Below are 115,397 nucleotides of genomic sequence, written 5' to 3' on the forward strand. Positions count from 1 at the left end.
CAGACCAGCAGCGTCTCATCTTCGTGGTGATCTGTGAATTTCTTGCAAGTGTTCCCTTAAAAGTCTTCTAAATGCAATATTATGATTAGTAGTTTTCTTTTCAGGCAACTATTCCGAGTAAAGGCATTTCAGTTCTGTTTACAAAATGTGGATCAAATAAAGGACATTTTCTTATACTTTGGAGTCGTGTGGTTTTTCTTTACGGTTTATGCTTGGTGAGTTTGCTTTTCTTTTGGCTGTCTTATTCTCTCTTTGTTAATAGTTTTCCTATTGTGTGTAGATACTCATAAGTTCAACAGTGATTTGATTGCCCCCTCCCCCAAAGGATATATAAATAAAAGTATATATAAGATTTAAAAGGATAGGTATGAAGGCATAAAGGAGAGTTGTACGTGTACAAAAAAAAAAAAACATAACGGCATAGAAACTTCAGCTTTTAATCCCATTTTGACTATATATATGCAGTCGTAGGAAAAGAGTGCTAGATGTTTTGAGCGTTTTCCCTTGCATGATTCCATTGATTTTCATCTCTTTGTAAAGAGAACATCATCAGAATTTAAAAAAACCCTGTAAACAAGAGATTTTAGAATAGAAATAGTTCTAACTTCGTCGGGGTCGACATAATCCAAGAATTACAGTTTTTATCACCATCAAATCTAGGATACCTTTGTGTTGCTGTACGTTCTCGTGTGAACCGCTTCACTTGAGGTTCTATAGCCTCTTTTTGTGGGGGCTACTCCCCTTGTTCAATATCATCATGCTCTATAGAATATGATGTACAATGCAAAAGAAAGAGTTAATTGGATAATTTTTTACTTTTGTGGTGCGAAAGATCTTCTTGATGAATCCTGATAATGTGTAACCATCTGACCTCTCTACATGTTGAACATGTGAACGATGAGAAGTCTAGGAGGTCCCCCCATTCCCCCCCCCCTTGTGGGTTGATCCTGTAGCTTGTCACTGATTTTCTTTCTTGATGTGTTAATGATTAATGATTGGACTATTCTTAAGAGGCAGAACCCTATTGATGATCCTTGATTTGTTGCACTCGTGCTTCCATTCTTGTAACTCTTCATTCAACTTCTTAGTACTCATGTTGTTTGCTGATAGAATTCATCTAATTCTATGCAAAATGAAGACCAGACACTTTGGAAGATTGGTTCATTGCCATCTGTAGTGATTACATTCTACAATTTGACACATCCTCTGGATTGGAGCTGGCATGTGTGGGGACTTGGATATGATCCAACACTTGACAAAGATAGAGAATGATGTTGTCGTTCATTACAATGGAAAACTACAAGCCATGGCTCCCCATGGCAGTCACTAAATACAAGTCCTACTGGTCCAGATATGTCCAATTTAACAACACTTACCTCCAATTGTGCAGCATTAGTGAATAACCATTTTTTCTTTCTTCAGGTGAATAGTGAATAGCCATTCTTTCTTTCTTATATTGTGTATATCTGCTATTTTGCTCTCCGTGACCTTGTATGGTTAGATGTGCTTGGTAAAGTTCTGAAATATCATATTCTTTTCTGTTGCTGTCTTTGGATTTTCTCATCAACTCGTTATCATGATCACATTCTTGTTGTGCTCTTTGAGGGAACAATAAATATGAGGAACCTGCAAAACCAAGCAATTCACCGTGTTGTTGGAATGATATTGATATATAACACACCATGCATGGAACTACTAACAGTCACATATGGATACTTTGGGTGAACTCGATTTCTTTAGTACAGAGTGAGAACAAGAAGAGTCCTTCAAAATTCCAAAAAGGGGTAATTTAAGTACAAAGAGGATTCTTATTTTTATTCTTTATTTTTTGGGTGGAATTGTGTTTTGGTTTCTTTCTGAATTTAAGATTTATGTAGCTTTTTTTTCTTTCTTTTTTTCGGGGGCAAAATGTCAAATCTTTCTAATATAATATATTAGTATGGTTAGAAATTAGAAAGCGAATTAGGAAACTTATTGTAAAAATGGAACTGGCCTAACCAAGAAGTACCTATCTAACCCTAACCAAAGCCAACAATTCTTCTCTGTTCTCTTCTGAGATGTCAACCAAAGTTTGGCATTTTCACAGCAAAATTTGGTTTCTCACAAGATAATTCCAACTCCTTTAAAACTTCTAAGCATACCTCATCGTCTGATTCATCTGTGTTAAAAAAGCAAATTCTAATTATCTGACTCATGTAGAGGTCTTGTATTTGACACTTTGAGTTGCTGTCTGGATATGGTTCATGGTTGAAGTATTGTGCCAATCCGGTGGTCCATGTTGCCGCAATCCGATTAATAATAAATTATTAGTTGTTGCTTAATTACTATTTAAGGATAAAATTAGGGTTTCTCGGATAAAAAAATTAGACATATCTTTACGTGTTTTGACCTTATTTACCATAATTTTCAGCAATAAAAATGATTCCTATCTCACCCTATTAGGATTAGTTATTCTGTAGTCTAAATCTACCCTTCGAATAATTTTGATTTCTTGATGTTTGGCCTTATTTAGGAGTGTGGTTTCTTGATGCTTATAGCAAATGGACCAGTGGCGCCATCCATCATGATTGTTCTCTATTTTGATTTACTGGTGTAGTTCTGTAGGAGTTGGATGATTGCAGTAATGAAACACTTTAGGGATGGGTGGGGTAGAGTGTTCTTCTTTTCTTTTTAAGCATTTACGTATGCTGTAAATCAGCTGAAATCAAGTCCCAAATAGACCTAGCTCTGAAAAGCACCCAGCAACTCTAACCACTCCTTCAATGCCAACTGGTTAAGTGTATTGGCTGGAGTATACACAAGTTTTGGATACATGAACAAAAAGGATTTATTTGCATCATAATATTTTTATGTTTGTTATTAGGGTGGCATTTGCACGTGATATAATTTTCTCATATAGACTAATAATTTTAATTATTTAGAGATAGAGAAAAAACATATCACAATATTGTTCCTACATTTTTTGCCACGATATTGAACTTAAAAATGGTATTCCCAATATTCGATTAGAATAAGGTGTTAGAGATTATAGAATGCACGATTCTATCTTTCCTTTAATTAGGATGCATGTCATTTTACTTAGAAAATTATCATTTCTCCACTTGTGATTGTTTTTATTTTATTGCATATGGATATCTCACAAACAATTTTCAAGATCTCACTCTCTTAATCATTCATACGTGGTCACGTGCAGGGGCGGAACCAAGATTCAATATGGGGGGCCGAAGAATAGAAGTTCATATTGGGGAAGCACCAATGATTTTTCGCCACGTACACATATTGTGTGGGCCCTTATAAGACCCATTGGACATTGGGGGTCTCACCTATGAATTATATTACTATATTAAGGAATAGGTCCACATATATTTTGTAGGGCCTATAGATATTTGACAAAAATAGGTAAATTATTGATAATAATATTTTTTTCAACAAAATATAGGTAAATTAAAGCATAAAAAAATATATAAAAAAATAAAAGACTTCAACCCTAAAGCAACCATTTTTTTTTTAAGGTAAGAGATGCAAATTAACTGTAGTTAGTTACTTTACTAACTATAGACATTTTATTCACAATATAAAATCAAATAATAAAATTACAGAAAAAATAAATAAACAAAGAATATTTAAAAAATAAGAAAGAGAGAAACAATAATTAAATTGAGAAAGAGAAAGAGTAACCAATTGTAGAGAAGATTTTTTTCCAAATTTTCCTTAACCCACACTTGTAAAAAGGGAAAAATAAATATGAAAAAATAAATGGAAGAGAATAAATAAAAAGAAAAGAGGAGAGATGAGAGAATAAATTGGGATTGAGGAGTTTCTAATTAGAAATGACATTTTAAATATCTAATAAGAGTTTTTTTTTCCAAAAATTTCCTTTAATTCATGTTTATAGAAAGATGAGAGAATAAATAGGAAGAAAACATGTGAGAGAGAAAAGAGGGGAGAATAAATAAGGATTGAGGAGTTAGTTTTTAGATAGGGATGACATTTATACCCATTATTTTACCTTTCAAATTTGTTCTCAATATTGGGGGGGGGGGAAATAGTGAAATTTCACATGTAAGAAGAGAAAAAACTGGGAAAATAAAAGAAATTAATATAAAAAATGATAAAATTAAGAAAATTATGAAAAAATTCTAAAAATCGATGGGGGGCATGGCCCCGCCTGTAGTGGATCCACCCCTGGTCACGTGCATTTGCACGTGTGCTACTTAACTAGTATATATATATATATAACTCAAATATAAGATAAAAAATGAATCAATTGTTAAGATTCTGGTTACATATAAGTGGAACACTGTATTTGTTTACTTATAGAATTTTCATCTTTGCCATAATAGGTAGAGAAGATATATTTATATTCTCGCTGGTGCGGGGACCGGGAAATTTATAAGATAAAAAATGAATCAATTGTTAAGATTCTGGTTACATATACCCGTGGTTGTAAAAATCCTAGATTCATGAAATCTAGAGATTCACATGTTTACTTATAGAATTTTCATCATTTAGGTGGAGATTTCAAAAACTATACATTTGCACATCACAAAAATCACGTCGATCAAATAGTTTTTAGGATGAATCGCAGATTTCATTCCACACCAAACATCTAACTTTATAAATTATAACTCCATAGATTTGAAATCAATAGATTTGAAATCTCTAGATATTTGAAATCTCCAGACTCATGTAACGAAACAGGCCCTAATATAGTCTTGAATTTGAAACAAGTGAGAAATAGAAAGAAAATAAGTGCTCACTTGCTGGTTGGTTTCCTTCCATGTCTAAGTTTTTCTTTAGAGATGGTAAAAGTTGTTTTATGTTGTAGATTTTAAATTGTTTGGCTGTAGGTCTCATCATTTCCAATGGGAATGTTATGGTATTTATAGATAGTTTTCATGTGATTCATTAGTTTTACATGTGTAGTCATGTAATAGTTGATGAAACTATGATAATGTGAATGTATGTATCATATTAATCAGCTGAATGATAATTATTACTTTGCCTGATGCTCTACTTTATTTATTTGTTTATTTTGTTATTAATTCATTTTTATTGAAAAATTGGTAAATTTATATAAAGGGTTAGGGATAATTATTATTTATATACAGACCTTTGCCTCTAGTCTCAAGAAGATTCAAACTCTCAATCCCATATTATGAGGTGTTGATCTTTTCCTTTGAGAGAAATGTATATATGATGCATCTAGGGATATAAGAATAACACAAATTTCCTATAGATTAGATCTAATGGCTGAATATTTCCTCTCGTTGGATACTCTTTATATTTTTTTTGAATCTGAGGTTCATCCGAGTTAGCTCACATACATTTCGACTACATCCTTAAGGGCCTATTTGGTTACATGAATTCAGAGATTTCAAATCTCTGGATTCGTGAATCTGAGAATTATACCTGTTTGGTTGTAAAAACCTTTAGATTCATGAAATTTAGAAATTTAGCCTTTTACACTAAAAACTTGAATTTGTAGATTTATGGGTAAGGGGTGAAATCCAGAGATTTCAAAAAAGCTATACATTTGCACATTCACAAAAATCACGTCGATCAAATAATTTTTTAGGATGAATCCACAAATTTCATTCCACAACCAAACATTTAATTTTATAAATTATGACTCCATATATTTGAAATCTCTAGATATTTGAAATCTCCAGACTCATGTAACCAAACAGGCCCCTAGGCTCGCCCCTAGTCTCGAGGGGATTCAAACTCTAACCTCCTATAAAAAAGCATTGGTCTTTCCCCAACTGAGTCACCCCTCAAGATTCATTGGATACTTTTCCTCCTATATCAAATGGGGCCGGCTTCGATTTTGTGTTTTTTATCTTAAGATTGTGACATTGAGCACAAGAAATAGCGGTAGTTCGACACAATTTCTTTTTCCAACCAAAAAAGAAAAGAAAAGTTTATGTGGAAATGGTTTTCTCACTCATGAGTTTCTTGGCTAAAGCTAAAGCTAGCATGAGGATACATTTTCCCTCAAGGTTTAAAGTATTCGTATCATTGCATTAGCGAGGTCATTTTAAGAAATGTATTGTCTTGTCAATAAATTTTGATGCAATTCGGCACATACCCTCTGGAAAATAAAGAGAGACATATTGATATATATCGCATCGATTGCATCTGATACCTATCAATTACAATATAAGTTTATGTTGATGACTCAAATCTTAAATCTGGGGTTTTTCAACTGTAAGGATTGAATAGGGTTGGAAATTACAGCACTATCAACTACTATAGTACTATCATATCGCATCTTAGGATACTTATTATAAATCATGGTTTCCCTTTGCTTGATGCTCAGGAGTAGAAAAATGACAAAAGTCCCATAGAGATGAGATCCAATGACTAAACTTTTCCTCCCATTGGGTGCTTTTTTTCCTCTATCTGATTTGATAAGCATTTGTTCTTTATCTTTGGTTTGACGCTCAGGAATACAAGAATGACACAAGAATTTTGCTTGTTCTACCAAAAAAATAAAGAAAAGGTTTTTGCTTGTGTTCACATTCAATGAGATTTCAGACCGTCGGATTGCACATCTTATTCAAAATTTTGATTTTGAGAATTTGTCTTTTCCTCCCATTGGGTCCTTTTGTACTCTGTCAGATTTGATAAGCATTTTCCAGTGCTTCATGCTTTTTTTTTTTTTTTTTTTTTTTTTGGTTTTTACGCACATAATTACATAAATAGTCAGTCTAAGAATACCAGAATGAAATCCCCTCCAACCAAAAAAAAAATGATGGTTGAAATTTTCTTATCATTGGGTTTTTCTCTTGTGCATACAAGTTTTGATGAGCATTTTTCTCTGCTCATCCATTTAACTTCGAATAAAAGATCTTCTCATCTACTTGTCTTCTTAAATTTCTTTTTCTTTTCCCTTTCTTTTAAGAAATTTTGATTATATGATCCACTAGTGATGTGTTTTTTCTTCTTTCATTCTGTATGAGATCTTTCACACTATTCGTATTTTTTATTAAAATCATCAACTTGTTTAACGGCCTATTTGGTTACATGAATCCAGAGATTTCAAATCTATGGATTCATGAATGCGAGATTTATGCCCATTTGATTGTGAAAATCCTTGGATTTATGAAATTTAGAGATCATCTTTTTACACTAAAAACGTGAATCTGTAGATTTATGGGTATGGGGTGAAATCTCCTATTATAAAAGCACTAAACATTTGTGCATTCACAAAAATCACATCAACGAAATAGATGGATCCGGATTTTTAGGCTACAAGGTGACTTACGCGAGTACCGACCTTTTATATCTTGAGTGAATTCAACACCATTGTAAATCATAGTAAGGTTGGACCCTAGGTCAATCTAGTTTTCAGCATACTAGTAGACTTGGTGTACGTTATTTTCATTTCTTGATCTTGACAATGCCAATACCTATGTAGGTTGAGTACTTAGGCTGAGCATGGTTTTATGTGTATATATAATCATACATTTATCATGAAAGACTAGTCAATTAGGGCTAAACGGAGCTCAAGTAATGACAAATACAAAGTCCGACTTCACTTGAATATATTTGTTGCAATGTGACATTGAGTACAAGGAGTACTAGTCCGATACGAACTACAAAGATCAACATCAACTGTTAAAATGTTCTTCTCCACTCATGGATTTCCAAAATCTTGTCCCTAGTAGCTTTTATCTTAATCTCATGTCTTTCAGACTCCATCGATGTTCAAATGATAGAATGGGGCACATCAAAGAGAATTGTGGCATGGGAATCAGAGAAATTAGTGTCAAGTTGAATCATTGCATGTCGAAGCAATTGTTATGGTAGTATTGATTATTACACAAGAATACATGATGAATGCAATCGAGAGTAATAAATAAATTGAACATTAAAATTAAATCTTTTTGACAAGATTGAGCACCTTAGGTGTAATCAAAATATTTGTTTGCGACTACCCTTTCATGGTACAAACTTGGTGTTTATATAGATAATCCAAAAAAATTACATAAATCTATATGATGTTTTACCACCCAAAAAAAAACTATATGACAAAAATTATTATCCATATGCATTTATGTCTTCCCATACTTTATTGCGAACAAAACAAAAATAAACAAAGCATTGGATTGGATAAGTAAGATGGAAGATTTTATATGATCTTTGTAAATGGAGAGCAGAGAAACCCTCATTGGATGGTGGCATCATGGAGTCATGATGCTGAGGTTGATGAGATCATTGCTTAGTCAATAAATAGACTTGTATCTCCGACGATGTCTGTTATAGTTGTTTCCTTTTTCTCTTCGCTTGTGGGTTCTTCGACTTCTTCAATTCTTCCTAGACTAAAACCTTCTCCGATCTTTTCCCTTTCTCTTGCTCCCCGTCTCAGTTCTGGACGGCGATTGCGCATGGCACCTATTGTTGGAGCCACTCTTGGTCTTACTAAGCCTGCTCATGTCGAGTTCCCCAAGGTCTCTCATTCTGTGGCTCTGAATATGTTAAAACTGATTGGGTTTTCCATTTTAACTGTATTCATTCTTGAATATGTGTGAAAGATGTCATTTTTATGATTACTCTGAAGTGGGCTTTATGTGTTTGCGAAAATTTCTTGCAGATTGAATTTGCTGTGAAAGAGATCGACTTGGTGCAGTGGAAAGGAGACATTCTCGCAGTCGGGGTCACTGAGAAGGATGTGTCTAAGGATGAGAATAGCAAGTTTCAGAACTCGATCTTGGGAAAGCTGGATACCCATTTGGGTGGTCTGTTAGCCGAAGCCTCGGCAGAAGAGGATTTTACTGGCAAAGCTGGGCAGTCAACTGTTCATAGGCTTCCGGGTTTAGGTTCTAAGAGGATCTGTTTGATTGGGCTTGGCCAGTGCACACCATCCTCGATTGCTAGTGCTTACAGGGGCCTTGGTGAAGCTGTTGCATCTGCTGCTAAGACTGCCCAAGCAAGTAACGTGGCTATTACTCTTGCTTCCTCTGAAGGGCTCTCCGATGATTCAAAGCTTAAGATTGCTTCAGCGATCGCTTCGGGTATTTTGTTGATGGTTCCTTCAATCGAGATTGATGTTGTTATTGTTATATTTTATAATTATTGTTATTTTTTTTGGAAATTTCAACCTATCATGATCTGTTGTAACAGGAACTGTTCTGGGCATTTTCGAAGATATTAGATTTAAGTCAGAATCGAAGAAAGCTTCTTTGAAGTCAGTTGATATTATTGGTCTGGGATCTGGACCCGAACTACAGAAGCATCTCAAGTACGCTACTGATGTTTGTTCGGGTGTAATTCTTGGAAGAGAGCTCGTTAATGCACCTGCAAATGTACTTACCCCTGGTTAGTACGATTTATGAACTTCCATTGTGAATTCTTCACCCGTTCAACATATGTGGAACCGTACACCGGTGTTTATCTTGTTTAATTAATCACAAAAAATTGGATATACTTTCTGTGAATTTATTTGTTGCTTTCTGGAGCTGAAGTGAATTAGGTATCAAATTGTGGTTTTAATTATCTGTTCCTCCTACCTCAGGTGCACTGGCTGAAGAGGCTTGCAAGATTGCTTCCATGCATAGTGATGTTTTTACTGCAAATATATTGGATGTGGAGAAGTGCAAAGAGTTGAAAATGGGTTCTTATTTGGGTGTTGCTGCTGCTTCTGCCAATCCTCCTCATTTTATCCATTTATGTTACAAACCCCCAACTGGACCTGTCAAATCCAAGGTGGCACTGGTTGGAAAGGGTTTAACTTTTGACAGGTAATTGTTTCTTTTCTAGATGTGGTTTTCCATATTGTAATATTGGTTTCTTTAAATTCTTTAGATGGTGACACTGAAATAGTGTGTGCATGTTTCACGGAAAATCAAGAATTCTTCTAGGTCCAAAACATCTAATATTATAGATATGTCCAAATTTCTGAAGAACCTAATCAATTTAATGGCATCTGTTTGGTCGGTTTGTTCTTGAATTTGAAGTTTTTTTGGGATATACCTTACCTTGATAGCACGGGTGACTATGTCTGTGGATTGATAGAGGACTTCTCATTCTGATTTACTGAAATTTTTTCAGCACCTACTTTTTATTTATTTATTGTGATGTTGAAACGGTCAGAGAGAGCAGGAGATAAATTGGCACTAGCGTTCGTGTTTCTGTTGACTTTTGAGACTATACATGTACAGACTATGGTTTTATGCTGAATGTTTTGAGTTAGAGTTTCATTTGAGAGAGAACTCCATTGAGAGAGAATTCTTCCACACTCAAATTCATGTGTGGGAGATGTATATTAATATTACTTGAATTACAATTGGAATTACAAGTTGTTTACAATCAAACTCTACAACTTGTTTGCACTTTAACCATAACTCAAACTCTTCTTGATCGGTTGGATATAAGATCAATTAAGGATAGAGTTTGTTACGGTGGATTTGAATTTGAATTTGAATTTGAATTTAGAAGCTTATCCTTTAGTTTGCTTTAATTCAATGTTATCAGTGGTGGCTACAACATCAAGACAGGACCAGGCTGTATGATTGAACTCATGAAATTTGACATGGGAGGTTCAGCAGCAGTTCTAGGTGCAGCAAAAGCTATTGGCGAAATCAAACCTCCAGCAGTTGAGGCAAGTTTTTGTTTCTTGTTCACTTGGCCTGTCTGATCTTATATAGTGCCCGAAACTCAAGTGTAAGTACGTAGTTGAACTTTGAACATGTGTTGTATTTCCAGGTACACTTCATTGTTGCTGCTTGTGAGAACATGATTAGTGGTACAGGAATGAGACCTGGGGACGTCGTTACAGCTTCAAATGGGAAAACAATTGAGGTAAAAATTTTGGTGTCTCACTGAAACATATGGGGTGTTCAGTTTTCAGGGATGATTTGTGATACCTGGTTATGTATACATTTTCTACCTCTTCAAATGAGCTCTGATAAAATCATATGCTCTATCTGTGTATAGTGGTGTCTTTTTTTAGTTGTTTCTTTTTCATTAAATCCTTAAAAACTCTTTTAGCGGTTTCCCTTACTGTCAATGCATGTTAAGTCCGGACTTGGCCAATATTTTCACAATTCATCCCATCAAATCCATCAAAATGCTCTGTCTTAAGCAGTAGCCTGCTTCCCATTTGGTATCCCCAAGCAAAACATTAAGAGGACATCCCATCCTTAAATCTTTACCCACCTAAATTATGATTTCTTATCCTTTTCCTTTTTGCTGATAGTTCTACTAAAATATGGAGCAACTTTTGTTTTAGAATTTCCCATGCTGTTCCTGCTGTTTATCAGTGTCCCATTCTGTTTAACAGTTTATGCTAATCTTGCTTAGGTTTTTGGTTCCGACAGGACAGATACTTCCTAAATCCTAAGTTGGGTTCATTATTTGGGTATTGATAGATAGATTGGACACAATATCCGAGTTCTTTTTATTTTTTTCCCCTTCCTTTGTGTGTCTCATTGTGTGTGAGTTTTTTTTTGTGGGGTTGGGGTTGGGGGGGGGTGGTTGGCTGTGGGCTTTGTTGGTTGGTGTGGTGGTGGTGGATTTCACTGTACATTAACAAAATTAGCAGAGTTTCAACTTATCCATTGTATTGACTGCACCCAGTGTTGGATGTGTGCTTGGTACTTGAGGTCGTCAAAGTTAACATGTTAACCTTGAGAGAAACCTACTTGTTCTTTAGGAATTTCCTCTGGCATTCTTAACAATCTGTATTACTTTGCAACTTCTACATACGTGTATGTGTGTGTGTGTCGCGCGTGATTAAACATGATTTCTTGGCTGTATTTCTGAATTGCAGGTCAATAATACTGATGCTGAAGGTAGACTCACACTTGCAGATGCTTTGGTTTATGCTTGCAATCAAGGCGTAGAGAAGGTATGATCCTCATGATTTTTTGCATTTTTATTCAGAATGAGCATGCTATATCCTTGGGTCTTGGTCCTAAATTGATTCACCCCACCAAGAAAGTGAATATTTGCAAAAAAGAGTAAAAAAAGGTTTACCGTCATTCAAAATCTTTATGGCCATATACATGTATCATGTATGGCATATGTGTTTATGTGGTGTTGTGATTCAGTACATGTGCTTGTATAATTCCCTAAACAATAGTCATAAAATCTTAGATACCCTCTCTGAGTTGTGGTTGGAAATTCATTTCCAGAACTGAATTGTAAATGTACCACAAGATAACTCACTTTCCTTGTTCTTGTGAGCTTCTTGGAAGATGTGAGCAATGTTTTTTGTTCTTTAGAATTCTTTCTCAATTAATGGGTTCTAGCATCATAATGTATAGCATAGAGTTTTCGTCCCCCTCACTGAGTGCCTTTAATGGAATCCTTTTATTAAAAAGAAAAGAAAAAGATACTTCCCCAGAAGGTTTGCTGCTTTGGGAAATTTCACAGGTCATGTGGCTTTGGTTTAGAAATGAAAGAATCTGTTCTTTCGCGTGATGATTAGATTTTTCCTTTTTAATTCATTGAGATGTATTATGATGTTGTTTATATCTTTTCGTATTGCTATAAAAGCATATGGTAATTTTGCTCGTGTAATCTTATATGTTCAGCCTTATAGAATTTTACTTTCTGATTTTCTTTTCAACATATTTTTTTTGGATGCTTTGTAGGCTTAGATTTCTTACTAACACCTAAACTATGATTTTCAGATAGTCGATCTTGCAACTTTGACTGGGGCTTGTATAATTGCACTTGGGCCTAATATTGCAGGTGCATTCATTTAATCCTTCTCCGACTCCAATTCTTTGGAGCATATTTTTGTCCAGAATTTATGTGACCAGATGTATGAAAATGTGGATTGCAGATCCATAATATAGGGATGACAAAGCCATATAAGTGACCCATGGGTTTATTTGCAGTTTTCTATGAAAATGATAAATTCTCTGAAAACTTGAATCTAAGGGCTTACATTTGGAACTTAAATTGAACAGGAGTCTATTCACCAAGTGATGACCTGGCAAAGGAGGTTATAGCTGCTTCAGAGGCCGCTGGGGAGAAGCTCTGGCGTATGCCATTGGAGGAGAGCTATTGGGAGTCTATGAAATCAGGTGTTGCTGATATGGTGAACACTGGAGGGCGTGCAGGTGGTTCTATCACTGCTGCTCTCTTCCTGAAACAGGTAAAGATGTTTTTAATTCTCTACTTTCTACTGATGGTCTTTGAAAAAAAAAAGAAGAATAAGAAAGGAAAAATCAGCCGACACTTCTACATAAATGTTATTTATACCAAAATTCACTGAATATGCTGTTCTGAATTTATCTGGTTCCTGAGACCATACCATGGGTTAAATGATATCTTCCCTCCCCTGTGAAGAGTATTTGATTGTTTCGAAGTAACCAGCAGAATTTGAAACTCATAAGGTTCCTGAACTTTGCAGTTTGTGGATGAGAAAGTCCAATGGATGCATATTGACATGGCTGGCCCTGTTTGGAATGAAAAGAAAAAGTGTGGAACAGGTTTTGGTGTTTCAACTCTGGTGGAATGGGTTCTGAAGAACTCTGCTTAGCCAGGATGAAGGGGATCGCCTAATCTGGATACCTGAATGGGTACTGGAAGAACTGGAGGAGATATCTTGGGTTAATGGATGTCTTTTTTAGCTTGGAGTGATGAATAATTGCTCTCCATGTTCTTCATGTTCTCTATTATAAAACATTTTAGCGCCTTTCCTTTTATTTGATAAATAAAATTTTGGGGTGAATGTTTTATATCCTTGTGTTATTTTTGTATATTAGTTGGCTCATCACTTTGTTTGGACATTATTAGATCTTTTAGGCATAAGTGGTGAAAGTTATGATGGCTCCCTTGCTTATAGAGAAAACATGCTGCTCGCGTCTAATAACATCTATAAAACTTGGTGGGTGGAGCAGGGTCGTCCAAGTCTTAGGAAAAAAATGTATCTGAAAGGGCGAGATGAGCCCACTTAAAATTAGTTGGCAATTAGCCTAAAAACAGATTGATAATTATGGTTAATGTTCATTATTATTGCAAAGAATGCCTAGCATTTCTTATGCGAGATTTTCAGCAACTAGTGTAAGTGGATGAGGAAGAATCCTTCTCATACTTATCTATTGTTTCAATCCCTTGAGTCCTTTTGCCGCTTGAGCACCAGCAACTAACGCTGGTGGCACGAGGAAGAATCCACTTTACCTGTTAGTGTCAATCTCTAACACTGAGGCCAATTCCTTTTATATGCTACTACATAGTCACTTTAACGTTCAAAGGTTAGCACAAACTCTATAATGATTAACTTTGAGTACAACAGAAACAAGAACAGAGGATGAAGCTGGAGAGCATTGGGAGAGTGGGTCCTCAACGAAGGCTGACATCGATATCTTATCAAGATACTGGGATAGTAAACCTTGCTACAAGGTCTCATGAGAAGAGATGGCTTACTTGTTGGAGGCTGATATCGATCTCTCAGCAAACTGGGTTTCACAAGAAGTGGTGTGTGTGAGTTTCCGTGGTTGAAAGTGACTTCTTTGTTTACTCCCAAGTATTCGTCTCTACTCGATTCACCTTATATCCTCATTACACGATCAATAGGTGTGATAATTTTATCAACTGCTACAAACAATGCATGAATAGCATATTATAACAGAAAGCAGAACCAGGAATAGGAGTTCATGGAAGAAGAAACGAGATTGCTTAAAGGTCACATTTCCATAATGACTGAGCATCAACGATAAACAGTTAATTTGTTTTTGAAACAATCGGATCCACAAACTAAACAAAATTGAAGTTTTTGTGCATTTGTGCGTAATAAGGGTTGCTGAAACCAAACATTCAACTGGAGACTACAACAAACCTGGCAACAGTAGAAGGGAGGTGGGTGGATGTAAACAGTAATAAACAGGCAGGACCTTATCCCAGAAAAGAATGGCAACACCTCAGCTAGTTGACAACTGTTGCCACTTACAAAATGGGGCACAATTGCAACCTCAGAGTTTAGATGGCATACTATATATTTGCCTTAAACAGATGGTTCTCGTAATGTGGTAGGTAGCTGCAGTTCAGGCTCGAATTCACTGAGTGGCAAAAAATAGCAGTCCACCATATCTTTTGAGACTTGTTCCAGAGTTGGAGGATCCCACTGCATTTTTGGATCATTAAATTATTTATTGGCACAGCAAAACAGTACATTAGACACTACGAAAAGGAAAATGAGATACCTTTGGAGCATAGTCCTTGTCGACTAATAGCGCCCGGACCCCCTATACAAGGAACACTGTAGTGTAAGAAGTGAAGGATCATAAAAAGTATTCTCATATAGGAGACCAGAGTATCACATACCTCACAAAAGTCATTGGAAATCTGTTTAGAAATCCCATTAAGCGACATGCGATATTCACGAACAAGGCACTGATCAAGAGACTGATATCTCCCTTCCCGTATCTAAAGATAAAAAAAAAAAAGAGATAAGAGTCAGCATATCAGGTATGCAAGCTCTTATGGAACAAGTGAAAAGCAAAAGCTAGCATCTCACTGATCGTAAAGCAACTTTCAAACTCAGAGGGGAAGCTTCTTTTAGTTTCTTGAGTGCTGATTTAGACCAATCATCATAAGAATGAAAAGCCTCATCTTCCTAAGAAAGGGGGAAAACAACACCAGAAAGCAGGAGTCAAGTTAGCCAGCGAACCAGTTTCAAATCAAGCATTTGTAGTATCTCTCTTATTCTTGAACCTGGAATGATCTATTGATGGCATTAGACAAACAAGCAGAGAAAGGAGTTGAGGTTGACATAGCACTTTTGTGTGTCTCTACTTTGATTAAGGTAGAAAACTTACCCAATACATTGAAACTTAAAATTCTTCGATAGGTAGTAATCATCTTCTCCTTTCCAGTAGGGAGAAAATTAAAACCAATGCAATGGTTTATGTAAATTGGTAAAGCCACCAACCCACCAGGCATTTCCCCCAGCTCCCCACCCCCCTTCTTGCAACCATGGTTCAAGTTTTGACAGAGATGGGCCAAAATAAGAAAAAGGAATCAAAGACTTTGGCTTTTCTCAATTAAGAGAAGAGATCTCTCAAGTCTTTAGTAATTGATAAAAGGAAAAACTGCTTTGGTGTAAGACATCCTTTTATGTCTACAAAGATTCTCAAAACTTCATTAATAAAAAAATCTTGCAGGGTTGAGGAGGTGGGGTGGAGTACAGCTTTTACTTACCAAAGCAGAAATGATTTCCTCAACTGTGTCATGGCGAAAACATTTATCAATTGTTTCAATCCTGAAGTAATGAACAAACAAGGAGTTGAAAGGTCAGAAAAATATCACAGTAAAAACAAATATATAACAAACTACAAACGAACAAAAGGTCCTTTTATATTTGGCCACCAGGGGGATGGGGAGTGAGAGGATGAGAATGTTTCATACGTAGTCAGCCTCAGATTTCTAAATGTAGATAATTCTCACACAAATCCAAGAATCATACATAAAATTCAGCCAACAATTTCTAAAACTGAGTCACTGACACATTGGTGACGATAAAAATAAATTTACAGTGGTCAGTGCTTTCCAAAGGAGTATTTTGCCTTTGACAAGGTAACCTCAAAAAGAACAGAATATTCGGCATAACCTCTGTCTGACAAGGTATTCTCAAAGCAGTACTAGCATCTATTGTCATTCCTGTGATGTGTGCCTGGAATACTTGTACCCACTTTCAAAGATTAACCCCCTCCAACATACTTTGGTGAGCAACCCAAATGACCTGTTTTCTGAGATTTGTGATGAAAGCAAAGGGCTTGGAGGATCGACAATTTACCCAATTGGAACACTATATATATGTGCCGCACATTCTCTTGTGAACTCATTGTGAGAGTTGGGGAGTTTTGACTTAGGGTTTTGGGTAAGAGTTTGTACTGCCATTTTAGCTGTTCTAAGATTTCCATCATAACCTTCTTGCATACATATAATGAAAGTTGTTCTTAGCCCATGGATGTAACACATCGTGTTGGTGTGTTAACCATATCAAATCTCTGTGTTGCCTTGATTTTAGTTCTTTGTTTGTCATCTCTTAGTGTTCGTTTTAACACTTGCTATGAAGAGAAATAGCATGTAAAATATATATATAACATGAGCCCATGAAGAAGGTGAGGGTGGAAAGCAAAACAGACACTACCTATGAATTACGCTACTTCTATCTGGGTAGACTAGATCACCATACTGCTCAAGAGAAGACTGAATGACAGTAGGATTGTCTGTCATCAATTTACTGAGTCGTTCTTCAATCAGGGGAAGTCTCTGTTAAGGAAAGTCAATTATCATATAATGGGATATTAAAACATATGAATACTAAGGGGGAAAATATCTGTGGAATAAAAGAATGAAATGAAGCAAACATACAGCGTTTAGGAAATAGTGAGAGGCAAGGCCACAAGCAATCATTTCAACTCCATTCAACCTTTCCCCTGTTAAGGCCAAATATTCCCCTGTAATACAGTAAACAAGAAACAAATTTCAAAATTACTACCAGGTCACAAAATCTTGAATAATGGCACATGTTATTTACATAAAGTAACATGTACTTTCTGCTCAAATAGATAATACTAGCATGATTTGTTGCACCAGCAGGCAGGAACAAACACATCTAGCATATATTAATTAGAAAATGGTAAGAAAGGAACTGAAAGGACGCTTTTATATATTGGCAATTTATGGAGGGAATTTCTCAAATTTGTACCCTCAAGGTCAAACGTCCAAGAAAAATGTAATGCACCAGAGAATTTCTTTGATTTTGGTAAAATGTAGTTAACCATGATTCCATCTTTAGTCCAGACTGAAGGATAATTTGAAATTGAAGGGATTTTATTTTTTTTTTTTTTGGGGGGGGGGGGGGGGGACACAAGTCATATCCAAATTAATCAAGTGGCAAGATTACAAATACTTAAACTAACCAAGTAACAAGCCAATAAAAACATCTATTCACCATACAACTCTAGACTAATTAGAGAAGTTCACCATCAAGAGGAAGTGGCAGCAAATATCAGAGCATACTTAGACCAACCTAAATAGCCAGGAAGACGAGAAAGGTAAAAAGAAGCCCCAGCATCAGGATGGAAACCAATTTGAGTTTCTGGAGTAGCAAATACCTGTCATTTGTCTCCATATTGTGAGCAAAATTCAAACTTGCTTGCATGTATCAAATAACAAGGAGATTGAAGAGCATGCTATTTTTTCTTTTTTGGAGGAAGAAGAGCATGCTATTAAATATAATGCAAAAGGAACATCTGAAAGTTGTGATCTCTATTCTCTGATGAAGTAATAGTATGTATAGATGGGTGAAAACTAAATCTCTATCAAAATAGCAAAACTACCAAAAAAAAAAAATTCCCTAGCTGATGAATAACATGCTTTAATTAACAATAAAAAAAAATAACATGCTTTGATTGTGCACTACAGTTCTATACTGACATTTAACAGAAGAAAGTCAGTAGGATTAGTTAACAAAACAAATGAAACCCTTCCCAACCACCCCAAGGCACATGCCCACGCACACAGATGTGTTTTCTTTTTCATTTTCTTTTCCTTAGGTTTTTTCTTTTTTGGGGGGGGGGGGGGGGTCAGGTTGTAAGAGCTTGAACAAGATTCTTTGACTAAAAGATACAAGTGACTGGCCAAAGCATTACCAGTTATTCGGAAAATCTCAGTGTGAACTCTCTCCTTAACTCAGATTGCACTAAGTCGCTGTAGGGTGGCCCATTAAATGGCATTTTGAAATTCAAAGTCAATAGTGAAATACATTTTCCCTCTGTGACTCCTTCATCAGAGAGACTTGCAGTACTGCAACTGTGATTGGTTGCTCCCTGGGGAACCTAAGTCATTCAGAAGGGTTGCTCTTTGGTCCCACTGGAAAGCTGATTTTTGCAAAGTTGAACTTTTGCACTTGAAAAATAGTAATGATTTTTCATTTGGTTTGTTTTCAAATTGAATTTGATAGTCTGATGATTTCCTATATAGTCTCATCACTCTGTAGTTTTTATTTTTCCTTTCTTTCCAAGAAATTATCTCATCCAATGGAGGCCAGATCCATTAATGATGTTGTTGATTTGGGCTCATATGGTTCTTAAGTCACCTAGGCATTAGGGCTCAGAACACCAATAAGAAATGAGCTGCAATGATAGCTGATTGGTTAAGGAACTGGCAAAAAGAGAAAATTAACTTAAACAGGAACAAGACAGCCCAATGAGGCCAGAAATTTGGTATTAGACTGTAAGGATTAGGCAACAGACCCTATAAGTTTGATTCTGGTCTGACAATCAAATGTAACATACCAGGTATTCACAAAAATTGCAAGCAACCAAATGGAAACTCAGTTTTAGCAAATGACAAGGGAAACCAGAAAATAGAAACTAGATCCAAAAGCAGATTTAAGAATTGGTGAGGAACCTGAAGCAATAACATGGATGGATACTGAAATAATAACCAAGTCAATAAATGAAGGAAATTGTAACTCGAGCTGGTGTCCACAGGTCAAGGGGAAGGTCCAGAAATTGGTTTATGGGAAGTTATAGAATTGATTGCCTCAATCTGGTTCGAAGCAAACCAGAAGAGTAACAAATTTGACGAGAGAGAATCAGTTGCAGGAAAACATTGTAACAGAAGAGAACAGAACTGGTATACGCACGCAGAAAAGGTATGTCAAACTGATCTGAGAACTGAAGAGACCTCACATCAGCTCAGTCCCCAGGGTGCCTCTAAATGGCTTTGAAAGTGGGGGGGGAGGAACTGATATCATCTGTGAAGAGATAAAGGATTTCAAACTGGGAGAACAGAAAAATTCTCCACTGCATGGACTGACGAATACAGTTCCTATGTGTAAGACAAACCATGTGCTTGTTGATAATAAAGGGAATGCAACTATCACAAGCTGTAGTAAGACAAGAGGGTTTCTACTGTCATATATATTGGCATGTTGCAAAGGTCTCTCCATTTTGCCAGCAAGTCAATGCAGTTAGTAATGTGGAGGAATATGCTGATGATGACTTTCTTATTCACTTAGTGAAAAAGATGTTGGTGACATGACGCAGATCCAGCACAACAAAGAAGCCTTGTTTTGTTTGGAAGATCCTAGGGCTGATATACATACGGATTTGGCCTTCATTAGATGGGTTTCTGTTGTAATTGGCCAGCTTAATGGACCTAAAACATGGGGTACATCACTAGAGCGCAAAATTCCCCATGGTATATTTTTGTGTCTTTTCACCAAGTCAATTGAACCAATAGTTCAAGTCTGGTTCAATTTAAGTTAGCATTTGGTCCAATTTAAGTTATAGGGCACAATAGACTTCAGCTTATTTGGTTAGCTTTAAAGGCTCCATGGTTTAGAGGTCCTATTTAAGTCAAGTGTTCAAGTTCTATCCCTAACAGGAGTCTTATGTCCAGCAGGTTTCTGGTTCCTACTCTAAAGAGGAATCACATTGTAAGGTTGGTTAGTCATTTATAAATAACCCCACCAATGGGATGAATCCCCTTGATTAAATTTGTGGATTGCTTATCAGCCTTGCTGCTTCTTTATGAGATTTGTCTAATCTAAGATTAGACTGGTATCTTAGCGCCTAATATCCAAGAGGCCTGGGATCCTTGTGAGTAACATCAAAAGTGGTTTGTCTAGCTTCTCAGTGGTTCAAGTCCAAGATCCAGATGTCGCACTGGATTCAGCCAACACTGTTCATCAAATCCACATCCACACTAGAAGACAAGGCTCTCTAGCAGGTAAGCTAGAGGCCATCCCTTCCTCATCCCACCTTCCCCCTTTTTTTGCTGTTTCTTGAACCCTGACCCCCCCCCCCCCAAAAAAAAAAAAAAAAAAAAAAAAGCAAGCCACCTTTCCTTCCATGAAACAAACCCTAGATCTACAACTTCCCCCATTCAAACATGACCTAACTTCATATACAGCCTCTGCATCATACCCTTGACCTTCAATCCAAACCAACCCTAGAAACCATCAACTCCTTGATATTCAAGATTTTGAAACCTTGAAAATAAAGAAACCTAATAACTTCCAATCTACCCATCCAAGCCCAACAAAACTTGAAGGGCACCGTCTTTCAACCACAAAAGCTACACCTGATCCAAGTTTTACCCACTTCTCACTCCTCGAAATCCAATTCCCCATCTCAAGGATTTCAACCCATATCTCAATCCCTCAACCCAAATTAGTCACAACAGACAATCCCAATGCCATTTGTTCAAAATAAAACTTGACCACCTGAACCCTTAAACCCACCCCATCACAACCCCAGAAGTATTGACAAGAACCAAAACCCCAGGAGATCACCACATAGAACCACCCCATACACCGTATTGAACTATCCTAAACCTCACCCTTTTAGGCCATCGAGCTGGTTCTATTACAAGATCTTATTTATTTGGCCCTTACTCAATGAGGGTACATCTGAATCACCATATCTAACTTACCAAATGGAACACAAAAAGTCTGGAATGGTAATCTTTTATCTCTGTAACCTCCAATTGCACCAGAAAGCCAGGTTTTCTAACGTAACCCAGAGTCTGGGTTAACCTCCGGGTGCTATTAGAACCAGTACTAAATGGGCTAACAAAAAGGTTATGGTTGTGTTGATGGGTTTATTTTGGGTAAAGAAAGGGTAAACTCTTGGTTATGGGATATCTAAATAACTATGGATTTTCTAATGGAATAGTTTTGGTGAAGAGAATGGGTAATATATTGTGCATCTTGATTTTGAGAGGTTAAGGAAAGGTTTAGGGTTTTAACAAAATTAAGACGGTCCGGTATTTCTCAGATTACTAGGGTTTAGGATAGGAAGGAATTATCTTTCTTGATCTTTCTCCTCTCTTTCTTACTCTCCTGTCTTATCTTCCTTCTCTGTTTTCTTTTCTTTCTTCTTTCTTTTCTCACTCTCCTTCTTTCTTTCTTGGAATTCTGTGCAGACTCAAAGAGTGCAATCCAAGAAAAGGGGCCGTGATGGGTTTCTTGGGTTCCTATGCTGCTGCAGGCCAAGAAAGGAAAAGAAAGGGGAAAGGGAAGGGAAATGGGGGCTTGGTGCTGCCACAAGGGGAAAAGAGAGGGATGGGGTTGTCGGCTTCTTGTTGCAGGGATTAGAAGAAGGGACCGAGGCTTGCAAAGGTTAGGGTAGGGGATTAGGGGTAGGAACCTGGAAGGGGCTGGGAATGTATACTTACTTGATGGAGGTCGATTGGAGTTGTGGCTGAAGTTGGACCTGCACTTGTGGAGGAACTATGGCTGGTGCAGGGATGAAGATGAAGAAGACAATGACGGAGCTCAAAATTCCAGAACTTAAAACACTCTTCAACCCAGGCTGCAGGGTTTTCTTCCCCATGACCCAAGCCTCTGATTTTTTTAAACTCTGAACTGTTTTTATTCATTCTGAGAGGGGTTATTTTATGGCCTTGCAACTTGAAACAAAACCTATTTGTACTCAACTTACTAATTCCTAATAAGAATCAACTAGGGGACCCTATTTAGGATGGGATTCCCTTTCATGTCATTCCACCTGTTAAGGTACTATGGGGAAACCACTCGGGTCATGAGGCATCTTGAGAGTTGGAGACAAATATGCAGACCCGATATCCTTATTTGTTCGACTGATAAAGTAAACAAATTTCAAGGACAAAATTTATTTCAAGGAGAGAAGGATGTAATGCTATGCATCTGGATCACCTTTTTTTAATATAATTGTATCTATGATATGGTTAGGTCCTGGAGTGGGAGGTGGCTAGTCAAGTCACAGTGTTGGAGACTACAAAAGGTAAAGAATTAAAAAATTAAAAAAATAAAACCTTGATGAATGCATAATTTCTAATATTGTTTTATTAAAATTAGGGGTTAATTAAGTGAATCAATCTAGGTTTGGTTTGGTTCAAACTTGAACCAGATCATTTAAATCAAGGTTGGCTTTTAAATAAAAAATAAACATAAAAAAAGAAAAGAAACAAACACTTAACCCAAAACCCTCTTCTGTTTGTAAAACGAGAAGAGAGACGGTTGAGATAGGGAAAAAGGAAAGAAAGGAGCAAGAGATGGAAACAATTGCTGCCCTAGGGGTTTAGAAGGTGATTGAGTGTTCTCTTTATGCTAGATACCTAAAAGCTGAACCTGAACTGAGTAAGAATGGATGTGGTTATTTGGAGATCTAATTTTTTAGAGCCCTTGGATCATTTTCTGATTTCTGAAACTAAAGTCATGAAAATATTCTTTGGGGTTACTTATAAGGGTGGATGCATGTTTTGTTGAATTAGAAAAAATAGTTGTATTAGAAGGCTATGCAACGTTGCGGCCCAGGTGTTTGTGAAAATGCTTGGTTGCCAACCCATAATGTGGGCTGCAACTCATCTTGATTCTTGATGATTCTAGGCAATTCTTGAACTTGAAGCAAAGGCATTCCCTCTCAAGATTGCACCCATACTAGTATGCTAATGTAAAACCTAAGGTTTGGTCCAGATTTATGCGCATCATAGGGAAGGTTCATTTTGTTGATAGAGGTTTCATTTATTATCTTAGTTCAGCTCTATGAAATAGAGAAAAAGCTTCAATTTAAAGCCTTTTCCCTGATTTCTTTTAGCCAATGTACTATAGTAAGGATGATTTATATTGATGTAAAAGAAAGAAGGAAACAAAAATACAACAAGTGGTATTGATGGATTTAGTTTACTCTTACTAGAGATGTTCTAAATAATTGTTGCCTATTGGAAGCCTGGTGCGAAGAGGGCATGGAGAATTGCTTGACAACCATTTGTCTAGCTTTCTCAAGAATTTTTGCATCATACGTTTAGTAATTTAAACAATCTTAAAGAACCTAGTCTTGAAGAGTTGCATTCAAGGGAAAGTCCAAGATGTTGCCGGGCATTTAATGGTAAGTGTCGAGCCCCTCTCTCCTTTCATATGATTAGGACTTATTTCTCATAAGTTAGTCATGGGTTTGGATAATTATTAGTTTTTTTAAGGAAGATCACGTTGAAATAGTAAAACTAGGTTTATAAACCAGGCTGAACCTAGTTGGTTTAAAGTTTTCAAAGAAGGTTAAAAACTGGGTTTTGGGGCTGAATCTCAAGTAGTAAGTAAACTGTAAAAATAAAAAAAAATAAAAAATAAAATAAAAACAAAAAACCAATCTTAGCTTGGCATTAGGGTTGTTAGGAACCCAATGTAATTTAATAACTAGCACCTTGGGTTTTCTAGATGGAATAAATGTTTTGTAGGATGGGAGCTCGAATAAGAAAAAGTGTGGGCTTCAATTAATTTGGATCAAAAGAAATGTGCCTGGAACAGGAACAGTTAAGTAATATAGTAGAACTCAAGTTTAATGCATGTGAGTGGTACAACTCAATAAATGGGTACAATATGAGATCTTATTTTCTTTTGCTTGTGCAATCCATTAAAGTGTATTATGTGTAGTCCCTTAAGCTGAAAAGAAAATAGCATGGAATTGAGTAATGTTTTGTGTGATGACTGAAATACTTGAATAGAAAACAATGCCCAAGGCCTATACTTGCTTAATTCAGAATTTACTTTTTCTTTTTTTTTTTTTAAATAAATGTGGATCTTGTAATGGTGATTGTGAGAACTATGCTAAGCTTGTACAAGTAAGGCTGAGTGATAACTGACTAGAAAGGGTCATAATAATGTAGGAATGGAAATGAATGTAAAAATACTGTGGTGCTGAAAAGCACACTTCTGTAAGGCCTGGTACTTGTCGTACTCAAATAGGAAGGCTTGAAGCAAGACTAAGAAATGAAAAGACAAAGACCAGGCTAATGATAATTGCTTGTGGAGGATACTTGGCCTTGTGCCAAAAGACTGAAAAGGGGATCTCCAAGTAGGAACCCCCAAGATTGAGACTGATGCCACTCATATGGTTGGATTGAAGGTGTCTTCTCTGTACATAAAGCTTAGGTCTAAAGTAATAAAATAAAATAAAAAAGGCTTTGCATTTGAAGATGCCAAGTTGTTGAGGCAAAACTCCGAGCTATTCGTGAAGGATTAAGTGGCATTTGATAAAGATCTCCTACCCTTACAAGTGGAGTCCGACTCCTTGATGGCCATTAATCTCATAGACCAGGGCAACAACAGTGAAGGGAGGTATGCAATCTTGGTAAAGGATATCAAGACAATGGCAACAGGACACAGCATGTTACATTTTACACGTGTTTGCAAGGATGCAAACAAGGCTGCTGATTGGATGTCAAAGGTCTCGCTGCATAGCATGGATGTGTTGACATTCTATTAGGATCCTCCACCAAACCTAATGGGGATCCTTCAGGCGGATATACCTTCCCCTTAAGTTTCTCTTTCTTCTTCTGTTTGGGCCGTTTTGACCCCGTTTATGTACCCCCCAAAAAAAAAAAATAATTGACATGGGTGGTGATGCGTCCAAAATTGGTTCAGTCCTCAGATTCCTACAAAATAGACGTTAGGTGTGGGCCGACCATGCGGTCGGGTAGCCACCTCCGAAGGTTGAGTCAGTAATTGGAACACCACAAAGCCCTGGCTAGTTGCAGAGCTTGAATTGAACGAATTAATGGAGGGAAACGATTCAGTTATCTTTACTCGATGTGATCCTTTAGTTTATATAGGATTTACTTGTGGTTCTCAACCATTGGATCGATCCTTGCCTTCTTTTTGTGGCCACCCGATCATAGGATTTTACCCTTCTTTTGGAGTTAATTCTATTACATTCTTTGGCACAATTTCTCATTCCATATTGGTATAGTTACCTTCTAAGTCACGATCGTGTATCCCGAATTCCACAGGATCACGTCTCTTGTAACCGTTAAGGTTTCTTCACCCTTACGTTACTCACTGGTTCGAACTCTGGACCAATCCCAACCGGGGTTTCTTGACTTGATCGTGGTTGAAGGTCTTGAACCTGGTTTGGTGTTATTTTATCCTCATCATAAGCCCCCCAGGCCATGTGATCGGGATTGAACGACCCATGGCTTGGTGACTTGGTTTAATTCTAACCGATCTCAATCATTGAAAATTGTAGATGAAAAGTCAAACATCTTCCCGACCTCCAAACGTCGCATTTATTGCTTTTGTCTGCACAACGGTACCTTCCTCGAGCCACAGACTCCTCTTGTAATTTGTGTCGTACGCGCCACGTGGATATCAGTAGCCGTATTCATCATTGCTCTCATGCTCGAACCGTCAATCATTCGCAGCCGTTGGATAGGATTAATCTCACCCATTGGATCAGATTATGAAACGTCACTCGGACTCGACCGTTGATCTAAACACATCTCGTCCTTACATGATCTAGTGTCTAGCCCATTTAAACCATCTCGTTCACAATTATGAACTTTACTTGCTCATTTCGTGAATTTGTGCCCAAGCTCTTCGTGTTTTCCCTGTGATTCTCAGTTTATTCAACTTCAAATTTACTTCATCACCAAGCCTGAACAAGTAAGTTTCCTTAATCTTTCTACATTACTCTTCACAGTCTTCTTTTTTCTTTTCTTTTTCTAGGTTTGGGTTCTCCACTCCTAGAGTTTTAGTTTCTTCTTTCAGTAGAAATCCATAAACCCCCCCCCCTTTGTCTTCTCCATGGGTAGTGGAAGAACATCTGATGATGAGTCTACTGACCATGCCGCCAGGAGAGAAGATTCCGGTGATCAACCTACCCCTTTTGCTTCATTAGAGTTGTCAGGTGACAGAGGTCAAAAGATCACCGACTGCTGGTTAGCCTCTATAGGCCCAAACTGAAACCCTAGGGAACAATCTGGAAATGCTCTCCCTTCAACTTCCCAAAAGTTAAAAACTTCCAAAATTGTTGCCAGGACTTCCCGACCATCTAGGAGACCAGCCCAAGGCCCCAGTTTCTTCGTCTTTCATCTTAATAATGACGAGTTAGATTCTGCCTCTAATTATTATTCTATGCCTCTGTCATATCTCCTTCAGGTGCCTAATCCGAACGAGAGGGTTAATTCTAACCCTCCCGAGGAGTTCTCTATTTACTTGGACACCCTAAAAAGTAGTGTTAGGTTCCCGTTTTTCTCTCCCTTATTTTCTGAAATTCTGAATCACTGGGAGATTTGCCCAGGGATGCTTCTCCCGAACAGCTGGCGTCATATCGTCGATTTCCTTGAGCTCTGTTTCGAACTCGAAATTCAACCTTCTCTTCCTCTATTTTCTCCATAGAACAAAATTCCGTCGAAACTTGCCAAATTTCCACCAAAATTTTCCATTTTGGGAACCTCGAAAAGAAAAACTAGGGGACCGAAAAAAAAATCCCAAGTTTCGATCAAAATTTCATCGAAACCTGGTTCAACCCAACTAGAACAGCTGGTTCATGAGAAAAAAATTTCCCAAATTTCGTTGGAAACCTAGGAAATTTGGTGGAAACCTGAGACTTTTTCTTGCAAGTTTCGTAGCTTTCCCATATTTTCAATTTTTTTGTTTCTTTCATGTTTCCCCAAATACCCCCTCCATTAGGACTTCCCTATCCAAATTGCGTATTCCCTCAGACTGGTTATCTTAGGCATGTTGATAACTAGAGTTATAAAGTTACAGTTGTCGACTACCTTGACAACCATAGGCATAAAATGTCATGGGATATCTATGTTTGTTGGTTGGAGGAAAGGATGTTACAGGCATAATACTACTTAGCTCACAGGATGGATCCACCAAGGCACTCCTCTTGGCACTGAGTTGTACTTTCCTTTATTGTCAGTTACTTTGTATTTGATTTATGAAGTTAGAAATTATAAATTGAATGTTATGTATTTAAAGTAGTTAAGTTTATAGTGTAATTCTCGGACAACTCCACATTGATGTTATGTACATTAAATGACATATCTACATTGACTTTTGTAGCAAAATACATTCAATGTGTTCTTAATACTCTAATTAGCTTAAATGCAAAGTCCCACCCTAAAATACTCCCTAAAACCTGTCAAAACTTGCACAAAGAAGTCCTAAGTTTCCTCGAAATTTCCAAATTTCCCACCTAGGTTTCCCATTTTCACCTAGTCGAAACTTAAGTTTCCCTCGAATTTTTTTCTATGGTTTTCTCACTTCCACTCCATCAACAAATCCAACCCTCCAGGTTGGGTTTTCCTTTCCAAACGCCACAAAACCGAATTGCCTGAGGGTACTTGTCCTTCCAACCATAAGGGGTGGCGTCATCGGTACTTCTTCTGCCGAGCACCACCATCCAAACTCAACTTCTCGATCACTTGGAATCGGCTCGATTCCTATACCCAGGCAAATCGTGCTCTGTCATTATCTCCCGACAACGAAAGCGCCATCAAGAAGATAAAATATATCAAGGCGTGTCAGGAGATCCATGGCTCAGTGATGGGAGTATGATGTTGTCCTTCAAATGTGGGGTCTAACCCCCGGTGAGTTCCCGAACCCATTTGTAATTTTGTATGATTCAATTTTACTTCATGCATATACTGTACTAACTCCTTATTCTTCATCTTTCAGCGCCTCCTAGATACAACCCAAAGGCGGTAAAGGCGATGGCTGCCAAAGGAATGGAGGCAGCAGAGGACCAAACTCCGCGGGCGAAGAGGAAAGAGCATAAGGGTGTTGTCGCCCCCTCCCCAAAGCCCGCCACACAAGCCCCCAAGGGGATTTTAAAAAATTCTTACGGAGGCCTTGGGAAAGGGTAAAAAGCCGGTTGAGGTGGAAGAATCCACCCATGATGATGTCATCCTCACTAAGAGGAGACATGATTTGGAGGATGACGCCGCATCAAAGAAACGGCGAACGAGAACCGATGGAGGGGATATCTATGTTCCCCAGTGGAAGTTGAAGGTGACCAATCGTGTCACTAGGGATTATGAAAAGGCTCGCAATGGGGGACTTATGGCCCAGATGCCGGCCAAAAGCAAGACCCTTGAGTCTACCAACAATGAGGAGTTTGTAAATTCCTTGGTCAAGTGAAGTTCCCTTTTCTGAACTTTTATAAAATTCACAAGTGTTCCTTGGCTCCCAAACTCGATCATTAAACTTGGTTTCTTCTTGCAAGGTAATTGCAGATAGTTTTCATCGGCAAATCGGAAGCTATCCTTTGGGTTGGACGTCTCAGCGTTCGGTCGAAGCGGCAAGAAGAGGAGGTGAGAACAAGGGGGGCAGAGATTACTCAATTGAAAGAGGAAAGTCTGAAGCTTAAGGAAGAAAATCAAAGGCTAGGGAGAGTTGGTAAAGATTTAAAGATGGTAGTCGGGAGAATTGGTGACCTTGATCGGGAGGTGAAGAGACTCCAAGGAATACAAAAGGAGTCTGAGGCAAAGATAGAAAATCTGGTGAAGGAGAGGGAAGATCTTCAGGCTCGGGCCGCACCTTCTAAACCTGAGGAAATCTCTGTGGTAGCCATAAAGGCTTGTGTTCGGAAGTATCTGGACAGTAAGCCTTTCAATGAATTGTTGGTCCCTTTCAACACTCAAGCTTACCGAGACGGGCAGGTTTCGAAATCAATCTTGAAGGTGGACCCGACCTTCGATACTAGTCTTCAACAAGAGGTTTGCCATCCTGAAGTGTTCGAGTCTCTGAAACTGCCACTTCCCGAATGGGCCTAGACGAAGGAAGACCCGAACATTGAATTCTACCTCAGTGACTCTCCTCCTTTGTCCTTGGAAGCTGAAGCTGTTCAAGATAATCAACCCCCTCTTCCAAAGCAAGCCGTTGTCCGCTTCTCCCCCACCTTTTTAGCGTTTTGGGGCCTTAAAATATAGATATATAGATAAATATAGTACCCTTTCAAGAACAAGCCCGACTGCAGCACCCCAAGAAAATCCTGAACATGTCCAAGAATGATTACTCTCTCTTTTTTTCTTTTTATATATATGTATTGACTGCGTTCGGTATCTTTCTTCTCTTTTTCTTTGCAAGGGTTGGCCCCCCCTCGGCCTTCTGGAACATAATGAAAATTCTATCTTTCTATGTCTATTGTCTCTATTCTTAATACAATACTTAGTATACTCTCTGTTGATTCTACTTAGAATACTTCAATGATCTTCTAGGTATTCATAAGCAATATTCAAGCGTATTCCTAAGAAATTTTTCTAAGTGTTAAGAGGTCTCATTCGGGTTAAACCGATGCCTCTACTTGGAAAATTCCTGAGAATTTTTCTAGGTGTTAGAAGGTCTCATTCGGGTTAAACCGATGCCTCTAAGAATTAGGTTTTGAGCGGACCCACTCGATTAACACATAAGCCTTTTCAATTTATTGTACTTCTATATCCCTATAATGCCCCCATTCAAAAGAGGTTTGGTGCTTAAATATGAATTGCATTGAAAATTTGGAATTTTGATTCTGGTTACATTGGAAAAATGCAACTATGATAACAACTAAGGATAAAACTTTTTTAGGTGTCTCGCATTCCACGATCGGTCAAGTTCACGATCAGTTGCTGGATTCTTTAACTTATAAGCTCTTGATTCACGATCATGTATGGTCCTTCCCACGAAGGGTCTAATTTCCTTTGAGGACGCGGATCGGAAGCTAGGGTGTTCCTGAGAACTAAATCTCCCGAACGATACTGTCAGTACTTCAATCGGGCATTATAGTGTAATGCAATTTTCCTTTGGTAATGCTGAGTTTGGGCAATGACTTTTGTTCAAACTTCATCTAGCAAGTCTAGAAAATCTATCAAGCCTTGCTCGTTAGCTTTTTCTTCAAACTCTCGTTCTCTGAGGGTCCTTGCCATTACTTCTACTGGAGCCAAAGCTTTTGATCCGTAAGCCAATTTAAGTGGAGTTCTCTTGTTGGTCTTCAAACCGTTTTTCGGTAAGCCCAAAGTACGTTCAGTAGTTCCTCAGTCCACATAGCTTTATTGGATTCTAATCTCTTCTTAATTCCATCCAGTAGGATTCGGTTTGCCACTTCTACTTGGTTGTTGCTTTGAGGGAATGCCAAGAAGACATCCGGTGCTTGATCATATAAGTCCCACAGAACTGTGTGAATTGAGAGTTGTCAAATTGTGACCCATGATCGGTGACCAGAATCTTCAGGATGCCGAATCTGTGGATGATAGACTCCAACACGAACTTCTCCACCTTCTTTTCGGTTATCGTTGCCAGTGGGATTGCTTCAACCCATTTGGTAAAGTAATTTATTGCTACGATCAGATATTCCCGACCGCCAATTGCCTTGGTGAACTTCCCCATGATGTCAATCCCCCACATTACGAACGGGATTGGGTCAAGGATTGACGTCAGGGTTGTTGCTGGTTTCTTTGACACCGTTGAATGAATTTGGCAATTCTTACAATGACATACATACTCTAAAGCATCTTCTTGCATCTTCAGCCAGTACAACTCGAGCATTAGTATTTTATATGCCCGCGCCCAACCCCCATGTGAGCTCCACAAATCCCTTCGTGGACTTCTGCTAAGGCGTTCTTCAATCCTTCGGGTCCCAAACATCTGAGCAATGGTCCAGCATAGGATCTTCTATATAATCTACCATTTTGGATTGTGAACCTTGTTGCTCGAACACGAATGACTCTAGCTTCCCTTGGGTCTTCGGGCAACTTGTCATCTCGAATGCATTCTACAATCGGGTCCATCTCATCATCATTCATCCTCTATATATGACACTCCCTTTCCTTTGGTGCTTGGGAAACTCAATTCCTCAATGTATACCCAAGGCTCAAGGGTCTTCTCCTTCGTATTTGCCAACCTTGAAAGCTCGTCTGCCATAGTGTTCTCCTTCCTCGAGATCTGAAAATTTTGGACTTCTTTGAATTCTTTTCTCAAATTTTGTACCATTTCCTAATACTTTTGTAGTCTAGGCTCTTTCATCCCGAACTCTCCATGTACTAAATTAACGATGCGCTAGAATCACTATAAACAACTATCTCAAATATTGCTAAGGCTTTCACTAACCGGAGGCCAGCTAGGAAAGCTTCATATTCAGCTTCATTGTTGCTTGCCTCGAATCCGAATGTCAATGCATAACGGATGATAAAGCCTCCGGGACTCTTTAGTAGGACTCCTGCTCCTGCCCCTTGTTTGTTGCTCAAACCGTCTACATAAACATCCCATGTGGTCGGAAATGTTGGTTCGATAATTTCTTCTGTGGGAGTTGTAGCTAAGGCCTGAGCCTTTATTGCCGTTCGGGGCTTGAAATCCATATGGAATTCTCCAAGTTCTACCAACCATGCCACCATTCTTCCTGACAGATCTGGCTTATGAAGTACTTTCTTCAAGGGGAAAGTAGTTAACACCTCAATTGGATGCACCTGAAAATAAGGTCTCAATTTCCTCGCTGCCATCATAAGGGCCAAAACTTGCTTCTCAATCTCCGAGTACCTAGTTTCAACATCTAGGAGTACATGACTAATGTAAAAGATTGGCCATTGTTTATTGTCCTTTTCCCGAACAAGAACTGCACTAACAACCGAGGATGAAGTTGCTAGGTAAACCTAAAAAGTTTCGCCTTTCTTTGGTCTGGGTAATAGAGGTGGCTTGCCCAGCATTATTTTTAAGTTCTTGAACACCTTCTGGCACTCCTCAGTTCATCGTGCCTCTTTGCTTCCTCTCAATCTTTTAGAGCCTTAAAGAAAGGCAAACATTTTTCTCCCGACTGTGTAATGAATCAATTCAAAGCTGCTACTCTGCTATTAAGCACTGCACATCCCGAATAGTCTTTGGTGGTTCCATGTCAATTAAAGCTTGTATTTTGATTGGATTTGCTTCAATCCCACGTTGGAAAACCATAAACCCCAAGAACTTACCAGAAGATACCCCGAAGGTGCACTTCTAGGGATTGAGCCTCATCTGGTATTTCCTCAAAACAAAAAAAAAACTTGTCAAATCTAAGATGTGTCCCGAATGCCAAAGGCTTTTCACGAGCATGTTGTCGATGTACGCCTCCATGTTTTTCCCTATCAGGTCTTTGAAGATCTTTTTCACTGCCCTTTGATAAGTTGCTCCCGCGTTTTTTAACCAGAACGGCATGACCTTATAATAAAAGCTTTCACGATCGGTCATGAACGCAGTAAACTTCTCATCATCGACGTTCATCAAGATCTGATTGTATCTCAAGTATGTGTCCATGAAAATTAAAGTTTCATAACCAGCTGTTGCATCAATCAATAAATCTATTCGAGGTAAAGGATAGCAGTCCTTTGGGCATGCTTTGTTGAGGTCTGTGTAATCAGTACACATCCGCCATTTCCCGTTCGACTTCTTGACCATCTGGCTAACCAAGTTGGACATTCAATCGGTTGGATGAACCCCAAACCCTTCAATTTCTCCACTTCATTTCTAACTTCGTGCTTTTCAATTGAGAAATTGCTTCTTTACAAGTTTAACCTTCGGGTCTATCCACAATCTATGCTCTGCTAGAGTTTGGTCTATGCCAGGCATATCAGTTGCTGACCATGCGAACACATCAAGATTTTCCTGAAGGAACTTCTTCAGCTCTTCTTTGAAGCTTACCGATTGTTCCGATCCGATGAATGTGGTCTTCGCTTTGTCAACCGAATCCAATTGGATTTGCTCTAGCTTTTCAATGGGTTCAGGTCTTTGCATTACATCTTCGTCCCAATCATCACGAACTTCAATTGATAAAGCATTAGCTTTTCTTGGTACAACTTTATCTTTTAAAGTATAAAACATAACATTGTCTGGAGGTTTTCTGATAAGAAGTTACCTCTCCTATTCCTTTTTCAGTTGGGAACTTGATCTTCGTATGCTTGGTCGATACAACTGCTCCTAACTTTGTGAGGGATGGCCTCCCAAATATGACGTTATATGCAGGGAGTTCCTAAACAATTAAGAAATTCACCCGAATTGTCGTCTCCTTCAGGAAGTTTCCCACTATTAGATCCAGTTGTACTAATCCTTCCACTATTTTTGACGATCCAACAAAGCCATACAAATGAGTGGAGGAGGTTGGCTTCAACAAATCCTCCTCCATCTTTAACTTCTGATACGCTTCGTAAGATAGAAGATCTGCTGATGATCCTATGTCTACTAGCACCCGGTGTACCTCCCGACGGCTCATCTTGACCTTGATCATAATCGCATCATCGTGAGGTGTGCATACACCTCTCTCGTCCTCTTTGTTGAAAACAATACTTTCTTCTATATTCGGTCTCTTTCTGTTTTTCGCCTCTCCCAGTCCCACGAACTTCGACTTTGCTTTCAATTTTCAGAGGGATTTGAGCTCTGGGCCCTTGAATATTGTGAGGATCGGAGATCGACTGGCACCTACTATCTCCTTCCCCTTTTTGGATTGAGGGGCTTCAACCTGACGGTCTCTGCTTCCCGAACAATCCCTTCTCTTTTCTCCAATAGTTCTTCTATCCCGATCATAACCTCGACCCATTACAAAGCTGGAAAGGTGTCCTTAGGATATCAATCTTTTCTATGTCTGCCTTTAAATGCCTACACTCAATAGTGTAGTGCCCATAATCTTTATAGAAACGGCACTATTTTCCATGTTTCTTTCTCCCGGTTTGGCAATCATTTTGGATGGCCATCTCAGGATGTCTTGATCTTTAATCTGCATTAGGATTTTCGATCGTTGGGCATTTAGCGGCTTATACTCTGCATGATCGGGCAAACGTTGCCGCCATCCCAAATGTGGCTTTCTCCCTCGATCGTTGTTATACACTCTCGAACCTTGGCTTTTCTCTGAGGCCTTTTGTTCTTTATTGGTTGCCTTCACTTCTCCTTGCCGAGCATCAAGGATCTTTGTTACTTCTACTTGCTTCTGACATCTTTACACAAGTTCGGGATATGTGGCTGGCTTATCCTACAACAGTAACTCCAGAAATTGCCTATTGGAGAGGCTTGTAAAGAGAGCTGTTTTTGCCACCTGTTCATCAAGATTCTCGATCTCCATCCATGGTAGCCTTATTGAATCTCTGCAAATAATCCCAACTAGACTCGTTCTTTCCTTGTTTAGTAGTGAATAATGTCTCTTCGGTCTTCTTGGTTTGGATCCCACTCTGGAACTGAACAATGAACTTTCGGGCTAGTTCATCAAAATCAACAATTCTTCCCGAAGGCAAGTTCAAGAACCACTTCTGAGCTGCTCCCGTGAGTGAAGACTCGAACACTCTACACAAGATTTGATCAGAGTTTTCAGCAACAGCCATTGTCTGCTGGTAGTAACTCATATGGGCAACTGGATCTCTTGATCCATAAAATGGTGAAAAGGTTGGGAGCCTAAAGTTATGGAGGAATTCGTACCTAGAAATTGCCTCCACAAATAGGGTCTTTCTGATGATTGAATAAATATCATTGGCCCTTTTGTCTCTCGTAAGTTGCCCCAATTTTTTGTTTATGTCAACCAATTCCCAATCTATTTGCACTGCCCGAGTGCCTGTGGTTCGAATGTTATCCCTACCTAATCATTGAGATGTCGTTGTATCCATTCGCACTCCACGTTCGAGTCTGGTGAGAGTTCCAATTCAACTCCCTTGTGCGCGATCTTGAACATCCCGATCATCTCTCCTGGACAACTCTCATGTTCTCCTTACTCCCGATCGGTCTTCTTGAACTCCTTGTAGACCTTGATTTCTTTCCTGCCGGAAGTTCTGGCCCTCGGTCTGTTGTCTATTTTTCCGAGGAGAATGCCCTCTAACTAGAGAATTTCTTATCTCAGCCCTTCGCGCTCGCCTTTGGGCTTCTTCCCAATCGTGGAGGTTAGGAGGATGTCTTAAAGCTCCTAGGCGCCTGGCCACCGTTTGAAGCATTTGTTCTCCAAAAATTGGATTTGCATCTAGTTCATCTGCTCCTGAATGACCGGAACCATTCGAACTTTATCATTTGGGTCATTCAGGTGAACTCCTCTGGCAACTTCTTCTTCGTGGATATCTCCGTCATGAACGCGATTTCCCTCAGGAGGGTTCTCTCTTGGAGGAAGATGGAGGTTTTAATTTTGATTCCTCAACATTGTTGATCTTGTATCCACCATGACTTTTTGAAGCGTTTACCACAGACGGCGCCAAATGATGCATCCGAAATTGGTTTAAACCTCAGATTCCTGCAAAACAAATGTTAGGTGTGGGCCGATGGTGCGGTCGGGTAGCCACCTCCGAAGGTTGAGTTAGTAATTGGAACACCATAGAGGCCTGGCTAGTTGCAGAAGCTTGAATTGAACGAATTAATGGAGGGAAACGATTCAGTTACCTTTACTCGATGTGATCCCTTAGTTTATATAGGATTTACCTGTGGTTTCTCAACTGTTGGATCAATCCTTGCCTTCTTTTTGTGGCCACCCAATCATAGGGTTTTACCCTTCTTTCGGAGGTAATAGTAGTTACCTTCTTTCGGAGGTAATAGTAGTTACCTTCTTTGGCACGATTCTTCATTCCATATTGGTGTTAGTTACTTTCTGTGTCACGATCGTGTATCCCGAATTCCACGGGATCACGTCTCTTGTAACAGTTAGGTTCCTTTACCCTTACGTTACTCACTGGTTCGAACTCTGAACCGGTCCCGATTGTGGTTGAACCTGGTTTGGTGTTTTTTATCCTCATCAAGTGGGGAAATGTGATGAAAATTATTTTATTTCAAGGAACTTCAGTAATGTAAAGTATGTATGATTCACTTTATCTATTTTGCATGGTTGCCTGAATCACTTATTGGGCTAGCAAAGCTCATCATTGCAAATGTAAACAGGTCCCCATATCCATGATAAAGGCAAGGGTGCTACTACCCAAAACTAGAGTCGGAAGAGGAAGGGAACTTTTTTTGGTAACCATTATTCAGACAAAATGAATTGATATATATTTGTGTGCGACTTAATTTTGAGTGAAAAGGTTATATGCATGTAAATCAGGACTGTGGACTATGTATATGACTATATGTGTAGGAGTCTTGCCGTTGGACAAGTTACTTTTATCTTCTTATATGCATAATTCAGTGTAGGTTAATTGTGGCTCTATCAACAGGTTGATGACTAGATGAGCTGTCACATGCCCTAGTTGGGTTCTCGTGATGTGCCCCCCCCCCCGACCCTAGGAACTAGGGTCATGACAGAGGTGGGATTATACTCATACATGGACTCTTTAATAACTTGAGAAAAACAAACCCAAATAGAAAAATATAGATAGATCCATGACCCTTGGATCATGGGGGTTCCAACCAAACCCCTCTTGAGACCTAAAAGGGCTGGGAGAATGACCAAAATACTCCTGAGGTATTCGGCTAACTTTCGATTGGGCCTTTTGGGTCTGGTTTTTGGGCCCGATTATAAGGGGCCGCAAACCCTGGTTTCATTAGTTTCCAAACGGCAACCATTAGTTGATGGCAATACCAACAAGAAACGAAAGCATGCAAAACTCATGAAGCTAATCTAGTAGTGATCTAAATCAATAAAATCCTAGCTAATGAAAATTTTCAACAGACTCCAGTGGAAGAATGTTTTGAGGGACATCCTTATCTACCTCATTTTCTTTGGAAAGTTGTGTGATAGTTTTCAAGGTCCCAAAAAAACCATGGTGCTGGCCAGGAACCTCAGAGCCAGGTTACTGGTCAAGGCATGCATAAAACAGGGCTTTGTTTAAGGCCTTTCAGATTACAATTTACAGCAGCACTCATGATAAAGTAATCCCTTGAGCAACTTATGTTAATTTTCTGTCAACTTAGTAGAAAGATTAAGTATAAATCAAACATTCTTCAACCAACGCATCAAGAGTCAAGACAAGTACTAAATGATCACATAAATATTTGTTTTCCCAATGCCCATGATTTCAGGCTAAATTATTTCTTTTTCCAGTTTTAACCCCTGAATTTTATTGTGTTTCCAATTTTTAAAACCCCTTTCAATAAATTATAAGCTACAACATGTGCACCTCAAGCATATAACCAAATTAAGTTGGGTTAAGATTATGGTGATGGTTATTGTTGTATGCGCACAACCATTAGATGTTTCTGTTTTTTTCCTTGCCCAAACTGGAGCCAAAACCTGGTAAAGGTACCCAGGATGAGAACTAGGCAAGGCCTTGATGACCAAAACAAGGGTCAAGCAAAAAAATACTATGCAAAGTGAAGCAGTATCACTAACATGATGGACCAATATGAACATATTTGGTGGCATAAACCAAGGCAAATCAGAGCTAACCCAGTTTTTTGGTTCAAAAGGGGGTTGGTGGAGATTTACTTGTTTATTTAATTGAGAATCACTTGTAATATTAGATTTATTCATTTTGTTAGCAGATCACAAAGGAGATATTTGGTGGTTCCCAACTTTCCTTGTTAAGTTAGTTTTAAAAATAGAGTACACTTCTATTATTTTAGTCTAATCTCAAAGCTGAAGTTTTTTATTTGGAATAGAAAGATATTGATTAGCTTGATTAGCATGACAGTGGAGCAATGGTTGGAGTTCCGTACTATCATTCTCACTCTTCCTGCATCAATCCTGGGAGCTCATACCTTCTAGGTTAGCTCTCTTAGCTTTTTCACTTCCTATTTTCCTTTCTGCCATCACCTGCCATCACCTTTTGTTCTCCTATTACTCCGTTTCCAGGCTGTAGTGACAACCTCAATACAGCAGTTTGAACTCCTTGATTCACATCAGATCAGACTGATTTTAAGACATGATTACCATACCATAACAACCAACTCATAGAATTTGGGTTCGAGAAATACCCGAATTTACTATTTGCCTCCATTTATGTACACAACTATTTCCCTTCCTATCGGTTATCTTTCTATTCTATAAATAGATGGGAGATAGATCCTTACCTGGATTCGCTTTTCCCAATATAGAAAGATCACAACGGAAGTAAACTCAAATCCACGTCCTCGCTCCTCCACGAAATTGTCACCGGCAAATCTTCCACAATCTCAAGGAAAGAGAAGAAACTCCACAACCCAAATGCCGTTGTAGATGGAAGAAAGTTGAGACCAAGACCAAGGAGAAAGAGATCCTTGAAAAGCTTCCTCCTTTTTGCGTTTTTGGAGAGAGAGAGAGCCGTTTTCCAAAAACTCACAAATGCCGTAATGCAATTGTATTACTAGTGATACGGCGGTTACCTAAATATAACCCTATATTTTGTAACTGCTCAAAAGTGAATTTTCACTTTTGCCCTTGGGCATATTAAATTTAATAAATGCCAACATCTCCCACTTGCACAAGGGCAAGTGTCAATCTCTCTATCACAGGGTGTCCCAGACACACATGTATATCCTAGATATACACATTTCGACCTCTCTACTATGTATCCCAGATACATAGATCCCTTGTGTCCCAGACACCAACATCCACAAGTCATACTGGCAAATGGGTCATGCGACCAGTGATATACCTACACTTGTGAGCCCCAAACTAGAAACCTTCCTAGAAGGCCAGAATGGCAACATCACTCAAACAAACACATCAAATCAGCATTAGTACACCATAGTGTCCTAAGTTTATTCAAACTCACCAGACAAAAGGTATCTCGATCCCTCTGAGAGATCACCTTCTTGTCCTTAGAATGTTTACTATTGTAACTAATACAGCTGGCGCCAGCAAACACTCTTAAGGTGCAGTTGAATCAAACCTTGACTTTCGCCCCAGACCATCACTACACTTGGGATTGACTCCTTTCCTAGTAATGCCCCTTTAGGTCGAATCAATCATGACCATAGGTAACACCCCAAAGTAACCACATCAACCTCTCATTTCATGATGTCGTCAAAAGTTACTAAGGACACTAATGGACCATAAAGTCCAGGACTCACACAATGAAAAGAGCAGGGATCCATCCTCTCAATTCCAATGATCACTAAACACACATAGTATGATATACGTGCTATGGTGGAGCATTCTATACACAATAGAACATATGTCTCTCCCAACACCATACAAGTCTTAGTCTAGTCACACCTCTTGCGCCTAACCTGAGTTTCTTTATTGTCGCTATCCCAGCACCACATAAAGTACTCACACCTTGCTTCTATAGGCAACATGAATAGTGGGAACATTCATGTCGATTCTCTTCACAATAGAGAAACTCATCTTGATTCCAAAATCAAGGCGACAACATGATTAGTGAATCAACCAACACAAGGTCATTCACAATCCATCTCATCTCTGCTCGCTTCCAAAGCACCAGAGGCGAATGCTCGTGTGAGTGAGACATTCTCATGTCTATTGATATATCACGTTTTATGCTTGAAGAACACAATCACACAAAAAGTGAAAAAACAAATGCTTGAATGAATTCATATTACTCAATAATAAGAAAGTTTCAGTACCAAACTAAGTCACAATCTACGCAAGCCTAAGGATTTTACATAAGAAATAAAAACATCATTGGCTATAGGTTTGGTAAGAGAGTCAACTACCATCTGACTAGTAGATATGTGCTTAAGTACAACTTTCTTCCTCGCTACAGTGTCTATAACAAAATGATATCTTACTTGTACATGTTTAGTCTTCCCATGATACTTGGGTCTTTGACATAACTAAGAACTGTCATACTATCACAAAAGACAAGGGCAAACTCTTTGGATGTCAACACAAATCCAGTATGTCATAGGAACCTCCTCAACCAAACAGCCTCCTGTACCGTAGTTGAGCATGCCACATACTCCGCTTCCATGGTTGAGAGTGATATACAAGCTCTGCTTCTTGCTACACCACGAAATGGCCCCACCACTTAGCAAGAAAGCATATCCAGAGGTTGATTTGCGCTCATCAATGTCTCCAACTCAGTCGGCATCGCTACAACCAACTAATCACAAACCTGATCCTTGGTAACACAGCATGTAGTTACTCGTTCCTCTAAGATATCTCAATATCCTCTTGACTGCTTTCCAGTGTTGTATGCCTAGGTTTGATTGGTACCGACTAACCAAACCCACTACAAAACAAATATCCGGCCTAATACACATAATAGTGTACATAAGGCTACCTACAACACTGGAATATGGAACTCTTTCCATCTTGATTTTTTCCTCTAGAGTCTTAGGACCCATATCAAGGCTTAAATGCAAACCCTTCTCCACTGGAGTATCTATTGGTTTGCAGTTGTGCATCTGGTATCTCTTCAAGACATTGTCAATATAGGTCTCTTGAGATAAACCCAGTAATCTCTTTTGCCTATTTCTGACAATCTTGACACCAAGCACATAGCTTGCTTCACCCTATATCCTTCATATCAAATATGGAGGACAATCATTTCTTAATGGTTTCCAATAGCTATTTGTTATTGCTAGCCATGAGTATGTTGTCTACATACAAGTGTCGAATGACATAATTACTATGATATCTCTTGGTGTAAACACAGTGGTCTTCCTCTAGTATGGAAAAACCATTTTCCATCATAGCTTGGTGGAAGCACACATTCCACTGTCTAGATGCTTGCTTTAAGCCATATATGGACTTCTAGAGCTTGCACACTTTGCACTCTAGTCCCTTAGCTTTAAAGCCTTGAGGTTGATCCATATAGATCTCTTCCTCAAGTTCGCCATTGAGAAAAGTAGTCTTTACATCCATCTGGTAAAGCTCAAGTCCATCTGAGCAACAATGGCTAATATAAGGCGGATGGAGGCAAACCTAACCACAGGGGAAAAAGTTTCCTCATAATCAACGCCCTCTCTTTGGGTGTAGCCCTTAGCCACTAAACGAGCCTTGAATCTCTCAATAGATTCATCCGCCTTTCTCTTGATCTTAAAAACCCACTTGTTCCCAATTGCCTTTTCAGCCCAGAGGTAAGTCAACCAAGTCACAGACATGGTTAATTTTCATCGACTCCAATTCTTCCTTTATCGCTTTCAACCATTCCTTTGAGCTTGTTCCCGCAAGAGCTTCCTACACGCTCTTCGGTTCATGCTTATCGACTGGAGTCATCTCAGTCACCTCACAGTCAATCTCTTCAGGAGCTACCATGTAGGCTTCATCCTCGATGTCAAAACGTCGAGGAACTAGCCCACGCTTACTACAGCACAAATGCATGTCAGATTGCTCACTCTCCAAGAGAGCTATCATGTCTGCACTTCCACTCCCACTAGGATCTTCTAGATGAACCCCAGGTTCATTATCCAGAATCTGAATCCCTAGAGTGACAAGATCAATATCTTGTATTTCAAAGAATTCCGATGATTCTTTATTAACTCCTGCAAGAGATGGAAATCATTTTCCAAGAATGTTGCACCCTGGACTCGAGTTTCGTTCTCCCCTCTCACTCTCATCTATCCTAATAAAGACATGGCCCTTCGAGTGTTTAAAATATCTCACAAAAGATACATTTTCTTCCTCTGGGACCAAGCTTCCTATATTGGTGAGAGGTAGAGTGAACATATGTTGCACAACCCCATGCACACATGTGACTCAAATCTAGCTTCCTTTTAGTCCACAACTCATATAGTGTGAAAGAAACCAATATGGTTGGAAATCTATTGAGGATATAGGCTGAACTCAGCAAAGCATCTCCCTAATAAGAGATGGGTAGGTTTGCCTGCGCCATCATGAATCTCACCATGTCTAGCAAGATTCTATTCCTCCTCTCAGCAACCTCCGCTTAGATATCTCCTTTTCATCACACAACCCTTTGAACATATCGGAGAGATATTCTCGACCTCAATCCGTTCTAAGAGTTTTAATTCTTTTATCTAACTGATTCTCAACTAAGCTCATGAACTTCTTAAAACATTCTAGAGCTTCTGACTTATGAGAAATTAGATAAATATGACCATATCGTGTATAGTCATCTATAAATGTGATGAAATAAGCTTGTCCTTTTCTAGTATGCGCATTCATACGTCCACAAACGTCTGAATGGATAATTTCTAAAGGAAGAGAGGCTCTCAAAACCTTTTTTAATGGTTTTCTAGTTGCTTTCCCTGCTAGACATGATTCATAGGTTGGCAAATTAGATAGTGAACCTTGGCCCAAAAGACCTTCTCTTGCCAAACAATTCATCATATCTAAGCCAATATGCCCTAGTCTAGCATGCCACACAATAGAATCAATACACACAGTATTTTGGCACACAAAAGCACTACTAGAATTAGATAAATAATCAATTGTATCTAATACAATAAAACCATTTTGTAGAAAACCACAACAAAAAACTGTATCACCTAGATACAAAACCAAAGAATTGTTCTCAAATACAACTCTAAAACCATGTCCCATAAGAAAATTAATAGAAACAAGATTCTACCGAATGTCTGGAGCATACATCACATCATGGAGTAACAACGTCCGACCACCTCGCAAAACTAATTTGCACGTGCCAATGGCATGAACCTCCACACTTGAGTTGTTCCCCATCATTATTCTTCTGCTTCCTCTTGGAATACGACAGTATTCCACGAAGCTCGAGCGTTTCATTGTTATGTGTTTTGTCGCACTTGAATCAACAATCCACAAAGGACTTAATTCAGCAAGCATAGAAGAACTTGTTACATAACAAGATGAGGTATAACACAAAGTGCATACATCCTGCTTAGTGCAATCATGAGCAAAGTGACAAGGCTTTTGGCAATTGAAGCAAATTAAAGACAATTTCTTTTTGCCAGCATTGGTCCCCTTTGAACGCTTGGGACCACTCTAGTTTACATTCCCACCCTTGTTACTTTGCCTGGAACACTGAGGTTAAGCTTTTTCCCTCTTGCGCTTAAAGCATGCACCCTTACTGGTGCTTGCTTCAGCAGCAAATACTTCAATGGTAAGGGCATCAGCCAACATCCGATCCTCCTCCAACTCAAGGTGCTTGGCAGATTGATCAAAAGTTTTGACATCATCAACATGAGTCAAGAAGATCTTCATGTGCTCCCAAGTCTTTGGCAGTGACCTAATGACGCAGAGACTTGTTCTTCATCAATCTTTTGGCGCCCACATGCGCTCAACTCACTTATCATGTTGGACATGATGGTTGTGTTGCCTCATGGTGTGACCCTAGCGCATCTTACGACCATCAAAAGTGAGTCCAAGCTGGAGGCCTCTAGTGGTGGAAGTCCCTCCATACTGGAACTTCACTGCCTCCCACAAAGACTTTGCAGTCCTATGCTTCTCAAATCGAAGCATCAGGTCATCCCTCATAGAGCTCAGGATAGTAATCCTAGTTACCCTGTCCTTCCTCTTCCAGGCATTGTAAATTTCAAGGTCCCTGCAATGTTGTGCAATGGTACCTTCTTTAGATGGGGACACGGTATAGTTTATGATTTCCAGCATGTCCTGCTCTTCCAGGAGATATTGCACCTTTCGGTGCCAGAGGTCATAATTCCTCTCATTCAGCTTATCTCCTTTGGTGAGGTCAGCAACAATACACTTGGTAATAGCCATTTAAACTAGAGACAATATATATACAAGGATGAGTTCTACTTTTCTAGCATAAAACATAAGCAGCAACAAATTCACATTAGCATGGTCAACCTATGGGATAAACATTTGAACCAAAAGAATGCTAACAAACATCCAATCAAATCCTCATGCAAATCCACATAGAATTTATATAACAGTTTCATTTTGCGCTAGAAGCACGATTAAATAACCCAAATCAAAACTATTTTACTATTTACAAAAGTAAAACACTAAATCATACTTATGTTATAAGGTGGTTCACACAAAACACTTCTACCCCAGTAGCTCCCACTTAGCCCCATTAAGCTCTTAATGCCCAAACATCACTCAGAGTGTCGTGTTACTGGTGTCCAGAAAGTTAGAAACACCTTCTGAACCAAACGGACTCTCAAACGGATTGCCGTCCGGGAGTCTGTCTACCCAAACGGACTTCCATCTCACCAAACGGAATTTTCGTCTGGTCCACTGTGACTAGACGGACGACCGTCCTATGTGACCAGACGAATTTCTATCTAGTCAGCTATGACCAAACGAGGTGGGGAGACTAATGTGATCAAACAGACGTCCGTCTCATACGAGACGGTGCTCCGTCTGACGGGGAAAAAAACTCCATCTTCCCTAAAATGAACCCAAAAAATGTCCACACAGAACTGGATTCATGATTCATCATCTCATATCAAAATTGCACGAAAAAAAAAATCCAAGAAACATGGCAATAAAAAACATCCATGGATTAACGATTCATGCAAATTATTACAGAAGGGAAATCACAAGGATCTTCCCATTTGGACCCAATAAAATTTAATGAACAGTATCTAGTTCCAAGGTTTCAATTAAACCCTGGATCCTCCATTGGATCCAATCCAAGAAACAACAAATAATTAGGAGGTACTAAGAACCGTAGGAACCTGGCTCTGATGCCAATGTCGGTTATCTTTCTATTCTATAAATAGATAAGAGACAAATCCTTACCTGGATTCGTTTTTCCCAATATAGTAAGATTGCAGCGGAAGTAAACTCGAATCCACGTCCTCGGTCCTCCACAAAATTGTCGCCGACAAATCTTCCACAATCTCAAGTAAATGGGAAAAACTCCACAAACCAAATGTCGTTGTGGATGGAAGAAAGTTAAGACCAAGGCCAAGGAGAAAGAGATCCTTGAAAAGCTTCCTCCTTCTGCGATTTTGGATAGAGAAAGAGCAAGGGCCGTTTTCCAAAAACTCATGAATGTTGTAATACAATTGCGTTACTAGTGATACTGTGGTTACCTAAATATAACCCTATATTTTTATAGCCTATGATCATTGGGGAGCTAAGGTAAACATAATGGGTGGAGCAAAAATTCATGAAGTGATGTAATCAAGTTTGAGATAACATCTTATTTTCTTCTCATTTAGACAGAATAAAATAATAGCTTAAGACAGCATAAACTATAGATTTTCAAATTTCACTTCAAGACAAACATACTGTATGAAAATGCCTACAAAAAAAGTAATCTCTAATGCACAAGAAATGTAAAGTACGCAATATAATCCATTGCAATCTAAGCATTTTTGTGATGAACACAAGAAAAATCTAGAAATGACAGAAAGAGGGAAGGAACGTAATTGTCTTTGGATCTTACATATGAAAAAAATAGACAATTACAGTCTAAACTTTAAAGATACATCAATTGTAAGATGAATGAATAAGCTATCATTTTGTGGGGGGGGGGGTCAAATGAACAGTTTCTAATGAAAAAAAGTTGCAGGAATCATGTGGATCAGAAATCACATACAGATCTATCTGTTACCACATTGAATGCCCCTGGAAGTGAAACTCCGGCACCACCTCCCATTGCAATACCATTCATAATGGATATCTATGTGAAATTCATCATGTAGAAAATGATCAATAAAACAACCAAATTAATCATAAATAAATAGATTACTAAATGGAACACGACTTCAACAATAACAGTGAATCGTAAGACTGCAACTAATTACAAAACAAAAAAGAAATGACCACAAAAAGATAAACATTGGGTTGATTACACAAACCTAATATGACTGGTCAATGAATATTTAATTTTTTACCAATCTGCGGGGTGAGGGGATAATTTTTGACACAAGAAATCTCAAGAAACAGGCAGGTAAAGACTGTTATAAAGGATTGAATTGTTAAAGCAAACAATAGCTTATCCAAACATCTTTTATGACTGAAAGCAGAATTTGCATAATTGAATTTAGTTGTGCAATACTAAATTTATATGTGGACAGAACAAAAGTAAAAAGTACCAATTTTGCTTAATTAGGGCCCTCGCCAAGTTTCAGCGAACCACAGACCTATGGGATTTCAAGCAGAATTCAGTTGAAACCAAAATAATTCAGTTTCAGCCTTCTTGAACCATGGTTTTGATGCTCATTTGTTCAGACCAAGCAACAGCGAAAGCATTAGAGAGACATTCAATTGAATACCAAGTACCCTCCAAAGTAGTCTATTTTATATATTGAAATTGAAGAAACAATCTGAGCCCCTCCATTCTAGCCCGTATTTCTGGCCCAACAGCTCCTTACCGAGTTTAAGAGAATTTTGCATCCTCCCCTAAAAATTTTCAGACAATAGTCACCTTTAAATGTAGACATCCTCAGAAGTTAAACTGGTCGCATTGATAAAGTGTATGGAGGTGGTTTTTGGTGGGGGTGTAGTGACAATAGAAAACTGTAGGTAATATGGTCAGCTTGAATGTTTCTTATCCTCAATGAAACCTTTCTAGCCGGAGGTTCTAATTTTGTTCTTCTCTGTCTTTTATTGTGGCCCTGTAAATCCTTTGTGAAAGCGGGTCACACACATTGCCCAAAACCTTTTGGAAGATGTGCTCAAAGAATAGAATCAATTAGAAATATGTTCCCTTTTCATGGAGGCATAGGGTTTTCAATAAAAAATAGGTTCACAAATGACAATATCCCAAAGAGCATTTATTGGGGTTCATCCTTTTCCCATAAAGACTGACTGCTGGTAAAGAGTGCAACTTCAATGTAGCATAATTGAGAAACATTACAAACTCACATGTGGTTTCAGATATGTCCCAAGAAGATATATGAACTTATATAATGTCCCAAAGAATTCCTTACATTCTTCATTTTTTCCTGCAAAAATTGGACAAAAATTAAACGAAAGGGCAAATGTCAATGGATACAACCAGAAGTGCAGACAAAAAGTACTTTCTGAAGTTAACTAAAATGTGCATGAAGTTAACTAATCGAGCACTTCCTGAAAAAAAGATCTAACAAATGATAATGCTATAAAATTGAGGACAGAAAATAAATTCCCCAAGTAGTAACCAGCTATAAGTTGTAAACCATTAAAAGATCGCTGAATTCTTTTGAATGCAAATTCAAACATGAAAGAATCTAGAGAAGAGAATTCCACAGAAAACAAATAGCCATAGCGAATCTCAAATTACATATGCATTCAGATCACATCAAACAGATGAGTGAATATTAGATTGGAATTGACCTTCCAGGATATTACAATTCTTTCAATTCCATAGAATGGATCTTAAGCAGTTGTAGGTTTACCAACAACCAATCTCTGTTTACATTTAATGAAATAATCATTTCTCGGTTACTTTGTTCAATTTCCCGCTTGACACTAAATTATATCCCCCCCCCCCCCAAGAAAATAAATTCCCCAAGTAGTAACCAGCTATAAGTTGTAAACCATTAAAAGATCGCTGAATCTTTTGAATGCAAATTCAAACATGAAAGAATCGAGAAGAGAATCCACAGAAAACAAATAGCCAAGCTAATCTCAAATTACATATAAATTCAGATCACATCAAACAGATGAGTGAATATTAGATTGGAATTGACCGTCCAGGATATTACAATTCTTTCAATTCCATAGAATGGATCTTAAGCAGTTGTAGGTTTACCAACAACCAATCTCTTTACATTTAATGAAATAATCATTTCTCGGTTACTTTGTTCAATTTCCCGCTTGACACTAAATTATATCCCCCCCCCCCCCCAAGAAAGAAAAAAAAACCCAAAATCACATTAAAAGGTTATATACCAACCTTCCTGGAGCAACTTATAAAGGGTAACAACATCTGCGCCAGCAGAGAAAGCCCTGCCACTGCCCTTCAGAAATTTAAAATGGTAGTTGAGTCTAATGAAGCATAGAAATCCACGAAGTCCAACAGATACGTAAAGAAGATGAGAAGGAAAATAGTAATGTAAAGCAGGGGTATGTTCCACTTCCAACAAGATGGGGAAAAAAAAATTTGGCCCAAAAAAGAAAAGAGAAGAAGATGATTAACCTTCATGATGACAAACCCAATATCAGGATTATCCTCCCAGGATATATACAGCTTCTTCAATCTAGCTGCCTGGAAAACAAGTTCGAAAATTTATAAGTAGGTCGTAAGAAAAAGGCATGATTACCATCAAAGTGTGAAAAGAAAGGAGGAGGAAGGGAAGTAAACAAATACCATTGCAGTAGTGAGGGCATTTAGAGTGGTGGGTCTGTTGAGAATCGCAGCTCGTGCATTAGCTTTGCCTTCTACTAAGACCTGAACAGATTGAAACAGAACTACTCAGAAATGAAATGTAATATTACAAACATGGGCATTTGGAGACTGACCTGGTTCTGAGGGTCATCGTCGTTTTGGGCATAGGCGGCATAGTTGGGCCAAGCAGAAAAGCTCCTCTGAGGAAAGAGAAATTGAGGACTTCGAAGAGAGCACCTCAGTGCTGATAAAGCATTGAACCTATGCATCTTTTGATTCACCTTCTCCTTCTCCTTCTCCTTCTCCTTCTCCTTCTCCTTCGAATGTTGTAAAATGTCAGCGTTTTTATTTTGTTCGCTTTTCTGCGCTTCCCTCGGTAATGAGTAGCCGCGAAGTTGGCCTAATCAGAGCTTCTGAGCGAAGACAGAAGAGGTTAACGGGACGAAATGAGTCCAATCTCAGGCATAAAGTCATCAGCACCCTGTACCGTATGGTAATTTACCAAAAACCCAAAATAATGGCGTCTGAGTCGTCTGAGAACCTTTATGCCTCGCCAAGCTAGGTTTTGTTTCTGTTTGGGGGGAAATAAAAAAAATGTTAAAACTTGGCTGAGTTAATTACTATCCTACCCTTCTTGTTACTGTTGGGATTAATGCTTGAAAAATGTTAAAAACCACAGTCTACGTGGATATCATCCTTGTCCATGTAGGCAAAAACAAAAATCTCCATTTGTTGTCAATGCAAGGTTGGTAGGGTGGTAAGATTCATATTTCTCAGTGGAAATGTATTCAACCCTTGCGGACAACAAAGCTCCCTCTGAAAATGTAATCAAGATGCGCGAAAGCTGGCCCAGATGAACCTTAGACACCAAAAAAAAAAAAAATCTCCTTGTATGTGAACAAACCTTCTTTCATTGAATTAAACCAAAGACACCTGAATTAAAAACATTAAATTCCTTCAGCCAGGGAGTGGAGAGCGGCCATATAGTTAGCCCGAATACTGACTTGGCCATCCTTGCTAGGTGATTAGCCAATTGGTTAATCTGCCTAGGAATAAAACACACCTTACAGGACTCAAAATAGGAAATCAGGTGGTTAACATCAGCAATAATTGGATCAATTACCTTATTTATGCTCCACTGTGCATTGTTTAGAACATCAATTATATTGTTGCAATCAGATCCTACTATGAGCTTGTCGATGCCTTCGCCTAATGTAATATACTTGATCTGATTGCAAATGCTTCCCCCATCTGTGCCGATTGAAATTTTGCAGGTTCAGATGCTGCAAATATCGCCTCTCCATTAGAGTTGCGAAGCACAAAGCCCAAACCCATGTGGTCCCAATTTTTAGCAAATTAAGCATCACAGTTGAGTTTATACCACCCAGCTAGTGGTTTTATCCATTGTTGACTTTTTCAGCATGTCTGTGATGTGTTTGTTGTTGAGGTGTTGGTCTACTGGATTCCCATAATTCTTGATGTGCCATTTCCGCACGGGCTTCTTCTTCTTCAGGGTTCCAAACTCTTCTTCCGAATATGAAATCATTCCTTGCTAGCCATATTTCCCAGCACATGAAAAATGCTAGGCTAGTGAATTGCCTGGCCTGCTCTTTTGGTGCTTTCATAACCTCCTATAAGCTCTTTATCCAGTGTCCAAAATATAAATCTTGATCATTTGGAGGAATAAAGTTAACACTGCTAGAGAACCACATTGCACGAGCAAATGAGCAGCCTAATAAGATGTGCTCTGTATCCTCCGATTTTTGGCAACATCTAATACAGGTTGACTATGTGAAAATATTTCTCTTTTGTAGAGCTACTCCAGATGGTAGGCCATCTACTCAAGCCTTCCATACAAAATGACGGACCTTGGGAGAGTGATGCATTTCCAAATAGATTGCCATGTTGTCTTTTCCACCAACTTCTATTTTGGTATGTCAGAAGCAAAGCCTTGTTGTTGCTATATAATCACCTTGTTGTTGCAAATGGCATGATAAGCACTTTTAACCAAAAATACCATTTTTTGCTGCTCCCCATACTTGTTTATCTTCTTGTGGAAATAAACTCAATGGAATTCTTTTAATTTGTGTTGCTATGTGGGTCTCAAACAAAGTATCTACAAGATCTTCTTTCCATCTTTTGTTTTGCTCATCAATTAATTATGAAACCCATTGAACTTGACATCATAGGGTCTTGAAATCTTTATGTTGAGAAGATGCTAGTGCTGGAATCAAATAATCTTCCCAAATATTGTTGTGATTACCTTTCTCTACCACCCATATTAGATTGTCTTTCAATATTTCCTTACCATTTGTTAACCTCACCATGCCCATAATGGTTGGCTTCCGATGTGAGAATCTAGTAAACTACAGTTTGGATAATAGATTGATCTAACAATTTGAGACCAAAGAGTATCAAGCTCAATCCATAAACAGTATGCCAACTTGGTTAACAAGGCACCGTTTTGTTTACCTGATTCCTTAAATCCAAGACCACCAGCTTCTTTTGATCTGCACAGACAATTCCAGGATATCCAATTCATCTTTGATTTATCTTCATGTTCCCCCCAATACAAAACTGGCTGAATATTTTCTAATCTCTTTATGAATTACTGCAGGGATCTTAAAATGTGAACCTGTAAATCGGGGCAGGGCAAATGCTACCGATTTTAGAAGGGTATCCTTTTCAGCATGTGATAACAGCCGAGATTTTCAACTATTCAATTTTGCTACAACTCTATCCTGTATAAAGCTAAGGTCTGAATTTTTGAGATACGTATCTCTGGTGGCAAACCCAAGTATTTTGTGGGAGCTTTATTGTAAGGAACCTTGATTATTCTTCCGAACCACCTCTTAAACTTATTTGATGTATTCGTACTAAACACCAAAGAAGACTTTGGTTAGATTGATATCTTGGCCACTCCCCTTACAGTAACATTCAAGAATATATTTTAAATTACTGATCATCTCCAACTTCATTTTTGAAAATATTAGTGTCATCAGCTAACAATAGATGAGATATTCTTGGAGCTCTCCTTTGAATGCTAATCCCTTTAATGCAGTCAGCAGCTTCCTCTTGTTCGAACAGATGGCTTAAACCTTGTGCATAGAGAATGAACAACGCAGGGGATAAAGGATCCCCCTGCCTTATTCCTCTTGTTGGTGAAATTGCCTCTTCAATATTTCCATTGATTGGTAATCAATAAGATACCGATGAAATGTAATTTAGAACTAATGTTACCCCCATTGATCATGGAAGCCCCTTTTTGACAATATTGGCTTTAGATATGTCCATTCTACTCTATCAAACGCCTTCCTCTTATCGAGCTTCAAACCTATAAGCTTTCCCTTGCCTTTTTTTGCTTTCAGATAAAATGAAAGACCTCGTGAGCCATTAAAATGTTGTCTAATTTCACCCGCTCTTGTACAAACGTAGATTGATATGGACTAATGAGTTCAAGCAATATTTGTTGAAGACGAGAGACAATCACTTTAGCAACAACCTTTGTAGCCACACTCCCTAGGCTTATTGGACGAAATTTGCTGAGTCTTGTGCATTTACTTTTGGCAGTTGACATATATATGAACAGTTCAAGTTTTGGATCCATAACACTGTTGCAAAAAACTCATTAATAAAATCAATTAAGTTAGATTTTAATCAATTCCCATAGTTGTTGGAAAAGGATTGGAGGTAGACCATCAGGTCCTAGAGCCTATAGAGGTCCCATGGAGAACATGGCAGCATGTATTTCCTCAATGGTTGGCATTTCACATAGCATAGTGTTCATCTCCTGGGTTACAATTGGTTGGAAGGTTTATAGAATATGGTCCAGGGCTTCTTGATTGATAGGTTCAGAATGAAATGCTTATGAGAAGTGGGAATTAAGAATAGCTACAATTTCTTTTTGTTCTATGGTCCATGATCCATCTGTCCTCTTGAGTTTGAGAATTTTATTCTGTTGTCTTTGTTGGAGAGTGGTGGCATGAAAAAAATTCTGTATTACTGTTGCCATCAGTAAGCCACGCTATCCTTGACTTTTGCAACTCATTTGCTCTTCCTTTGAGAGTTCCACAGCTAACAAATCGGATAGAAGATTCATCTTTTCTTGAGAGAATAATTCTTTCGATTAACACTGCAGGCTATCCATTTTTTTTTTTTTTTTTTGTGATTTGCTAAATTTTGGTATGAACATTACTAAAGCTAGTTTTGTTCCATTTTTTGAATTGAACCTCTCTTGCTTTCAGCTTCTTTCTACATTGTGTTGAAGTTGATCCTTGGGCTTTCCCATTCTAGATTCTTTCTGCCAGATCTTTACTCTCAGGGCGTTGTAACCACATATGCTCAAAGCGAAATGGCCTAATTCCTGGAGTAAAGCCTCCCATCAAGTCTAGGAGAATTGGGGTGTGATCCTAACCTACAACAACTTTGACAAATATGTTTGCTTACGGGTATTCTTTACGCCAATCTGAGTTGCATAAACCTCTATCCAATCTAACTCTGATTTTATTGTTTCTCGCCCTTTTATTTGACTAGGTATATTTTGCACCTTTAAAATCCCAGGTCCATTAGGCCACAATTGTTCATCATTGATTTGAAAGCAAAACAGTCATGAGAACCTTCATTTTTTCCTCCTACTTTCTCTCTCCTTCCTAAATGGGCGTTAAGATCACCAATACATAATTAGGGGCTTCTTCTGTGTGCACCTATGTCCTCTAACTGCTCCCAAACAATATGTCTTTATGATTTATCCGACTCACCATAGATAAATGTAGTACAAAAAGGTGGATCATCAATAATTGAAATGTTTGTATCGATGACTCGTGTTTGGTGTTCGAATCTTCATGTGTGGTTTCCACATCAAGTATTAGCCTCTAGCACTACCCACATACGGAATATGGAATTCGTTTTCCATTTTCAGACTTTTGCTTATCTGCTGCATAAACTTCTTTGAGTGTTTGGTTTCCATTAGAAATATAATGTCAGGCCCATCACTCTTATTTAAGGTTTTGAGAACACATTTAGTAAGAGAGTTCTATAAACCATGGTATTCCAACTTAGCAGTCGAAATGGTGCCCATGGTGTGGAGGTCACTAGTTCTCCACGAGCTCTTGCATTAAAAAATATTGATTATGATCATGTATCATAGGTGATGGGGGGGGGGGTGAAGTCCTCGGTTCAGGTTCCGGATCTTGGGAAGGGCAAGATGAATGTGGGTTAATGTCTATGTCATCTGAGACTGATCTGGGTCATTTGGTTTTAGTTCTTTTTTTGTATATGAGGTAGTATTGGTGGGAGAAGTAAAGGTGTTTGTGATATGAAACCTGGTTTGTGTGGGTAGAGGTTGGCACGTGATATGTAGAGGAGGGTGAGGGAATGCATTATGGTTTGGGTGTCGTGTGGGCCCAGAGGGATTGGAAATAGACACACCTGATAGTTGAGGTAAGAGATGCAAAATTGTATTTGCCAGCTCCAGTTGTTGTTCCAAATGTGCTTGCAAGTATGGACGCAGGTGTTCGGTGTTGAGTGGACTAGGGTGGAGGGTTTATCATAGCATGTGTGTGGGGAGGATGGGGGAAATACGCTAGGGGTATATTGGTAATCATGTTAGGGTGATGGTAAAAAGTGGATAGAGATGGGTGGTGGGTCATAACAGTTGAAAGTGTTTGTTGAAAATGTTTTTGGTAAATAGATAGTAGAGCATTGAAGATGGGATGCCAAACATGGTTGTTGAGGGATTGGTATGGTTCTCGAGATTGATAGTGATGATTGGTATGGTTGGAGTGGGAGCTGTAGTGGTGATAGCTTGGCTCGACATGTGGGGCATATCAAGGCCACTAACTATTAGAGCCAGTGGGTTTTGTTGTGCCCATCTCAGAGTATCACCTACGGGGACCATCGAATCATCGCCTAACAGTGTACTATTCTATTGTGGCAGATCCTGTCTCCTCCTTATTCCTTCATCTTCTCCAGCATGATATGTTTGAGTTTGGGTCAATTCTATCAGTCTTGCTGATGGTGTAGCTCCTCGGATAGGAGCACCAAAATGCTCTGTATGGAACTCTTCACATATTTCGTCTCGATGGCAGCCATGGCTAAGTTTATGCTCAAAGGTATCATCAATAGTTGAACACATCGACTATCATCATATCCGATCATACCACAATAAATACAATACACCGCCGATCTTTCATATTTCAGAGGAATAACAAAAACAACACCACTTTTTCTCTGAATATTAATATGTGTATGCAATTGATTTCTAATATCCAAACTCACACGAACTCGAAAGTATCTTACCTGTTCTCCAAATTGAAGACCGGTGATAAGCATTGCCTTAATCGATCTTCCAAGCATTTCCGCAACTTGTAGAGCTCTTGTTAATGTTGCAAACTCCAGTGGCATTTCATGTAGTTGTACCCAGGCATCAGTAGTTGTGAACTCCCATCTTTCCTTTGTGTTCCATTTTTCCATCAGGAGCAAATTACCAGCAACGCTCCATGGACCTTCTTCCATGACGTTTTTCATATCTAAAGCATGATGGAAGTAGAACATGAAAATATTCTCCGATTTGGGAATGACTTCCACTCGATCTATTGTATTCCAGCCTCTGATTAATGCTTCCATAACCGCTTGAGTGCAGAACCGTTTTCCATCAAGCACATTGCCCACCAAAGTATTTGATGCAGAGTAGATGACGATTTCTTCCGGATCATCTTCCACTATTAAGGTCTTTGCTATTACAAGTGGTTTCCTGGCCCATGGACATCGAGATGATGATGCCATACCGCAAAGAGTTATGGTTTAGATTGAGGGGGAGGCGTTGGTTTTGGGAGAACAAAAAAAGGTATATCAACCAATAAGGTTCAAGGGAAAAATGGTGTTGGTTATGGGAGATTTTCCGGTAGGGGTTTGAACACTTGCTATGGAGGAGAGGCTTCATCTTGTAATTTTATGCATTTGCTTTTACTTCCTTATCAAGCTTTGTGATTACTCACTATTCACTGCCTTCCTTATGGCCGTGTTTGATCCATCACAATAGTCATTCTTATACAAAATAAAATCTACCTCACATCATGAGTAGATAAATTCACTCGATACTATTTGCATATTACTTTAGTTTGCCCAAAAAAGAAAAGGACAAAAAGGTTGACCAAAAAATGGCCGTAAAAAGAAAGACGTATGCGTTTGCGAGGTTCAAAGGAGTGAGAAATTGATTAAAAAAAAAAAGGAGCGAGAAATTTGTGAGGATGAAGTATTACACCTTGTGGAGTGGACTGAGAAGAACAAGAAAAGTTAATGAAATGTAATTTGCAGTGGGGTGGGATTTGGTGGGAGAGAGAAGAAATGAAAATGATGTGAGAATTTATGGGAGAAAACAATAGAGGAGAAATACGGTAGACACAAAATAAAATTTTTCCATGAATAACTTATAAGGGATTTGGAAAGATTGTTGGAAGATTTTCAGCTTATTTCTTCAAACACTCAGAGGCATTGTTTGTTTGCTAAATAAAAAGAAGTAAGAAAAACATATATTTTGGACTTTCCTATGGTGAGGCGGAGAAGTAGAGAATAAAAAGAAAGCATTTTGTGTATGAATTATAAATATGAGTCCCACATGTATTACATCTGTCGCTTTTTCACAAAGTCTCATTAATTTAGTGGAAATTTAAAAGGGAGTAGAGTGAGAAAAGTATGCCATGTCAACAGATCGTTAAATTAGTAAATCTTATTTACTGATGTTACTATCCCTATAAAACCAAACAAATCATACTCTTTGAAATTCTGTGATATATTTTCTATCCCCTTTTTTTTCCACCCCACTTCAATTCTTTTAACCTTGGGGTCTCTCATTTGACTGAGAATGTGAGGTGAGAGAAAAAGGGTTAGAAAAATGTTCAAAAAAAATAAAATTTTTCATAAAATCCCAAAATGTGGTTTTTTTAGTTCATTAGCAAACAAATTAAGAAAGTTTATCTGCTAAAGTGACATGCTAACTTTTTCACCCCATGCATTTTCAAATCCCCACAAAACAAGTGGAATTTTATTAAAAAAAATGTGAAAACAACGAAGTGGGACCCACATTTAACATTTTTCCATAAAATCCATTACTTTCATTTCCTTATTTTCCCACCACATTACATATGGAGCCCACATGTTTATGTTTTTCACTAATTTTTCCCCACTCCACCTTTGCAAACAAATGGTGTCTGATTGGTTGATTGGAGGGGATTACTTCCAAACAATTTCAGTAAAAAAAAAAAAAAAAAAAAAAAAAAAAAAAAAAAAAAAAAAAAAAAAAAAAAAATATATATATATATATATATATATATATATATATATATATATATATATATATATATATATATATATATATATATATATACCGTCCGATGAAATAGTACCTCTCTTTTCCTCACATTATTAACTTTCAATTAGTGGAACTTTAGGAATCATTTATAGAAATAGTTACTTTCAAGTCTCTCGCTTCCTCATATTTGGTTTAACGGTCTAGTCTGAATCACTATGAACTAGGAGGGGCTTCGAGAGTTTTTTTTTTTTTTTTTTTTGGTAGAAAGAACAGGGTCACGCAAGACGCAACAGAAAACAAAACAAAGAAAAACTAATTTGGCCCAACCAACATATCAGCCTGAAGAAATTCCTCTAATTTCGAAGGTGGCTTTTGTAGGATTTTCAAGATTTCTATTTCATCACAAAACATCCTTGAACACCAATCGGCTACTTGAGTCTAATGTGGGTGAAATGGACATGTCCATTAATAATGTTCCCAAACTTTCCTTGCTCTCAATATAGGCCATGCCCCTATATTGAGAGCAATGTCCATTCATTCCTTCAATGCCAAAGGCCCAAAGTTCAGCTTCTAGAACTTCATTACATCATACCTTTTTTGTGAATCCACCTCGGAAAGCTCCACCCACCATGGTCTCTAATAACTCCTCCCACTTGAGAAATTTTATCTTGTTTGATAATGGAGGCATCAATATTGCATTTAAACCAACCCTTTGGTGGTTTAGACCAGTTACACTTCTTTGTAATATTTTGTGGTTTCTGTACTTTTGCATTGCAGGATTCCCATGCTTCCTCTACTGTGGTGAAGTAATCCTCAATTATTAACATCTCATTTCCAGGTCGGACATAAGATATCATTCACATCTTTATTCTTCTAGTTCCACATAAATTAAATCACATAGACAAAATTCTCTGGCCATCCTGAATACCATTTAGAAGCTTCTCCACAAATGTTAAGTTCATACCAAGAGGTTTGATCACAAGTATAAATGAATTTCGACGAGTTGGGTGGACTAGCTGATTCCATATACCTGTAGCAGAACCACAATCTTGAAAGACATGCATATTGTCCTCCACCCCAGCAATACAAAAATTGCATCCATCTTCATCTTGGAGTTTCAAATATTTTTTGCAAGCATTCGTTAAGAGGTGATCTTTGCTTGCAAGCTAGACAAACGAGCACAATCTACTCGGTAGTTTTAGTTTCCAAACCACGTCCTAGAAAGCTGTTGTGTATAAATCAGAAGCCGACATTATTAGTTCATTTGAAATAGGTTCATAAGTTGTGTGAATAGTGAATCGCCTATCTAGAGAATGCTTCCATATGAACCTGTCACTACCGTTATCTTTTGAAGGGGGGCACATGCTTTAATCTGTTGATAGATATTATCAGGCAGAAAATTAATAAATTTGTCATTCCACAACCTCTCATTGGTTTGCACATAGGACTATGTATTTTCTTCTAACCAATCAACTGGAATAGGTTTCACATCCATGTCTACAAGAGTAGGATTAGTTCCTATCCAATTATCCCTCCAAAAAAGAATAGATTTACCATTCCCAACTACCGCTTCACAATGTTTCTTGATGGTTACAACTTGTTTTGTTATTGCTTTCCAGAGTGAAGAGTTGGTCACTGAACTGTTTAATGGGTTGCTCCTCCTTGTAGAGCCATACTTCTCCCTTAAAAATGTTGCCCACATAGTCTCTTGGTGGAGAACACCCCCCCATGCTAGCTTCATGATGAAAGCCTTGTTTATAATAACTAAAATTTTGAAGCCTAAATCTCCATTTCTCTTGGCACTACACAAACTTCCCCAACTAACTAGATGAATTCTTTTTTGGTGTTCAATATCTCCCCAAACAAATGCTCTAGTGGCCTTTTCCATCTCCTGCAGAATTCCTTTCGAGATGAGATTTGATTGCATTGTGTAGTATGAGATTGTTTGGATTAATGATTTAGCTAGTACAACTCGACCCGCAATAGATAAAGAATTTGCTTTCCAGGAAAATAACATTTCCTTCACTTTGTTGACAATATAGTTGTAGTTGGCTTTCTTGGTTCTTCCATTCCAAATAGGGACTCCCAAATAGCAACCTATATTATCAGTTGTAGAAAATCCATTGATATGTATTATTTCCTCTGGCTTTTTGTCTATCCACATTTTTTGAGAAGTATATTTGTGTTTTCACCACACTAACCTTGGTTCTTGAAGCATTGCAGAATTTATTCAAATACTGTAGGACTGTTGAAACTTTATCTTTAGAAGCTTTGGAAAACGAAGATGATGTCATCCGCAACCGTTAAGTGGGAGATCTTAGTTCCTCCATTTACTAATCTTAACTAGCTTCCACCTTCCTTGTGCAACAACATTTTTGAATAATATGAGTCAATATTTCTATGCATAGCACCAACAGCTAGGGGAGGGGGGGGGGTCCCCTTGTCGAATTCCTCTAGAAGGCCAAAAATACTCTGTCAATTCGGGAGTTTATAATCACTATATAAGCTTTAGCCATCATCCCTCAAGCGTTTTTTTTTTTTTTTTTTGGGCCAACAAGAGAAAAATCCCTCAAGCGTTAGATGGTCGAGATTATGACAACTGTGTGTACAAACCCTACTAGCAGATGGTTGACAATTATTCAGTTGTAGAGGATTTGAATCCATATTATCCCACCACAGCTCCATTTCCTCTCTTTCCCACTAAATTCGACTCCACTACAAAATACATAGTTCATAAAAAACCCAAGCGTGGATGGTCGAGAATGGCAACGGAACAAACCCACAGCGGATGGTTGACAATTATTCAGTTATAGAGGATTTGAATCCATATTTTCCCACCACAGCTCCATTTCCTCTCTTTCCCACTAAATTCGACTCCACTACAAAATACATAGTTCATACAAATTTATTGTACATATTTTACCTTGTCAACCAAACTCACACCTGCATATGTTTCCCACCTTTTTCTATGATAAAGATAACCTCGTGGTAGTTTGTTGGATATGATCCCAAATTTCTCAACCATTTTTACATTTCAACATTTCTTACTAAAACAAACAAGGCTCAGGTGTCTCCATGTATTTGCAAATTGATGATGTGATGTAGGTGTTTAAATCATAGTTTTCGAACCCCTAACCCCTTGTTACATATATATAATGTTGGCATTAGATGATATAAAGATAGCTATTTCACTGCTCCTCTGAAAAAAGGAGACATTCCATGGTACACGCTCTATCCACCACGCCTTTATAGCAGCTTTGTAGCAACAAAGAGAATGTTCAGAGACATTTGGCTAACATTATAGGGCAGTCAGGCCACTTATTGTTACAATGGCAGATTCTATTAGGGCTTGAACAAATGGATATAATCAGTAAGGGTCATGATGCTAAATTTGATGCCTGTGTTAAATCCTCTGTGGCTAAAATAATATTTGTACCCATTTGATGTAAAAATTATCTCACCTGCAAACTTGGATGAATTCAAGGTTTATTGGCTTGAATAAACCTTGGCTCCATCTAATGGCTCAACTGGAACTGTGTAAGGAGAATCCCAATCTGCATCAAATATTTCCTGAAGCTGTGAAACTATGGCAAGATTGTATGTCCCGAAGCTCACCCCTGCTGTCGTATAGAAGTAATCCCAGACAAGATTGCTGGTTCCAATGTGTGCCCTAACATCACTGACCACAAATTTTGCATGGTTCACCCTGGAGTAACCAGGATAAATGTTTTCTGTCCTGGTGCCATGAACTGAGGCAGCTCCAGTCCTGTTGAATCCTGGAACCACGTAGTACTTGATCTCCACTTTACCCGCACATTTGTTATACTTTGAAGATGCACAAAGGACATTAGAATACAGAAGGGACTTTAGGTACTGATCAGTGTTGGGGATAAAATGTGTCCAATATGCCACTAGTAGCTTCACAGTTGCATGCTTGGAGAAGATCACCTATTGAGGCAATATTTTAGAAGCATATTCAGAGGCAAAATAAAACTCAAAAACTATAAGATTAATTCATGCTGTAAATAGTGATGAATATAACTAAACAGTAACATCCCTTAATCATAGAGCTCGGTTGTGACTTATGCACCAATGAGGTAATCTGATGTTTGTCTAAGATTTTATACTAAACAGCATGGTGAATGGTCCCAGAAAACTCCATAAATGATCACCAGATGCTAAGAAGCAACAGCATCCTTCATTGAAACACTGCAATTTTCTTAGTATAACTTAGAACCATGGATTAAGTATTAACGCATGCTCTAATTCAGGATCAATTCAACAAGTCCAACTAAAGTTTTTTAACCTAGATCAGTGGTGAGACCAGCTGCTACAGAGAAGCGTAAGTGGACAAGATCTCGATGATCTAATACTTACCTTTCAGAGACATCAGTGAAACAATTGTAAGTTGACTTGTTATATGTCAAAAACAGGCATTGGGAAAAAGCCATGTGGCAAACTCTGGGATCTTTGATGCCTTTATAAACAAGCTGGGACTCTCCACCTAATAGCTTAGCTTTTGGGTTTGGACACCAACATTTAACAGAACACCAGGCCTATTATGTTTTTATGCGTAAATAAAATATTTAAAAATTCCCCCAAGAACAAGAGGGGGAAGCCCCAAGCTAAACAAGCTGGGTGCGTACAAGAGAGAACTATCTAATTCCCAGGTAACAACAATGTGCCTTTTCCTTGGTTTATCTGCATCAGGCCTAATGATTTGACAATATAGTTGTATACAGTCACAGGACAGTAGCTATAATTTATAAATGTCACATGTATTGCCACCCAAAAGAGAGGCAACATCTGAGGGAGAGTGTTGGTAATAATCCATACTGGAGAACTTTGGTACAGTGGATGTCTTCATATAACAATTGCACCTCTCCAGTTAAAGACAAAAGAGGAATAGAGAAGTCATACCCAGCATGTAATGAAGCAGTCCTTTTTTTGGTAGAACACATTGGTCGGTTTGATGCTTTTGGAGGAGCACCCTCTATTTTTCAGCCCTTTTTTGTATTCATAAGATTACATGATGTAGGTGAAAGGTTGAGGGGGCCACAGTGGATTTTTCAGTCATCTAGGGCTGACCGAACCCTAAAGAGGGTATTTTGGTCAAAACCAGCCCTAAATAATTACTGGTTTTTATTTTTAGATTTTTCTCGTTTATTTTCTGAAGATTTTCAGTGGATTAGGAAGTCCAGTTCGAGTTAAATAAGAGTCACTGAATTTTTAGTTCCTTTTAATTCCAGCACAAGTCAGTTAGAGTTTTTAACTAAATAGAATTTAGCATGTGTCAATTAGAGTTACAGTTAATTAGGATTTTATTTCACCATGTGTCAACTGGAGCCCATTAGATCTTTAATTGTTTGGTTGAATGAGATTAATGTGGTGGGATCCTAATCTATAAAGGAATCCCACTTAGAGTTGGGGTCTTTTAGTAGGCTATAAATAGCCTATTCTTTCTTTGTAATCTTAAGTCTGATTATTGAATAAGAATATTGAGTTTGGAGGACCGTGGTTCCTGTTTGAGGGGGCCACAGTGGATTTTTCAGTCAAGACTTCTTCTTCAAGATCAGCAACTCTGTCAAGCACTATTCTTCAACAATTCCAGCAGGTGTTCAAGGGGTTTTCAAGTAAGTTTCAGCAATCCCAGCCCCTTCCCCCTTCTCCTCTCCCATCGCCTTCCCCCTTCTCCTCTCCCATCGCAAGGATCCCCCACCCCTTCCACTTCAATCACAACCCCTCCCTACCCCTACCCCAACTCCTGTGAACCCATGCAAGCACTTTCCCTTCCCTCCCCTGTTCTGCGCAGGTGTTCCCACCCCCATCCCCTGCTGCCTCACCTTGGTAGCAGCCTTCCCACACCCCCACAACATTCCGAGCCCCCTTCCCCCCCCCCCCCCCCAAAAAAAAAAAAAAAAAAAGAAAAAAAAAGGGTCTAGCCCATTCCCCTACCCCTCCCTCCCCAAACCTCTCAGCCCCTTTCTCTCTGTCTCTTCTTCCTTGCAGCAGAACATGAAAACAGAAAACAGAAAACAGAAAGAAGAAAAAAGAAAAAAGCAAGAAGAAAGAAAAAGGAAAGAAAATGAAAAGAAAAGAAAAGGTAGATCAAGGAAGAAATAGAAGAGATCCATTCTCCTTTCAAATATCCAATCCACATCCATCACAAGATCCCTTCTCAAATCCAATTCAATTTAGAAACCCTAATTCCCTTCCATCCCATATTTGTCTCATCCCGTATTATTCTTGGGTACCTCAATTCATCCCTTGGGTGATTTGTCAACAATCCTAAATTGTCCCTAAGGTTTTTCCATAATTTCTTTAGAGATCCACAATATCCCATCATCTCAAAAGAACCCATCTTAGATTTGATAAAACCCTAACCTTCTCATATTTCCCAAATTGTTCATTAGATTGCTGGAAGATTCTGGGCAACCCTTAATGTTAGGGAATCAATTCTAGAAAAATTGAACCTAAAATTGGTTTCACATCAAAGGTGAGTTCATAAGTAAATCAAGGTTGAAGACACATGTAGATAAGTAGGTGTATGAGGAATATAAGTACAGTCAGAAGCCACAGGACACAACTGACAACAAATTCACAAATCACAATAATAAGTAATCGCCAAGTTGGAGAATGTTGAGCATGCTTTAGGCAAAAGACACATGGCAGCAAAAAAAGAAGTGTCTAGTTCTGTCCATGCACGTGCCTGAAACAACATGTCCTGACAGGCAAGAAACCTACAGAGGAAGTGGTAGAAAAACCATAGACGGAAAAGATTGTCTCCATAAACACAGATTTTTTTTCTTGAATTAGCAGAATGGGACCTCAAAAAAGAAGCTAAAACGAGTATTGAATGAATGGTCATATTCCACATGTGCATTTGGGTCACAATGTCATATCTCAGGATGTAACTAGAAATTAAAGAGAGTCTATAGGAAGTAGCACAATGGTACACAACGAAGACAACAAAAAACCATCAAGCCTTATTCCAACTAGGGGTTGGTTTCACATACCCCAACCTCTGATTCGGATCTCTTTGAAATATGGTATAGTTGTATGGTCAAAGCAAAAAACTCTATTATGTTGCTATGGGCCTAATATCTCATTCATAAAGGGACCTCCCGATCAGCTATGTTTATAATGTGCTTCTTCATGTCACCGCAAAAGACACCATCTATTTCACCTCACCATTTACTACCACTTAAATAAATCCAAGCTGGCTGAACCTTTATTTTTGGAGCATGTGCACCAGAAGCAAAAGGCTCCAGCTCCTTACCAATTCTAATACCATCCAAAAGTGCTTGCGCCTCGGCTATGTTTAGTTTTTTACCATACGTTGACCATTATGATGGGAAAACTTCACCATGACCAAAGTCACATGGTTTTCTTTTATTAACCAAGGGTGAAAAATAACTATTATTAAGTCATGTTGTGAAGGATTATTGGAAGCTATGCAGCAATGTCTGAGATGTGTTGTCTATAAAAAGATGTAAACAAGCTGCATTGTACAAATAGAAATACAGCATGTAAGAATTCTATTTTAAAAATGGAAAACAAGAGAATAGTAGATTGTATGCTACCTCTGATATTGCAGATGAAAGGGATGCCCAATAAACAGTTGACTTCACGTATTGAGATTGACCAAGCCAGTCCATGGTATTAATTCTAACTGTTGCCCCAGTCCCTACAGATTTTATTGTGTCGACCCATGCCTGTTCATCCGCTTGGAACTTACCAAATAACAGCTGTAAAAATAAAAAGAAACTTAGAGAAAGATTAACAAGAGACCAGGAGAGGGCATAAAAGTAAGGAGAATGTTTCTTATCTATCTTTGAAGAATAATTTCTTTGGTCCTCTTGAGGTCAAATCTCCTTCAACATTGGAATGGGGGAGAGGAAAGTGAAAGGTTTGGCCATTGGCATTGGAATAGCTAGGAGGTTAACACAGGTATTTGCCAAAGCTTAAATATCTCCCCCTTTTTCTTGAGGGTATTGCAGAAAACTTGAACAATCTTTTTGTTCATATGGATTGTTTGGAATCGATTTTCAAGAATTTAACTTAATAAATATTGTCATACATTAATATAATTACGTCATTTATGAGAACCAACAGGCATAATGACATAACATAACCATGGGAGTAGAAACCATAATTTGAAAGCTAATCCCATTTTTCTTATTAGTTCAACATGTGAGCTTAGAACCTGAAAAGGAAACAACAAAAAATGTGCAAGTTAGTGGGTTACCTCTGGAGGAGCAAAAGACAGGTAGCTGGACTCATGCTTTGAGGTTTGATTATTGTATCCAGGAGTGTTAATTGGAGTTTGAAACATGAAAGGGTCTGACAGGATTGGGTAGCCAACCACACCAGGAACCTCCACATAATGAGGAAGAGGTGATCTGTCAACCAAAAACAGGATAATGAATTCCAATGTTCTATATTTCAGAAACAGTTCCTATATTCAAATGGAATTGTAAAAAAGAGAGAGACAACTCTAACATGAACACCACAAAAGGTTCTCAACAGTACTATGATGTAACCTAGCAATGACAAAGAGCTTTGTTATAACTTCACATATTTTTGTATTAGTGAGAGGTTGCCCATTGCCTAGAATCAACTTCAACTGAAATACCTGCACCTCTCTTCAACATGGACAAAATGTGACCAACAGGGAACCTTTCTTTCAACCTGCCACTCTTGATCCCAAACTGTTTTTGTGTAAGCTGAAGAATTTAGAAATGAAAGTTCCCGTAGGTTGTTGAAGTAGGTCTCCACCTTCTTTGCTATTGTTGGACAACCAACAAGATAAATTCCTGCTTCCTTTACCTATGAACAATAGGAGTATTAAATGAGGCATAATGAAGTGTCAGGCACATTTTGATTACCCAAATGCTGATTGGAAGTAACATTTCTAGCAGCTCTTAATCAGCGAAAAGAGAGTTCTGTCTCAGAAAAGTGAAAGACAAATATTTTTATCTTGTAAGCAGGTGGTGTGTCTTGTGATATTTTGGCTATACAGAGTTAAATTAAGAGCTCATTCTTTTCTATAAACAAATATGTATTTGAATACCTGAGTGAGAGATTTCCAGTCATTGTTTGCAGATCCAATGTAGACATCTTTACGATCTGATATCCAGACTTTTGTGTGAACAATACCAGATCCCCACCAGTCACTAAGCAACAAAGTAATATTCTCAACATTTGATCTCCCTGCAGCAAGGCTTGATGCTTCACTGGTGTAATCAGGGTAGACTCCAGAGTGCTGTATGATCCTAAAACAAATTCAAATCCACTATAAAGATTAGAGATAAGTTTAACAGTGTTTACCAGGAGGTATTACTTAAGGAACACATTGGCTGGGGGGAATGGGGATGGAAAAAAACCCTGTATAAAGAAACAAAAGAGATGGCCATTCTTCTGGATTTTGCATGTATAAGAAGGAAGATTAGTTCCACATCTAATCAAGTCTGTGAACCATAATGAGCCAACAGGAGTCAACAGAACTCATTAAATTGGATCTCTTAAACTTTTGCAAGCAGGGGAATAAATTAAGTGTCCTAAAGACCATGTGCAAGAATGATGCTGTAGACAATTAAAAGGAAGAAGCAGAGAGTTTTTCTTCTTTTTGTGTGTCTAATTAATTAATTAATTAAAAAAAATGTTTTTTTTTTTTTTGGGCGGGGGGGGGAGAGGAGGCAAGTTGGCTGCATTTCTAAGAAATATAATTTTCATAGACACAACTGAAACAGATATAAAGATAGAAATTCACACCATATTGAACAAATTCACACAGCACTCTATACATTTTGGTTTCAATAAGCAACAAGTGCTAAATTGATAACAAAAATAGGAAATCAAAGAGAAGAAATGGACTAATTCATCTTCAAAACAGAACTGAAAAGAAAAAAACCATAACCAATATCGATATTCAGGTAGAAGAAAGGTCTCCAGTCAGATCTTTGTACATCGATGTACACTACTTAAATCAGATACTCAATCAACATGGATACAGGTGGGAATATATCACCACCTGGGGTATAGGACCCACAAAAAAATGTAGGGCCCATTCTTACAGGTGTGGGACCAATATCCCAAGGAAGGTGGAGACCTGCTACCCCTGATGGAATCCTACCAGTGATACCCATGTGAGTAGCGAATCCGGACTCAAACTTAATCCCTTCACTAGTTTGAATACTCATTTCACCACTGGACATCAATTCATTACTACGGATAATTCAGTCTTTAGTTTGAAAGTATTTCTCGAACATCAGTACAATACTAAGGAGAGCTCAATCTTAGCATGAGAGTAATTGATACTTAAATTTCCACTGTTGAGAGTATTAGATACCAGAATGAGAACCCACCATCTACTTCAGTTAGGATTAATTCTTCGAACTATAATCGTGTGCATCTTAGAATTTTTAAATCCAAAGAAGCAACAATCAATTACCGGATCGTATCAATCAAATCCCAGAACAAAGAAAGAGATATGCTACAGCTAACAAGATTAAATACCTAACACTGACATTACGGTCAGCGGCATTATCGATGGACTTATAAACTAGGTAGCCTTCGTTAGCACCAAAGCTCTCCAAATCCTCTTTAGAGAATCCATAATCTCCTGATCGAGTATCTTCTGGTTGCGCTATAAGTTGCCAATACTGCGCGATAATGTCCAGTTGCTTGGTAGAGTTTCCAGCCAACCACCGCAAAACGTCGGCTGATGTTCGATCAAATCTTCATTAGATTCCGGCGTACAGAACAGATGAAGGGAAAAAGAAAGAAAAGAAGAGTTCAATAATAATAGACGAAAAATAGTTCAGGATTTATTACCAGTGGAAAGAACACCGGCGACACGACGGAGTTCTGGCATGTCTGTTGGGATCGATTGAACAAGCCATGCTTTGCAAAGATGATCGCGTTTAGATAAGGATTGAAGAGGAAGTAAGAAGAGAAAGACAAGTAGTAAAGAGAGACGAAGTGGAGAAGCCATTCCGGCGATGCTCTTCTTCATCTCTCTTCTCTTCGTTTGAAACCTATTCTCTCTCGACACAGAAGCTTAATAAGGGTTTTGAAGGTTTTGGAATTAAAGATCGGATCCGAAATGAGAATCTAAAAGGTCAAAGCTTCGAAGTTCGGAAATGGCGGTAAGTACAGATACACGTCAGCAATTTCGAACACACGAAATGTGTAAGAAGAAGATCTCACGTAACCTTCTTACTCGGCATATTCGGATTCCGAATGGAAGATCTCCCGCTTCTCATAACGGTCGTGGCTATATCCGTTTAACCTCCGTTTCTCTCAGACTGGACACTGTCCTTAATCGAGCTGGGCCACATTAGGCCCAAGGGCCCAACCCAGTTTAGTTTTGACTTGGATGGTGTTGGGCCAAGCTCAACCCAGGCTCTCGCTCCTGTTCAGCCTTGTTTGATCGGCCAGAAAATCCCAATCCTGACCCAAATAACTACAAATATATATATACGGATAAAGTGAGGCCGGAATTTGACGAAAGTAGTTATCCAACTCTGTTCCACACATTCAAAATCCAACGTTCTTTTCTCTCCAAAATGGATTCTGATACAAGAAAACCAATTAACCGAGAGAAAGGAACCAAAAATCGGTTTCATGGCAACTACCCCGACTCTTTTGCCCAAATCCATTTCCCCTTTTCTTACAAACCCTACGTCAGTTCCATCTACAAACCACACTAAGCTCTCCTTCATCCCACCGGACAACACTTACTCTTGTAGGAGAAGATCAGTTGCAGCAAATAACAAGAAGAAGAACCCATGGCTCGATCCTTTTGATTATGGAGATGATCCTGAAATGGAATATGGCTCACTGTTCAGTGATGGTAAGCAAGAAGAAGACACAAGACCGCCTGATAACCCTGACAATCCTTATGGATTTCTCAAGTTCCCATCTGGGTTCAATGTTGAACTTGCTTCACTGGGATTGAAGATAAGAGGAGATGTCAGAAGATGTTGTTGCATGGTATCTGGTGGTGTTTATGAAAATTTGCTCTTCTTTCCTGCAATTCAACTGATCAAGGACAGGTACCCTGGTGTTCAAGTTGATGTGCTCACCTCACCACGAGGGAAGCAGACTTACGAGTTAAACAAGAATGTGAGATGGGCAGATCCATACGATGTCGACGATGATTTCCCTGAACCGGCAGAGTATACAGATACAATCGGAGTTCTAAAGGTTGGTTCTGTACCAAATTCTGAACATTTTGCTCAATTTGCCCCAATTCTTTGGAGCCCTAGAGATCTATACATTCAATTAATCAGCTCGCGTTCTTTAAATGAGATTATACTCTATGAGTTTGATTAATCAATGGGTGAAAAGTTCTTTGTTTTTTATTTTACACACATAGTATACTTTAAGACTTCTCTCTTCCTCTGAGATGGGTCTTAATGCAGGTGTTCTTGCACTTAATGACAGGGTAGGTACTATGACATGGTCTTATCAACCAAATTGGCAGGATTTGGGCATGCAGCCTTTATGTTTATGACTTCAGCCAGGGATAAAGTTAGCTACATCTATCCAAATGTGAATGCAGCTGGAGCAGGGTTAATGTTGACAGAAACATTTAAAGCAGAAGGAATGAACCTATCTGAAGGGGGATTTCACATGTAAGTTGGGGATGAAATGTTGCACTGTAGCAGGTTGGATTTTACATTCAGACTTGTTACTCAATTTGTTGGATGTGCATTACTTCAATGCAGGTATAATCAGATGCTTGATTGGTTGGCGAAACCAGGGCGTGGAGTGCCAAGGCAACCAATTCCCCCTCTTAGAGTTTCGATTTCAAGGAAGCTCAAGGATTTTGTGGAGGATAGATATAAGAAAGCTGGTGCAATGAAGGGGAAGTTTATTGTAATACATGGGATAATGTCTGACTCAAAAGCTTCAATGCAATCTAGAGGAGACACTGATAGTTTGCTACCCATCAAAGTCTGGGCTAAGATAGCTCAGGCCATAAGGTATTGATTGTAGTATGTAGGGAAGCAGCACCACATACTTAGTGAAACTAAATGCATTATCACCTTACATTATTGAATTTCTTCTTTTCACCTTGGACAGGGATGTTAGACCAGTTTTTGTAATTCCACATGAGAAGGAAAGGGAAGATGTAGAGGAAGAAGTTGGAGAAGATGCCAGTGTTGTGTTTATAACTACCCCAGGACAGGTCTTTACTGTACCCTTCTTTCATTAACTTTTGTTCTTCTTTCCCAAATGAACTCTGAAGCATAAATGGAACCCAAACTTGCTTTTTCAGATTTTTCTATTCAACAAAACATGTGTTGCAGTTAACGAATGAGTAGCCTATAGTCAATACTAACATACATGCTATACTGCATTTGAATCAGCTTGCAGCTCTTATAAATGACTCTGTAGGTGTAATAGCTACCAACACTGCAGCTATCCAATTAGCAAATGCCCGCGATAAACCAAGGTAATGTTCTTCTATAAAAGTTTGTTCAGGAAATTTAATTCTTACTCAGGAAATTTAGAGTGAACACAGATTGGCTAGTCAAACTAATGAATGTAGTATCCACTTTGCATTTTTATTGTAAATGTGCTTGACACAGAAAAGATTTTTGCAACTCTGTTTATGGGGTTAACTATCTTATATTTATTACATTATTCTGGTTTATGTTTGTGTTGTTTCTGCAGCATTGCGTTATTTTCCTCAGAAGGGAAGGGAAGACTATTTGTTCCCAACGCCAATGAGAAGAGATGCATAATTGTTCCATCAAAAACAGGAAAGCTAATAGATATTGACATTGCAGCAGTGAAAAATGCAATCCAAATCTTCAATGCATCCCCAGCTCTTGTCTAGAATGAGAATCAGATTTGAGTGGTTTTCTTCTGTCCATTTTCCTTCTAATGTACATCCAGAAATTTGTAACTCTTTCGATGTAATAGAGATTTGTTGATGATGCGTCCAAAATCTGCTCAGCCCTTAGATCTCCTGAGAATGACCTGCAAAAATGAACGTCAGATGTGGCCCGACAGCTGGGATCGGGAGTCCACCCAGAAGGTTAAATCAGTTGATGAACTTAATCACAAACGGCTCTGCTAGAGCACAGAGCTAAAGAATGAATAACGAGAATACGATTCAGATTGTATCTGTGTATATGTATCTGTATATCCTTCTACTTTGCGGGTAGGTGATGTCTTATATAGAGTGTACCTTCGAATCTCCTTCGTTGGATGTATTTGAGCCTTCTTCGGATAATCGTTGGATCTTAACAGATAAATCCGTTGAGTGATACATCTCTATTAGGTTGGACTAGTAGATGACTCCTTTGCTAATACGATCGTTATATAGTAGTTATCTATATAATAGTGATGAGTAATAGCCGCCAAATGATGCTAGCCGTCTTTAGGTTGATTAGCCTATTTTGATCGTATCGGATTAGGGCGTGCTTGTGATTGAATTAGTTTTCTTCTTCAGCAAGCTATCTCCTGGACTCGGCTCGCTCGAAAGCAAGTTGATTCCTTTCGTCCCAACCGGAGTCGAGGATCGAACCAAGTTTGAACTAGGTTCAGTTATATTTTCTCCATATCAGTTGAAGTGCCACTTTCTTTTCTTTGAACAAAAATTAACAAGTCGGCTGGGTCAGCTTCTACAAAGAAGACACTTAAATTTGGGCAATAGAAAGATACATAAAAATGTCTCAGTACTACAAGTGATTTGAATCACTTTTTTGTTCTGCCAAAAGAAAGAAGATAATTCGATTCAGTAAAGGTGATAGCATCCAGATCGATTCAGTTTTCAAAGACTGCCTTGGAAGTTGGAACTACCATTGGGAGTTACATACAGTAATGACAACCGCAATGCCCATGCTCAGAATTCCAGTTATCACCAGCAGCACTTCAGATATGATTAAAGCATTTAGAACATTCAAACTAGTGGCAGTATGGATTGCAAGAACTCAGTGCCCTTTTCATCCTTAACTGTGATAGAAGGTGGTAAGGGATCATCGTTTGCAGATATTAAAATGCAAACCTGAGCAAAAGCAAGCCTATTCTGAACTTTAGTTCATTTGTCAATTAAGAGTGGAAGACGCAACACTGAGCAAAACTGAAATGGCAAGCCTGGCAAAGAAACCCAAATAGGATGAATGGAGGAACAATCCATCTCTGAGATTCAAAAATCTCCCCCATTGCCTTAAAATGATTAGCTTATACGGGTAACAAACCGCTGACAAGATTCAATTCAAGGATACACATCTTGTCCTCTTCTTCAGAAAACTTGAAGATGAAAACACCATTTCCATGTAAAAATATTTCCACCATTCCCCTAGCCTTGCAGCAATGGCATTATTAGAATGAACACTAAGAATGTTCTTGAACAAGTGAAAGGCTGGGGGCAAAGTTTTAACGTGATTCACACACCAATATGATGTGCTATGTGTATGGGTAAAGAAGAACTTTTATTATGTATGAAGAAATTTACAATAGAAATCTTTCAACCAATAATCACAATAGCATTACAAAACTCTTACCCCAAAACCCTAAAGCAAAAATTCTTAAATCTCAAAATAACTCTGTAAGAGAGCATAAAATACCCAAGACCTCTTCAGTCTTAGTGCCTCTAAATAGGAGGCTACCATCAAACATGAGCACTTGATGGATCAACATACAACCTTTACATATAATCCAAGCCCATCGAACCCAACACCAGGCTTTCTATTATGGGCTGAAAATTAAAAAATTAAAATAAGCTTCTAGTGGGCTCAGATTATCTGGGCCCAAATGGGACTCTTATACAGGAAGTTCAGCTCATTTGCTTCTTAAAGTGATGCATCAGTTGTGTGCCTAGGGAAACTTCCTTTTCAAAATTCAAATTTTGGCACCCAATATTCATTATATATATATTATTTTTTACTAATGAAAATGTAAATATCATTCGTTGACCTGAACAAAATTTTATGGGTTAGAAGTTAGAACACTATTTCCCTTGATGGCCCATGCATGGGCCCTTGATACACTAAAATTTTAATTTCTTTACAAGCCCATTAGATAAACATGAAGGTCAACTCATCAAAACTTGTATTTTATTGTGATTAAGGCATCCAAGGTTAAAAGCCACGTGCAGAGTAGAGATGGAAAGGAATTCAGTTTAAGGATATTATATTTGTCAGCATTGCCTAAACAAAGATATTATTAAATCGTACTTTCATTAACCATTAATTATCAAATTCGAAGGTTTTCATTTTTAATTAAACAATTCAGAAAGCAGATTAGCAAATATAAGCAACCACAGTAACTAGACATTGCCATTGTTAGGATCTAATTCTTTTTTCCTTTTCACATAAGTTTATTTAAACAAGTGGGCTTATTAGAGTATTTAACAATGGAATTTGACCTAATTAAATCATTTAATATTACTTAAAAATAGTTTATAAAACACTAACACAATATTTTTAGTCAGATTAATATAAGAGACCTATTATGGTGTGCAAAACATTAATTATTAAAAACTTCAAAGGGGGTGAGATGCAATTAATTAGACTCCTGTGCCTGCTCGAACTCTGGACCACATGCGTGCAAGAGAGAAGAAATGAAAATATTTAAAGTACTATTTAAACCCCCGAAAAAATGGTCCCTTAGAGAAGAGTGGAGAAATTACCTAACTTATCACTTTGGGTTCTTCCTAATGCACATGATATTCTATAGATTAATAATTCAATTAGGTTATAATATTTATATTTTTTAATATAATAAAAATATTGGAAAGAGTTCCTCACAACGTTAATATACTATTTGTCTCTCACGTTGTGTTTATTTATTGTTTTCTTTCTTTTATCTGATCATGTGAGTCCACGTGAATTATACCGTCTACTATATTATTATTGGTATAGCGTAAAATATTATTCTTACATTGGCATCGTGAAAAATTCTTTTTTATTAAATAATTAGTTCGTGAGATTTGATGGTCCACAATTAAAGATTCATTTCTCTTTAAATGACCCATCTCCACATAAAACTTAACATAATATTAAATTTGAACCATGTATGATATATTTATATAAATTGTTATAATAGTTGTACACTTAATATGCCATGTGCCTCGACAATTATACTTTTAAGGTATCGCAACTCCTCGAATTATGCAAAAGTCAAATTTATAGAAGATGAGAGGTGTAAACAAAGTTTGTAAAGAGATATTAAATTTGTACCAAACTTTTGAAAATGAAAATAAAGAACAAGTTGGGTATTGCTTATTAGTTAAGGTAATCGAGCACCACAAATTTTTTTGTCTTTTGACCATTAGGTGGTATGTTTACAAATATGAAAAGGATATTTTGTGTGGTCCCAATAGAAAAGAAGAAAGAAAAAAAAGATTTTATTAAGAGTTGTGGTGGAAAAAAGAAACCGATAAAAAAAATCTCTTAGATGTTGAGTAAAGTAAAAACCTTGATTTTAAAAATCCAATTGTTATTTAAATTTTACTATAGCTAGTTTCTTGTGGGAGAATGTGACTTAAGACAGTTTGTGTCTTTTTTTTTTCCCTCGTTCAAATATGGAAGAGGCTAGATTTCGAATCATGAGAGTGTCAGATGTACTTCTCTATACATTTCATGTTTGATGCCCAATATGGAATGTGTGATTTGTGCTTTTTTTTCTTTCTTCAATGTATAGGTAAGACTAATGAGGTATCAGGTAGGTTCTAGCGTTCATCTCCCAGAAATCCCCCATTTCTCTTCCCTTGGCCTATCGGCTTCTGGTCTCTGGGGTTGAATTTTGTTTGAAGGAACTTATATTGAATTCCCTATACTAATACTTTTTGAGGTAAAATAAGAGTCATCAGCAATAAAAAGAAGGGGAGGGGGGAAGGGGGAGGGGGATGGACCACCCTAATCCATTGAAAGCAATGTTTCTAGCTCTACAAGATAAGTAATTTGCTAGCATACTATTAGCTCTATGCACAAAACTAAAAGCAACATAAGAAAACGCCTGAACTAATCTTCTTGATAATCTGCAATAATCTACGATTTGCTCAATCTACTAAGTGAGCATGCTCAGTTAGATTAATAATAGCATATTATCAATGGAGTTCACAAAAAGTCTAGACACCTGAAGACTGTTAGCTAATAATAAACCACACTAAATAGCTAGAAGTTGATTATCAAGGACTTAGTAGATTTCCTCAATATCATCAACATAGAGGAAGAGATTTAGGTGCTCTTAGAAGGGTTTCAGCATTGGTGGGTGGTCCATAATGTCAACGAAACCAACTGATGTGCGGACTGGGTGACATCGATGATGCCGTCGATTGGTGAGTTTAACTTTATTGTTGAGGTGTTCCCTAGGCCATTAGAATCGTTTCTTAGGGAGGAGCGGTTTGGTTGTTGTTTTTCTAGAAATTAACTTGATATAGTCTTTTTCTCTTATTATATTATGTAAATTTTGTCTTTATTTAAAAAAAAAAAAATCAAACATAGAGCCTATTCTAGAAGCCTAGCATGTGGTGGTAGGTATCATGCACATGTAAAACCACATTTTAAGAAATGTAGATTTTCGTTTGTTTCATGGGCAGTTCAACGCTATCATTCTATTACATTCCATTATTACTGTGATAATAATAAATAAATAAATAAATAAAATAATTAGAAAAAAGAAAAGAAAAGAAACAACATGAAAAAAGAAAGAAAGAATTTAAAAGCTCAATCTAGGTTCACAACATAAGTTTTTATGATTTGACTTGAATCTGAATAAAACCCCAAACTCCAAGTCAACCTAAGGCCTTCGATAATTGCTATTAATTCTACTTCAAGGACTGAACACAAAGGAAACTTCTTTGCAAAACCCTCTTTTGAACAACCCCTCTTGATCCCACAAAACACCCCCCACTTGCTTATAGTTCTCCTTTCTATCAAGAGAAGCATCCACATTACTCCAATGTTTAAATACATTTCTACAGTCATTGATTTTCGATTGGACTTTAAATAAGTCAGAGTCTGAGCTTGAAAAATTCCGACCCATTTGAATTTGACTTTGCAAATCGAAATGATCTTCCTACTTGATTTCATAATTAAACCTAACTGGCTTGCTCTAAGGAGGTTGCAAAATGAGTTCCACCATCGTATGATCAGTGCCCACCATGGCATGTCGATGGCTTGATATACCCCCAAAGAGAATAAGAAAAGCATTATTAGCTCTATCAATGCATACCTTTACCAAAGCCCTACCCTTCCTTTTGTTAGACCAAGAAAATTTATATCAAGAGCAATGAATTTCATGAAGATGACATCTATCTATAGCATCTCTGAACCCATGCATTTGTATTTGTGGTCTAAGCATCCCCCCAACCCCTTCAGAAAGTGATGATAAGGAAGTTTTACTTCCTCTATATGGGACAATCGGCATGTACTGAGGCTGTGGGGATCTACCGCTAGATCCAACATGATTAAACCAAGGTACAAAATGTCAATGATATTTTCATCGTTTTGCTCTATGGCGACATGAATGCATCTTTGAAACAAAATTTCCCAAGAGTCACCGAAAATTTGGTTATTGTTTTTGCTGGACGCGCGGAAAAATTGCCTTCTCCGATGAGTTGCATTAATTGCTGCTGCTACTGTTGTTGTTGTTGCTTATGTGAAAGTTTCCATAGCAGAGAAGCTACGAGTAGAAAAAGGAAACTAGAAGCCATAGCAAGAAAAGGAAAAAAAATTTGTTCGAAATCCTATGGTAGGTGGGTGACTTTCTTGTCTTCTAATTTATCAGGTAAAGAAACATCAGAATCATAAGCTGATTGCTTTTGATTTTAACACATACAACCACAGATAATGCTAGTTATTGGGGTTTTCTTCAACAATCTTCTTATGTTCTTCCTCTGTGCTTTATTGAGAAATGGTAAAGAAGAAGATAAGAGGAGAAAAATTGAAGAAACAAACTTCTTGTTTTGATTTGCAAGTCACTCCTCAGTATTTTGAAGTTATTGTTGTGAAGAAGAAGATGAGAGAGGAACAAAGAAAAGAAGGAAGAGCGAAGATGAGAGAGAGAAACCAAGAAACACAGATGAAAAGTGAAACCCTGTTGTGGAATATGGAAGGAAAAAAAAATCATCTACTGTGCACATTTATGCCAAATAACTGGCTGAGATTTAAAGATTGATTTACATTTGAAAAGTCCAAACTAGCCTTGTAATTTCTTTGCTTTCTCAGCTAGTTATTGGCATAAATGTGCACTATGCACAACAGATGATGTTTTTCCAATATGGAAAAAATGGGTAATAAGTCCGAACCGTCCAGAGCGTGGTTTTCCGAAACTTCCAAAAACGCCCATATATCAGCAAAAAGTCGTTGATGTATCAGGATTTTTCGTTGGTTTCGCCAGCCAACAAAACCCCCTAATTGGCCGACATTTCAAACCTTGGTGAGGGTTGTCTTTTACCAGAAAATTTGTTTTCTTGGTCCAAATCAGTCCTCTCATGGTTTACTTTAATCGTTGGACAAGAAATATCTTAAAGCTTGTGGCTGAAATGATTTTCGTAAAATTCATCAAGCAAAGTAGACTCTTATGTCCAATCAAATGGTTGTTATCACTTATGAGGAATTCAATTTTTGAATCATTTGAAGACTACCAATGGCCAACATATTTGTAGCAACGTTGAAAATTAATTCTTGAAATCGTCCTGATGTTGCTGTTTGCTAACTGATTCTTAGTTAATCACTAAAATCAATTTCACGGAATTCCATGAATTAAAAAAATAGGTTGGTGTTTTATTCTTTTAATACTAAAAATGTCGTCTGCAAGGGTTGAGCCCATAACTTCTCCACTAAGATGTATAGATCTTATCACTCAACCAACCCTGCATTGATGAACCTCATTTTTTAAATAAAGAATGCTCAAATTGCAATTTGAACCGTGCAGTTGGAATCCATGTACATGTTCTATTTTTTTAGAACAAATGATTTTTTATATGATATCAGATTGAATTAAACCTATAAACTCTTTACTAAAAATTATTAGTCTTACAAACCGAGCAGTCCTGTAATGATAATTCATTTACATATTCTGGTGTTAAAACTGAGTTTGACTTCAGTGCTGTGCAATTTTGTTGCAAATCCGATAGTCCATTTCTAAAAAACGTGAAATGAACGATATCTTGACTGTTTAGGAGATGTTGTGCATTAATTACGTAGCACGCTCGAAAAATTAATTAAAAGTTTAAAAATACCATTTTTTTTTTGCAGTAGAAGTCATCGAAGGTACAATGGACCGTGCGTGAATTTCTTTCCTTTTTTACGCAGAAAAAATATACTAATATTCGGAGAATCACGTGGAGGGATGGAGAGCCCTTGACTCCAGGCTCACGATAGCAAAAGCCAAGGTTGGAAGTCGGTGGTCAGTTTTTCAAGTTTCAACTTTTCTAAGTTCCAACTTCCAACGACCTTCTGGAGTGCGCCGGTAGAGATACTTTATTGCAGTTGCGGTCTTCGTGTGGTTCTGCGACTTCTATGATTCTATCAACCTGTGATCTGCTGGTTAATATCTCTCCCACGTGGCAATTGTAGTGAACCACACATGTAGGGAGTCTACTGGTTCAACCCCAAATGAGCCAAGTCACCATGGGTGAACCAAATGAATCCAAGCCCTTGGATTACAATTTACAAAGCCGGCCCATTGGCCCAAGCCATTCAATTTACTACTTCCACGTGTAGGTGCAGATGCATGCAGTGCGTTATCGGTCAAAACGGTGGGACAAGCACGTTGGTTTTTTTTGGCTGGCCCAATCGGAAAATAAGAGGATAAAATATTTTTCAAAACAATCCTAGCCACTCACTACTGAGTCCACCTTTTAATTTATGATTATGATTATGATTTTTCGGAATGTGGGGTCCACTCTAGTGTGGGACCCCATAACAGGTAATTAATATTGGCATTGACATCGGGGTTCGTGACCACAACCCACCCTCGATCACATGTCTTATCTAACTACAATAGCACGTGCACTGGCCCACCTGCCTGTCAAAACCAGCTGTCACGCTTTTCCTTCTTCCTATCTCTCCATATTTTATATATATATATATAAAAATTTGCAAATAAAACACGAGATTCTTTCCACAAATAAAAAATCACACACGGGAATAGGAGAGAGAAATGGAGAAGTAGTTTGATGTTTGGTACATATGCCCGAAACTGAGCCATTTCTTAATGTATCTGTATCGGATCCATAGGAATTGATCAACCCGAAATCTTCTCGAGCATTTCTAGAAGCACAAACAAAAAAGAAATATCAACATTTTTAGAAATATTAACATGCATTTTATCACACTAACAAAAGAGGTTAAACAAAAACAAAGGGCTAAAATTCGCCCTATAATATGAGGTCAAACTCAATTAAAAAAAAAATCCATATGATCAATGAAGGATGGAAAATTAATAATTAAAAAAAAATCTAATGATTATATTATTAAATAATAACACTCCAACATCATGTTGATTATTTTTTTTCTTCCATAATTTGATTTTTTTATGGAGCAATATTTTTGACTTTGGTTATAGGGGATTGCCAACGTATGCTGTTCATTAAACTTCATAAAACACCGTTTTTTTTATGAAGTCAATTTATTGTAATAAACAATTTTGATTCTTAATAAAATTTATTATTTTATATATTTTGAGAGAACAATGAGATCCGACGAAATAATAAGTTCGGCTATGGTTTGAACACATTCCAATTAAATAATAATTAATTAACATGGTCAAAGCGTGAAGAAAAAAAAGTTGAAGTAAAGTTGCAATTTAATGTACAATAATGGTAGATGAACACATTTTACCTCCCACATAGGTGCTTAATGGGTGCTTTATAGTTCGGCCCAAAAAAAAAAAAAAGGTGGTTAATGGATTGGGTGACCAAAGTTTACGGACCTCGTTTTCGTTTTGTCCGGTTTTATTAGGGTTGTATTTGTTTGCAAATGTGGGGTGAAAAAAAATATATATGGGCCTCATATGTAATGGAGTGAGGAAGAATAGAGTTCGGATCTTCTCCCCATTGGAGGAGCACAGACCACAAAATACAGTGGGGCTCACAGGTGAAAAAAATAAATTCAGTTTCTCACTTGTGGGCCCATTGTATTTTGTGGTGGTAAAGTTGTTTGAATTTGGGAGAATAAAAAAAAGTAAGAGATCTTGTAAAAAATGTTAAATGTAGGTCCCATTTTTTACTTTTTACTTTTTCACAATTTTTCATAATATTCTATATTTTTTGTGGGGTTTTAAAAATGCATGTGTGAAAAAGTTAAAATGTCACCTCACCAGACAATCTTTTTTTAAATTTAGGAAAATTGGAGACAATTTTCCTACTCCGATCAACCAAAGTACCAAACAAACTGAATTTTGGGATTTAATAAAAAGTTTGTTTTTTCAAAATTTTTCCCCACCCTTTTTTTTTTCCAACAAAGCTTTATTCCGTCAAACAAACGTAGTCTAGATGATTCTAACTCAATCAATCCATCATACTTTTGAAGAGGAGAACAATTAAGAGCAATGAAAGAAAAATCAGCAAAATATTGTCGAAACTTTACAATATTTTGTTGTTTCACTATATGGCAATAAGAAACCAAGTACCAAAGTGAAATTTACCAAGAATAACTGAGAAATTGGTGAAAATTGTCGTTTCTCTATATTTTTCGGCGGTATGAGTTTTGCTGCTCCTGTTTGCTATTGTTGCTTCTATGAAAGCATCTCATTCAAAGGTTGAGAAGCATTCGGCGAGTATACCTAGATCGCTGGAGTAAAAGAATTTAGGAGTGGGAATCATTGGAATTACTGGAAGAGAAGAAGAAAAAAGTGATCTGATGTCTCCACAGAAACGCCACACCGTTACATGACCGACGGTTCGACATTGGTCTAAATATATGCTAATGAATGACCTAGGGTGAAATATGTTTGTACGATTTTTTTTATTTTTTATTTTTTGTAAAAGGATATTTAATTAAAAGAAGGGCAAGAAGAACCCAAGACATCCTGATTACAAGCTTCAAGAAGCTAAGGAATGGAATTAGACTAGACAGTCCTACTTACCACGGACTGGGCCTTCCTAGCTAGATCATCAGCCACAGAATTGGCCCATCTAGAAATATAAGAAACCGACCAAGACGGTTCCAAGGAGAGCAAATAATGAATGTCCTCCACCACTCAAATTGCTTCAGTTTCACAAGGAATAATGTGGTTTTGAATACGAATGACAAAAGATTTCGAATCACATTCAAAAAACACATTAATCAAGCCTTCCTCTTTCACCCACAGAATCGCCTCTCGAGCGCAAGAGCTTTCCCTGTGAAAATTTTAGGTGTCAATTTTGCTCCAGTTAACCATTTACAAAATTTGAAAAACTTTTCGTTTAAGCTCTAGAAATTTTGAGATTGAAATCATTTCTAACATTGATTGATTTATAAACTAAACTAGTTTGTCTTCAGGGTTTTTCAAAGGAGAAAGTTCCAAGAAAAGCATCATTCTTTGATTGAGAAATCACCCATTGACTTGTTACAACTTCTTTAAAGAAAAATATTCTTCCTATTGTTTAATTAGTACTATCTTACAAAAACGAACCTCTAACTTAACTTGTTTTTGGATGTCTACTTCAAAATTAAAATTGCATTTGATTTGTGAGGAGCATAACAATATCATCAATTAAAAATAGATGACAAATACATTTACTTTTAATATTTTAAAAATAAGAATCCCTTGTGTTACACGCCATCAACAAACAATTATCAAACAAATCGAAGTCTAAGGAAGCTTCATTTTAAAAGTTTTGAAATAACCATAAATTTAATTATTTGGTTACAAGAATCCATTGGTGGAAGAAGATTGTTTAAGGGTTAGTTAATCTACTTCAATAGAGGTCCACTATTACTATTGAGGTCCCTCTTTCTATTCATAACAAACTTTTGAGGTCGTAGGGGTCGATATTTAATGTCTCACAATAAAGTAAGCAGTCGCGGGGCAAATTAAACGGTTTGGTACCGTGTATTCAAGTCGAATTTGAGTAGCACAACCACTATCCGAACCCGATAAAATCTAGAAATGGCATCTGAATTCGAATCCGAAACTTTATCGGATATCCGATAATAATCCAATCCAATAAACTATACGATTATTGATTGGTAATTGTCATTTTTTATTTTATTATTTTTATTTAGTAATTTACTTTAACAAGATAATTTTTGATTTCGATTATCCGTTACCAATTACCAGTATCCGAATCCGATTATCATCTATTTTCAAAGAAAAAATGTTGAATACTTTACTCTTTATCCGGATATTATCCGATCCGATAAGCAATTATCCGAATCCGATTCTAGTTGCTTAGGGGACGGATACAGATATTTTTCGGTAAGAAAAATTCAGGATTTGGATACCCTTAAATGAATACGAATTCGGAGGCGGAATTCGGCTATCCATTTACAGGTAATTGATAATAATTGTGTATTTGTTACTTTAATGTTGTAAACAAAATATAATAATACATACATACATACAAATAACCATAAAATCTTATGTCTAATTGGATGTGCTAATCAACATAGCCTAAATTTCAAGTTTATTCATTTTTAGTTTTGAAATTGAGGTTCATCCGAACCAGCTTACGCAAATCTCACTAGATCTTCGGGGAAGAGCTTTTACGTATACTTTAAATATAAAGAGAGGCATCACCCTTGGCTTAGAGGGGTTTCGATAATTTCTAATAAGCCATTCAAAGTTTTATTAAGCATTCACTAATTATGTTATAAATTGGATGATTTTGCTTGAAATAGTTATATTTGTCAGTGATATACTCTTTCTACGAACATAAATTTTTGAAAATGGTCTAAAGTAAGTTGATAACACTTGTGTATTTGTTATTTTGTCGTACTAAACAAAATATAATAATATAAACATACATACAATGAACCAAAGAATTTTGCCTAATTTGATGCGCTAATCAAGAGATCGCCTAAATTAATTTCAAGTTTGTTATTTTGTTTTTTTCTTTTGTTTTGGAATGGAAGTTCGTCCGGACTAGCTTACATGCATCTCACTACATCCTCATGGAAGATATTTTACATATAATTTAAATATAAGGTGAGGTTTTGCCCTTTGCCTCGAGGAAATTCCATAATTTATAGTAAGCCAAAAATAGTTTTATTGTTTATTCACTGATTATGTTTACATTTAACTGTCTTAAATATTTGCACGCTATATATATATGCTACGATGGTTGCAACTAGTGTATGAATCCCTAAATTGGGTTATGTTCATTTGGCATGTAATTTTATTAATTAGTAAAAATTTAATTTAATAATTTAGATAACGGGGGTTGGTCCAAGTGGTAAGCAACTTGGTCCGTTTAAGTAAGAATTTGGTATCGAAACCTTGTGGATGTAAAAAATTTCCACTTGGAGACTCATCCACCACAGCCAGGTGTGCGACGTAGGTCGAACACCGAATTAGTCAGGGCAAAGCCTTGGTATCGAAACCTTGTGGATGTAAAAAATTCCCACTTGGAGACTCACCCCCCCGCCGGTGATTCTTTATCTTTATTAACATCGTTTCGTCGAACACGGCAAAGCCTTGGAAATCGGGGTTGGAAAAAAAAAAAAAAAAAAACTATATAAGATATGGAAAGTAATAATAATAGTATCCATTTTTATACATATGAAAAATTCATTAAAAAAGAAAAATGAATATCAATATATACAAAATATCCGTAAAGTTGATAAAGAAAAAAACATATATATATTTTTTTGTGGTGGAAGCGAAAAAAAAGATACGGGAATTTTTAATGAGATAATGCGAGGCATTTGATAAACACCCATTTGTAATAAAGAAGTGGCCCCCACCTGTTTGGTGATACCATATAAATCTTTCTCATCGAACATTCACCAAAAACATTTTGACTACCCAATCAAATGGTAGACTTCAAAAGCAAAAAATACTTCTGATAATCCTTGACCATGTCGTGTCCTAGACTAGGGAACCTCATTTGGTCCACCACGGCTCAACCGAAGTCTCCATTTAAGACCCAATCAACCGGGCCCAACATGGTTTTCTTTTGGTTTTGTCCTTCACTTCTCTTATTAGATTTACCCGCTTTGTCTCTGTTAATATTAGATTGTATCAATTGTTTGATTGCAATATCATTGGGATATTAATGAACTAATAACAAAAGTGGAATGGGTTCGTCTGTACTACATTTGAAAACTGTCAATACCACCAAATAGAGGATAAAAATGAATACATTAGATTACTACCTATCCTTAAAACATGTTTTCTAAGACCTCAATTAGATTCATCGGTTGATGCATATCATTAGGATGTTAATGAACTATAACAAAAGTGGAATGGGTTCGTTCGTACAAAAATTGTACCGTATTAGATTCTATGTTTAAAACATTTTTCGCATCGATTTAATGTCAAAACCGTATTCAAACCGTTTTTGTAAATACCAAAACCGTACCGTACCGTATAAATTCGATGCGTTTTTTGGTGTTCAATATTTAAAGTTGGTACCGTACCGAATTACCGAAACCGTACAAATTGATATCCTTAGGCTCCACTACTATTATGTGATAGGAAAGCATAAAGGGAATACATATTATCCATGATGAGAGGTGATCTAGACTCGTTGAATGAAAACCAAATTTAACTTGAAGAAGCCATGAAAAAAAAAAAGTGAAACAGAGGAGAGGTAAAGGGAACCAAAATCAAATCTTTTTCATTGTCTTGAAAAGGGATTGGTTCAACCGGGGGTTCGGTTTTATTCGGTTCGTATTTGGAAATGACCAAACGCATATGAAAAAGAAAAAACCGAGGAAATGAGCTGTCATACATACGCGACGATTAATCGTCGTAGTAGAAGTCTATCCATCCTATTAAGTCACGAGTGAAACTCACTTGTCAGGAGCCACGATGCGCACGATTTGTTGAATCCACGTGTCACCAGCTTACTCATGAAATATCCTTTTATATATCTCCTGTTGGACCACGATTTGGAGAATGTGGGTTTTTATTGCTGGAGCACGTGGTTCTCTTACTGGATCAACCGGTGACCAACTGGTTCCACCGGTAACCAAAATTCCCAGATCCAACGGCCTAGATTTACTATCTTAAATGTTATTAAAGTGACCCCTTCACCTTTCTTTTCCTATATTGCAACTTGCAACAAGTAGAAGAAGAACAACAAGAAGAAGAGTTCCAGTTCTTTAGCATTTCGGCGTTGTCCATTGAGAACTTCTGAAGCTTATTCTGTTCTAGGGTTTGTCTTTAAAGGAGCGAGTGTCAAGAGTAGAAGAAGAGCTCTGCTTTGATAGATCTTCAAAATTTGGAAAATTTTCTTTAAAAGTTTGTGAAGCTGAAATGGAAAGAGACTTCTTGGGTTTGAATGCAAAGGAATCGTCGCCCGCAGTGAAGGAGGAGAACAAGGAGGGATCGAAAGATTCTGGTATGTTAATATTTTCCACTCTAATTTGACAAGTTGAGAGCTATGATTCTGCGTTTTTCTAAACGGTTAATTAACTGTTCAAAGTAGTGGAGGTTGAGTTTTACTTCGATTTTTAGTAATATTTAGTGGGCTATTTAACAAACTTTAGAGTATTTAAAATGGAAACCTAGGATTCAGCTCAGTGGACTATTGTGGTTTTCTATCTAGAATTTGGACCCTTTTTTGGACTATTTTTTCCCTTTCTTTTTCTGGAAAATTTTAAATATGGACTTCGAAGGTACTCCCATGGGGTTGTGTGTACTTGGTTGCAGTTGCAGAACCATGCGGCCTGTATTAACCTTGGCCTTCATGGCTCAGGTGTCCGTATTTTTCCTAGAGCTTGCGGTTTTCTCCTCTTGGATCTGTTTGAGGTCCCTTTCCACCTCCTCCTGGTACTGGTTTTCCAGCCTTTCAGGTCCTTTTACCGTTTCCTGGTACTAGTATCAGGTCCTTGAACACATGCTGATTAGGGTTGCAGAGGTATGGGGAACTGGGTCTTTATTTTTAATTATTTTTTTTTCCATCATTTGTTTTATGTTGTTTAGGTGGATAAAGTTTTGCTAACCTGCATGTACCATGTGAAGAAGTCATTTAGGTTTAAATGGTTTTGGTCAGTTTTCTTTCTTCTCTACCAAATCCTTATAAAGGAAAAGAAGCTCCTTTTTTAAACAACTTGGTGTGTTGATGGAGACCAGACCTCAAACCTACGATTCAGGTTCTATTTCTTTCTCTCCGGAGAAATTAGGTGAGCAATAACTAGAACTGACATGAGTATCAAGTAAAATGCCTTTTCCTCTTACGAAGAATATCTTGTTTGATTTTTTCCTCCTCTTGGATAATGCTTTTACTGCAATCATAGTTTTTAGCTGTTTTTAGCCAACAATTTGAGAATATTTCCCCACTATAATTGATGTGGTTCCCCATTAGGAATATCAAGATTCCTGTTGTGGTGTTTTTTAACTTTTGGTCAATTCTGACTCTGAAGGCATCTCATAACATAACATGTTATACCTTGAGATCTTTGATATTAGCTGATTCAGCTTTATTCGTGCTTCTGTTTGATACACCAGGGTTTGCTAGGGGTTCAGGCATGCAGTGGCCCTTCTCAAACAAGGTCTCTGCTCTCCCTCAGTTAGTGTCTTTCAAGACCGTGCAAGAAGATAGGGCAAAAAAGATAGTATTTGATCCCCTGTCCTCCTCTGCATTTATGCCTACAATATCAATGGCAGATGCGTTCGATGCTAACCACAAGCCCACTGCAAGCATACTCCAGGTTCGATCTGAACCCGAACCCTTTCGAGTTAGCAGGATAGTTTGTTGAATTTGGTATTTTTGTTAGCTTTATAGCAGATCTGATCTTCATAACCATGTATTATGCAGAAAAACTTCAATCTTGATAGGCAATTGGGTAATCATAACGCAGTGACCACTTACCCAATGCAACATATTGATTCACGTGCACCTAACCAGAGCATCTCGGTTTCTATATGCAACCCTTTCTTCAAGACACAAGTAGCAACTACAGGCCAAAGCTTGCCTGCTACTGCTCTGAATCAACAACCATTTGGAGGAATTCCGGTTACCACCTCACATGCAATTTTCCCTTCTAATGGGTCCATTGAGCCAAGGTAATATATCATTTCTTATCTGAGGAATTGGTATGACAGGTTTTCATTCTCCTTGAATGCTGAATTGAGTCTTTTTTTTTTGCTTTTCCAGGAACATCTCAAAACCCACAGGGGCTCAAATGACCATCTTTTATGGTGGTTCAGTATTAGTTTATGATGATGTCTCTCCTGAGAAGGTATTTTACTCTCCTACTATCCTCATCCCCATCCCCAGGAAGACTACTGCCGCCCCCCCCCAAAAAAAAAAAAAAAAAAAAAAAAAAAAAAAAAAAAGAGGAGAAGAAGAAAAAAATCCCCAACAACATAGAACCATGTAGAGATAGGCAGGCCGTTTGTTGGTCAATTTGCTAAAAAAACATCGTACTCTGTATATAGGCTCAATCGATTATGTTTTTGGCTGGAAATGGAACTTCTGTAACAAACCAAAGACCTCAAGTGCCAACACCAACCGTAAAAGCAGCCAGGGTAGAAGCTGTGCATGAGAACCAGTGCCTTCCAAGACCTCCCTCTGTTACATCACAATCTCGTGCTCAATCGGGTAGCGGGTCCAGCAACAGTGATGAAGGGATGGCCGCAAAATCAATAGGTACTTTGGCAACTCCTAGCAGCAGCCAATCTGAGGCTCCTATTATGGGTACTCCTGTGTCATCTACTTCAACAACTCTCATGCCAACAGGTAATTTTTTATACGTGTATTGTATAAATTTATACTCTGGTTATGGGTAGCTTGAGATCTTACACTCTACTATCCTAGACTTTTGACTGATTGGTCTTTTGGTTTTGCAGCCGTTCCTCAAGCTCGGAAAGCATCTTTGGCTCGATTTTTGGAGAAGCGCAAGGAGAGGTAATTTGTCGAACTTGTTATTGCTTTTGTCAAAGGAGATTCACCTTTGGTAGTGGAGTAGCTCCTTAGTTTCCTTGGAAGTAATTGATTTCAAAATGGTTAGGAAATTAGGTGTGCCTTGACCATGGGATTCTCAGATTTCCTCAGTTTTCTTACTCAAGTTATTGATTTCAGTTTGGGTAGGAAATTAGGTGTACCTTCATTATTGGATTATCTAATTTGGGGACTCATCTACTTAGTTCCCTACTGGGAAACTGCTTCATGAGTTGCAAGGGTTGCTTAAGCTTCCAGTTTGACCTTGTATACTGGATATACAGGTTGTTGATGCATTCCATTCTTTTTTGGCACCAAATGGAACCTCATGAGCAAACTTGTTTTATGTATTTCTAAGTAGGGTGGTGGTACTATTTTGAAGTTCCTTCAATTAAACCCTTTCTTGTCCATTCAATGCAGGATTCTGAGCGTGGCTCCTTACAGCCCTAACAACAAATCTACAGAAAGCATCACAGCAGCATCCTTGTCCTTCACAACTAGCAAGGAGCAGTCATGGTGTGTGGCTAACTGAGATAAAGAAGACTTTTTAATGCCAAGTAGCGTACTGCACAAGAGATGGAAAGAAGCTGAAGAATGGTTCTTCTCCTTTCCATTTTCTTCTCTTTAAATTTAAGCCCTATATTGTTATCCACCTTTTAAAGATTGTTTTAATTAAGTCTTTATATATATTCTTTCTTTCACCTTTAAATGTGATCGGAGCCTTTTCATCCGGTTTTCTAGAACAGTTTGTAACCATTTTAACTTGTTATATTGTAAAACTTGAATTAACGTCAATATAGCAATACATTCTCTACTAATTCTTGCCAAATTATCTTTTTATTAATTTACTACCGTTCCATTCGTTTCGTTTGTAGATCAGTGATGCATTTCAGCTTCAGATATTTGGGTTATTGCCTTACTGGGTTCCAAATTTGAAAAGAGTCTATTTTTGCAGCAAGCAGAAGTGTTATTTTCTTTTTCTTTTCTTATTCTAATAATGGTGATGGTAAATGTCTTCTGAATCTTTTTAACCTTATCTTTGTTTTGGGTTGAAGGTTGAAGGATCTGAATTGTTTTTTCCTTTTTGGGTAACCAAATCCCAAAGGATGGTCTTTTTGTTGTTTTTGTTGTACTATTAGATGGAGGGGAATGGGAGACCGACTGATGAAACTATATGCTTAGGAAGGGCATGCAGATTCTTAGAATTGGAATTGAAGAATGTTAGATAGGGGATCACAACTGTTAGGTTAGGTGAAGTGAAGTGAAGGTCCTTTATAACTGCTTTGGCCCTGTCTATTTCAACACTCACTGGAGTGGGGCCAGTCCTTATTCTTCTTGGAACGAGCAAAGTTGAATTCAAAAGTAGCCTAGCAATGGAGGACAGAGGTTAGGAAGGAAGGATAGGTCGGTGGGGTATCTAGAGACCAATCCAAGAGAGCCATTAATGTAGATGTGATGTGGTGCTTCTCCTGCAGTCACTTGCAGTCACTTGTGGGGTATGTGATCCTATCAACATTCGTGGCTGGAAATATTTGATTGATATGTTTTCCATATTAAGAGTCAAGAACTCTTTGATAACTCACCGACAAAGCAAATGTTTTGAAATAAAACATATGTTTCTAAACAATGAAGATAGAAGAGATGCATTTGCAACTTCCATCGTCTTTTGCTACCTATGCATGTAAAATGCTTCAAAATAAATTTACTAAACACCATTTTACGGCTCAAAAACATTCTTCTAACACATAAATGTAAGAAAAAGATATTGTAAGTGAAACATGTTTTTCATTGCAGACCTACAAACTGAGAGGTCCGTAATCTCATGGCCAAAATGGTTTTGATTGAAAATAATCGTTTAATTCCTCCACTGAACAAAGACAATGGGTTTTGCGATTACCTGTTGACCTCCACCATTTCATTCTTGAGCTAGTCGATCCAACTACTTGGAATATTGATTTGGGTTCTAAACTTTCCGGTAATCGCCAGCAGCGCCGGGACTGGCAGGGAAAACAACATGCATGGGCATAATTGTCTTTTGTCTTTCAATAGTGTTACCCTAAATACCTCTCATCCGCATGATGCTCTCCCAACATTGACGGCTCAGATTAAAAATTCCCTGCACTCTCAGCCCAGGAAAACAGGCCCATTGGTGAATGAAGGTCCAATATCATTAAAGAATCTAAAAATTTATGAGGCCTACCTACTCGTTTCTCTCCAATCAAACCACATGTAAGATCCATACAGGCCTATATTGCTTCTTCAAGTCTTCAAATACAGACAAGCCCACTTCAGCCTCTTTCTACCAGTGATACAGGAATCTCTCAATGCCAAATGACAGAGGCTGCCTCATCTGATTTTGCTGTTCATACTGTGTCTCAACCGAGTGCTATTGTGGCTCAACCACCACCCTCTAATGCTCTACCTCACCAAGATTTGCCCTCAATGGTTACCACAAACATTTTGTCACCTATGTGTACAATTAATGGTACCATTTTTGCAAATTTATCCCAACCAGGTACCTCTACAGATCTAATATGTATTGATTCTAACTCAAAGATTACCCCAACACAAAGGGAGGCAGGTATCACTAGAGCTCAACCAATCATAATTAGAACCACTTCTATAGCTTTTCCTACCTAAGGCTCGAGAATTCAAATTGAAGAAATTAATGAGATGGATGATTCCCCTTTGCATGACATTGTTGTAAATCATAGAAAAAGGGATGCTTCACTTGAGCATGTTGCAACTATGCTGAAAAAACTTCGACTTGAGGATGAAGAGGTGTATCACCACCCTTGGGGTGGTAGGGGTGTGGGAATTAATGCCCTTGCTCGCAGAATTGGAGGCCGATCTGCTAGATTCTTTAGGGTTGTTATGAGAAACAAGAGTTGTCCAATTTTTTCTGCTGATAGGGTGAGGCAGGTTATCTTAAATCAGCCCCCAAGGGGGCCATGAAGCTACTATCTTGGAACTGCCAGGGGCTTGGCCCACCCTTGACTCAGTAGTACTTGCAGAAAGTATGCAAGAAAGGGAGGCCCATCATTGTTTTTCTTATGGAGACAAAACAACATAATGCTGAGATTCAACGTGTGGCAAGAAACCTACGGTTTAATGATTTTTTCTCTGTTAACCCCATTAGTTTGTCGGGTGGTATTGGTATCTTATGGAATGGTAATGTCTTTGTCAATATTTTATCATCTTCTTCTAATATTGTAGATTTTCTAATTACTATCTCTTCTTCGGTCAGTCGGGTCACTCTAGTATATGGCCATCCTCACGTTGAACATTGACAGCAGATTTGGTATGAATTGTCACACTTGGGGTTTTCCCTTGGCTTGTCCTTGGTGATTTTAATGAAATGCTGTCAAATGATGATAAATTGGGTGGGATTCCTAGACTTCAATCACAATTAGATGCCTTTAGAATGACCATTGATATCTACTACCCTTTTGAGGTTAATTGTACTGGGCCTAAATTTTCCTGGGCTAATAAACGTCAAGGAAGGGATCTGGTCAAAGAGTGTCTCGATAGGGCTTTTGTAAATGTTGAATTTCTAGACCTTTATGGGAGTGTCCAGGACCATAGGCATGTCATAGTGGGATTTGATCATACCCCCTTAGAGATTTCATTATACCCTGCAAACAAATATCCTATGAGGTCTCATTATGAGATTAAATGGGAAGACCACCTTGACTTTCTTGACCAAATTAATCTTGGGTGGAAGACCCTCAGTGTTGGCTCTCCAAGTTACCAACTCCAGCAGAAAATTAAACATTGCACAAAATCCCTTCAATCATGGAGCAATGTAACTTTTGAAAATGCTTTTATGGAAAATGCCAGACTAATTTCTTAGAGGAATGCCAACAAAATCTCCCTTCTGACTCTTCTGTACAAGAAAAACTAGAACTTAAAGGAAGGTGATAGGAATACCAAGCTTTTCCATGCCTCCACCACCAATCAGAGGCAGGAAAACTCCATTACCAAAATCAAGGACAGACATGGCCATTGGTTGACTGAACCCCAAATTGACTCTGAAATTCGCTCAATATTTTAATAAGGCTTTGTTACCAAAGCAAAGTTGGAGATTGCTTTCGACCCCTAACTCACTGTGGGCCTAGGTAATGCATGCCAAATACATAAAGGACAGCCCTTTCCTTGAATGTCAATCCCCTTTATCTTGCTCTTGGGGCTGGCGCGGTATTCTTACTGACAAAGATATCCTCAAGCATGGTTTAGTTAGATAGGTTGGCAATGGGACTAACACAAACATCTACAAAGATCCTTGGTTACCCTCTCTTCCTTTCAAAGGCACAAGTAGCTCCCCTCTCATTAATGGTCCCACTTGGGTGTGGGAATTAATTAAATGGGAAGATGCATAATGGGACATTCCCCTTATTTAGTCTCTCTTTAACCCCATTGAGGTAGAAGCCATCTTACTATTCCTCTCTTGTCTATCAATACTAATGATTCATGGGTTTGGTACAAAAATAGAAATGGTAAGTTCTCTTTAAAATCTACACCTTCCCAATTTTTGGTTATGATAAATGCTCAAGATAATACTGCTTCATCATCTACTCATTCTATTATTTGGAATCAAATTCGACACATCCCCACCTTTCCTAAAATCAAACATTTTCTTTGGAGAACATCCCTTGAGGCTATTGCAATTGGTAGTTCTTTATTTACTAGAAGGGCCACTCTTTCTCCCCTTATGTTTGATTTGTGGTTATTGCCTTGAGAATGTTGGTCATGCTTTCTTCTTTTGCTCTCATGCAAGACGTTATTGGGAACTTTCCCCTCCCGCATTAACATGGATGAATTCAAAAGCGAACATTTTCATGATTGGATGGAATTTATCCAATCAAAGTTTAAGGGTTGTGGAGATATGGATAGAATAGACCAAATTTAGAGTGCATTAATTTGGTGTATTTTTGAATACTAGAAATGCAATTATTTTCCGTGGTATTGATGCTTCCATGCACTACACTATAAATCACTTCTCTTTTTTATTGGCAAATATCCAAAACATTTTGAACATTCCTCAACTCCCAGATCATCAACAACAGCTCATTGTTGCAAATCACCTAAGAGAATGTATGTTTTCAACTTTTCGTGGATGGTGAGTGGGAGAACAACACTAGAAAGGTAGAGAGGACCTGCATTCTTTGGGACACTAATGGAACTTTTATTGCTACACAATGCAAGTGCAACCATGGTTTTGGAACTTTAGCTTTTTTGATGGAACTCCTTGCAGTTAGATACAAGTGAGCTATGGCTTGTCTCTTCTAGCTCTCTCTTTAGGAGTATCTTACATACAAGTGAGCTCCGATTGTCTACCAGTTACTTTGCTCTCCAAGGCTTCAGCTTTTCTTTAGATTGGTCTAGTCTTAGTGTAGTTCTAAAATTTTTAAGATTGTTATGAACTTTAATGTGGTTCTGTTTAATTTTATTCCTAGGATTAGCAATGTTTTTGCTAATTTTCTTGCTTGGGTGCGTGTTTTTTTCCCTCTCTCAATCATGGTGGAATATCACACCTTTATTCCTAATTGTTGTCTCTTTGTTATCGTCCAGGTTTCTTGGCTTACATTTTTTTACTTAATGATATGCCTTTTATTTCTTTTGACAAAAAAGAAAAAGTTGTCATTGCTATTCATAGAACAATACATATCTAAAAAAAGTCCTTAAAACCATGGAACATTTTATCGCTGAAATTCGGAGATATCGCCCTTGGCGAACCGAAATCAGGGGGCGAAACGAGATTGGTTTAATATCTAACGATTTTCCGGCGATTTAGCGAAAAGTGCTGAAAATCGCCAATTTTCCAACGAATCACAAGAAAATGGCCGGATCGTTTTAGGAGAAGAAGGAGAAGAAAGAAAGAAAGAAAGAAAGAAAAAGAAATCCGGTAGTTGCCATTATATCGCCAATTGCCGAAATTTGATAAAATCCATACTCTCTGTTCTGTTTCTTGTTATTGTCTTATTTGCAAGTAGAATGATGGTTGAATCAAGCCATACTGACCCATAAACTTCACTGGAGCCATCTTCCCAAAACACTCAACTTCATCCTTGCAACAAAATGAAGAAAATGCAAAAATCGAAAAAATGCATTTTGCCTTTTTCTTCTAATCCATCACACGCAAGGTGTCTTTTCAGTTTTCATCTCTCCACTATTAAATGTAGTCAACTTCATCCATTTGTTTTGTCCTGTATTTCACGTGTTAGTTTTAAATTTAATATTTTATGTATAAAAAACCTTGGAAGCCGGACATTTCAAATTTCAAATATTTTATAGAAAAAAATGACCTTGGGACTTGGGAGCCGAACCTGCTGGATAATATTAAATTATTAATCACATTCACATCAAGCGAAGTTAACCATTTTTATCAGCAAAATCGATATCTCGCCATTTTGCCCGGTTTGCCATGAACGAACTTTTTTCATTGCTTAAAGCTTCATGTACCTTATCAGCACCACATCATTACAATCCAAAATTTTCAATTGCAACTCTTTCTTAAGCAAAATGATTTGGGAAATTCAAAACAGAACTGTTCCCAAACAAAATGAAGTGACCAAATATAATATGGCATCCCCTCAGCGTTGGATTCCAAAGATTAAAAAGACCACCCATTCTGATCTTTGCTCTGGGTTTCAGTCCTGACTCGCGAATCGGTGATGCTGGATCGTCTAGAATTCAGAACGGTCTCATTTAATTTTAATTACGACCCAAATCCTCGGAGTCATAGTTTCAATTCTTTAACCGTTGAGACCGTGGTTGAACCAAGCTCGAACTCGAGGTCTAACCAACACGAGGTTTGCATTTAATCTGTCTTAAATATTAACCAATGATCGAGAGAATTATACATGGCAATACAGAGTTACACAATCACAATGTTACAGCAATAGGCTTCACAGCAAATATAAAGTCTGGAGGAAAAAAGAAGCTTCGCATTATACATTGAGAAAATGAATATGTACAAAGAATTATATTAACAAATTCCATCTTATACACTGTACTTCTATTGGGGGAATATGCACAGAAAGAAGAACTTGGTGAAGAGCAGCTTCTGCCTGAAGATTTCCATGGCACACAAGGTTTCTCAAGTTTGATTCTCTAATATTGATTTCAGGGAGTCTTTACAGGAAAAGAATCTCCTGCAAACTAGATTAAGCTTTGAATGGAATCAATTTGCTGTCTTTGAGTGTTTGATGAGCCAATCGATGACATAGTTTAAGTTTAAAGCATCTTTACATGAGATCATGTAGCAGCAGACCTCCCTGTCTGCTATAGACTTCAGCCCACTGATCTCGCATGTGGCAAACATCAATAACAAAAGAAACACGTTAGCAAAAATAATGCCAACAAATTAAAAAAGAAAAGCAAAAGATACACAATTTACTGTTGGAACATCAGATGATTAATATACTGGTCAATTGGTTCTTAACTCACAGCTGATCTACCAGTGCTTGCTCGGAAAGAGCTTCAGACTTGTCGATCTTGTTACCAAGAACCAACAGAGGAATCCCACTGAGGGATGGTTTTGTGAGCAGGTCATGCAATTCACTTCGAGCTACAGGAACACTGTCTCTATCTGCAGCATCAACTACATACCTGCCATTACAAAGGGAGGACAAATGTAAGCAACATAAAACCAAGCAATTTCCCATAACATATCATGGATTTGCAGATATGCATGAATGAGAAAGAAAAGAAAAGAATTTCACAGTTTGAACGGAATCCACAATGACTAACAGGTACAGACTTGATAGGCTATAATTCACCTAAATTTCACCCTTAACCAATTATATTAATATCATCTTCATAACTAATGGCCTTAGCCTTCATTTTCTTTCCAACTCATTGCCCCCCTTTTCTCTCTCCCTTTTTTTAAATTTTTTTATTCTCTTTCTCATGCAGTTTCATAATCCAGAGATTATGAAACTGAAGTTGATCCTGTTCTATGCTAGTGGAAAAAAACAAAAAGGAAAGTTTCATTTCTAAGTCCTGAAATTGTCCACAACCCCGTTTCAACCCAAACAATGCATCATCAAACAATTGGAATATATAGGAATATGGGATGAATTACAGAATAGCAGAGACACCGCGGCAATATCGCTCCCACATGGTGCGGAACCTTTGTTGCCCACCGATATCCCAAAACTTTATGGTTACGTTTCCTTTTGTGACTTTCCGCATGTTGAATCCAATCTAGATTTCAGAATTTAAACAATCAGTGTCATACCAGTAGGTGCTTAAACTAAATCAGAGGGAATGACACTTACAGTTGGAATCATGTCCTCGCTATAGCCTCCAGTCTGAAGAAACATCAAGTTATAGGTAAGTAATACAGAGAGGATTAGTTGCAAATCACCAGAAAAATAGAATAGAGACAGAGTTTACTAACAGCAATAGCATTAACAAGTGATGTTTTCCCAGCATTTTGAAGCCCAATAAGGGAAAGCTCCATTTCCTGTTTGAAAAACAAACTGACATAAACTCAGGGTCAGAACATGAGGAAGTTAATGAAGTAGGGGACCGCCTACAGTTTGACTGTTTCTCTCTCTTTCCAAGAATTAGGTAGATGGCTCATGTCTATCACAAAAATAAGTGAAAAATCACTACTATCTACCTCAAACAAGGAATTCAAGCACTCTTTCAAAATTTTCCAGTAGTCATGTATGACAAACAATATCAATAACTAAATGTTTCTTTCCCCTGGAAAAGGTTGAGATAGTGCAAATCATCAAATTCAGTAAACAATGATGCTAAAGGGAAGAAATTGTGAAGACTCCAGGCGCCATAAAGGGCTGGTAAATACAATATGTCTGTAAAGGATTTTGAAGCAGTTTCTACCAGAGAATTTCACAATCTGTACAACAATTATAACAGCTCAGCCTTATCCCAACTAGATGGGGTCGGCTACATGGATCCCTTGCCTTTCAATCAGCTCTATTCAAGATAATACTCGATACAAGGCTTACTGGCTTAAGCCGTTCATGTCTTTCTCTCACCAATTCTCCTAAGGTTATTCTAGGTCTACCCCTTGCTCTTTTAGTTCCTTCATTCTAGATTAAATCATTCTTCCGTATCGGGGCATATAAATGCCCCCGTTGAACATGGCCATGCTACCTCAAATCTTCTTGTAGCTTATCATATATTGGAGAACCTACCAAATCAGCTCTAATATGATCATTCTTTACTTTATCCTTCCTAGTTTTGCGATTCATCCATTTCAATGTTTATCCATCCAAGAACCATATATGGCTTTTGGACTCAGGTCCTTGGTTTCTTTCCAGATCATGTAGGGTTAATTTTGACGGGACTAGTGGTTCACAAAATTTCTGTTTTAGATAGATGCACTTTCTATTTTAGAGTTAGTGTTGAGAATCAGTTTTATTGCTCAGCAAGTTAGTTATTATTTTCATGTAACTTGGAGAGCTAGTACTAAAGCTCTCTCTCTTATACACACACACACACACACACACACACACACACACACACACACACACACACACACACACCTTGAAACTCGTATACTTCTGAGTTTTATTCCTCCATCATAGCTGAAATTCTGACCATCAGAATTCAACTCAATCTGCAGCAGAGTTCTGCCACCTACAGGTGCTATATTAGACAAGCAAATTAGTCACTATTTTGGTGTTTGGAGGTATATCTAACCAATATAACCATTGAATCGAATCAAGTTTGCAGCATTGCTTCTATCTATTGGCAGCATACTTATGCTGCTTGATCAGGTTTTAGTCTGGGTTGGCTAGGAACGGTAGACTTCTAATTCCTATCCTTAGTTTCTAATTTCTGGTTTTGATGCTAGCACTTTTTGACAAAAATTCAGCAGCTTGGACATGCTTCACGAATTAGGATAACACATATAATCAAGTATATACTTCACATTCCTAAGGGTCTATCTTCTGAAGGTCAAAACTCATTAGTTTAGAATGATTTGAATACCATTTTGATAGCTTAACTTACCTATCTAGCACACCACATAACCTATCCATTGAGACCAATATCTTTTGATTCTAAACTGTAGCAGGAAAATTATGAAAAACTTTCTAATAGAGTCATCAGCGATGAAAATTATGTTTTAGAAAGTAAAGCAAGATTAGGATTCTTAGTTTAGGTGAATTTCTAAAATTAGAAGTCATATCAATTCAGTAAATACCCTCCCTCAAATGGCTCCTTTCTATATGCTCTTTGTTCTATGGATTTCTCTCCTGCTCTGAAGTTTCAAAATGGGCCATCTCGTTTGCCACTTCCTTGGTGCGAGACCCCATTTCAACACTTTTCAAGCCTCCTTCTAAATCAGTGGAAGGCTCAAGGAGCACTGCGCATATTCCTCCTCAACAATGGTGTCTTCATCTTCAAGTTCTTTGACATCAGTTGGCTCTAAAAGTCTACTTCTTAGAATGGAGCCCTCAACTGTAACCATGATGTCAAAGCATCTGCTTAGCACCTAGGCCCATTTTTGGGTCAAGGCAACACCTTGTTGCCTTGGTTTTCATTGCTCTCTATTGCCTCACCTCACCTTGTTGCCTTGACAACCATGATTGCAACCCAAGAAGATCAACCACAAATCTATTCACCTTTGGGTAGCACTGCCAAGGCTCCCTTCCGCCTCTGGAACTCGAATTGTTTCAGCCAAACCGGTTCGCTGCTCGGTCAGCCTTTGTATATGGACGCAACAATTGGAAGCATGGAGTGGTTACCCTTCGTTTGTGTATGCGTCAATGTTTCCACAGAGAATCTACTGCTTTGCTTAGTGTTGATTATGGACAAACATAGGAGTGGATTCGACCAGCCTCTCCAAGTTGAAAACCAACCCCCGCACTGTGGTCTTTGCAAAGTTTTTGGCCACCCTACGTTGAAGAGCTCTGAGAAAGCCTCCCTACTAGATTCTTCTTCCCCCTCTCTCCTCAACCCCACTCTCCACCCTCTTCCCTTCGGCCTTGTTAACCTCTCGCACTACTAACCATGGTAGAATCGGGCTTGTCACCATAAGCATCATCCTGAGTCCCTTGAGCTTCCAATCCTCCCGCCACCGCTCTTGATGCTCTCCCTCTTGCCGCCAACAGCACTCCAATATCCAATACCCCCTCTACCATTGATGGCTTTTCTCATCTTGTTGCTAACCATAATTGCTCTTTGCTGACATTGACATGCCCTCTGCCCCAGCCTTTGTCAACGTCTCTCCGCTCTCTGTTGTTTCCCTTCCTTTCTTTGCTTCCCTGTCCTTTACCCCATCTTGCGATTCTGCTAGCCCCCTTGCAACTTCTACTCGTCCCTTCGCCATCGCAAACCTTTCTTGCCCCTAACCCTGCTACCTCCCTAATCCCATCACTTTCTCCTGCATATTCTACCTGTCTTGACCCCACTTCCTCCTCCTTTCCCTCTCTCTCCTCCCCATCGTGCCTAACGAGGGCCCACTTCCTCCCGCCTCTCTTGCTGGGCCTAATGAGGGCCCACTCCCTCAACCCCATTCTCTTATTCTCTCTAGTCCATCACGGCCCACCTTCTCAGCCATGCTCCTCCCTATCCCTCTTTATTTCCCCCGTCTCTTTTTTCCAATCTATTATCCTTCCCCATCCTCTTTCTAGGCCCCATTCCCCCTCTCCTTCATCCCCACCAGCCTTGTTGCCTCTCTCTCCCATCCCAAACCCTGCCCTTAGTCCTCTCCTCTTCCCCCTCTTCCTCCACCAAGGCTCCTACCCCCTTCCCCTCTCTCTCTCCCCCATCCTCTCCCACCTTCTCCCTTGATTGGGGCTTCGAAGGCCAATCTTGGCCCCATTTTGGTGTCTGAGGGCTACAATAGGGACTCCTCGGATATGGAAACCCCTCCTCTACTTTGGGATAGTAGAAGAAGTAGCCATCTACTAAAGGGTGCCACCACTTCGACAAAGACTTCATTGTTGAACTCAAGTCTTCTAGGAAAAAGAACAAGAGAAATAGGTGAAATTAGCTTGTTTCCTTGAGTTCGTCTTGGCTTTAGTTGCTTGTTGCTTTTCTTTGTTCTGTTTAATATTAGGGCCTTGTGACGTTGGTAGGGCTCTACCCTTGTCTCTTGTAAATTCCCCCCTCCCTTTCTCTCCTTTTGGGTTAATGAATTCTTTATTCATCCATTTTTTTTTCTTTCAGCAATTAGGGTTAAGCACTTAAGGAAGTTGCTAATGTAAGTTTAATCATATTAGGAACTTGAGTTTTTACACAGCACCCACTATTATTGGGGTGAAACTAGTGACCACCCACTAGTATGCTCTAAATTACATGCAAAATTCATCCCGATAATAGTGGGTGCCATGTAAAAACTCAAGTTCCTAATATGATTAAACTTACATTGGCAACTTCCTTAAGTGCTTAACCCTAATTGCTGAAATTTTTTTTGGATGAATAAAGAATTCATTAACCCAAAAGGAGAGAAAGGGCATTTAGGTCATTTTACCCATCAATTAACAGAAAGTCTTAATTGTGGGTAACTTGTAATTTTGACCATGTAATTTAGAGAATAATAGCGGGCGGTCACTAGCTTTACACTTTCACCCCAATAATAGTGGGTGCTCGCATAAAAAACCCTAGAGACTTTCTTAATAGTAAAATTCATATAGGAACATATTGCCCAAGTTTTTCACATACATCATTCTATACAGCGTAATTTTGGCAGCGTGCTTAGTTTTTTGGTGTGGATGAAGGACCAATTCTCTTTCCTTTAGTTTGATGGTAAATCCTAAGCATGGTTACTCCTGAGCAAAAGCCCGGATCTTATTCTGTTCTCCTTTTTTCCTTTTTCCCTTTTCTGGTAGATTTTGTTTGATTAAGGCCCATTATGTGCATGTTTTGTAAAACTGGCAGCACTGTTTTCTTTCTAACTTTTAACTTTACTTCACACTCCTCAAATCTTCTCCAGTAAGGGCTATAGGAAGAATGTTTGAGAAGTGTAAAACACCTACAAAGAACTTCGCAATTAGGGACAAGAACAACACAGAATTGTTGAGAAAGATTCAACTTATTCTATTATTGTAGGATGCATCTTATTTATAAAAGATTCAATTTAGTCTATTATTGTAGGATGCATCTTATTTATAAATTAGCAGTTGGACTGTTAGTAGGGATCTTAGTAACAGTCAATGCCTAATTAGAAGAGTAATAAAAGTAAGCCTAACTAACAAATAAGCTAGCCTATGTCAAGATAGAACACTCCCCCTATCACGACTAACTACATACAACTAATGTACAGTGGTACAAGCATTAACAAATGTAAACTTCATATGATTCAAAACATATATAATCCCCACCATTTTAAATTAATCCAAATTAGAGCAGCAGTGGCCCTACCCTTTGCCAATCTAGAAGGTGGAGGTGCAGTCAAGATGTCAAACTGCACCAACTGCCACATCAGCAGAGCATTAGAGAATTTTATTTTTGTAATCATTCCCCTCCATTGATGGTAGGAAGGGCAGGATCATTACAAAAGGCACAGTTCCTGGTCTGGTGTATAGAGACAGTACAGTATCACATCATCAGAATGGAGCTGCGAACAACCACTACATGTTACTATACTAGAAACTTGAGACCTGGAGTTCTTTGTAGCTGTGAGCATCATATCACTTCAGGGATCATTGAGAGACCGTTGTAAGCATTACCGGCGACAGGAGTCGAACAGACAATGGATGGACTCCAAGAAACAGGTTCGACACAGTCAATTTTTGGTAACAATGAAGGGGAACCAGAAAAAACTCAAATTGGTTGTCAAAACTGTAAAATTCTATCTGTGCTCATACTTCCGGTGGGTTTCCTATACCTAACAATGTCTATATTTGTCGCACTTAGAGATCACCGCCAGATGTTTCTATATGAGCTTATACAGCTGAGTAGAATTACTCTTTCAACGATTATAATGGAATTTGCTACATGTCGGTATTGAACCGAGCATGATTACGCAGGTTGTACCCATAAAACTGAAAAGAAACTGATTTTCAGAATTTATGGTTTCTATAAACCCATTCTATTGCACATAGAAAACTTGAACAACGAATTTAACCCAAAAAACAAAATAGCAAAGCATGCCAGGCGAAATCAGATGGAGAAAAAGTAAACGTTTCAAGAAGAGTCTCTACCTCCGGAGCCAATTGAGAAAGACATCCAGTAGCCCCATTTCATAACCAAAGCTGAATCCAACTCCGATTGCAAGATAGACGAATCAACCAAGTGTGAGAAACCTTAAAACCTAGTTCCCACACAGAGGGACAGCGAGCTAAGCTACGGAACCTGGTTGAAACCTTAGAAGTAAAGACCAGAAATGCTTGCCCCCTCGTCTGGTTTCCTTGGGAATCGTGGATTCTCTGCTGGAAGCTGGAAGTTACTTCAAAAGCAGGAAATATTCTTCCTTTAGATTGCGTTTGGTCCACAATTCTTTAAAATCTGCTTCATAATCATGTTTATAAAGATTATTATTACGTGGAATTAGGTTTTGTAGGATTATATTCGGAAAAGAAAAAGAAAAAAAAAGAGAAGAAAAGAAAAGAAAAGAAGAAAGAAAAGTAAGTAAGAAAGAAAGAAGAGAAGAAGAAAAAAAGAAAAAGAAAGAAAAAAGAAAAGAAAAAGAAAAGAAAAGAAAAAGAAAGAAATAGAGAAAATGTTTAGTCCTACTTATTCTGGCAAATAAACCTATTTGATATCCTAATTCTGATAAGTCAACTTATCTAAAAAATCATTTAATTATCTTGATTCTGACAAGTGAACCTGTTTGAAAAATCATTTGATTATCCTAATTCTAAAAAGTAAATCTGTTTGAAAAACTGTTTGGTTACCGGAGTGAATTCAACCTAAATCACTTGAAAAACTATTTGGTTACCCTAATTCTATGGGTGACCTGAATCACTTGAAAAACTATTTGGTTTTCTCGTAAGTAGAGGCCATTTTATGGATTACAATTCATAAATGTTTTCTTTTATCCCTATACAAAAATACATCTGTAAATATGAACATAAAAAATGTTTCATAGAATTTTCCTTGATTCATAATCCAAACAATTGGAAATATCTTAAGAAAACAACATTTGAATCCATACTTTTTTTTAATATATTGTATACGTTGCTACCTTAATATATAACAAATGCAGAGCATGGTAGGGATTAATTTCTCATGACAAAATTTACATCCAAGCATCCCTTGCACGACAGAGCCTGGGTAGCCTAGAGGCCCTAGACACCTTGTATGTAGACAAATATTACAGTGTTAAGTCCATAAACAAACAACCGCTGGTGATGTTATGGTGGATGATTGGCCAAAAAAGACGATACAAGGCCTTGGATAACCTAGACACCTTCTATGTAGACAAATATTTTAGGGATATCTTTTTGTCCATAGACAAACATAGCAGCTGCTGATGTTATGGTGGATGATTGGCCAAGAAAGATCAAGATGGGCTTAGAGAAGATGTAGATGATTGTTAATAGAATACTAAGTGCCATGAGGATGATGGTTGCTATTTGGAAGTAGATGCCTAGCAGTTCATACTTTTTTGCTCCATACAATTCATGGGTTTTATGAGGTTAGAAAAGAGAGAGAGGTAATAAATAAATGGATCATTTTTTGAAGTTCCACTTTTGCATGGGACAAGATAAATAATTTTTAAATCATTGAGGTATTTTTTGTGCCTAAGCATGTTAGTCATTCTTTACATACATTTATGATTGATTGTATTTTTTTTTGGGTACTTACTATACTCTAGTAACATTGGATCTGGATAGATGTATAAGTTGGAATCATGAAGGTAATACATGCTCTAACTCAGAAAACTTTCTCTACAAGTTCCAATGAGGGCACCCAAAACATTAACTACCTGATTAATAACAATTCTAGAAACCAATTATTAATTGTCCATGGGATGTGCATCCATTACCTTTTAAAGAGAATAATTATTAAACAAAACTTTAAAAGAAAAATAAACAAAATAAAAGTGAATATTTTATGAATAGTGCACAAAACAAACAAAAGAAACAAATACCTTGTCAGTAGAAGCAAAACTTAGAGAACCTGTTAATATAAGCATAATTACAATACTTACACTAAACAACAAGTCTTAAATAAAATGTTTACATCCTATATTCACTTTACAAAACTGATAATAAAAACAACACATCATAGAAACGGAAATGTTTACATCCTATATTTACTTTACAAAACTGATAATAAAAACAACACATCATAGAAAGGGAAATTTTTACATCTTTGTTGCATACAAAAATACATAACAAGAAAGTAAAAAAAACTCAAACACATAAGAACAAGAATCTATGATACAATATTGTGATTTGGTCCAACAGTATTTGAATGTGCACTTGTTCAATAGAGGCTCGCCATGCAACACCCAAATTCTTCTGGTTGACTAGGGGTTCATCATTTATATGATGCCATCTCAACTCCTTTTGACTATTTATGCTGTCATATGTTGCTGAAGCAATAGAATCTAAGTGCATTACTCAACTCCCACACATCTTATTTAGTTTCTACCTCTCCCCATAGCTTTAAGGACAATTTCATTTGAACCCTTCTCGTACAGATAACCAAAAACGCTACTGATAAAAGGAAAACTAAAAACAAGACAACCAGTCATCATGAATAGTAGGTTATATGTAAAACAACAAGCAGCATCGATCCCTCTTGGTCACTATGGTACAAGAACTAGCAAGTGAGAAGTGATCAGGCTAAAGAATCTATATTCATGCTAGCAATACAATTGTAACTTCTAATAATGCTACTACCTTGAGAACAAAGAGCTATTAAAGCACTGCTAGAAAATTCTAGTGACAAAGTAATGATATGTTTTCTCTTTTTACTTTTTCTAGTTTGGGAAAGAGTGCACCACATAAGCCAAAATAAAATAATGATGTAACTAAATTTTTGATAAGTGCAATTTAATATAGATTTTCATGCAACCAGCCAGCTCAGACATATTTTTGATAAGCACAAAATAATGGAGAAGTCATGCAAGCAGTATATAATAACTCGATTTATCAGAGAAAGAGAGTTTACAATTGCAAAAACATAAATTACATGCATGCACCCTATATCAAAACATAGATAGAATTAGGAAAACATTCATTTAACCTTTGATTTTGTAGAAGTCGAAGAAGAAGATGCATGATTCTGGTACAACTTGATTTTTGTAGATGCCCAAGAAGAAGGAGATGTGGGAGGCTTGTACAACTTGACTCCCTTCTTCTTGACCTGCAAATAAGAACACACGTTACAGGTTGAGATGATTAGATCTAAATGAAACATGGAAAAATTCCTTGTTAAGAGTTACTCACTAGATCTGGAAGCAACTCTAGTCAAATGGGGGCAATTCCTACATTTCATCCATGAAGTCAGTAGAATTAGGTTATGGGAAGAGTAGACTGAATATAAAAGAAATTCAATATCTCATATTCAACTATTCGAGGCAGCTCTATCTAATTATGGTCAAGTGTAAAGCTTAATCCAATGTATCACATAAAATTCTTGAATATCACAACAACAACTAGATGAAACCCAGGTGTGCTACAATTCAAGTTACAAATCAGTATAAGGATCAGATCTGGGATCAATACAATAATTTGCAGAATTTTGGAATTTTGGAATTGCAGTTCAAATTTAAATATAAATATATAATAAGCAGCAACAAACAATTGGGATCCTGAATTCGATATATATATATAAGAGAAGAATATTAGAATAAAAGAGATGTAGAAATGAAAGAAACTCCTATATACAGTTTCCTCACCAATAGCAATTGAGATTTCAAGAGATGTTGTGCCTGGAATTATCAAACAAGAAGAACACTCATCAGTTATTGGCGCTTTATTTAATTTTCTCCCATATGTGGAGATAGATTACTTGTTCTTATAACAAGAAGTAACAGTCAGTAAAATAGAGGCAAATAAATCTACAAAATATGTTTGAGATTAATTATAGATACAATCAACACAAAAAAATCATGCTAGCATTTTGGGAATGCAAAGAAGCATGAATCCCCCCCCCCCCCCAAAAAAAAGGAAAAAGAAAGAGAAAAGCATGCTGGTAACATCCAATGATCCAAGTCAACTTTGCTGCTTTTCTGTTTGGATTAGAGTCTTGAGTTATGACAGGAGTCAAGACCAAAGAAATGGAAGCAAAACCGATCGCAGTTGCAATACTCTGCCCTGGGAATTTCATAAAGACCTCAATGTTCCTCTTACACAGATTTAACTGACCAAAATCTAAGTATTCATAATTATAACTGACGATTAATGATCAATGATCTTTAGAATTATTCTATGGAAAAATTTCACAATTTCAACTAGCTACTCATATAAGAAAATGAACCAATAGAGAAAGAAAGATTATGCTTCAGCAATGATCAAAGAAAGAAACACATTATGCTTCAGCAATGATCAATGTATTCATCACTGGTATAAAAATACGTACGCCGGTTTTAAGAGAAAGAATAGGCTTAGATACTGTTAGTATCTTGGTTTTCCCTTTCAGGTTGGGGAATGCCACATGATGCTGTTAGTATCTTGGTTTCACTTCCACCTTGCTGTACACACAGACCCATTCCTTCAAACTTGTTATTAACCAAAGTATGGGACCATTTCTCCAAGGTAATAGCATCAGGTCAGGTCATTTCCTAGCTGATTCGTCTTCGGGTTGGACACAGATCGAATGCATGTATGCATACATCAAAGAAATCAGTCATTGCCTAAAACACATTTGGTAACCCCATTTGCAGGTTATTCAGTGTCATTGCCCTAGTTACAGTGACCAACTTCTGATGCTTTGTCTTCCCCTCTTCTGCCTTCGTTTTCAATATTTCTTTCTTTATTTAGATAAACAACAATATATTAGAATACACAGAAATTGTAAAAATGTACATATTTGAAAGCATCACTGACTTACCCAAAAAAAAAAAAAAAAAACATCACTGAACATAGAACTGTTTACAGATGAGAGACACTATTTATTGCTCGTGATTTTTGTGATTCGGTATTACCAATATTAATAGGATGGCTTCGTTTTGGTAATTCTAAATGGAATAGGTGGATTCTACAAAATTACAATTTTACACTAAAATGTAGAATCACCCGATTCTATGTAATCACGTGGATTTCGAATCACTTTAAACCAAACGGGTTTTTTTTTCCCTGATGGAATCGTGATTCCCTAGAAGCCAATTCCAGGGAATTGCATAACCAAACACAGCCTTAGGTATTTGAATAGAATCATAGTCAACTGACTCAAGCCCAAGTCCAACTTATCGAAATGAGCAGCTCAGTCCAACATTTAGATTTTGGACCGAGAAAGGACCATATCCTGGCCCCCCAACCTAGTAAACCAATGTCGACTTAATATCTAAGTGATTTTTTTTTCTTTTGGTGCAATAATAATTTATTAATACTACTATGTGTAACACCTGGGGGAGGGACAAAATATCCAACAACCAAAGAGTGGAATGTGGTCAAATAATCATACACGGAATAGACCGGACCCTCTAAACTAAGGAGTTTATTACACAGTTAGACACCCTTGAAACATGACAAAAAGCACAAAGATCCAAGGGTTCAATAATATGTTTTACATCAACCAAGTGTCACATATCTATGAGACATGTTAGATAGACTAAAATTGGTGCATCTTGCAAGGTGGATTTTCTGATTTTGCAAGTTAAAACTAAAAGTCATTTGTTATTGTTATTTATTATTATTTTTTAAGTAAGTGTGTGTTTATTCATGGGCTAGGGAGGAACTCCCAGTGTTAGAAACATCAAACTTCTAAAACCAGGAAATGAAAATAGATCAATTTAATGAACACTTCATTGACAATGCCCGCCTTGCAAGAGAATTACCAACTCTACAAACAAACTGAAAATTACATGACACAAAAAAGAGATCCCTCTTGTTATTCTTTGGATTTTATGAACTTTAAGATATGAAACCGACAACCATATGAAATTTTACTTGGCAGTCGAACAATCTTACAAGTAAGAAAAGAGATACAGGAGCGTGTGAATTGAAGAGATCGACCACCAAAAGCAGAGTCCAAGTTCACCAAAACCCACTTGGTTTTTGACCATAAGAATTCAAAGGTAATTGGTGGGAAACGACGGGTGGAAGCTTCATGCATGCATTGACGTATGAGTCCACCCAAAAAAACAAGGAGAGTTCAAATTGAACTAAATGAAGGGACCAAAGCTGACAAATATACTATTAATACTTCCATAGATGTTAGGTTTTTATTCATTCATAAGTTCTTCGCCACTGATCTACAAAAACCTAATTTCAATCTTTCTGGCGTTTGAAAGTTCTTCCATCACGCGTTATCCAAATGAAAGTGCCTCTATAATTGGTGCCTCTGAGAATTTTTTTAATAAGACTTTATGTTTTTTATAGCAAAATATTATCAAGAACTTTACGTAGTTCAATTGATGATTTCAATTATGTTCATGGCTGAAAGTTCTCAGATGGTATAATCAAGTGAAGGTTGATGGAGAGTTTGGATCATCCACTGACTCTTATAAGAGCTAATTTATCTTGTCTTTGACCTGAATGCAGTTTATCTTGATCTTCCTTCGGGTGTAGCTATGTTTGTGTAACCATAAGTAATGCTTTTGTGTAGATTTATTTGATTAATGTAAACAGTTCAATTAGACAAATACATACATGTCAAACAGGTCAGATATCTTGTATCACAGAACAAGAAATCTGCATTATCAATGCTCTTGAGACCTAATAATCAATTAATATTGCTCAAGAACTATTTGTGTCAACATATTAATTAATTGATCTAAGACTTCAAACTAAGAGGTACAAGCCAAGAAATTCTGGTATGTCACATAACTGGTTGTTGACAAATTGAAGTCACAAATTTCTGAGGAGTATTGCCTAATTTCTCCACTTAAAATCAATAAAATCTCTACTTCCGGGAACTTACTAATTATATGGATTTCGTTTATATTAAGTGTTGCAAAAACAAATAAGAACAGTCAGATCTCTCCAGTATCTTGCATGGATTAATGTATGTTATCTTAAAAAAGAATCCTGATAATATATAATTTCTGATTAATTAAGATCATGTTTTAATGGACAATCTTTTGAGTTGATCCACACCTCTTTCTACTAATCCTGTAATTATTTTTTATTCTGATGATGATTTCCCTTTTTGTATCTCTTACAATCAAGGTTATTTTAAGTGATTAGAGAGTAATTATTGGATGGTTATTAATTAATCCAATCAAAACTCATGTCAAATTAAGTTGACATAAATTGGCTTAGAAGATCACAAACTGGTCTCAGCAAATCGTCACTCTTACATCATTCTTAAACCATTTCATATGACCTTTTTTCCAGATTCCACATGAAGGGCACTGACAGTTTATATTGGATTTACTAATGGTGGACCAAGCTTGTAACACTAGCTGCTGGTTTGGTAGGAATGCCCCAAGTGTGATCAAAAGTTACATTTTTAACATGAAACATTGAGACCCACCACTATATGGGTCTTTTATATTTATATATACTCTTGTTCCACCATTTCTTATCATACCCAAAATGGAATGGTTTAAGACTTTAATCATATTAATTTTTAACTAAAAAGACCACAATGCTTTGTTTGGTCGGTGGAGATGAAATAGAATAGAGGTTAATAAGAAATCACATAAAATTTTCTTGAACATATTGTTTCTACATAGAATGCTGTCATCACTGTGACAAAAGCACATTTACAATTTTTTTTTTTAGTAATTCAAATTCATTCAACCAAAGAAGCACAAACATCCGAGTTACAAAGCTTGGATAATCAAGAAGTGGACCTTGACCAGTGAACTTTGCTCGGCACAGAGACAGCCATCCTAGCCAGGGAGTCAGCACAGCTGTTAGTCTCCCTTGAAGAAAAAACAAACACACAATCTTAGAGCACATTTACAAATTCTAAATCCATATATAAGAGCTCGAATTTATCACTGTATGCTTCTGTCATGTTCTTCCTTTTTGTATCTAGGACATGATAATGAACTAAGGTAAAATAGTAAAAACTAAAAATATGTCTTTAAAAGAAAATTCAAGGTTGAGAGCCACAACCAAATCTAAAGCCATGGCCATTGAGGTACACACAATTGCTTATTGAGATTCTGGGATTAATGGGAGTTGCAAAAGTCGAACCACTCTAGGATAGTCTATTGCAATCATGGTTCCAATCCATTACAAGACAAGTAAATAATGATGATGAACTAGGGGAAATGATTATAACCAAAGAACAAGGTTGTATGTGTAATATGGTTTTATAGACTTTTTGCTTTTTAAGATGTCGTCGACATCGGAGAATCCATCGCTTTTTTTTCCGGACCCTTTTGGAAATTGCGGAGATCCTAATGGCAAACAACCAACAAGTTTGGTAGTTTACTACTCTGGGTTCTTAAATCTCATTTATGTAAAAAAAAAAAAAAACAATTTGCTTTTTATCACAAAAGAGTAAAGAAAAGAAAAAAATGATCCTATGATTTGGAGTATCGGTTCTATTTAAATCTTTTGAATTCCATAAGTGAAATGGCAATCAAGTTTTTTTTTTTTTTTTTTGAAAAGAACGGGTCATGCAGGACCCAACAGAAAAAACTAATTTGGCCTAACCAACATATCAGCTTGAAATATTGAAAAAACTAATTTGGCCTGACCCTCGTGTCAAAATGTGTGGGGTCCAACAATATGAAATATTGAATCATAATTTACATCAAAGAAGCTTCTAACGATAACACCCTAATTCTCAAGCAATCCATAAGGTCAAAAACTTTTACTTCACTATCTAATGATAGAGAGGAAATAAACTTTTAAAACCAACGCTTTCTAGATAATCATACGAATGATAGTGTTTGGAATTAATATTTTTTTTGGGTAATCGTGGTTGGAATTAAGTTTAAATCGTTTATAAAAGTGAAGGTGTTTGAGGTGTGGATGTTTTAAAATTAACTTTGTTTCTGTTTCACTGAATATAAATTATTTGTCGAAGTACAAACACTGTTTTAAGCTTTTGATAAAATTATATTTTGAAAGCGAAGATTCTATCAAAGAGTTCTTATGTTTAAAATGTCAAATCTAAAAGAATTCCCCTCTCTTTAACTCTTTTTACTCAAATTTACACCACAATCACTCGAAATAAAGCAATTCTTAACTGATTTTTCTTGTTGATTCTGAAGCAAGAAAAGCCAGAAACTATTTTTCGATGAATTAACAAACAAATCGTATGTGTTCTGGTGTTTCCTCAAGTACTCATGACTGTAGAATTTGTAGTTCTCTTATGCTCCAAGAACCATTATAGAGAGCTAGATGATCTGTTTGAGTTGGCATTATACATATGCCTTATGCCTTTGAAGTAAATTATCTAAATGAATACATGGATTTTTAATTCCAACTCAGCTGACATTAGGAAGAAGGAAATTTTCAAATGAAGAGCAACTGAAAACTTAATAAAAAACAAATCTAAATTCCGGCTAGATTTAAGGATTATCCATTAAGCAGTGAAATGAAGATAAGATAATTTATCAATCACACATTTAATGTTTCTGATTTTCTTAAAGATTTGAGCTTTTTAAGGAAAGGATCCTTTAAATCCCTTGAAATCACATTCCTGTGAAAACCCATCAGAGAAATTCGGACAATTTCCATCATCAACCAAAGAGAACCTCCAAACTAATAGGAATATTCTTCCAAAAAAATTAAGGGGAAGTTCTTAGGAACTTGAATGTCTAAGAACAATGATGCTGATGATATTTTCTTCTATCGTCTGATCAGTATATTATTTTGCTGAAATTCATGATGGTCATGATGATCAGATCATGCAGATAACTCAGCTAACCAATCTCATCAGTAGGACCCATTTTGGGCCTGCTGTGATCCTCTGTATGTTTGACAAGTATCAACAGGATCTTTCATTTTTGCTGTGATGAGTTTTTAATTTTACATATTTTTCAGTGAAGGCTGTGGCGTTTTCTGGAAAAGACATTGCACGTGTGGTACGCGTTGGCCGCCTGTTTGACACATGTGCAAAGTCTTTGGAAGCACAAACAAGGTGCCTTCATATTTCTTTTCTTTCACTTTTAATTTCCTTCTCGAGTGATTCATTTATAAATCCAAGTGAAGGGCTCCATTTTCCTCTGATCACTCTTTCTCTGTGTCTCTTTGCTTTAAACTGCTTGTGTCTCAGCTTCTCTGTTTATCCTTTCATCAGTTTACTGGCTTTGGGTTTTTGCATTTGCTGTGTGATCAGATGGGTAGGCAACCTTGTTGTGATAAAGTGGGGTTGAAGAAGGGACCATGGACAAGTGAGGAGGACAAGAAGCTCATCAACTTCATTCTCACCAATGGCCAATGCTGCTGGAGAGCTGTTCCTAAACTTGCAGGTCACAAAATTTTCTGGGTTTTTTTTTTGTCTCTGTCAAAATGGTTTGTAATTTACTCAAAGAGAAAGAGAATACTGGCTGATGGGTTCTTTTTCTCTTTAGATGTTTATAGGATATGAAGGGGATTCTGATGAGAATGGAATAAAATGAACAAAAGAGAAAAGAAAAATAGAGTTGCCTTTTTGGGTGACTTTTGAATTCTGTGTTTGAAGTTGCACTTGTAATGAATTTGCTTTTCTTTTTCAATGGAGGAGGAATTAGTGTAGAAGATTACTGAACCAATTACTTTTTTTTTTAGTTATTTTAATTTTTCTGATGGGTATTGTTGCAGGGTTGTTAAGGTGTGGAAAGAGTTGCAGGCTTAGATGGACCAACTACCTTAGACCTGATTTGAAGAGAGGTTTATTATCAGAATCTGAAGAACAGATTGTCATTGATCTCCATGCTTCTCTTGGAAACAGGTTATTCTCTACTCTATAAATCCTTATTTCATAAAATTAATGTTGGAGTTGGTGATAAACTGATCAAGAGCCATTCTCTGTCTTCTCCATGTTCTATAGATGGTCCAAAATTGCTTCTCATCTGCCTGGTAGAACTGATAATGAGATAAAGAATCACTGGAACACCCATATCAAGAAGAAGTTAAAGAGGATGGGAATTGATCCTGTTACTCACAATCCTATTTCTACCTCAACTGATCAAAAAGCACAACCCCCACCACCACCACAACTGCAACAGGAATCTATTGTTTCTGCCCTTTCTGAAGCAGACCAGAACAAGGGAAATCAGACACTATTACAGTCAACCACTAGTGAAATAAAAGAAGAGGAAGAGGAAGAAGAGGAAGAAAAGAGCATTGAAATCATTACAAGCCCATTGAATTCTACAGAAAATGGTGATAGCTTTTGCACAGATGAAGTTCCTCTGATTGAACCTCATGAGATACTAGTCCCCTGTGGACCTTCTTCATCAACTTCTTCTACTTCATCCTCTTCTACTTCACCTGGGATGCCTGAAGACATGCATTTCTCAAGCTTGGAATGGCCTCAGCACAACAGTATGTCAATCTGGGATGATTTTAACTCCTGGGATTTGCTTCTTGAAGATGGTGACAAGAAACTTGCTGTTGATCCTTCTCTAAATCAGTTTTCAAAATTAGTTTTCGACCAAGACCCTTGGAAATTTGGGTTATTGTAATTGTTTTCAATTCCTTCTCTGTTCTTCATTTCTATCAATTCTATGGTTGTATGAATACAATTAAGGAATCTATGGATAAAACTGAATACCGAACAAATAGTTTCTCTTGCATTCTATTAAGGAACCATATTGCCTTTGATCAGAATTAAAGAATTCATTGTGGGTTCTTCTTCTGCTTCTCTTTCACAAAACTTTAAAAAAAAAACGGTGAGGAAAGTATCTCAACCAAAGATATACTAGTTAGTTTCTGAATATTAATACCAGAATATACTGTCAACTGCCTAATAAAATATGGTTAAGATCTCTATAAAAATAAAAAAATAAAAAAAGAAGATTTGTGTAGATGTTTTTTTTTTGAAGCATAGAATATCTCAACATTTCTACTCATAAAAAAAAAATCAATATTTGTTACATTTGGTAGTCTAATAGTTTAGGAGACTTAGATATTAACATTTGATTGGTACAAGTTGTACTTGCATGTCTACGCACGAAATTATCAGAATATATAACTCTTATAGTATTTGATTATTCTTCTTGGAAGGAATCTCTCAATGAATATTTAATGAGTTATAGGATTAAACTACATGTAATGTTTATTTATCGAAAAAACAAAAAATATACGAGTAATATGTTAATCGAAAGGTATTCGTTGAATTTAGCTTAGCCATTAGATTAGAATGTTTGACATGGTTAGATCTTATGACTCATTATACGCTCATTGGAATACCCCTCAAAGGAGTTGATCCAAACCCCAGTTTGCAAAGGTGAAAAAGATCAAGCGTATGCTAGTCATTTCAGATGGTAGTGTCTTTCCAAAATAAAAATGTATACACTTAGAAATATCTTGAAAACGAACAACCCTTTGTTCACTTTTTATACGTGGGTATTTGCATTTATAATGTAACCTTGTAATTATGTATATACATAATTGTGTTCCCTAGTAAGGATTACCAAGATTGCTTTGTCATGTAATCTAAAGCCATAAATACAGAGTTTCAATGACTACTTATGGTTTCCAAACGCAATTTCATAAAGAAATCAATTTTCTTCGTTTATGTAGAGCATCAATGCTCAGTACTCAAGCACATATTTTTTTTTTCAAGGTCACAAAAGTGATCCTTGATGCATTGATGAAGGTTAATTATACTGTATAAGTAAATATGAAAAAAAAATAATAGATTTTCTTAATTATTGAGGGAAGTGTTTTTAAATTTACAGCATTCCTTGTGTTATTTCTCAAGTATTTTAAAATTTATTTTCAAGAAAATAAAATATAAGAAAAAGGATGTGAGGGGCATAGGAAATGCCTGAGGCATCAAAAGATTATGATTTGAAAAAGATGTTGGTGAAATAAACAAAGGTTTAAGACCGGAAGAAATTTGACTAAGCAAAACAAGAAATAAAATAATCAATATCGTGATCTTCAATCAAGATAGACAAATAATCAAGAAATATCCCAACTAAAAGTGAAAGTAGACTCGGACAATAAAAACAAACGTTGTTTTGACAAAGAGATTACATTACTAGAAGAAAGTGATGCATGAAAAGCCTTGAAGTTACAAAGAATGAATGATTTTTGACTTAGAGGCAAAATCTATTAACTAAAAGTACTAACCAATTGTTCGTCGACACCAAAGCAACCAAACATTTACTTAGAAAGTTCAAATGTATTGTTGAATTCTTTGGAACGTTGTTTTTCGGTAGACTGAGAAGCGAGGAGAGGTTGTTATTTAGCTGTTAGCATTTCAAATCCTTCAACTATATTTTCAAGGGCTGAAAAT

The 115,397-nt window shown here is 37.5% G+C and overlaps 8 protein-coding genes across 9 annotated transcripts; 4 read left to right on the forward strand and 4 right to left on the reverse strand.

Moving 5' to 3' along the window:
* Positions 1–8,161: 8,161 nt before the first annotated feature.
* LOC149025417 (leucine aminopeptidase 1-like) lies at positions 8,162–13,697 on the forward strand. The gene is made up of 10 exons (XM_089145650.1): positions 8,162–8,456; positions 8,600–9,020; positions 9,130–9,324; positions 9,521–9,746; positions 10,480–10,606; positions 10,711–10,806; positions 11,777–11,854; positions 12,642–12,702; positions 12,924–13,111; positions 13,370–13,697. The coding sequence occupies exons 1-10, from the start codon at positions 8,259–8,261 to the stop codon at positions 13,496–13,498; spliced, it is 1,719 nt and encodes a 572-aa protein (XP_089001776.1). The 5' UTR covers positions 8,162–8,258; the 3' UTR covers positions 13,499–13,697.
* Positions 13,698–14,670: 973 nt separating this feature from the next.
* On the reverse strand, positions 14,671–49,200 carry LOC149025418 (small ribosomal subunit protein mS47-like). Its single transcript, XM_089145651.1, has 14 exons — positions 48,822–49,200; positions 48,670–48,750; positions 48,499–48,567; positions 48,256–48,319; positions 47,244–47,323; positions 45,973–46,056; positions 17,996–18,080; positions 17,335–17,420; positions 17,111–17,232; positions 16,159–16,219; positions 15,476–15,574; positions 15,283–15,384; positions 15,162–15,203; positions 14,671–15,082 (listed from the first exon to the last, which is right to left on the reverse strand). The coding sequence occupies exons 1-14, from the start codon at positions 48,954–48,956 to the stop codon at positions 14,963–14,965; spliced, it is 1,230 nt and encodes a 409-aa protein (XP_089001777.1). The 5' UTR covers positions 48,957–49,200; the 3' UTR covers positions 14,671–14,962.
* A 5,487-nt stretch (positions 49,201–54,687) lies between these two features.
* On the reverse strand, positions 54,688–55,470 carry LOC149025419 (uncharacterized protein At4g02000-like). Its single transcript, XM_089143572.1, has one exon. The coding sequence runs from the start codon at positions 55,468–55,470 to the stop codon at positions 54,688–54,690; it is 783 nt and encodes a 260-aa protein (XP_088999698.1).
* A 4,526-nt stretch (positions 55,471–59,996) lies between these two features.
* Positions 59,997–68,235, reverse strand: LOC149025420 (uncharacterized). Its single transcript, XM_089145652.1, has 7 exons — positions 67,832–68,235; positions 67,514–67,718; positions 66,069–66,270; positions 65,631–65,824; positions 65,244–65,397; positions 64,579–64,743; positions 59,997–60,943 (listed from the first exon to the last, which is right to left on the reverse strand). The coding sequence occupies exons 1-7, from the start codon at positions 68,010–68,012 to the stop codon at positions 60,482–60,484; spliced, it is 1,563 nt and encodes a 520-aa protein (XP_089001778.1). The 5' UTR covers positions 68,013–68,235; the 3' UTR covers positions 59,997–60,481.
* Positions 68,236–68,518: 283 nt separating this feature from the next.
* PNSB1 (NDH-dependent cyclic electron flow 1) lies at positions 68,519–71,212 on the forward strand. Its single transcript, XM_089145654.1, has 6 exons — positions 68,519–69,205; positions 69,446–69,636; positions 69,730–69,987; positions 70,088–70,193; positions 70,375–70,460; positions 70,682–71,212. The coding sequence occupies exons 1-6, from the start codon at positions 68,624–68,626 to the stop codon at positions 70,845–70,847; spliced, it is 1,389 nt and encodes a 462-aa protein (XP_089001780.1). The 5' UTR covers positions 68,519–68,623; the 3' UTR covers positions 70,848–71,212.
* A 13,967-nt stretch (positions 71,213–85,179) lies between these two features.
* Positions 85,180–88,838, forward strand: LOC149025422 (protein TIFY 6B-like). Of its 2 annotated transcripts, none has more exons than XM_089145655.1 (7): positions 85,180–85,454; positions 86,564–86,766; positions 86,874–87,121; positions 87,213–87,297; positions 87,497–87,797; positions 87,908–87,965; positions 88,419–88,838. In XM_089145655.1, the coding sequence occupies exons 1-7, from the start codon at positions 85,370–85,372 to the stop codon at positions 88,528–88,530; spliced, it is 1,092 nt and encodes a 363-aa protein (XP_089001781.1). In that variant the 5' UTR covers positions 85,180–85,369; the 3' UTR covers positions 88,531–88,838. The 2 variants fall into 2 exon arrangements, with proteins under 2 accessions (XP_089001781.1, XP_089001782.1); XM_089145656.1 differs by lacking the exon at positions 85,180–85,454 and adding an exon at positions 85,749–86,238.
* A 5,791-nt stretch (positions 88,839–94,629) lies between these two features.
* On the reverse strand, positions 94,630–102,428 carry LOC149025423 (ADP-ribosylation factor-like protein 8c). The gene is made up of 6 exons (XM_089145657.1): positions 102,128–102,428; positions 96,403–96,484; positions 96,281–96,313; positions 96,085–96,206; positions 95,448–95,609; positions 94,630–95,299 (listed from the first exon to the last, which is right to left on the reverse strand). The coding sequence occupies exons 1-6, from the start codon at positions 102,163–102,165 to the stop codon at positions 95,182–95,184; spliced, it is 555 nt and encodes a 184-aa protein (XP_089001783.1). The 5' UTR covers positions 102,166–102,428; the 3' UTR covers positions 94,630–95,181.
* A 9,720-nt stretch (positions 102,429–112,148) lies between these two features.
* On the forward strand, positions 112,149–113,785 carry LOC149025424 (transcription factor MYB20-like). Its single transcript, XM_089143121.1, has 3 exons — positions 112,149–112,419; positions 112,751–112,880; positions 112,980–113,785. Exons 1-3 carry the CDS (start codon positions 112,287–112,289, stop codon positions 113,614–113,616), a joined length of 900 nt encoding a protein of 299 aa, XP_088999247.1. The 5' UTR covers positions 112,149–112,286; the 3' UTR covers positions 113,617–113,785.
* Positions 113,786–115,397: the final 1,612 nt, after the last annotated feature.

Source organism: Hakea prostrata, chromosome 2, assembly GCF_041222555.1.
Source record: "Hakea prostrata isolate BN-2017 chromosome 2, UWA_Hpros_2, whole genome shotgun sequence".
NCBI lineage: Eukaryota > Viridiplantae > Streptophyta > Magnoliopsida > Proteales > Proteaceae > Hakea > Hakea prostrata.

Coding starts and splice junctions, on each gene's coding strand:
- PNSB1 (XM_089145654.1), top strand. CDS start 68,624: ATGGCAACTACCCCGACTCTTTTGCCCAAATCCATTTCCCCTTTTCTT. Junction 69,637..69,729: donor TCTGAAGGGGGATTTCACAT/GTAAGTTGGGGA, acceptor ACTTCAATGCAG/GTATAATCAGATGCTTGATT. Junction 70,461..70,681: donor AATGCCCGCGATAAACCAAG/GTAATGTTCTTC, acceptor TTGTTTCTGCAG/CATTGCGTTATTTTCCTCAG.
- LOC149025423 (XM_089145657.1), bottom strand. CDS start 102,165: ATGGGGCTACTGGATGTCTTTCTCAATTGGCTCCGGAG. Junction 96,485..102,127: donor TTTCTCAATTGGCTCCGGAG/GTAGAGACTCTT, acceptor AGTTTATGTCAG/TTTGTTTTTCAAACAGGAAA. Junction 96,314..96,402: donor CACTTGTTAATGCTATTGCT/GTTAGTAAACTC, acceptor ATGTTTCTTCAG/ACTGGAGGCTATAGCGAGGA.
- LOC149025418 (XM_089145651.1), bottom strand. CDS start 48,956: ATGCATAGGTTCAATGCTTTATCAGCACTGAGGTGCTCTCTTCGAAGT. Junction 48,320..48,498: donor TTGGGTTTGTCATCATGAAG/GTTAATCATCTT, acceptor AAATTTCTGAAG/GGCAGTGGCAGGGCTTTCTC. Junction 15,083..15,161: donor ACAAGGACTATGCTCCAAAG/GTATCTCATTTT, acceptor CCAAAAATGCAG/TGGGATCCTCCAACTCTGGA.
- LOC149025417 (XM_089145650.1), top strand. CDS start 8,259: ATGTCTGTTATAGTTGTTTCCTTTTTCTCTTCGCTTGTGGGTTCTTCG. Junction 8,457..8,599: donor CTCATGTCGAGTTCCCCAAG/GTCTCTCATTCT, acceptor AATTTCTTGCAG/ATTGAATTTGCTGTGAAAGA. Junction 10,607..10,710: donor TCAAACCTCCAGCAGTTGAG/GCAAGTTTTTGT, acceptor TTGTATTTCCAG/GTACACTTCATTGTTGCTGC.
- LOC149025422 (XM_089145655.1), top strand. CDS start 85,370: ATGGAAAGAGACTTCTTGGGTTTGAATGCAAAGGAATCGTCGCCCGCA. Junction 87,122..87,212: donor AATGGGTCCATTGAGCCAAG/GTAATATATCAT, acceptor TTGCTTTTCCAG/GAACATCTCAAAACCCACAG. Junction 87,298..87,496: donor ATGATGTCTCTCCTGAGAAG/GTATTTTACTCT, acceptor CTCTGTATATAG/GCTCAATCGATTATGTTTTT.
- LOC149025419 (XM_089143572.1), bottom strand. CDS start 55,470: ATGGCATCATCATCTCGATGTCCATGGGCCAGGAAACCACTTGTAATA.
- LOC149025420 (XM_089145652.1), bottom strand. CDS start 68,012: ATGAAGAAGAGCATCGCCGGAATGGCTTCTCCACTTCGTCTCTCTTTA. Junction 66,271..67,513: donor GACCGTAATGTCAGTGTTAG/GTATTTAATCTT, acceptor AATTTGTTTTAG/GATCATACAGCACTCTGGAG. Junction 60,944..64,578: donor TTTCATCTGCAATATCAGAG/GTAGCATACAAT, acceptor TTGCCTCAATAG/GTGATCTTCTCCAAGCATGC.
- LOC149025424 (XM_089143121.1), top strand. CDS start 112,287: ATGGGTAGGCAACCTTGTTGTGATAAAGTGGGGTTGAAGAAGGGACCA. Junction 112,420..112,750: donor AGCTGTTCCTAAACTTGCAG/GTCACAAAATTT, acceptor GTATTGTTGCAG/GGTTGTTAAGGTGTGGAAAG. Junction 112,881..112,979: donor CATGCTTCTCTTGGAAACAG/GTTATTCTCTAC, acceptor CATGTTCTATAG/ATGGTCCAAAATTGCTTCTC.